This window comes from Rhineura floridana, chromosome 6, assembly GCF_030035675.1.
Source record: "Rhineura floridana isolate rRhiFlo1 chromosome 6, rRhiFlo1.hap2, whole genome shotgun sequence".
NCBI lineage: Eukaryota > Metazoa > Chordata > Lepidosauria > Squamata > Rhineuridae > Rhineura > Rhineura floridana.
The window spans coordinates 44,499,205-44,641,257 of NC_084485.1; the positions used below are offsets into that span (position 1 = coordinate 44,499,205).

At 41.1% G+C, this 142,053-nt stretch overlaps 2 protein-coding genes across 3 annotated transcripts; both read right to left on the minus strand.

The window, feature by feature from the left end:
- Positions 1-8,425: 8,425 nt before the first annotated feature.
- On the minus strand, positions 8,426-102,160 carry ITCH (itchy E3 ubiquitin protein ligase). 2 transcript variants are annotated; one of them, XM_061631632.1, is made up of 24 exons: positions 102,054-102,160; positions 63,219-63,309; positions 59,048-59,189; positions 57,580-57,704; positions 54,532-54,669; positions 49,623-49,665; positions 47,343-47,509; positions 45,977-46,202; positions 44,001-44,096; positions 43,048-43,222; positions 41,785-41,845; positions 37,480-37,564; positions 34,298-34,426; positions 33,300-33,372; positions 32,699-32,770; positions 32,322-32,410; positions 28,340-28,499; positions 25,318-25,451; positions 21,102-21,242; positions 18,841-18,961; positions 18,124-18,228; positions 17,132-17,228; positions 12,039-12,111; positions 8,426-10,991 (listed from the first exon to the last, which is right to left on the minus strand). In XM_061631632.1, exons 2-24 carry the CDS (start codon positions 63,286-63,288, stop codon positions 10,892-10,894), a joined length of 2,622 nt encoding a protein of 873 aa, XP_061487616.1. In that variant the 5' UTR covers positions 63,289-63,309; positions 102,054-102,160; the 3' UTR covers positions 8,426-10,891. The 2 variants fall into 2 exon arrangements, with proteins under 2 accessions (XP_061487616.1, XP_061487617.1); XM_061631633.1 differs by having other exon boundaries at positions 102,058-102,156.
- A 17,357-nt stretch (positions 102,161-119,517) lies between these two features.
- Positions 119,518-121,067, minus strand: LOC133386623 (uncharacterized). The gene is made up of 2 exons (XM_061630326.1): positions 120,239-121,067; positions 119,518-119,908 (listed from the first exon to the last, which is right to left on the minus strand). The coding sequence occupies exons 1-2, from the start codon at positions 121,063-121,065 to the stop codon at positions 119,518-119,520; spliced, it is 1,218 nt and encodes a 405-aa protein (XP_061486310.1). The 5' UTR covers positions 121,066-121,067.
- Between the last annotated feature and the right edge of the window lie 20,986 nt (positions 121,068-142,053).

Consider the following 142,053-nt stretch of genomic DNA (forward strand, 5'->3'; position numbering starts at 1 on the left):
CAAATTAATGAGAATTAATAGAGAAGTTCAGTCACTTGTCTAGATACAAGATTAATTGGCAGAAGTCAGAGACAATGTCCATGGGATGGGGTCCAGTGGGTGGCTGCCACACAGATTGGCCCCTAAGGTGATAAAAAGATGAGTTGACATATTTAGATCTCCGCATCGTAAAATTCAATATGGAAGAAACAGTTGTCAAAATAAAGGCAGACTTCGAATACTGGGTAGGACTAATAATGAATCTATGGGGGAAAAGAAACATAATTAAAATGAACATCCTGCCCAGACTAATGCATATCCTTAGAAGCCTTCCAATCACAATCTCCTAGAAATACTTCATGCAAATTGTCCAGCTATTTAGAAAAAAAATTGTTGGCTCCCAACAACAGGTCCTGCTTGGCATATGCCAAACTACAGCTCCCAGTGGCAAAAGGTGGTTTTAACCTTCCAAACCTGTAAGTATACCACAACACATACCTAACGGCACAAGTTAAATACCGGCAACAAGAAGCAGACAATGAAACCCCACAGTGGGCACAGAAAGAACCGGACAGCGTAGCCCCACTGCAGAGTTGGGCAGCACTAGGCTCTAAGCACCTGAGGCCAGAGCTTGGAAATAATTCATTAGGAAAAACAAATTACTTGTAATTTATTACTTTTTTGAGGAACGAGTGGGTAATTTCTTTACATTTTGATTGTAACAGAATGAGATGAGGGAGGAGGTGGAGAATGAAATGGGTGGAGTGGAGAAAAAATGGTTAAAAAATGGATGGTGGTGGAGAAGAATGGAGGGAGAAAGGAGCTGGAGGATAAGGAGGCAGTGGCAGACATGAGGAACTGTGGAGGTGAGATGGTGACGTGTGATTGTTAATACTGTGTTTGCACTTGGTGTGAGGGAGTAGCCCTCCCTGACTACTTTACTGCATTTGCAGTGTTTTAACTTTTTTGCACCCCAAGGGAAAATGTTTGCTCGGTGGCAGCGCAGGGTCCTGAAGGTGGTTAGGTGAGAGAGACTATGCTTGCTGGCTGAGTGTGTGTGTGTGTGGGGGGGTGTATGTAGTTTGGTGTGCAAAGCTCGGAGCTGTGGCCTCTGCCTCCCTCCCCTCTCACCAGCAGAGACAAGAGTCCATGCCTGCTATCTAGCCATCCAGAAGTAGCAAGGCTATTGAGAGACCAAGGAGCGAGCAAGGGTGAGAGAGGGGCGGGCAGAAGTTGTAGCAGCAAGCAGCCAGTGTCCTATAGAGCTGCTTCTTCCAATTTTCTTTCCTGCCCTTTCTTTCTTCCTAACAACCAGGATGCCTCTTCATCTTCTAAGGAAGATATTTCCTGAAAGTTCTTTTGTGCAAATTAAAAAGCTCCCTACCCATGGCAAATACAGAGTTCCAAATAGGCACTTGCTAAAAATCATTGTATAGTTAACTTACAGTACAATATATACAAGTCTACTCAGAAGTAAGTCTCTTTATGTTTAATGGAGCTTATTCCCAGGTAAATCAAATTGGGTATAGGATTGCACTAATTAGGCAAGATAAGGACTGGTTGAAGCCTTGAAAATGGAAATGGACTGCCTTCAAGTCAATCCTGACTTACGGCTACCCTATGAATAGGGTTTTCATGGTAAGCGGTATTCAGAGGGGGTTTACCATTGCCTCCCTCTGAGGCTAGTCCTCCCCAGCTGGCTAGTGTCTGCTCAGCTTGCCACAGCTGCACAAGCCAGCCCCTTCCTTGTCCGCAACTGCCATCTGGGGAGCAGCTGGGCTCCTTGGGACTATGCAGCTTGCCCACGGCTGCATAGGTGGCAGGGCACATAACCCCTGAGCCACTCACTGTGGGGTGATCTTTAGCTGGCCCTTGACACCCAGGAGACACGAGCAGGGATTTGAACTCACAGACTCTGGACTCCCAGCCAGGCTGGCCTCCCCACTGTGCTATACCAGCTGTTGAAGCCTTGAAGCTGTACTAACCTGCAGGGGGGGGGAAAGAAAAATATGACACTTTATAGTACAAAAATGCATCAATCTGGTTAAGGCAAGTAAAATTTTATGCCTATAATACAAGGACTAACATGCAATCCAATACATGTCTACTCAGAAGTAAGTTCCATTGGATTTAATGGGGCTTACTCCCGGGCAAGTGTATTGGAATACACACTTAGTTGGAGAGTAAAGCTCATTGAACCCAATATAGAGCTTACTTCTAAGTAAACATGTATTAGATTTCAGCCTTAGTTTCCTTTTGCAGCCATTTTAATTCTGCCTTCTGTATCTTCACAAAAGCCATGTGAGGTAGGTTAGTCGGAGAGTTAGTGACTGGCCCAAGTCAGTAAATAAGCAAAAACAATGATGAGTAAAAATTTTAAATGTGGAAATGCTCATGCTCAGAGTATTTTTGTTGCTTTGTCAAGGCTTTATATGTGGTTTTGTCTACTGACTCATAATTTTTTGCCTGAGAATGTCATTGCTTCTCTCAGCATACCATTTAGTGCAGGGACAGGTAGCCTCTGGCTCTCCAGAACCTGCTGGACTACAGTTCCCATCATTACTGACCATTGGCCATGATGGCTGGGGTTGTTTGGAATTGGAGCCTGATGACGTGAAGGGCCACAGCAGGTTAGCCATTGGATATAGCAAAAAGAGGGTAAAATATAGCAGAGTATTGCACTATTCTGCCATCTAGTGACTGTCAGAAACAGACTTTCACTTATATTGATAACAGAATTTCACAACAAATTTCTGTTGTCATTAAACTACAATTAATGAAGTTAATGTGCAGTTGCTTGAGAACCCCTACATTACCGTTCAAAACAGCTCCAGCCCCCCAGCGCCAAGGTGCCTGCCACTAAGCAAATCTTTTCCTTCCAAGTATTCTCCACCCCTTCCACCTCCGAGCACTCTTATCTATAGAGATGTGATGATTCATACACATGCATCCTAAACAATCCAAGACACATTATTATGATCTACTTCCTCACTTTACTGGCCATTTCTTGGGAACTGATAGGGCAAGAGCATTTGCCAGCTGAAGTCCAGATCAAAATTATAGATCGTATTGTCTACATTAATACCACAAAAATGCTTTGTTAGTTCTGTATGCTAGATACTTAAGAGACAGAACACTAAAATCTCAACTTTTAAAGGCAATTTTTAATTTGTAACAATTTAGCTCCTCCCACACGAGAGTCACAATTTTGATTGGTGGCAACCACAAGTTATATTTTAAATGAAAACTTATTTTGGACTACTGTCTCATTGAAACTTTGGATTGTATCCAGCATTATTCCTACTCAGACTAGACTCACTGAAATTATTAGATATGGCTAACTTCAGTCTATTAATTTCAGTGAGTCTCCTCTTTGGTATTTAGTTGGATACAACTCATTGACCCACACAGGTTTTGCGCTTTCAGGTACACATTGCAGCTGTCACAATCATGTGACCAATTCAGTCATCTTTACTACTCAATGACTAATAGAATTATAGAGGTGGAAAGAGCCTTGGAGGACATCTAGCACAATCTCCCATTCTGTGCAGGATACAACTACAGCATCCCTGGTTGCTGTCCAGCCTTTACTTAAATATTTCCAGAGGAGAGCCCACCACCTCCTGAAGCAGTCTGTTCATATCCACACCATACATTTAAAGCACATGGCTTTCCACAAAGAATCCTGGGAACTGTTGTTACGACAAGTGCTCTTGGGAACTTGAGTGTGTGAATTGGCCACCCTCATGTCCCATGAAACACACCTCCTTGAGAGGAGGGGATCTTTTGCTAGGGATAAAACAAGCGCTTTGCCCTGAAATGTGCCTAAATGGTGTATATATTTAACCCAAGAAATGCAGGTCCAAACCAAAATAAAACAAAGCTTGATTTTATTGAGAGAAAGAGTAGGAAAGCATTACAGAATTACTTGGGTGCATGGCAGCATTAATCATTAATATCCTAACCCATTCATAACTTTAAACTAAAGAAATCAAAGGACCCTATTACTGTAAGAGGTGAAAGGTAAGAGAGATTACCTATCCTATGCCCGGAGTGGGCGGTTGAATACAGCTGAAGCTATGTGGAAGAGCTCTGATCCAAAACCAGGAAGGAATCTCTTGGTCTCAAGGTTTTGCACCGAGACCCAGAGTCTCCCCGGTTCTGTCCCTGCAGTCCTTGATGCGTTCCTTGAGAGCGTAGTACACGTGTGTCGGAGCTCTGATGTTCCTCAGCCCCCCCTTCCTCTTTCTTCCTCTCCTCCTTTTCTACCTTCAAGCCTCGGTTTTAAAATACTTTTTCCTCTCTCCCCCTCCTGCCAAGGAGGGTATGAAAGTCTGGTGATGTTGTGTATGTGTGTGTGTATCTCTAACTGACCCTGAAAACTAAGGCTCCTTACAAACAATGGGATTCACTGTGGGTGAGGGAAATTTGCCAAAGGACAAGATAACAATTATGCAGAACATTTATGCCATAGCTTTAGTTTTGTATCTTAATTTCTGCCCTTGTTACTCTTCGCACAAAACCTCGTGGGAAAGCATACCCAGCCATACCATTAGGTGGGGGTGTGGGGTGGGAATTGTAGTTTAGCAGGCTCCATGGCCCTGCCTCGTAACACTGTAGTTCAAGAGCAATAGGAACGGTAGTTTTGTGAGGGGTAAATTACACTTCCTAGGATTCTTTGGGAGAAGCTATATGCTTTAAATGTATGGTGTGGATGGGGTCACTGTTCCACTTTCAAGTAGCTCTGAAGAAGTTTCTCCTAAAGTTTGGCCAAAAAATCTTTCCTGCAATTTCCACCCTCTGGTTCTAGTTTTGCCCTCTGGAGGGGAAGGATTGCTTCGCTTGTGCCTGCCTCTGAGACGAGCTCTCGTCTCAGAGGAAGCTTTTTCAGTTTTAAAACCAGCCAAAAGGTTTTTTTGGACTGGTAAATACTTTCTCCCAGGCAAGGGAGAAACGAAGAGATTATCCACAAGCTTCGTTGTGTTTGTTGGGGGACTTGAATTCATTAGGATCGCCTATGAACGAAGGACCAGCCAGCAATGTCGGACGGAGCCAGGAATTTCAAGCAAGCTCAAACTGATTAAGCGAGACGTTTTTCTTTTCTTCAAAGAAAAACAGATTTAACAGGCAAGCATTCTTCTATCTATCCTTATCATTTGGCTTAAATTGCTGCAGTAAAAGTGATTTGTTAAAAGAGTCAGCAGTAAAGAATCCCTGGGTGAGTTATAACTTTTCTCTTTCATACACGGAATTAAGGCGGAAGGAAATCGAAATAGCTTATCTTTGTTTTTATTGCAAAAAGCTGGCCTGGAATTGAGCATTATAAAGATACAAACGGATGAGAGATATCTAATTTGAGGAGAAAAATTTTGATTTATATGAACTTTTGAGTATTATATGTCTGGGACTATTTTTTCTGGTCTACTTCATTTTGACGAATCTGCTTGTTCTTTATGCCACTAACTATTTGGATGCTGTGAACTAAATTTGTTTTGCATTCTTGGACACATAAGAGATAAGGCAGTTTGTGCTGTCTACATTATGATGTCATCAGGTTTGGAATATTAACTCCTTTGTTGCTGGAAAAAGTAAATTGCTCTTTGCTTGGGAATAGTGCTATATTGGAAATTGAAGGTTTTTTTTTCTTCTTGGTTTTAAAAATGACAATTAAGAAAGTGGCTGAGACCCTGGAAGTAAATATGTTTCAGAAAATAATGGATGAGATTGAGATAACGAAACAAAAACTGAGACATGGCAAACAAGAGATGAAAATTGAATTTGGCAAAATGAAGCAGGAGCTGAAAGAAATAGGGGATTTTATGAGAGAGGAGGTTGATGAGATCAAACATATAATTAGACAAGCAATAGAAGAAGAAAGAAAAATTAAAGGGAAGATGCAAGTCCTGGAGATTGGAACAGATATATCAAATGTGGAACTGGAAAAAGATTTGGAGTTTATGGACCTTAGAGATAAAGATTACTGTTTGGAATTCAGCGTTGTCCCTGAAGAAATTGATGAAGATATCAGAGATAAAGCTATCAATGTTTCAAAAAAATTTCTGGACTGGAATGATGTGATGGAGCTTGAAATAGAGAAAATCTATAGAATTAATTACAGATATGTGACAATGGAAAAACTCTCAAGAGATGTGCTAGTGCATTTCGTAAAAAAGAGGAACAGTGATATGACTTTACAACAACATTTCAGTAACACATTCAGAATTGATGGCAAGGAAATATTTGTGAGGAAGGAAATTCCCATCAGACTCTTATTATATGACTATGACAGCAAGATCATTATGGATGCAAGGATGGAAGATGGAAGACGGAATTAACACTGATAATGGAAGAATGGCTATTGAAACTAGAGGACCTAGCAGACTTGATGAGATGGATTAATCGACATGTTTATTTGGAGAAAAATTGATGGATATATTTCTCAAGGACTGGAAACCTCTCTTTGACTTTTTGCGGAAAGAATAAAGTGATGTTAATGAGATTTGATGATTAATTAAGATAACTACTGGAGGAAAGTGATTTTGTAATATATTAAGAGACAGGTTTGTTATATACTATAGACCTATAACTGATCTGCGACAAATCAGAAGTCAACATTTTATTTTATTGTATTAGTTGTTAATTTGTTTTTTTGTGTGTGTGTTTTGTTTTGCTTTTTGAAACTTTGAATAAAAATTAATGATTAAAAAAAAATAGTTTTGCCCTCTGGAGCAACAGAAAACAAACCCCATCCCTCTCGTCACACTGAATACAGCTATCATATCTTCTGCTCTCTAGGCTAAACATACCCTGCTCTTTCGACTGTTCCTCATTCAACTTGGTTTCCCAATTTTTCACTGTTGTGGGCTGTCTCCTCTAGACATGCTCCAGCAATGTCCTTCTAAAAATTGTGTCCAGAACAGAACATAGTATTTCAAGTGCAACCTGACCAGTGCAGGATAGAGTGGGGCAATTACTTTTCGTTATGTGGACAGTAGGCTTCTTTTGATGCAGTCTAAGACTGCATTAGCTTTGTTAGCAATTGCATTGCATATCTGGCTCACGCTTGTATAATGTTGGCACGAGGCTTGCTACCAACATTATCTTTGTAATTCTTCCCCAAAAGATCTTCCTTCCATGTGTCTATTTTACCTCTAAGATAATTAAGTAGGGAACCTAGAAATTGTTTTACACAGATTGACTTGTGCAAGTTCTCCCAATGAATCTATGGCCAAGCTGATTGTTTAAATCAACAGTTCTCCATTTGTTCTATGCTTGGACCAAAATAGCATTCACTTTTTGTAAAGGAACAACTGGGTATTCTTTAATATGGGAGCCAAGAGAACATGTCCTTGTTTGGGAAAACAAACACTCATCTGAGTTCTATGAAGTGAATAAGGCTGCAATCCTAAACCTACTTACTAGGAAGTTCAATGGGGCTTTTGAGTAGACACGGTTAGGATTGCAGCCTAAGATTAGTTTATTAGGGACTCAACATGATAGGAGAGAATTACAACTGTGTAGATAGCAGCAAAATCTCTGTTCAGGCCCATGAGGCACATACCTGTCAGTGTGAAATAAAAGGGAAACTTTGACCTGAAGGAAGATATCTGATGTGGAGTGAGTCCACTTAGGTAAAAAACCAAAGAAACCCAATAATCCGGAGACCACGTATCCTTCAAGTTATAGTTAGAGTGAATGAACATTGATTGCAGTAACTGTTGCTCTGTGTAAAGCTTTTAAGAGAAACCTTTCACACCATGCAAGGAATGACAACCACCACCAACTTTTCAGTACTTTTATAAAAGTATGACTTGGTGAGAGACTTTTACAGTTACCTGAGTATTTGAAGTTACAGTTCAAGGAAAAAATTAACAATGGAATTCCAGTACAGTATTTTACAATCCAGTGCCTCCGTTTCCAGTTCATAAATTAGTTAACTAGGGCACGTATACATAAATAATAATTCTGGAAAAAAAATATGTGACAGATTACCACAAAAGGGGCTGGAGATACCAATACACTGAATAGAGCTTCAAATTAAACCCCGTTGTAGTGTGTATGTATGAGGAACATGAATCAGAGTGCTATACAATGAAAATGATTGTGAAACCTCACACACTAAAAACTGGAAATGTAAATTCCATACAACCTATCCTGAGCTTTCCAAAAAGATAAGGCTTAGAGAAAAGTAAAGTCAGTAGGCTGTAATATGTACTTTCATAAGGCAGAATTTCAAATACGAATGTTTCCAGTCAGATTGAGATGTTACAGGCATGCAGCAGAATGTGGTCGTTATTGCTGTCCGCATGCTGTTGAAGCTGTTTGAAGTAGACAAGTCTTATTTGCAGAAAAATCTTGTTACAATCAAATTCATCCCAGTCTGTCACCCAGAAAACACCTGTGCTTCCATGAGTCTCCCATGTTCCCACAATGAGAAGAGTGCACCAACAGCTCAAATTACTTTTTATTATTGCAACATAACATGGCATAAAAATGACAGAATTTAGAATTTACAATGCAAAGGGACTTCAAAAGCAAGTTGTAATTCTGATTTTAGAGATATTGCTAGCATACTGCTAAACAATGAATCTATTTTAACAATACTTCGTGGTCAAGATCCATTTGTTAAATATCTTCAGTTTTGAATGTTAAAATACTTTGTGCTTGGGATATCCAGCCCCCATTTCCCATGTAATACAGCAGTACAGACAAATAAACATGCCATTTAAATTAAAATAAATTGAAGAAGCTAGACCCCCAGACTGCAAAAATATATACAAGCATTTACTTTTTCCTGAACTAAACATTTGAGCCATAAAAATATTAAACAGCCATGCCCTATAGAACTAGGGCTTTAGCTATTTCAATTAGAACTATCCTTTATTTTAAAAATATAGGGCAGAAAGCCTTTTGAATGATATTTATACATTAACAATATTCCTAGGTCTCTAAATGAATCATGAACTATAATGGAGAATAGACTATTTTCCATAGCATACTCTGGTTACCTTACTTAATTTCATTTCATTGGTGTACTGTAAATGTTAGTTAACTATGATGTATTAAAATCAGCAAACAAAATATTTCTAAGGCTTTTTCTCCTCCCCATAAGCTCTATTTCTAATACAACCATCAGGTGTTCTTGATAGGTGGCATAGGTAGACATATCTCCAGAATTCACACATGTCCCTGCTACCCACAGAAGCAGTAAGCCATTTGTGTAAGAGAAAAACTTCTACATATATTTCTTAGAACACATACTGAAGGGGAGGAAAAGGGATGTATGTTCAGTCACACTCTTCTTGCAAGCACCAGCTGAGGGGAAATGGACTGTTTATGTTACTTCACAGAAGAGTCCTAAAGGCAGTTAAAAATGGTTGCGCCCACTAGCTTTCAATAAGCCTGAATTAAGTCTTCTCCCTACCTGCCACAACCCCTCTGAGTCTGGATGGATAAGATATTTGGACAAAAATGCAGTATGAATGATCTTCAACTGTGTTGGCAAGCTTTGGAAGGACTTTGCTCCTCTCACACAGCAGAAAATGCAAGTATATGGTTATCATCATGCACTACTGCTGTTTCAAATATCATTTCTCCTGTTGATGTCCAGAGCAGCATGCACACCATGGAATTATAACAACCTGGAGGAAAGGATACAAGGCAGCCAAGCTAGGAAAAAGAACAAAGTGCTTCAGTTCCAAAAATGGGAGTGTACTTTAAGTACCATTATAGCTGCAATGGAAGTTTTGAAACTGTAATATAAATAAGTGACGTGCAAATCAGATTTAAAAATCAAGTGCTGCACAAGTTGCCAATAAGGAGCTGCTCAGAATGCTCCGTTTCAAGTGTTACTGGATGTTCTAATGTAATGTTTGGAAATTTTCTGGAATTTAATTATTGCACATTCATTTCCTACAGCACAATCCTATGCATGTTTACTCAGAAGTAAGTTCCATTGTGTTCAATGAGGTTTACTCCCAAGTAAGTGTGCACAGGATTACAGCCCTAGAGAAACTAAAGTGGCAGTTTCACAGCAATGCTTCGACCACTACTAGGAATTAGGAAGGCATATCCCCTTATCCTGAGGAAAACTAGAATTAATAGCCTCATGGCTGTTTGCGCATTTCAAGCAGTCATCTGTAGGGCTGGAAATGAATTCCAGCTGTTGCCAATGGGAGAGGCATTGCATTCTCTTTTAAATTCACTACTAAAGTACCATTAGTTGAGAATAAATTAAAATTCTTCTGAATTTGAAGAAGCACATTCATATGTAGGGATAACCTGAGGAATGTGATCATAATGGGGGGAAAAAAGAAAAAATGCTATGCTCTGTAAGTGTGCATCAGCTCTACATGTCCCTCTATGCAGCTTGAACTGAGATGATAAGGGAATAAGCTTTGGAATGCAGAAAGTCAGACCACGATTGGATTAGAAACACTTAACACAAGCAATGGATCTGTTTACAGCACCTCCAGAGTCTGATTGCAAGCAAGCACTGTTAGAAATAGGGTGGATGCTGCAGCACTGCAGCTACCAATGGACTTCCCAGTGCATCAGCAGCAAAAAGACGCAATTAAAAACAAAGACAACAAGAGTATTTTTTAAAAAATTAAAAACACATTCCAGTTAATGAACATGACCCAAGACAGAACCCAGAAGTACAGTAAGCCTCTGGTTAGGGAAGATTTAATGTATAGCTGTATCATTTTGGATTTCTCAAATGGACTCGGGAGAAATCAATAATTAGTGGGAACAAAATGGCAGGATAACATCCATTTACTCACACACTAACAATTGTTTAAATAAATCAAGGTCAAGTCCTGTTTACAGTAAGAAGTGCAACTAGCAGAGGCAGTGAAGAACGCACACCATATATGAATTCACGTTCTTCAGGAGCAAATTCCCCCAATGGTTATTCTTGCCCAAATCCTTCTGTTTCTTCTATTGCAAACAACAGCTTTTCCTTCAGTTGTTCATAACTCTTGTATGGGGGCAAGTCCAAGCGGTTGAAACTGAAAATAAGCAGCAAGCTGAACTTTCATTTGAATAATAAACATACAAACACACATAGGAACAAAATCTCCCAACTATTTGTATCATTAATAGCTTAAAAAACGGGAGGCATATTTATCTGGCTTTATGATTCCCCAACTTTGGTTCACAGTAGCAAGCTGTATGGGTAAAACTTCCTGGTTTCTATCTTTTATATATATATACCATTTAATCATTAGCATTTCTAATGGGGGTACATAAAAATAAACCGTACAGAAAATAAAATAAAAATTTATCACAAAACCAAACACTATGTTTATCTTGTGTGTTAATCTGCTTCATTTTATTTCTTATGGAATGTATTGTACATAGGGCCGGATCCAAACTTTGCCCTCTATGCATGGAAGGGATGCTTCCATCCATAGATGGCTTTTCATCCAGTAGAGGAATCCTGTTGACAGAAGGTGAGGCTTATACTAATTTATCCTTCTCCCTGCAGGTTGCAGTCCCACTTCCCACACTGTTCCAGAAGGTCCCAAACCCTCCAAAGTAGCTTTCTGCAGCGTGCAAGGGGCTGCTGGGGGAAATCCCCCACTTCCATCAGCTGGAGTGAAGGGCTCAACCTCAGAGTGAAGCTAAGTTTATTTCCCAAGACCTGGGAACACTAGTTTCAATTGCACTATGAAGGTATCTGATTTTCAAAACTGGAGGTGCTTTTTTCAAAAGTTTTAGCAACTTTTCACTCTTAAGGAGGTAAGCAAGAAAATTTGTATCTACAATAGTGTGAAGGAAGGAGCCCCTCAAGGACTGCAATGTAGAATGGCATAACAATGCATACAATGGGTTTGAACAGTCTTATTTTAGCATCTGGCAATATGGTACATTAAGAAGCCGTGAAGAACATTTTAAGCACATGTTTTGTATAGAAGGACATAGTTTACTCAAGGAAACATAGGGTTCTGTGTGCTAGTGTTGTGGCCCTAAATCCTTTATTAAAATGAATAGGAGCACAAATAGTTAAAAAAATGTATTAATATCACAACTGTCATCTAACATAGGTTACTCACCAGGTATGGCTTCTGGGTAACCAGTTTTCTTTACCAACTTTTTCAACACAAAACTTCTGGGGACCATTACTCCCTAAAATAAAAAAGAATGTCTTAATTATTTAAGGTGTTAGAAGACAAGGAGAGCCAGTGTAGCACAGTGGTTAGAGTGTTGGACTATGACTTGGGAGACCAGGGTTCGAATCCCCACACAGCCATGAAGCTCACTGGGTGACCTTGGGCCAGTCACTGCCTCTCAGCTCCAGAGGAAGGCAATGGTAAATCACCTCTGAATACGGCTTACCATGAAAACCCTATTCATAGGGTCACCATAAATCAGAATCGACTTGAAGGCAGTCTATTTCCATTTAGAAGACAAGAGAAAATAAAAATTGCACCCAACTTTTCATAACACAATGGAAATAAAATCAGCTAAGGACCAGCTATTTGCATCTAATAAGGTCCATAAGAAGAGTTCTCAATATTTTTAAAATTCAGATGTTCCATTTTTAAGGCAATATGGCTATACCATGAACACCTGTCAGCAAACCCTTCCTAGTAAATGGTGTTGCCACTACAGTATAATATATTGTCATGTAAAGTTCTTGTATGGAACAAGAAGACAAGGATGAAACTTTTGAAAAGCAAATTATCAATGTGTTGAGGAGGAATGATGCAGTAGTAATGGGGGACTTCAATTACTCCGATTCTGCCAAACATGTCTCCTTCAAGAAATTCCTGACTTGTTTTGCTGACTTTTTCCTACAGAAAGTGGAGGAAGGAACAATCCTTGACCTGATTCTAACCAGTAGAGATGACTTAGTGGATCAAGTGACAGTTATGGGAACTCTGGGGGAAAGTGACCATGTTATATTTGAGATCTTGATGTTAAAGGAAGAAAAAACAGAGTAGCCATATGCGTACCCTGGACTTCAGGAAAGCCAATTTTAGTCAACTGAGAACAATGATAAGTAAGGTTCCATGGCAAGTGACCTTAATGAGAAAAAGAGTCCTAGATGTTGACCATTGAACCACACTGTCACTGAGTGTTTTTCCATCAAGTCTGAAAGTGTGGAAATCTGTAGCTAAGAGAAGTTATGTCTTTGCCCAGTCTGGGAACGGATAGCCAAGGCCGTTGTCATGGCAGCATCAAGATAGACTGGGAGAGTTCTAGCAGTTATCTGTGTTGAGCTGATTCTTCTGTGTAATGTCTTTGAACTGAGAACTTCTCTCCTAGAGGGGGGGATCTTAAAGCCTTAAGCCATAATGTCTTAATAAAAGACTCTTAACCTGATCTAATGCATCTGAGAAGTTTCTTGAGCAACTTAACTCCAACGTAACGTATGCTGTTTCACGCAACAACGCACACACGTCAACACTAGATGGGTGGGAGTTTCTAAAAAAAGGAAATTCTAAAGGTACAACTGCAAACAATTCCAACAAGGAAGAAAGGTGGAAGACAACAGAAGACTCCAATATGGCTTCACAAAAAGCTTAGAGACCTGAAAACAAAAAGACACATATAGGAAGTGGAAGGAAGGCTAGGCCACAAACGAAAAGTACAGACAGGTAGCACAGAATTGCAGGGATGGCGTCAGGAAGGCTCAAGCTGAGAATGAGCTGAGGTTAGTGAGGGATGCTAAAAGCATCCAAGTACATTCATAGTAAAAGACAGAGAAAAGAAATAGTGGTACTGCTACTCAATGAGGATGGCAAAACGATAACATGACAAAAGAAAGGCAGAAGTACTCAATTCCTACTTTGGCACAGTCTCCCAAAAGAGGGTCTGACAAACGTGAAGTTGAAGGGGCAGGATTGCAGCTTGAGATTAATAGACAAATGGTCAAGGAATACCTAATCACTCTGAATGAGTTCAACGCTCCAGGGCCCAATGAACTGCATCTTAGACTACTGAAGGAACTGGCTGAAGAACTCTTGGAACAGGTGTCTACTATCCTTGCGAAATCTTGGAGAATGTGTGACATGACAGATGACTGGAGGGCGAATGTTGTCCCTATCTTCAAACAGGGCAAAAAGGAGGAATCGGGGAACTACAGACCAGTCAGCCTGACATCAATCCCTGGCAAAATTCTGGAGCAGATTATAAAGTGGTCAATCTGTAAGCACTCTGAAAACAATGCAGTGATTACAAGAAGACAACATGGATTTGTCAAGGACAAAACCTGCCAGACTATTCTTATTTTAATTTTTGGTCAGGTAATCTCTCTGGCAGACTGTGGGAATGCTGTGCACATAATATATCTTGATTTCAGTAAAGCATTTGACAAAGTGCCCCATGATATTCTGATTAGCAAGCTAGCTAAATGTGGGATGGATAGAACAACTATCAGGTGGATCCACAGTTGGCTACAGAATCATACTCAAAGAGTGTTTATCAATGGCTCCTTCTCAAACTGGGCGGACGTAACGAGTGGGGTACCACAGGGCTCAGTCCTGGGCCCAGTGCTCTTCAACATTTTTATTAACTACTTGGATGAGGAGGTACAGAGCATGCTTATCAAATTTGCAGATGATACAAAAATGGGGGGCATAGCTAATACTATGGAAGACAGAAAGAAAATTCAAAGGGCCCTTGATAGCCTGAAGCATTGGGCTGAAAACAACAGAACGAAATTTAACAGCGATAAATGCAAAGTTCTACCTAGGAAAAAGAAACCAAATGCACAGTTGTAAAATGGGAGATACTTGACTCAGTAATACTACATGCAAGAAGGATCTTGAATTATTGTTGATCACAAGCAGAATATGAGCCAACACTGTGATATGGCTGCAAAAAAGGCAAATGCTGTATTAGGCTGCATTAACAGAAGTCTCATTTCCAAATCACATGAAGTACTAGTTCCCTTCTATTTGGTACTGGTTAGACCTCATTTTGAGTACTGCATCCAGTACTGGACACCATACTTTAAGAAGGATGTATACAAACTGGAACAGATTCAGAGGAGGGCAACGAGGATGGTCAGGGGACTGGAAACAAAGCCCTATGAGGAGACACTAAAAGAACTGGATATGTTTGCCCTTGAAAAGAGAAGACTGATGGAAGATATGATAGCACTCTTCAAGTACTTGAAAGGTTGTCACACAGAGGGTAGTCAGGATCTCTTCTCGATCGCCCCAAAGTGCAGAACATAGAATAATGGGCCCAAGTTACAGGAAGCCAGATTTTGACTGAACATCAGGAAAAACTTCTCAACTGTTAACAGCTGTAAGACAATGGAACCAATTACCTATGGAGGTGGTGGGCTCTCCAACACTGGAGACATTCAAGAGGCAGCTAGCCAGCCACCTGTTGGGTATGCTTTAATTTGGATTCCTGCACTGAGCAGGGGATTGAACTCGGTGGTCTTGAGTTGGAAGGGGCCTATACTATTCTATGATTCTATGGAACAGATACAATTAGGAAGTCATGCAGTACTCTAAGTAGCCTCTAGATAAGTTTATTGCAATCATTGGGCTGCCATTGAAGACAGTTCAGAAATTGTAGCTAGGGCAGAATTTGGCAGCCAGATTGACTGGGACCAGATAGTATAAGGATATAACACCAATTCTGGCCTGAGTGCAGCAGGTGTCTATTTGTTCTCAAGCCTAATTCAAAGTTCTGGTTTTGACCTTACACACATCAGAACCACAATACTTCAAGAACCACCTTTTCTCATATTACTTATTAAATATCCACAGAACATAGTATTGTTCCACAATGTTGCAAACTACTATCCATTAGGTGAACGGAGCACATCTAACCTGATGTATGTTTTTCAGTTCATTCCTTACCTCAGAAGATTAATTAAATTACTGTTTGTAAAAGATGTCAGGCACTGAAGACATGCCAATACAGGAATACCCCGTGTGACGTCCTTCCCTGGTTCTCCCTGTCAAGTTCCCACCTGCTTGCGGCTACTGCCTTTCACTAGGCACCACCAGGGATACCACCAGTCCGGACCATCCTTTATATGGTTTCTCACTCCGCTCTAGCACAGATCTCACTAGATCCCCCTGCTAGGCAGCACCACCAGTCACGTCCTATAACCAATACTCCCAGAGACTTTGCCTGAGTCTCTCTCTAGCTGGTTACTTTTGTGACTGCGTGCTTATGCTGTTCCCAACCCCCTTGTATCTTTATAGATAACGCATACAACTCTGGGTTGCTCTGGATACTTGAATTGTTATTATTCCTCCCTTCACCGCTGCCACCATTAGATACTGTTTCTGTTCAGCCTTGGTAATTACCTTGCCCTCCCTTCTGGTATGTATATCCCCCAGCCAAGGATCAGGCCTTTGGTAAACCAAATAAGTATTTATTAAATATCAGAAATAACAAGATTAGTTTTAGAATGTTTCACAAGCGTATGGTTTCATCTATTCCTGTTTTGTACTTGACTTATTATTAATCAGAACTCAAACTCCCTCTTTCTCCACACTCCTGACCTCCACCCTCAAACACCTCTTTCTCCACACTCCCAACATCCCCCCAGATTCAACTGTCATTCTTCCATTTATACTCCCAGCCATTCAAACGCTCAGCCAATCATCCAGCATTCTACTGCTCATGTACTCCCCCCTCCTCTTTCACTCCACTTACCATATGTCTTCTATATAAACAGCACTTACCATATTTACACTATAAGCAGGAACATCACACCCCGCTACACGGACCTTCACTTTACGGACACTCGCAAGTACAGACATATTTACAGTAGCACCATTCCCCTGTTTAAGTACGCTCGCTTCACAAGAACGGACACTTAACGGCATGATGCCACCGCCCGATCAGTTTCCAACTACAAACTTTTTCTTAAAATAAGGCCTACTGTGTTTATTTTAGTTATAAATGCGTTATTTACATCAGTTATGCCCGTATATGACGATTGCAGTGCAGTATATGCATTGATAAGTGAAAAAAGGTAGTGCTTCACTTTAAGTACATTTTCGGTTTACGTACTTGCTCTGGACCCATTGCGTATATTAATGCGGGGTATTCCCATACATCCCATTTCAACTTTGGATGGCCAAGATTTTAAGTTTGTAACCCAAGTCAATATGCTGTCAGACACTATAACCCTGGCTCTCATATACTTGAGAAGAATTCTGCATACCCATGAGGTCAGAAAATCCTCCAACTGGTAATCGGCAAGTTCCAGTAACAAACTGTAGTAATCTCATCCTCTTCTCATTATCTATTTCCTTCACAAACTGAAAGAGAATATATTTTAAATAGTTATACAGACCCCATTCCCATTGCTCATGCGTGAGCACATGCTTGTCACAAAATGTTCATATCCATAAGCAAATGCTATGCAAGACTTTTAAATCAGGAGGATATTGTGTGCATACATTTATTTACACCTGTATCTCTTGCAGTCCTCTAGAAGCAAAGGACACACTGAAAAGTGTTAGATTAAGACATCCAGCATATATAATAGAATGGCTAAATATTAGAATGCAATATTCTTTACTTTTGTGAGTTAAAGCATCCCACGACAGTGGATCAACACAATCAATTCAGTTCAATCAGTCCTAGCCTTAAAAATAGATGAAACGCAGTGGAAAGAGCAAGGGTAGAGGTATTGTGTAAACAACGACAGCTGGCAGGAGAAACAGCATTGGCAGACCCTTCTTAGAATCTTTGAACGGATTGTCTGGAAAAAGTTCTGAAGTATTGGTGCAATACTGCACTGCCATTTGCTGTGCTTCCCTGAATATTTTATGTGTTTTTAAGTAACCATAAAGCAGCAGCCACACAACAGCACTTTAAAAAGATTGCTAAAGGACATTGTACTGAATATTTGTAGAATCTATATATGAACTTTTTAAAGGTGGTCACATAACCCTTGGTTCAATACTTTAATTGAATCAAACCATATTTCCATATATAGAGCTTTCAACATATAAAGCTGTGGGTCAGTGGCAGAGCACATACTTTGCATGGAAGATACTCCAGCTACAATCCTTGGCATCTCCAGATAGGGCTTTAAGGGTTTTTTTGCCTATTAGTGAATACTATTGGAAGAAGAACTTAAGGGACCCTAGATTCCCAAGAAGATCCATTAGAGAAGCTTTGGAATGATTCTTGTATAGCAGTACAAACCTGCCAAAACCACATGATCTGCTTGCTTGTTCTGGTATAATGCCGGTAGATGGCATGTCTTTGCCAGTCAGTCAAGTCAATCTCTTGCATTCCACACAAAAGCACCTTTTTGAAGAGAAAGAGTTGAACATCAGGATATTGAAATTTTGATGCTATCAAATATGGGTGTAAGAATGATGAAAGAATCTCTAAGATATTTTAAAGGTTAATGAACTGTTATTATCTTTCTAGAGTTAATGCATTTAGGATTTCTTTATTTTCCTTATCTAGCTTGGTGGCACAATAGTAGCATCCTAATTTAGAGGAGCTTCATATGTACAGAGAGATATGTTTCTCCAGTGGGCACCAGGACACCCCCAAGTGGGTATTGTCTTCCTCTCCTGTTGCTTGAGGCAGGAAAGAGTTAACACTCTCACCTTGGCCCCTCCCACAGAGTGTTTCCCTGCCTGGCTTAAGCAGTGCTGTTTTCGCCTTGCTCTTCAGTCTGGCTGGCTTATATCCTTTTGTAGAATCTCAAAATCGTTCTCTAATGTTGTTGATTTATTGTGTCTGAAAGTTGTAGTCCACATCATCTGGCTACTCCAGGTTAAGCAAACTGCAATGCCCTCCTTATATTCTGTTTCAGCAGACTCAAGTCAAGCAACTGCTGCTGCATTTATAAGCCCCTGCAAATATGCTAGCAATTTCTAAGCCTTATGCCCAAAGGATTAGATTTACCTCAAGCTCTTTTGCATCAAAATACTGCAAGTACTGCTGTGGCAAGATCTCATTGAAACCTTCAAAGAAAGCTTGCGTCTGCTCTTCAACACCACGGGAAAGTCTCCACTCTGCCACTAGCCTGCAGTAAGAAAAATTTCTTTTACTCCAAACCGGTCTAAGTGTGCAATTGTTAATTTTTAATGAGTTACAATATTATAAAAAGGTTGTAGAAAGTTATCACAAATAGAACATCAGATATCTTTCAAGGTCTACCAATTTTAAAAGGTTTTTAAAAGATGTTTAAAAAAGAATTTAACAACACTTTTCAGAAAAAGCTTACAAAATTAAAAGGAAGTATGATTATGCTACATGAGTTCATAGCAGCCCTTAACAAGAAACAAATCTGCAGAATATTTTGTATTCTCCTGGATTTAATAATTTTCTGTGAAGACATTAACATAGCATCAGGTTTTACTGGCAAAGGCTTACTATGTCTATTTGAGAACTTCCGTACTTTTGTATCAAACATGAAACCTTGCTCTGAAGAACTCTGTTCTCCAAAACTGAAAGGGTTAAAAGTATGAGAGAACCTCATACATTTCAAACCTAACCTGGAGGCTGGATGGTAATGCCTAACTTCTGTGTTGAAGCCTATCAATCTTTTGCACCCACCTACCCGCAGCAGCAGCAGTGGGAGAAGAAGCTAATTATCTACGAAGGCAGAGAGTGAGTTGTGCAGTTTAACATCAGTTGCCTGCTATCTCTACCTGTAGTACTCTTGCAGGGTAGTCTGGCTCTGCAGGAGACCTCAGCTTCCAAGAGGGGCCAGCCAGGCCTGACTCGGCAGTTCCTGATGGCAGGCATTTGTTCCTGCCTTTACCAGCAGCTCCACAGGGGCTTATAAGGGACGGTAGCAGTAAAATTCAAGACAGTGCTGGAAGACTTTACCTATTAGTTAATAGCGGTGCTTATTGCATCACATAGAATTAAGATGTTTCAACCTGCAAAAACCTACCAGTAAATGTACTGCTCACATATTCAATGGAATACCTAAATTAAGACAGGCTATTTACTTTGTTTACATTATGTTCAAATAATCAAGCTTTTTAACATCCAATGCAGAAAAAAAAAATGTGTTCAGGAAAATTCAAAACCAGAGTCCCTATCTAAACAAGATACCGTAAGTTAGGAAGCAGTTAAAAACAAAAAGAACTACAAGGGGGAATTACCAATATATAAAGCAGGTAAAATACTTTGGTATAAAAGCATTATCTTGTGAAGGAATGGGAGAATGGCTAATTCTTCTTATGGACAAAGATTTTGAATAGGTGATCACAGGTTGTTTCCAATGCTACAAATTTCAATATCTGTAGACTTTCTCTGGGGTACAAATAGATGGCTTCTCTCATAAAAGTAGATGGTTTTAAAAGCACAGATAAAAATGTGCAAAACAGTTAATAACTCTACTACTTTGAATAGAAATATGTGAGAGTAAATAGGAGCCAAAGACCAGACATATATTACAATTATGTCTAAAACATTTATTTATTTAATATTTAATATTCTGTCCTTTCTCCCAGAAGGAGCCCAGTGCGACAAGCAAGCAACAAAACATACAAAAAGTATAAAAATATTTTAAAAACTTAAAAACAATGCAGACGCAGACTGGGATAAGGTCTCTACTTAAAAGGCTTGTTGAAAGAGGAAGATCTTCAGTAGGCGCTGAACAGATAACAGAGATGATGCCTGTCTAATATTTAAGAGGAAGGAATTCCAAAGGGTAGGTGCCACAACACTCAAGGTTGGCTTCTTATGTTGTGCAGAACAGACCTCCTGATGAGATGGTATCTGCAGGAGGCCCCCACCTGCAGAGTGCAGTGATCGACTGGGTATATAAGGGGTAAGATGATCTTTTCATTGAATCCCCAGTTAAAACTTCACCTCCATAGCAGAAGGTTATGATTGCAACATGGACAGAGGTGGCTGCTTAAGGCTGACGTTGCACACCAATCAGCATTGCTTCCTATTCTTCAACATGCATCTGCATTATTCTGCAGTTTAGGAAAAAATAGTTTTGCAATGTAAGACAAGACTAGCTTTGATAAGGGTTGTAGCATTTCAAGTATTTTACCAACGTCCCCACATCTAGTTGGCTCAATCTATTTTACATGTGAGCCTTCATGCAGAAGTTTGACAATCCTTCCCAAACATTAAAAAGGGAAAGTTGATATAATTAAAAAACCAAAGAAATTATATTTGAAAATAAACTTTGAACTTACTTAATGTATTCTTCCTTGTTTTCCTCAGTAACCAGGATGTTGCTACCATTGGGTTTCAAATCATGGCTTTTTATTTCACCTAGAATTTCTTTGTCAACTGAAAAATACATCTCCAAGCCACATTCCTCAATATTGTTTTCCCTGCAAAACAAATACCACATATTAATTATAGAAACATATTTTAATGATGTGTACAGTCTGGTCATAACCATGTCCTATTAGAATTGCAGCCACCATTTTTAAAACCACAATGACATTAAAGAAGTAGATGTCAAAAGCCAAAAAAGTTGTCCTTAAAAGGCGGATTCTGTTGTTCAGTAAAGCAAGCTATGAGACTCACAGACAGGGATTTTTAGTGAGAGAAGGAAACCTGCAATAAACGGGTTAAGCAGAGCAGAACAGAGCGCCAGGTTTGTCAAGGTCAGCAGCTGGCGGGCAAGTAGATAAGAAGGAACTTGCAGAAGCTCTGGTGTGGGGGAAAGTAGTTTGGAGAGAGAGAACTGTGCTTTAGTATTTTTGTCAGTAAAGACTCTTACAAGAAACTTGCCTGGCCTGGCTTATTTACTGATCTATGCGTCCCTAGAATTTCTTCTTTGTATGATCTCTATACGCACACACCGACAGGGGTTATGGGCCCAGCTTATCATACAAAGTAAGGGGTTCAAGTGACGTTGCTGCAGAGAGAAAAGAAAGTGCAAGAAAGAGGCAAGTAAGAGTGGACAACATGGCTGTAAACCTGTCATCCGGGATGCCGATGGAGAGACTGAATGCTGTAAACTACTCCAGCTGGAAATGGAGAATGAGAGCAGTTCTGATTAAAGAAGATTTGAATGATGTCGTAGAAAACCCCCCTCCGGCAGCTCCTTCAGCAGCGTGGACGAAGAAAGATGAGAAAGCGAAGGCTTTTATTACTCTGGGGCTGTCTGATTCTCAACTGTTGCTGGTGAGTAATGAGCCGACAGCTAATCAAATGTGGGAGAAGCTAAGGGCCGCTCATGTGCAGCAAACCGCAGGGAGCCGGCTGTGTTTAGCACGGAAACTTTATCAGATGCGTTTTACAGATGAAGTGACTATGACAGAGCATCTGGCTGAATTTCGTAGATTATTTGCTGAACTTCAAGAAAGAGGAGTGCATCATAGTGACATTCAGATGGTCTATATACTGTTATCTTCATTTGATCGAAAATGGGATGTACTGGTCTCGAGCTTAGAAACTTTACCAGACGGAACTTTAAATTTGGACTTTGTAGAACAAAAACTTCAACAAGAATGGAATAGGAGACAAGAGAGTAAGAAGACTGAATTAAAAGAGACTGAGGCTGTACAACAACATCAATATCAAAGAAACAGGCAAGAGAATAAAATATGTTATTTTTGTGGGTCCCGAGGACATATACAGAGACATTGTTTAAGTAAGAAGAGAAATAACAGGGACTTTGGACGTCAGAGAACAAGCGTGAACTTTATTACTAAGGAGGACAATAAACTAATTAACTCTAAATGGCTGTTAGACAGCGGAGCGTCTAATTGCCTGATCACAGACTCTAGTTTATTTTACACATCAAAGCCAATACAGGAGAAGATTTATCTGGCTGACGGATTGACTCAGGACGCAATTGCAAGAGGCACGCTTAAGTTAAGTAATTTGGGAACTATATTGACAGATGTGTTATTAGTTTCTGGTTTAAAATATAACATTCTATCGGTACGAAAACTAGCTCAAATAGGTTGTAAAATTACATTTGAAGGGGATAGATGTTTTGTGAGAAAAGATGGTGAAATCTGTATGCAAGGGAAATTACAGAACCAAATGTTTATGGTAGAGAGCAAGCTTGATAAACCCACGTGTGCCTGGATAGGAGTAAATAAAAACAAACACGAAAACTGTATACATGAATGGCACAGAAAATTAGGGCACGTACATTTTGAGAAAGTGAAAAATACTCCAAAGCATAGTCAAGATTTGGAACTAACACATTGTGAGCATGTGGATGAATGTGAGGTATGTTATAAAACAAAAATGACTGTGACTCCTGTAAATAAGAGCTGTGAAAGTACTACCACTAAACCCTATCAGCTCATACATGTGGATTTGGCTGGACCTTTCCAGTGTTCAAAAGGTGGGGCAAGATTTTATTTAGTGATTGTAGATGATTTTTCCAGATTTACACATGTGTTCTTATTGAAAAAGAAAAGTGAAGCAGAAGATAAATTAAAGGCATTTATACAGAGGACAGAGACACAATATGGGGTTGTTATCAAAAATATCAAATCAGATCAAGGTGGGGAATTTACCAGTAATTCATTTAAAACATATTTGGAAAAGAAGGGAATAATACAAAGTCTCACTGCTCCCTTCAGCCCATCCTCCAACGGAACTGCAGAGAGGAGGAACCGATCACTGCAGGATTCAATGAGAGCCATGCTGGCTGATGCAGATATGAATAACACCTATTGGGGTGAATGTATTCTGTACACTGCTTACATTCAGAACCGCCTTGTGCACAGAGTAATGGGCATGTCTCCATATGAGAAACTGTCTGGAAGAAAACCCAGGGTGAAACACATAGAGCATTTTGGAGCAAAATGCTGGGTGCATGTGTCAAAGCAGAAAAGGCATGGTAAATTAGCTTCAAGAGCTCAGGCAGGTCGTATTTTGGGATTTCAGAATTCATATTATAGAATTTGGTTGCCTGAGAAACAGCAATTAGTATTAAGTAGAAGCATAAAGGTGATAGATAAACCTTGGAGAGACAGTCAAACAGTAATACTTGATAGTGCAAGCAAGCAGGAAGCAGCAGATGTTCCTTTTGGGCATCAAATACCATTAAGAACCGCATTGACTGACCTAGTTCAAAGTGGCAAACGTACTGTGAAAAGACTGAGAAGCGAAGACATAGCAATGCAAGATAAAGAGGTGCCAGGTACTAGTGCAGGAACAAGTGCAGACACAGGTGCAGGACCAAGTAAAATTGAGAGTGAGGAAGAAATGGAAATAGATACTGTTAGACGGTCAGAAAGAAAAACAAAAGGAAAACCACCTCATAGATTCACATTTAACGTTACACAAAAGAATGATGAGACAGATGAATATCCTGTAGAATGGGAGAAAGAAGGGCCAATAGACAAAGAAACAATGGATCTCATGTGGAAATACTGTATTGAAGAATGAAATAAAAATGAGTGTTATCAAATAAAAGTGAACAAAACTCTGTAAAACTTGTATGAATAAAGAAAAAAAACTGAAATGGAAATGTAAATAGATACTGTAAGGAAACATGTACTGATGTGTATTGAAATGAAAAGTAAGATTGTATAAAAGTAACAATGAACTTGTAGTTTTGTAATCTGTGAGTCTCAGGTGGGGGCTGTTGTTCAGTAAAGCAAGCTATGAGACTCACAGACAGGGATTTTTAGTGAGAGAAGGAAACCTGCAATAAACGGGTTAAGCAGAGCAGAACAGAGCGCCAGGTTTGTCAAGGTCAGCAGCTGGCGGGCAAGTAGATAAGAAGGAACTTGCAGAAGCTCTGGTGTGGGGGAAAGTAGTTTGGAGAGAAAGAACTGTGCTTTAGTATTTTTGTCAGTAAAGACTCTTACAAGAAACTTGCCTGGCCTGGCTTATTTACTGATCTATGCGTCCCTAGAATTTCTTCTTTGTATGATCTCTATACGCACACACCGACAGATTCTACAATGAGATTTTAAATAATTTCTTAAGGGGAAAGAGTTATATGTATTAAAAAAATCTTCTGAATGTTGATGTTGAATATTCTCCATATTTTTTCTGAGTATCACAAGAATTGGTATCTACATTGACTATATAACATTTTACAGTACCTTAGAATTGGCATGCAATAACATTTAAGATTTATATGTTTGACATTCATATCTAGTATAAATACTCCACTCTCCATTTAAAAATACTCAAAAGTGATTTACAATCCAATCAACAGAATAATAAAAAAAGATTTAATGCCTGCCAAAATTAGAAAAGTAAATATTTACCTCAATTTTGAGGCAAATGATTTCATTTTAAAAAAATAAAATTTAACAGTAAATTTGATTTTTTGTGTGAATTTCAAATATTTGCAAATGTGTTTCAACTCTAATCCACATGTATCAAATCACAGTATTGTACATTTGCATGCACATACACACAAACAAGTCACATATCTGGATTATTATGAGAATTGAGAAGATGACTTCAGAAACTCACTTTACCCAGATGAGAGAGTTGTAAAACTCAGGGTCTACAGATTCCAAATCCTTTAGTCCTACTGGCTTGTTGAGAATACGTTTGTAGAATGGCAGAGAAAAACCAGTGTCTATAAACTTCACATGGAACAAAGCCTGCAAAACATGGACACTATTATTATTTATTTTATAGGATTCTCGGTATGTATATTGCTTTGGAATCCTTGTCTACTCTATCTCATAACCAGCAGACAAATACCTGCAGTCTAGATTTTGGAAGAAACAGCGGATTGCTGCCTTGGGCTTCTACTGGGAGGAAGGGTGGAATACTTACTTACTAACTAACTAACTAACTAAATAAATAAAATGTAAACGTAAATGTAAATTAAAGTGTAAAAGTCCCTTGAAAACTAGTAACTGTTTTCTTAGATAGAGGTGCTGGTATAAGAGGAAGAGGGAAAAGATCAGCACAGAAAATCAGAGAGGTGTAGTCCCACCCTGCTTTGGACAGACTGTAATTCTCTGTGATGCAGAGTACGTAGAAAAGATGACAAAGTAGCTAATGGAATTAAACCTTCATTGAGTAAGGATTTTAAAGCCACTGTGTGAAATCTCTTCGCTACTGGCTCTTCTCAATGCAATGCAGGTATATTTGAATGAAAAGTGCCTCTGCATTGACATGCAAATTTTATAAAACTGAGTCTAAAAATATTTTATTTATTTAGAATACTTATAACCTCTCTCTTCAGATCTTATGACAGCTTACAGAACATTTTTCAGGTGCTGTTTTTTACCTGAAAATTGAGGTAAACTACTATGTTTTGGAGAAGGAAACTTTAATAATATGGTTACCCAACCAAGTCATGCCCAGAGTAGACCCACTGGATTAAATGGACTTAAGTTATTATTTATTATATTCAGGTAGTTTATAACCAGATTCTTCATTAAAATCAATTACAGAGTATAACATAAAAATATATAATGCATAATAAAACAATCTAAAAAATCATTCCACAACAATAAACCAAATTTACATCAAAGCACCACAAGAACAAAAAAAATTTCCTCCAATCAGCTAACCACTTGTCTGAGTAAATAAAAATGTCTTTACAAGATGCCTAATCCCCATTAGGATTGTTCCACAACCCCGGTACCCTCTCATATGTTGCCACCTACAGTGTGGCACTCTTAAGAACGTATCTCAAGGATTGGGCTGGTGTATAGAGCAGTAGGCAATCCAGACATTATCTAAGTCTTAAACCATATGGGGCTTTTCTTGTCAACATAAGCTCCTTGAACTTGGCTAGGTAGTTCACTGGCAGCCAGTACATGTTATATAGTCACAACTAGTCATCAGTTGCAGCTTCTAAACCAAGCCCAAAGACAGCCCTATATAAAGCACAGTGCAATAACCCAACTATGAAGTGACTCAGTTGTGTATGGATCACCATAGCTAAGCTAACCTTGAACAGGAACAGCCATAACTGGTAAAAGGTATTCCTCACCATGGAGGCAACTCATGCCTCTATTGACAATGTTGGATCTAGGAGTGCCCTAAGACTATGTACCTGCTCTTAAAGGGAGAGTGCAACCCCATTCAATTCCCAGACACAGGAATTCCCCATCCAAAGTGCTTCCATCTTGTCATGTTTCAGTCTCATCTTATTGGCTCTCATCCAACTCACAATTTCTTCCAGACACTAGTCAAGGACCAATGCAGCCTCTCCTGACTCAGATGCCATAGAGAAATAGAGTTGTGTGTCATCAGCCTACAGATGACACTTTCATTCCAATGACCAAATAGAGAGTGCACCAGGTAGGGAGCACAGAAGTGCCTGTCTGAAGGCTAGAGGGTTGGCTCTTTAAGGTCTGCAGTTTTCAAAAACAGGATAGAGCCTAGGAGAGGTGGGCTCAGTCCACCTCTATCCTTTGTCAGAGCAAGTTGCTCTCTATGTGGTGCTGCAATACATAACCTTACTGCCCTGCAGGCTCCTCTGAAAGACCTGAGCAGGACATCAAGAGTGGAACTACTGTAACACAGTGCCTCCTACTCTCAACCCACAGAACCACTCCAGAAGCATACCATAGTCGACAGTTCCAAAAGCTGCAGAGACATCGAGAAGAATTTAACATGAAGGTCAAGGTGACCAAGGCCAATTCAGCCAACAATCAGGCTGAACCAGACTGGAAAGGGTCTAGATCAGGAGTTCCCAAACTATGGTTCATGACAACCAGTGCTCCACAAGCTTCATTCAGGTGGTCTGTGGCATACTTATGGATTTGTGGTTGAAGACGGCGCATCCATTGCATTAAACATTATATTGATTTTTAATAGTATTTTACTCCTTCTTTCATTTCTTGTATTGTAGTGTATTGTATAACAATAACATACTATATATAAGAAATAAAAGACGCAATAAAATACAATTTAAAACCATACAGTATCTAGCACAGTGCATTTCAATTTCTACAACAGGCAGAAATATCACCAAGGGGGTTGTGTGTGGGGGAGGAAGAGTTTGGGAACCCCTGGGCTAGATAATCAGTTTCTTCCCAAGAACACCTGGAGCTAAATAACCACCACCCTCTAGAGCACCTTCCTTAAAAATGAGGTATGGACTCTGACAAGACAGTGGTGCTGTGGGTGGGTGGTTCCTGGGTCTGGAAATTGGGCCTTAACTAACTTAAGTCCACTGATTTCAATGGGTCTACTCTAAGTAAGACAGTCAGATACAACCTGTAAAAACAAAAGTATCCAAACTATACAAAATTGTCACAACCTTCCAAGGTTATTTAGAGGAGAAACAGAATGAAATATTTGGTATGTTTTAAAATATACTGAGCATGACATGCACTGAAATGCACTTTATAACATGGAAGAAACCACTCCTGCCGAGGATTACAGTCTATGTTCTCCTGGCTCCAAATACAGACATTAAAATTTCTGTTATGCATCCTTCATTCTACCTAACTAGCAACTTTCAGCTTGTGCCTAACATCCTTCCCCAAACTTCCCTGTTCATTATTATGTGCTCTGGACTTACCATGGCAATAAATCTGCCAATAAAGTGAAAGTATTTCAGGTGGTCTGGATTGATGTAAGAAGCTGGGTTTATCTGTAGGCAGTAGTTATCCTTTCCTGCATATTCAAACAGGCAATACATTGGGTTCAGCACTTCATGCGACAACAGAAAGAACCATTCCCTGAAACCACATAAAGAACTCATGGTCAACACCACAAAAACCAAATATTAAGTTTAGACATTGTGTACAGTTTCCATAGTGCTATTACCTCCAAAACTGTCTGATAGTAAATTTTCAGTTTATAAATACTGCATGCTTGATGGTGACTTTCCCTTTTTCCCAAATCTCAAGACTGTATTGACTGATATGCTGGGGCACTTGGCTTTAGAACAAATTTTTTACAGTCAAGATAGCCAGAGTAGCTAAAACCATTTCTATGGTGCTGTAGATGCACAACTAAGGATTGACACAGCACTGAAGGTATGGTTATTTTGAGTGCCATTAAAACACCACAACTGGGAATCAATTTGAGTGGTTATCAAAGTTTTTTGTGACATCAGCTAAAGAATGAAATATTGTTTGCAAGTCTAGCCTGACTCAGCTGACACAAATCTTACTGGGATAAATGAAGATGTAATTCAGGGATTGAGAACGAAATTCAGAAATTCAGCCAAAAGGCAGGATCCGGACCTTCCCCAAAGGCTGCTTTGATAGCAGAGTGGGACAACACACTTGCCAATCAGCTGTTGTCATAAGAACATAAGAACAGCCTGCTGGATCAGGCCAGTGGCCCATCTAGTCCAGCATCCTGTTCTCACAGTGGCCAACCAGGTGCCTGGGGGAAGCCCACAAGCAGGACCCGAGTGCAAGAACACTCTCCTGAGGCTTCCAGTAACTGGTTTTCAGAAGCATGCTGCCTCTGACTAGGGTGGCACAGCACAGCCATCATGGCTAGTAGCCATTGATAGCCCTGTCCTCCATGAATTTGTCTAATCTTTTAAAGCCATCCAAGCTGGTGGCCATTACTGCGTCTTGTGGGAACAAATTCCATAGTTTAACTATGCGCTGAGTAAAGAAGTACTTCCTTTTGTCTGTCCTGAAACTTCCAACATTCACCTTCTTTGAATGTCCACGAGTTCTAGTATTATGAGAGAGGGAGAAGAACTTTTCTCTATCCACTTTCTCAATGCCATGCATAATTTTATACACTTCTATCATGTCTCCTCTGACCCGCCTTTCCTCTAAACTAAAAAGCCCCAAATGCTGCAACCTTTCCTCATAAGGGAGTCACTCCATCCCCTTGATCATTCTGGTTGCCCTCTTCTGAACCTTTTCCAACTCTATAATATCCTTTTTGAGATGAGGCGACCAGAACTGTACACAGTATTCCAAATGCAGCCGCACCATAGATTTATACAACGGCATGATGATATCAGCTGTTTTATTTTCAATTCCTTTCCTAATTATCCCTAGCATGGAATTTGCCTTTTTCACAGCTGCCATACACTGGGTCGACATTTTCATTGTGCTGTCCACTACAACCCCGAGGTCTCTCTCCTGGTCGGTCACCACCAGTTCAGACCCCATGAGCGTATATGTGAAATTAAGATTTTTTGCTCCAATATGCATAATTTTACACTTGTTTATATTGAATTGCATTTGCCATTTTTCCACCCATTCACTCAGTTTGCAGAGATCTTTTTGGAGCTCTTCGCAATCCCTTTTTGTTTTACAACCCTGAACAATTTAGTATCCTCAGCAAACTTGGCCACTTCACTGCTCACTCCTAACTCTAGGTCATTAATGAACAAGTTGAAAAGTACAGGTCCCCTTGAGGGACTTCACTTTCTACAGCCCTCCATTGGGAGAACTGTTCGTTTATTCCTACGCTCTGCTTTCTGCTTCTTAACCAATTCCTTATCCACAAGAGGACCTCTCCCCTTATTCCATGATTGCTAAGCTTCCTCAGAAGTCTTTGGTGAGGTACCTTGTCAAATGCTTTTTGAAAGTCTAAGTACACTATGTCCACTGGATCACCTCTATCTATATGCTTGTTGACACTCTCAAAGAATTCTAATAGGTTACTGAGACAGGACTTTCCCTTGCAGAAGCCGTGCTGGCTCTGCTTCAGCAAGGCTTGTTCTTCTATGTGCTTAGTTAATCTAGCTTTAATAATGCTTTCTACCAGTTTTCCAGGGACAGAAGTTAAGCTAACTGGCCTGTAATTTCTGGGATCTCTCCTGGATCCCTTTTTGAAGACTGGCGTTACATTTGCCACTTTCCAGTCCTCAGGCACGGAGGAGGACCTGAGGGACAAGTTATATATTTTAGTTAGCAGATCAGCAATTTCACATTTGAGTTCTTTGAGAACTCTCAGGTGGATGCCATCCGGGCCCGGTGATTTGTCAGTTTTTATATTGTCCATTAAGCCTAGAACTTCCTCTCTCGTTACCACTATTTGTCTCAGTTCCTCAGAATCCCTTCCTGCAAATGTTAGTTCAGGTTCAGGGATCTGCCCTATATCTTCCACTGTGAAGACAGATGCAAAGAATTCATTTAGCTTCTCTGCAATCTCCTTATCGTTCTTTAGTACGCCTTTGACTCCCTTATCATCCAAGGGTCCAATCGCCTCCCTACATGGTCTCCTGCTTTGAATGTATTTATAGAATTTTTTGTTGTTGGTTTTTATGTTCTTAGCAATGTGCTCCTCAAATTCTTTTTTAGCATCCCTTATTGTCTTCTTGCATTTCTTTTGCCAGAGTTTGTGTTCTTTTTTATTTTCTTCATTCGGACAAGACTTCCATTTTCTGAACGAAGACTTTTTGCCTCTAAGAGCTTCCTTGACTTTGCTCGTTAACCATGCTGGCATCTTCTTGGCCCTGGCGGTACCTTTTCTGATCTGCGGTATGCACTCCAGTTGAGCTTCTAATATAGTGTTTTTAAACAACTTCCAAGCATTTTCGAGTGATGTGACCCTCTGGACTTTGTTTTTCAGCTTTCTTTTTACCAATCCCCTCATTTTTGCAAAGTTTCCTCTTTTGAAGTCAAGTGTGACCGTGTCATAATGATGTCAGGTGACAACTTCAAAGGAGCACTCTGTCAGCACTGATCAGCTGATTGGTGCTGACTGCAAACCGCACTTTGTCCATTTACCGGTGCAGGTTGAATTCAAATTTCCCTCTCCAGACTGGCAGAAAGCTTTGGGTGTTTGTTTTTTTAAAAAAGAACAGTGGTATATAAATATTTTTATAAATAAAGGTATACCACTTTGTGAGGACCACCTGAAAAGCAGTATATAAATGTCTGAAATAAAGTTTTCTGCAAAGCTGGTTTACAGAGGAAAAATGTCCATTTTCAGGCACGGTTTCCTCTTCTTCCAGGCATTTTAGCATGTGTTTTTAATTTTTTTTTAAAGTGTTTTTAAATTTGTATATTTGTTTTTAATTGTTGTAAACCGCCCAGAGAGCTTCGGCTATGGGGTGGTATACAAATGTAATAAATAAATAAATAAATAAATAAATAAATAAAAATAATAAAGTGACACACTTTAAGTTTCCAATTGTTCCCTTGCAGTTGTGTTTTTTTACCTGCCCCACGCCTGACATCCCATAGATCATCAGGTGTGCGATGGATAGGCATGGTTTGGGGAAAACAACCTTGCATGCCAAATTAGGACCCCTGCGAAATCTAATTACATCTAATAAGGCCTCGGGCTGAAGGTTTTTCACCACTGATTTAAGTTATTCATGATACTATAGCTCAAATTAATTTATTGCAAAGCTGTGTACATAAAAGCACACACAGCTTTAGAAGTTCAAGTTTCCCATTTCTGGATACTGACAAGTGAAACGCGAAATTATACAGAGCTTTTTTTTAGAAACTTCCAATGAAAAGGGCCAAGATTCTTAAAAGTGTAACTCCAGAGTTGTCTAAAAAGTTTCTCTACTAAACAATTTCAAGTCTCTATGGTTTTATTTGTTTTACAAAATAAGACATCCCTACCGTGCAACACCTCCATAATCTAATCCTTCTTCTCCAGGGAAAATGACCCACAAACGTCTTCGCAGGTCCGGAGGGCTGAGGCTCATTATCTTAGTGGAAAAAGAAGATCAACATTCTAATAGCTATTCACGTTAAAACGTATGTTTATATGTGATGGTTTTGCTCTTCTACTCATTCCCTCTGAAACATAGTTTTGAACATAACTGAGATTACAAGTTCTCCCCTTTCATTAGATCTTTCAAACATTTTATGAGGCCATTTAGAGAGAAAGGTTGACACTAATCAGTTTTAGAGATGGCTGAAACATAGTTCAGATCAAATACCTACATTCCACACAATTTTACAATATTTTAGGTACTGAAACTCAGCATCTTTACCTGCTGAAATGAATCTTCGAACAATGTTTTCCTGCTTACTGTGATTTTAATGTGCTGGGGCATAGCCAATTGCTGAAATGCAAGAAAGAGATATGAAAAACAAACTAACTACATAATATTCAAACACAATCAGTAGGAAGTGTGGACAAGTGAATGACATTTCATAAACAGAAGCCACAGTACTATTCATTTAGGCTCATGCTCAACAATTTGCTCTTTAATGTTAACAATGGAAAAATAGTGTCGTGAGTTATTGCAGCAAACCTCCTAATATGCTAAAGGAACACACTCTATTCGTTGCATGAACACCATGTAGAGAGATCCACCACAAGCACACATATCTGTGATAATTTGCTATCAATTACAGAAACAGTGCAGAGGAAGATTCTGAGTATCATCTTCCTCTACTCTCACTTTCTTTGGAGTGCCGAACTAAGAACTGCTGTCCCCTCAAAATCACTGGGCCTCATGAAATCCCACAGGGATAGGGGGGCTTGTGGCAGTTCTTTTAGAAACATACACACTATCTAACATAGATTATAACAGAAGCTTACGACAAACTTGTAGTTAAATTCTTTTCCCAAAATGAAACATAACTTACCTGACACCAAAACCGAAAGTATTGAACCTTTGCTTTGAAATCACGAACATATGCTATCTGAGGCCCATTGTCTCTGGAAACAGAAAGCAAAAATCACGGGAACTCAGTTGTGTAATTCATATTAATTTCAGTGTCTTACCAACCTGTCCCCAAAGGAAGAAAGGTTAATTTTGGTAAATTACATATAGCTATAGTAAATTATTTCTTAGGAGCAAAATCATCTCTTTCTTTTTCTCTTCACCCTCTGGGACGCTGCTAGTACACCAAGGAGGAAAGGACCTAGCGGGAGTTTTTCCAAGGGCCACCCGTAGCCTTTCCTCCTAGCATGGTAGTTATACATCAGAGAAGGACACAAGAGATCGATCCTACTCTCCCCTCTTCTCTTATCCCAACTGGAGTACTACTGCCTCTCCTACTCTCAGCATTCCACTAAGTAGGTGTGATCAAAAGGGAAAGGTGGAGGGGGCTAGAGGGAGCTGGGTGGATGAAGGGTAAACCGGGAATTCTCTTGATTTGGACTTTATACCAAGCTAGAGAAGGATTTGGGGACTTTGAAGCAAAATTCATACACTACTGAAGCTCAGGTTAACTTACTTAATGTAAAGTTGGTGTATATTATTTTCTAAATAACACTACTGAAGCTTAGGTTAACTTACGTAATGTAAAGTCGGTGTATATTATTTTCTAAATAACACTACTGAAGCTTAGGTTAACTTACGTAATGTAAAGTCGGTGTATATTATTTTCTAAATAACACTACTGAAGCTTAGGTTAACTTACTTAATGTAAAGTTGGTGTATATTATTTTCTAAATAGCAGAACTATTTAACGTTTAATAGCAAATGAAAACCCCATCTGAAGTGAATCACTGAACATGCTAGCTAAGGCATACTAATGTTTTAATAACCATATATTTTGTTTTCACAGCCAAATGTAATAAGGTTTAATTATGTGTATACAACAGATGCCAATAACAGTTTCACTGAAAGAAAACTTACAGAGCAGACTTTCCAGTACGGGGATCTATATAGGTGGTCGTTCTTCTATTGTGATCCACAAAATATGGAATTCCATCCACAGTGAATCTCATCTCCCAGCCCTCTGGTAAAGGTTTCTCATTTAATTGACTGCAGAAAAGATATATGCAACATATGAACCACATTATACATATTTTTTGGCAGACAGTAGAATTTGGTTGTCCCATTTTTATTTCATATACATCATTTGGTTTTATTAGAGCTAAAAGATACCAAATGAAAACACTCAGTTACACTGGACTCCAAGGAAAACACAACTAACACCACAAATCCGAACTGGAGAATTGTTTGTCAATAAGAAAAACTAAACATTATGCCACACAGCTTAGCAAAAGAACCTAACAGAAATAGTTTATTTCCTGCTCACAGAAAGGAGGTCAATGTGTGGGTTACACCCTATTTCCTTGTTAATTAATTATCTATTGGTTATCAAAGAGCTCAGAGAGCTTCATAGGAGTAGGCGTTGTTCATATCCCTCTTAATTTTCCCAGGTCTTTGTAAGACTCTGGCTGAGATCCAGAGAGACAAAGCTCTTCCATGTGTGCATGGTGGGTTGCTGACTTTCTATTGCAGCAGCAAGCAACTGTACCTTCTGGAATGCTGCTCCAGAGGATTTCTTGTGCGGTAGAAAGGGGGTGCTAAAAACACCCGAGTCCAGGCACATGGCCTTTCAAGATCTGTCTCTGATAATTTAATTAGGTTTATCAGGCCTCTGATCATTTTATTACACCATTAAAAGAATAGCAAAACTTGAGTCAACAAGTTTCACAACATATTGTGGCGCCAGTATGTAATTTGTAACACATCACTAGATGCAAGACACTTCACCACCAAATCGCTAAGACATGATATGAAATGGGGAAAAAATGGCTGCCCATCGACTATCAAACCAGGTTCAAGGTCCTTGTATTAATTACAAAGCCCTGAACAACCTAGGTCCAGGGCATCTTTTGGACTACTTGAATCCTTATATCTCAGCTTGATCACTGAGATCATTTGCAGGAGCATCACTGGTCGTCCCCCGAGTTGGCAAGGCTCATTTAACATTGACATGAAATCGAGCCTTCAGTGTTATTGGCCCAGACATCGGGAATGCTCTGCCAACAGGCGCCTTCTGTTTTAACCTTTAAACACCTGCTGAAAACCTTTCTGTTTCTCCATGCAGGCAGTTCAGAAGAAGTCTCCTTGCAGTAGTTGACCTTGTTTTTATTGTATTTTAATGGTTTTTATTAAACAGTTTTTATTTGTTGTAAACCGCTTTGATGTATACTGAAACAGCAGTATACAAATATGTTTATAAATAAATTATACTGAGTATAAGAAATGTTTCTATTATGTGTCATATGCATAAAAGGGCTTCCTTTTTGGATTTTCTAGTAATACCTTTTCCTGTTTTTGTTTCAACAAGAAATATTCTTACTGAGAAACCACTTTCTCTTATTTGCGACTTGCCCCTTATGCTCCCAATACACTTTCAATAAGCAACATGTTCCAGTAGTCTAAAGCCCAGACATTTCAATTTAGACCCATTTCAATCTAGCTTCAAGCCTGCTTTTGGCACTGAAACAGTCTTGGGAGCTCTGACTGATGACCTGCAATGAGAAAGAGACACGGGAAATGCAACAGTTGGTTCTTCTGGATCTTTCAGTGCCTTCCGATACCATGGTAATCTCCTGGAGTGGTTCTGCGAGTTGGGAGTTAGAGATACTGCTCCTACCTGTGGGACTACCACCAGAGTACCAGCTGCTTGGATTCCTGGCACTTTTGCTCTGGGGTCCCACAGGGTTCCATTCTGTCCCGCATATTTTATAATATCTATGCAAAGCTGCTGGGAGGTGTCATTTGGAGATCTGGAGCACAATGCCACCAGTATGCGGATAACAGCTGTGTCTCTCCATACCATGTGAATCAGGATACTGTACTAGTGACTGTACTAGTACTAGTTCTGGAGGCAGCAGTGGGCTGGATGAGGGCTGTCAAACTTAGACAGAATCTAGACAAGATGTAGGAGCTGATTCTCAGTTTTTGAGTCTGGTAATTGAGAAGGTGGCCTGTGCTAGATGAAACTGCACTCCAGCTGAAGGACCAGGTGCATAGCTTGGGGATGGGGGTGCTCCTGGAACCAAGAATTGCTTAATATGCTTTTCAATAATGTTTTTAATCCTTTTTTAAAGTTGTTCTTTTAAAAATGCTTTTAACGCTGTTTTGTTTTAATGTATTTTAAGATCTGTTTTTATGATGTTTTAAAGTGTTTTTAGCGCTTTGTTTGCCGCCCTGGGCTCCTGCTGGGAGGAAGGGCGGGATACAAATTAAATAATAAATAAATAAAAATAAATAAACATTGTCACTGGAAGCCCAGGTGGTTCTAATAGAAAGGAGAGCCTATTTCCAATTAGAGCTGATTCACCAGCTCTGGTCCTTCCTGGACCAAGGGAACCTAGCCATAGTGGTTCGTGCTCTGGTAGCCTCCCATTTAGGACTACTGCAATATGCTCTACATGGGGCTGCACTCAAACATGACCTAGAAGCTGGACTTGGTGAAAATGCAACCACCAGCTGAGTGGCACTGCAAGATGGAACCATATCTCAACAAATCTTAAGAACTGCACTGGCTGCCAATTAACTGCTGGGTCCAATTTAAAGTTCGGTTCTGGTACAGTAAAGTCTTATACTGCATGCACCCCAAGTATTTGAAGAAGAAATATTTTCCCCAATAACTCCCACCCAAGTTTTAAAATCTGGAGGGCAGGCACTACTTGCAGTCCCACCTAATCTGTGGTATGTTATGCAATGACCTGAGGGTTATGGTGTTCTTGATTTTGCACCCCCGTTTTGGAACTCCCTTTCATTTGAAACAGAATTGTTCCCCTCATTAACAGCTTTTTGCTGTCAGGTAAAGATGGTTTTGTGGGGAGGGGAGAACAGAATGTTTTTGTTCATCATGACTATTATTTGGAAGATATATAGGTTTTGGTTTTTACACATACCTTGAGCAATGTATTTATTATTTACTGTATGCTGTCCGGGGATCCCTTTGGGAGGAAGGACGTTTAAAAATATAATAAATAGTAGTCAAAAATGTTGTCTACGTTTTCTTGATTTTGAATAACATTTTGAAGATTCTTAACAGAAAAAATACTTACCCTTGGCTTCTAGGATCTTCCCACTGTGTGATGCGCGTATTGTGATTGACAAAATACACTCTGCCATTGGCATCTGTTCTCTTTTCTGAGAGAAAAAGAATTATTACTTCTTTAGTTATCATAGCTAGAGTTTTGAAGTTAATGACAATGAGTTATATATGCCAGAACATTCACACTAGGGGAACATTCCCCCCTTTTCCCAACTGCCAGCCCCTGTGCTTCCCCAAGCCTCTTGTGAGAGTTGGGGGCCCTTATGAAACGGTTAGGATGTAGAACAGTGGGAACAGAGAATCTGAGAGAGGCAGCCTGCCCAAGTGGGAGTGTTTTGTAGGGGCACAAGGGGAAATTCACTTTGCCCAAGCATTTCTTCGGATACAACTGTTTTGGCAGTTCTTCTCCCACTTTGAATTGGATTGTGTCCCAAGTGCCTAGTCTGGAAACCTTGCACTTCATAATTGTTCTTTGGATCTATTACTTGACTGACTAATACATTGTGTTCTATAATCTTAACTTCCTAGTTCATGACGTCTCAGTAGACAACATAACAAATTTGGCTCATATTTGTTCTCTCCCCATTTCCAGATTTAAGGAAACCTTTCCACTACCAAGTTAAGAACATTCACTTCAGGGAGGGCTATGAGCAGATTAATAGTATGTGAAATAGCTAATGGGTTGTCTCTTAAGAGAATAGGGCTCAGAGTTCTGTCCTAGATGGAACATTCTTATGATGAAGAATTAAGGCAATTAAGGTAATAAATGTCCCTAGTCGTATACCAACTCCATGACAAGAGACTAACAACATAAGAAGAGCCTGCTGGATCAGACCAGTGGCCCATCTAGTCCCGCATCCTGGTCTCACAGTGGCCAACCAAATGCCCATAGGAAACCCACAAGCAAGAAGACCTGAGTGCAACAGCACTTTCCCCTTCTGCAACTACTGGCAACTGGTTTTCAGAAGCATACTGCCTGTGACTATGGAGCAGAGCAGAGCCATCATGGCTAGTAGCCATTGATCGGTTTATCCTCCATGAATTTGTCTAATCTTCTTTTAAGCCATCCAAGTTGGTGGCCATCATTGCCTCTTGAGGGAGCAAATTCCATAGTTTATGTGCTGCATGAAGAAGTACTTTCTTTTGTCTGTCCTGACTTTTCCAACATTCAGTTTTATTAAATGTCTACGAATACTAGTTTTATGAGAAAGGAAGAACAATCTTTCTCTATCCACTTTTGCCATGCATAATTTTATACACTTCCATCATGTTGCCTCTGACTAGCCTCTCTAAACTAAAAAGCCCTAAACCTTGCAACCTTTCCTCGTAGGGGAATCTCTCCATCCCCTTGATCATTGTGGCTGCCCACTTCTGAATCTTTTCCAATTCTACAATATCCTTTTTGAGGTGAGGCAACAAGAACTGTACACAGTATTCCAAATGTGGCCACACCACAGATTTATACAACGGCATTATGATATCAGCAGTTTTATTTTCAATACCTTTCCTAATGATCCCTAGCATGGAATTTGCCTTTTTCACAGCTGCCGCACACTGGATCGACATCATCATCAAGCTATCCACTACGGCCACAAGGTCTCGTTCCTGGTCAGTCACCACCAGTACAGACACCATAAGCATATGTGAAATTAAGATTTTTTTCCTTCCAATATGCATAAGTTTACACTTGTTTACAATGAATTTCATTTGCCATTTTACCACCCATTCACTCAGTTCGGAGAGGCCTTTTGGAGCTCTTTGAAATTACCTTTTGTTTTAACAGCCCTCAATAATTTAGCATCATCAGCAACCTTGGCCACCTCACTGCTCACCCCTAACTCTAGATAGTTTATGAACACGTTAAAAGCACAGGTCCCAATACTGATCCTTGGAGAACTCCATTTTCTACAGCCCTCCACTAGGAGAACTGTTCATTTATTCCTACTCTTCCTGCTACTTATCCAGTTCCTGATCCACAAGAGGACCTTTCCTCTTACTCCATGACTGTTAAGTTGTCTTTGGTGAGATACCTTGTCAAAAACTTTTTGAAAGTCTAAGCACACTATGTTCACTGGATCACCTCTAGCTATACGCTTGTTGACACTTTTAAAGTATTATAATAGGTTAGTGAGATAGGACTTTCCCTTGCAGAAGCCATGCTGCCTCTGCTTCAGTAAGGCTTGTTCTTCTATATGCTTGGTTAATTTGTCTTTAATAATACTTTCTACCAATTTTCCAGGGATGGATGTTAAGCTAACTGGCCTGTAATTTCTGGGATCTCCCCTCGATCTCTCTTTAAAGATTGGTGTTACGTTGGCCACTTTCCAGCCCTCAAGTATGGAGGTGGATTTAAGGGACAAGTTACATATTTTTTTGTTAGAAGATCAACAATTTCACATTTGAGTTCTTTGAGCACTCTCACGTGGATGCCATCTAGACTTGGTGATTTGTCAATTTTGTCTATTCAGCTTAAAACTTCATCTCTTGTCACCACTATTCGTCTCAGTTCCTCAGACTCCCTTCCTGCAAATGTTACTTCAGGGATTTGCCCTATATCCTCTACTGTGAAGGCAGATGCAAAGAAATCATTTATCTGCAGTCTCCTTATCCAGCTTTAGCACACCTTTGACTCCCTTATCATCCAAGGGTCCAATCCCCTCCCTAGATGGTCTCCTGTTTTGAATGTATTTAAATAATTTTTTATTGTTGGTTTTTATGTTCTTAGCAATGTGCTCTGTGATGTCCCTGTATATATATGACTGTAAATATGGTAAGTGCGGGTTTATTAGAGGGTATATGGTAAGTGGACTGAGTGAGAGGGGGAAGTATATGGGCTGGAATGCTGGAGAATGTTGTATTATGATTGGCTGAGCGTTTGAGTGCCTGAAGGTATAAATGAGAGGATGATGGTTGAGAGTTCTGTTGGTGGGAGTTCTGAGGGAGGCTGTTGGTCGGTTTTGTGGGTTGGATTGGATTAGGCTGGTAGTGAGGCAGGTTATTGACGACTAGTAACATAAAGAGTAACACATCTGATGAAACCATATGCTTGTTAAACTATACCTTTAAGTAATCTTGTTATTCCTGTGTATATAAATAAATATTTCTTGGTTTACCTAACGCCTGATCCTTGGTTGGGTTTACACAGACCAGAAGGGTGGGCAGGGCATATACCAAGGTTGGGAAACAGTATCAATGGTGGCAGCAATGAAGAGATAGTGTAACATCATCAGGTATCCAGAGCAACCCAGGGCTGTATTCTTTTTAGGCACAAAGATACAGGGGGGTTGTGGCCTGCAAGTGCACCCAGACACAAAGTATCAATAGGCCAGGAGGAGACTAAGGCACAGTCTCAAGGCAATATTGAATTACAGGGAGTGACTGGTGGTGCTGCCTAGCAGTGGGATCTTGAGAGATCTTTGCTAGAGCCGGTGAGAACCATTTAAAAACCAGGACCCTGAGGTGGTACCGTGACAAGGCGGCAGCCACAGATAGGATCCTAGCAGGTGGTGGCCTGAGGTGGGATCCTGACGGGAAGGGTCCTGACATGCTCCTCACATTTTTTTTAGCATTCCTTATTGTCTTATTGCATTTATTTTGCCAGAGTTTGTGTTCCCTTTTATTTTCCTCATTCAGACAAGACTTCTATTGTTTGAAGGAAGCCTTCTTGCCTCTAATAGCTTCTTTGACTATGCTTGTTAACCATGCTGGCATCCTTTTGGCCCTGGTGGTACCTTGCCTGATCTGTGATATACACTCTACATATGAAGTTGTATGAAGTATTGCCTTTATGCTTCCTTGAAGTGCTGTGCTACATACTACACTATTTCTCTTGGGTTGTGGACACAGCCTAAAACCTAATTAGATTAGCAGCTGGAGTCACTTGAGTGCAGGAAAAAAACTCTAGTGATGGCAGAGTAAAAGCTAGACTCAGCGTTGTTTTGGACTATGGTGTAATTCACAAGACCCATTCTTGTGATAGGCAGTGGCAACTTCCTAACTGAAAACATAAAACACAGATTTCTACCAGAAGCAAAACCTCTGCAGGCGCTAACAGTTTAAGATACAAACATATAAGTTATATAATAAAAACAACAGTAACACACAGGAATTGGTACTGTATTCCTAAGCTACTGAAAAAGGTTAATTACAGTTGATAGCAAATGCTCTCACTTTTCAAAAATGGGTTTGCTGGGTCTTGAAAGGCTGATTAGAACTAATCATATGGATTTCCAATAAGTAAAAAAAGATAAAATAATTTGGCCAAAATGCAATTTAATTAAGTGATAGAGAGAACCAGAACCTTTAAAGACCTTACCCCATCCATGTGGCAGGGGGCCAAGAGGATCAAATTCTTTGTTCTGTGTGAAGTCTTGATTCTGCAATTACAAGAAAACATATGGTTAACAGCTATTGAAAGTTTGGATAAATCACCCACATTATAGTGTCATCTTCCCTAGAAAGTTAATTTAGACCACAGATTTACTGTGAGTTAATGGAACCTAACTTTTTTAAAAAAATATATCACTCAGATGTCATCAGCAGTGTATAGCCAGAAAGAAAATAGGGTTCTTTTCTGTGCATGGGGACTAAAATATAAAATGAGAAACAAAAGAACAAACCTGTTGGAAGCTTTTTTTCCACCCCAACTGTAGTGTGGGAATTTTGGCCCTGGCTATTCAAGTGGAGAGGAAAAAGAACTCAGTACATAAGGGACTCACCTAGCAACCTAGTAATCAGAGTGCTCAAGACATTGAGAACCAGTGTGGTATAGGGATTAGAGTGCTGGAAGATTCACTGGGTGACCTTGGGCCTGTCACAGCCTTTCCACCTAACCTATCTCCCAAAGTTGTTCTGAGGATAAAATATATGCCACTTACAAAATGGAAGGAAGGAAGGAAGGAAGGAAGGAAGGAAGGAAGGAAGGAAGGAAGGAAGGAAGGAAGGAAGCCTGACACCATTGAGTTCTGCCTGAAAAGTGTTTGAACAACTTCTTGTTTTAGTTGTGTACATTGTGTAGCTCTGATCTAGCAAGAAGACAGGTCACCTCTGGGTGAAGTGCAGCATTATAGAATAGATATTATAAGAGACAGATTATATACTATGGGTGTACATCAGCTCTGGGTGTATCCTGAATCATGAGACTATGGGGTGATTCAGGTCATGCCCTTACATTCCTGAATCAGATAGACAAAGAATCATTAACAAAGTGTCTTGAGGCACAGCAGGGACCTCCTCAGCTTCCAAGTCACTCTATGGTCTCTGTTTTTCCAAAATCCTTGCACAATTCCTTCCCCTGTCTTTTCTGAGAAACAAAATCAAGCTGATGGGGGAAATGTCCAGAGCTTGAGAGGAGAGGGGGATCTTTCATTCTGTTGAACTGGTCTAGTTTTTAATCACTGCAAATTATTTTCCCAGTGCACTCCAATCACAGTGATTTGGGATAAGTTTGTTGAAGTAAATAAACAGAGTTGTACTCGATGTGGGTCATCATTCTTCTGTGAGTCTTGGCTGTGACAGAAGGGTGTAAGCAGCAGAGTTAGACTATCAGAGTATTCCAGTCAATCCTCCGTGTTCTCACCCCATATATGAACCTCTGGTTAAACTGTTGCATGGCTCCTTGAAGCTGGCTGCGTTGAAGTTGCCACTGTTCATAATTCCGGACAGATTCTAAAGTTGGCCGCTGCCAAGTTGTTGTTCTGGTGAAATGGTCGACATAGTAAATCCGCCCCATGTTGTCAACTCGGCGCTCCCAGCTAAAGAACATAGATGAAATAATCAAATGCATGCACTAAGCTCACAGTAGCCAATAGTCTGAAAGGGAGGAAAACAGGAGTTCTTGTTCAACACAATAGGGCAAGTGGGTCAGCACAATAATTTCTCAGTTTTGCTTAGAAGAGTGAGAAAAAACAGTTCTCTCTTCAGTGCTAGCTTTATGACACCTTATTCATGCCCTTGGGTTTATTTTGATTAAAAGTTCTGCACTTTAATTATTGGTTCTGAACTGTCTATATTTGAAGTAGCAAAAGTTATTATCTGCCCATCCCTTCTGAAAATCTCTAGAAGCATAACACAGTAGTTGTCAATCCCCTTGGCACATGTGCTACAAGTCCAAAGTATGAGAAAATGCCAACAACATATCTATGCAGACCCCATGCTCATCCAATTTCTTTGGTTGCTTTCGATTCTAGTCTACTGAGTCAGAGAGCAGCATGTTAGCATGGTTAACTATGCCATACTCAAGCCCACAGCTACTCCTATTCTTGCCTAGGAATGCCACAAATTTTAGCAGTTTGTGCCACAGTTGGCCACCCAAGGCCGAATACGATTTGACAATTCTACAGCTAGCCTTAAGATTCAATACACATACAATAAGGCCATCAGACAATTTTTTTGTTTGCCAACCCATGGTTTAGATATCTGGCAATGCAATATCTGACCTGGACCTAAGCTATGCTTAAAGATGGCAAGTTTGGAATGATATCTTCAAAGCATGGTAGCAAGTACAGTTTGACAGTTCAGTGAGTGACTCACCCTGGAGGAAGAGGCTCTGGCCTATCCCACGTAGTTCGTTTTTCAACGTGATCTACATAATACACTCGCCCATGCTGATCCACTCTTTGTTCCCAACTGGAAATACACCAATAGTTCATATGTAGCATTGCCCAAACCTATCCGCCTTGTGGCTTTATCATACTACTTATTTCCACCTGGTTCCCTGAACTGTTTTCTATATGGGACTAAACATTCACTGTCACAATTAATAAGACATTTTCAAACACATTTGCTTTTATACAAGGCAGAGGCATAGATTTCATTTCACATTTGTATTTCTGGCACTAGTACAATGTAATGTTTGAGGGAAACTGCTTGCTTAGGCACACATTTTACAGGAATGGGACTTATCAGCCATATTTGTAATGTTTGCTTCCTTCCTCCAAGTTGCACAGAGAGGCATACATGGGGACAATCTGTTTTCATCTCATAAGAATCTGGTAAACTAGGTTAGGATGACAGAGAACTGGCCCAAAGCAATCAAGTTAGAATTTGAACCTCCAATTAAAGTCAGACACCAAGAGGGCACGGGAGGATAGGTCAGTCCTGGACCCCGCCAGCACCTCACTGATCCGAAAAGCTCCAAAGAACAGTGTAAGTGCGGCCGCATGAAAAAGCCGGGCCTCAAAAGACGATGAACATAAACGTTCAAATTGGGCCAAGAGCCCTAGCAAAAGTTCTTACGAAGTTGGAAGTCATCAGAAAAGTCCCGCAAGCCTCGGGACTTGGCTAAAAAGGATAGGCCAGAGAGCTTATCTCAAATAGTCTTAACGGCAAGGCCCTTCCTCCTGCCTTCCACGCAAAACTCTATGAGGTGTTCCACCGGGATGGGCCACTGCTGTACGTAACCCCTTTCTACCCTGAAAGCCAATAGCTCCCTACCTGCTCTCTGGTAGCTGGCCATAGTACTGGGCGCAATGGACAGGCTTATCGCTCTCTCCGACTCAAGTTGCCAATCTCCCACAGATCTGGCAGGACCACGTCCGGCTGAGCCTTGGCCCACGGCGCCAGGTGGCGAAACCTCTCCATCTGGTTCCGTGACAGAGCATCAGCAATACTGTTATCAATACCCGGTACGTGGCGCGCCAGGAACAGAATGTTAAAGTGGAGACATTGTAAGACAATGTCAGGTCTGACACAAGGTATGGCAAAAGGTAGACCACAATCCACCAGTGGCCATTTTCCTAGTGCCTGTTTACTTATGGACTTTCCACAGACAGCTAGCCAGCCATTGTGGGGGACAGCACACTGGAGTAAATGAATCTTGATTTAATCTAGAAAAGCAAACTAAATTTTATTTAGCAAGAGTGCATACCTTTAAACAATTAAGGCATAACTAACTTTCTTTGAGATTTTGAACATGTACTCTTGCTTTAGAAATCTCACTCACTAGTGAACCACAGAACTTCTTAAACAAAAAAGTATACCAGCAAACCTAGTCAGCCCCACCCTGTAATATATCAATGGGGCTGAGGGGGAAGGAACAGAACATAATACCTAGAAGAAGACAGCTCTTCATGCTGCAATGTATTGTTGCTGATCCCACCTGTAAGACACTAATCTTCTACTAAAGTTCCACTCCTTGTGCTGTTTCTCATCTCTGCAACTTCCCTCTCAAGACACTTAATTCATGGATCTCTAATATTCAGCTGACCTCTTAGTGTTGCTTTAAGAAATTATTAAAAACTCATCTTGTATCTCATGCATTTCCTTCTTGATATTCTGTTTTTCTTCTTTTGATTCTTTTCTTATTCAAAGGTTAATTTAACTCTTTAGTGGATTTTTAAAAATTCCATCCAGCAAATGTAATGTTCATTTTATTTCTATATAAAACCTAGCATATTTTGGTGCTTTTATAAATTATATAGATGAGGCAGAGGAAGCAGTGGTGTCTTGCGAGAAATGTTGGGTTAGAGCTGTGTTTAACATCAAACACAAGAGCATCAAACTCTTACCCAGGTGGAAGAGGACCTTGATTAACAGAATGATGTGGCTGTGAAGCTGGAGTTACTGGCTGAACTTGTCTGGATATTGGTGGTGTGGCCAAAGCAGCTGCTGCAGGAACAGCTGTTCCTGCTGTTGCTCCATCAGAGCTTTGTTCTGGCGTTGAACTTGTTGTAGTTGGCACCAATCCTGCACTAGCCCCTTCTGATTCTGTGGAGGAAGGACCATTGACACATGCTGCAGAGAACATAGAAAGGAAAAAAACACAAACATTTATTTCGGTTTATTTGTATAATTTAACAGAATTTCTATACCTCTTGATTGTGAAAAACCTCTAAGCAGTTTATGAAAATCATTCAAATTATCAATAAAAACAGTTAAACTAAGTAATTAAAAACATGTTTAAAAAATTAAAAACAACAGTAGATTAAAAAAATTTAAACACATCAGCATTTATGTGTCTGGATAGGCTTGGTTAAACAGAAATGTTTTAAGCCAGTGCAGAACTGAATACAGAGAAAGCACCTGCCTGATGCCAACAGCCAGGGAGTTCCAAAGAATAGATGCTGCCATATTAAAAAACAAAATTCTTACAAGCGCAGAACAAGTATTATGTGGCATCTGTAATAGTGCCAGTTCTGCAAACTGAAGCAGTCAAATAGGTACATGTGGTGTAAGGCAGTCCAGCAAGTAAAATGGTCCCAAGGGACCTGTTAAGGGCTTTATATACCAATAGTAACATTTTGAGCTTGGCCCGGTAACAAATCAGCAACTGGTACAGATCTCTGAGAAGAGGTGTTGCATGCTGACAGAGTCTCACTCCTGTCAGCAACCTTTCCATAGCATTCTGCAATTTCCAAGTCCTGCACAAAGGAAGCCCCCACATAGGGTGCATTGCAGTTATCTAGTCTTGAGGTCACCCATGGCCTCAAGGACAGGATGCCCCATGATCTAGTTCAAATACTACAAATTAAGAACAAATAAGCCTTCAAGTATTCAGTATTTTCTATAAAGAAAAACTTCCATAATTTAAGTAGGGGACAATGTGCATTCATAACCATATGACACACTTCTGGGCTGTATAGTCTTTCCTTTCAGTAGTCTGAGAATGTTTTGCTGAAGGTCAGAAAGAAATATGTCTGGCTTCACTAATGCTAAAACATGCCTATTATGAATTAAGCCATAGCATTTAGTAAAAAGATGTTCTAGAACTCTAAAAACGGAACCATGTTTAGACTTAAACGGCATTATTTTTCATTATATTAGACACAGCTTTAATACAATAGTGCACTGAGCAGCTTACACCAAATAATCTTAATCAGAACAAGCTCTGCATTCAACAGCTTGTAAAGATGTACTTCTCTCTTGCATACATACCAGATGGAGCAGAGGGCCTGCGAGGAGTGGGTGGAGGTGGTCGAGAGGGTCTGGGAGGTCTAGAAGGCTTAAAACCATTTGCAATTAATGGAGAATCATTGCTATTAGCTGTCTTGCTTTCACTGGACCCAGGAGCATCACAGTTTTCAGGACCATTTGTATTGTTCCTTTATGGGAAAGCACAACATAAATTACAATAGAGACTTGAAGATCTGACTCCGTATTAAAACAATTTTGATAAAGATAATTGAAAACTTGTCACAAAATTAAGTTATAGGACATATAAACTAATTATAGGACATATAAGCAAACTGACACTCTGTTCTTGTAAAAGTTCAGCCACATGCAGTGATGTCATCAAAACCTATGTTCCTGGATCAGAAATATGAATCCCAGAAGCTCATAATGCTCACCTCAAAGATGGCATTACTAGTCTCCAGCTCAGATTTTAGGCTACATATTTTAGAATAGCTTCCTAGCTACATTGGTAATCGTAACTGATGTTGAATATTTGAGAGCAACTGTAAGGAGCTGGTAACTCCTAAATACCTTTAATTATATAAAAAAGGGGAGGTGAACCAAACAAAGGAAAATCAGCTATGCTGTAAGGTTAGGGCTGCAATGTCATATACTCAAGTCAATCAGTGACAAACTTTCATTTTCAATTGTAAAAGTTATAGTTCACTTTTATCTTTTTAAGAAACAGGTATTCACAGAATGCTTTTTGCAGGTTACATAAAGAACTCCCATAAACCATAAGCAGTGTGCCCCTTAGCTATCAAACCTTTTATATTATAAAACTCAAAGAAACACAAGACATCTAAATTGTAATTCTGTAACTATTTGAAAAAAACAGTCTGATAAAAACTTCTGATTGGACGAAACAGCTTAACATTGATAGCATGAATTACTGAAGCAATCAGTGTCGCTAACACAAAAAAAAGCTGGAAAAACTATGCTGTTGTAAAATGGTGTCCTGAATAGCTTTTTTACAATGTTTTATTTTGTTCTCATGTAACTTTGTATCAAGACTAAAGAAAACATACTGTTAGCACAGGAGCATGGGAAGCTGCCTTACACTGGTCAAGCCACTGGTCCATGCAGTTCAGTATTGTCTGACTGAATTCATTGACTGGCAGTGGCTTTCCAGAGTTTCAGGCAAGGGACATTCCCAGCCCTACTTGGAGATGCCAGGGCAGAACCTGAGAACTTCTGCATTCAAGCAGATGTTCTACCACTGAGCTATTGTCATTTAAGTGCAGGCTTCTGCAAAGTTTGGATGAAATAATCACATCTGAAATAGCAAACACTTGAGAAGTGTCGAAGCAAAGTAGTGTGATACTGGTTTCTACCTCAAGGGGCTTATAATTAAAAACAGACAAAGGGAAACAGAGGAAGGGGGAAGAAATGAAATGGGATGAACAGGAGAAGAATGTTCTATTTCAGTAATGTATAGTTAAAGCTTACAGTAGGGTATTGGCTGTCCCAAAAACTACACAGAAAAGGAGAGATTGAAAAGTAAGAGTGGTGGTCCTCATGGAAATTTGGGGATGCAGATCTAAGCATAAGGGACAGCAAGGAAGAAAGGGCAGAGCCATTTCAGGGAGCAGATGATGTCCAGTCAGCCAAGGGTGGTGGATGAGTGAAGGTCACAGGAAGGGATGTGTGAGGATGAAAGAGCAGAAAAATAAGGGTTGCAAGACCATGGTGGATTTTGAAGGCAAAGACAAGAAGCTTGTGCAGGAACCTGGAATGGGCAGGAAAGCAGGGTTAGTATTTAAGGAGAGGCTTGACACTCTCTGAGCAAAAGAAGATGGGAGTAATTTTAGCAACAGAGTGCTGGATAGTTGCGAACTTGTCAAGGTGAGAGAACAGAAGATCAGAGAGAAGACTGCAGTATTAGAACACCAGACACAATTCACTTGAAGTGTTTTACTGGATGATTCTTCAAGGTTCTATGTTGCATGCACTTACATTCATTCAACATTTCTTACTAGTGAACACTTAAATAGAAACTGTATTTCAATTTCATTTTATTTTATTGCCTATTTTTGAAATTTGGGTCTACTATAACCAAGATTTTACAAGCTAGACACTCTTTGAATAACTAAAACTACTAAGGACACATTTACCCCAAACACCAGTTCCAACCAGTTTCCAATACAATGAATTTTCCACAAAACTGCCAAACCTCTGCCGCTTCTACCACTAATTATAGCTATAAACATCACAACTATCAATATTCTACAACTCAAATGCATTATAGTAAAATCACCTTACCTTGTTTCATTTCTTGCTCTGGAGCCATCATTCTGCATGGGACCTTTAATATTAAGTACAAGAAAATGAAAATTTACTTAACATTTGTTTAGTCTTCTAAAGAGACATAAGCAATAAGCATGAACTTTTTGTTAAAAGATGTTCCATTTGCATTTTAATTATTGCAAGAAACAATAGTTCAGCGTTCCTACAACATCCTCCATACCAATTATGTGTGAAGTTTTTAGTACTTTAGAGCAGGAGTGGGGAGAAGGTAGAATGGGAATTACTGGATCTCTGGATGATTTGCCTCGCAAAAACAAACCAGAAGTGGTAAACCAAGAACACACATTGCTTACAGCTTGTGGTTTGTCTGAAGTGAGGCAAACCATAAGCCCTGGTTCACATGTAACACTGATTTAAATTATGGCTTAGCTCCAGGTAGTGTGGCACCAAAAGGGCCAAGGGAGCAGCGAAACAGATGCAGTTTCTACTGTTAAGTACCAACACGGTTGCACATTCGCACTTAGCTTAGCATTACGTCTGCAAGCCACGCCATTGTCTTCAGTACAATGTACTCTCAAATATGCCTGTATTGAATTGTAACCTGAAGCTTGAAATGTAGGCCTATGGTCCTCATCAGGCTCTAACACCTTTTCCAAGAAAAGCCAAGTGGCACTACTCCTGGGAGCAACAAGAAGGAAACAACTTTTTTCAAGACAATCTTATGATCACTGACAGCACATCTACAGAAGTGATGTGAGCCTAGCTACAACAGTCATGTTAACAAAGCCTTACCTAAGTAGTATTTTATTTATTTATTTAATATCCCATCTTTCCTCCTAAAGGTGCGAATAGTGTAATATTTACTGAAGAAGCATACTGATATATGGATGGTGACAAGTTATCTTCTGCAGCATTAAATCTTCCTACAGATTACTATACTTTTGGCACCAAACAAAGTTTTTTTTTATCTGCACAAGCATTATGGGATTTGACTAATGGTTTTATCAAGCTTTTAGAAGTTCTCTTGTTGCTGTCTTCGCTGTCTAACTGTAAGATTTTTTTAACTGGTGCTCTATTGCTTTTTTTTAGAATTGTAAACCATTTTCAGTGGTTGTATGTGGGAAAAGTAGTATATAAATGTGTAAAGTACATAAAAGTGATAATGTAGGTCACCCAGGTAAAATCATGATCACTGAATTATATGATTCTAAGAACAACTGAATTTTAATCAAGCAGATTCAAATGAAGTCTAAGAACTCCCACAGAAGATCCAATGGGAAACAAAACTAAAAAGAAATAACGAATCCAGGATAACTGTTTTTTTATGAGAAACATTAGCATAGGCACAAGGTAAAAAGATAAAAAGATGACTAAAAGGAACATAAGCTGGTGAAGTTATGTATAGATGACAGTTATGAACACAAAGGCGCAGTGCCTTCATTTCCCTTCTGCCTCTGATCAGTTTAACTGATGAGACAGAAGAGGAAAAAGGCACTCTGCAAACACAATTTAAGCTGCAATCCAAAGCCCTTTGTACTGGGCAGGCTGGCAAGAGGGGGGTTGGAAAGGGCTGAGGTGTCTTTCTGTCCAGTCCTGCTGGCTTCTGTTCACAAAGGGATTCCAGCATCACTCTACTGGTGTGAAGTTCTCTCTTCCAGCCTGCTGAAAGCCCAAAAGAAGCACTCCAGGAGTGGAGAGGTCCTGAACTGGCACAGGAGCCACTGGATCTTGATTTGGCCCCACTGCCGTTACATTAGTACAAAGGGGCCAAGACAGGCCCAGGCTGGTACAGTGATTTGCTAAGGCACTCCCCCTTCTGCCCAGTCAGCATGTACTTTGGATGCAATGATGGCTCCATTCCTCTGTCGCATTCTGCTACCATGCTGCTGGGGTTTGTGCTGAATGATGTAATGATGAAGAAACAGCACAAGTACTAAATATATTTTTCATTTTCAATATTTATTCACAAAGTATATTACTACAACCTTGTGTTTAGCAACTTGATTGGTAGCCACAAGGGACCAGGAATTCTGTGCAGGTGAGGGAGCAGGCTGGCTTCCTCCATGGCGAGCATGGAAACCAAGTGGGCTGGTCAAGATGGGGCAAGGTAACCCTTGTCAACTTGGGTAGAAAGCTGATTTTTTACTAGTTTTTTAATAGATTATTCAATCATTTTTCAGATTAATAACTTTTGTGAAAGAAACAACGTGGCAGATCAGTGAAAGATCACCTGGTTGAACTAGATATGTTCTAAATTAATGGGGCCAGATTGTATACATACTAAAGCGCTTACAAAACTGGTTGTAATGATTGCAGAGCTCTTAGCAACTATCTCTGAGAAATCATGTAGGAACGGAAAGGCTCCTTAGATACAGGTGAAATTGGCAAATATGGTGTTTACCTTTACTTTAGGTACAAGAAACATCCAATGAACTGGAACCATCAGTCTCACTTCAACCCTAACTTCTCAAGAAAAGTTATCACGGTTTTGTCTAGGGCCATACCAAGACATTTTGGTGCCTGAGGTGGACACTTTGTATGTGTCCTCAATTTTCCATCAAGTAACCAGGGCTAGAATCTACTGGGAAGTTATCCTGCGTAAGCCGGAGTGGAAGAAGAACACAGGAGCTTTCATGCCACTTCTGGTCATTTCAATGAAGATTCTGCAGGAAATCTTCCTAGTGGATTGTATACTACAAAACAGATCCCACACTGCTGCACTTGATGGCACCCATAACTTGTTTGAAGCAGACATCTGTTTGCCTCATGGTAAGGGCATCTCTGGGTTTGTCAAAAATGTGTCAGGACAAACATACGGTACAGATGACATACCTACATGCTTTTATCAGTGTCTTCCTGCTCTTGCTCTTATATACATTTTTTAAAGTGTGATAGCTTACAATGGTACCATTTGAATGTATAATCAATTTAACATGTGCCTGGAGTTGTTTTAACAAATAATTAATTGTCCAGAACTTATTAGTATAATTAAAGACTTTGACGAGTGAACAGCTAACCGACTTTTAGGGCGGAATACAATGTTGCAGTCGCCCAATGGAGCTTTGCCTTCCTCTCCTCCCCCTGCAGCCCCCTGCATGTCTCCAAAAGTCACACAGAAGATGGGGGGGGGATAGAGAAAAGTGAAGTCCCATTGATTGAGTGGAAATCCCTTCCCCTCACACATGGACAAAACTGGACATGATCCCTAGAGAAATTCAGAGACTGAAGTGGGAAAGAGTGTGATCACTTTGGAAGACAAGACTTTAATTCAAACCGATGGAAGAACTGTAAAAATAACAGAAACAAATAAATGGAAGTTATGATAAATGTAAGGCCCTGCACTAGGATAAAGAACAACCAAAGACACTTTTGCTGAAATACTGGTCACCACAACGAGAAAAGTGAAAGGGACACTCTAAAGACCAAAAGGAAGAATACTGCATATGAAGGAAAACCGAAAGTCACTCCCTACATTTATTATTTTGAAGATTTTTATGCTGTCTTTCCATAAAAACTCCAAGGGGATGAACAACAAACAGCAAAAATATAAAAAACACAAAAGACTTCATGTACTCAAGTATAAATACTTGAGCACAAAACAAACAAGTACCAGATCACATGTATTATTATTATTATTCCTGCTGCTCATTAATATATATATCAGGCCCACATGTGTTTAGGGATGAATGGAGATAATACAGAGGCACAGTTCATATCTGATGCACTGCCTGAGTATTTTGTGCTTGGGTATTCAATACCAGCATATGAAATGTCTCATTAGAACCAGCCCTTAGTTGAGATTTGCTATATTTTCAAATATATGAAAAGTTGTCCTATGGAAGACAGTTCAGCATTTGATTGTAGACAAAACTTAAAATAATGGTCTCAAACTGAAGCAAGATATATATGTTGGGTATTTAGAACAGTCTCTGCTGGCAAAAGTGGTAGAGCACTGCAGCAGGTTGCCTAAGGATATAGTACGCGTTTCCCTCATAGGAAATCCTCCAGAGCAGGTTAGACAAGTGTTAGGCTGTATCCGTTTAGCTCTCTAAATGCGGCACCTGTTGACACCTCCGCCAGGACCGGTACGACCATCTGCCCCAATCAATTATTTTAAAAATGAGACTACATTGCCGGGGTGTGTGTGAAAAAAGGATACGGAGGGAGATTCTGAAATAAAGGCTGAGCACGTTCTTGGGCAAGTTACTTGTCTTCTTACCTCACCACTTTCTGTGGAATGGGTGTTTTGTGGCAATAGTAAATTTTGTGAGTGACGCTATCTCAACAGCAGCCATTTTGTGATTGGCCATGGCATCCACAGTACCCATTTTGTGACTGGGCCCACTTTCTCAAAATTCAAAATGTGTCAACAGGCCCCAAAAGATTCAAACTATGACACCTATAGTTGACCATGTGGACAGTGTTAAGTCCTAGTGTGTTCAACACTGGAGATCAGGGTAAAGTGTCATTTGACAAATATAATTTAAGTAAGATTCCTATTTCTAGAAATAAACCACAGGATATCTCCATGTCCATTTTTCAAAGTACAGTAATCCTGGGAGCAATTCCACAAAAAATTATAAGCCAGAGCAAGTTCTAATAGCCCCACCTGTCAACACATAGCTATGTTAGCCACATGCTGCACACTGACGATCTAAAAGAAAAAAAGCAACTGTTCTTTAACTATTCACCAAGATGAGTTGCTTATTGCTACAGGCAGTCAACTGTTCACAAACCTGATACAGGCTAAGGGAAAAAAGGTAAAGGAAAATAACACAAAGGCTATACTTTCAATCATTGTTTTCCTTATATCATACTTGAATTCCAGTCCTTAATGTTTTTGAGGGTTACAAGGTATTTAATATAACAACCAGTTACAGAATGCAACCACAGTGTGCATGCATAGAAGGTAAATATTACTCACTTCTTATACTTGGAGCATCACCATTACTCAGCAGGTCAGGATCTACTTGCATGCCATCTAAACAGACAGATAACTCTCCAATCCCTTCAGCTGGTTCTTTGTCTCCAATAAGCACCATGTTCACAACCACTTCTTCAACTATTGAGAATATAGCAAAAAATCAATTATCCGTAACTGCTTAGTGTTTTTACTGGAACAAACTAAGCTTACTTACAATTTACTGAAAAAGCTCAGGAAAGATTTTAAGCAAAGATACAGTTGCATCTTGCTGGTAATATTTAGTGTAATTCAGTGACCTTTGCACATGCTGATCCTCAGAAAACATTACTAAACAGGCATAATTCCCTTATTGAAATACAAGATTCTGGAGCTTTAACTCTCAATTCTCCATTTGAAGTCCATGCTCAGCCCATGCAATCAAAGATTACAGTCCATATTCAACAGCTGCACTCAGGAGAATTGATCTAGAAATCTGCATTTGCTCTTGTGGATTAAGGCCTGGAACAGTCACTGTAAAACAGGTTTCATTAAACTCTTAGCAATGAAGAAATGTTATAAGGCATACTATCCTCATTCCTTTAACTTCCACAGCAGAGTACTTTAAACTTTATCTCATTTATTTTCCTGTCAACTCCAGGCTGTGTCTCTCTTCTATCAATAATCAACAGAAGTAAAACTTGCCCATGAGTATCTTCAACATGAAGTGAAAGAGCCCTCATAACTGTACAATCAATAATAAGAGTTCAAACTTAGATGTATATTCTCTGTGCCTGGGCCACTACTGTGGAATCCCATTTTTCAAGAGGAACATGTATGTCAGAGCCTAAACACATTCCAAATGAGCAGTAAAGTCTTCCTGTTTGGATCAGCATTCAAACAGCCAAGGATGAGTGGACATATGTTCATTTAAATTTCTACACAATAGTACTTAAGATGCTGCATCAACTAAGAACACAGTTATCTACAACCCCACTTTTCTCCCCAAACTGTATAGTTCTTAATGTTTTTGATCATTTAATTAATTATTTTTCCAAGTGAGGACTTCATGGCATGATTTCTGCTTTCTAGGACTGGACAGGTGGGGAAAGATAAAAATCAAAGTACTTGTCACACTTCCTAAGATGCTTCATACTAACATATGTCATATACAGCCACAAAAGTGGCTGTATACTATAGTCAGCATTGATTTTTTGCATTCCACAATGTTAAATTGAAAACACTCCCATGCCATTCTGATGGTTCCCATAAGCTCATTTCAAAAAATGTTACAAAACGTATAGTCCTGAACTCAGAAATGTTTGCTCAATTTTCATGGCAATACACAAAACAGTCAAGGAGAATCAAGAGTTCAAAGTGTAAAAAGAGAGAGAAAAAATCAGATCTCTTTTGGACTTTTTTCTGTCAGAGTTCTCATAATCTGTTGAAATTCATTAAAAATCAGCCGTGTTCAATGAGTACCTGTAATCCTGTTACTGACCTTGCCCCATACTCTGACCTTCATCTTCTGCAGTTTAAAAGTTTAAAAAATCCCTGGCTGATTTTTAACTAATTTAAGAAATTTAGCATTGAAAATGATAAGGTCGGGCATGCTCAGTAAGAACCAACTGTCAGTGTTCTAAAAGCCAGACTCACAGCTGCTGGGCTTGCCTAATCAGGGGGCTACACCCACACCAGACCTTTATCTCACTTGAGACAGTCATGGCTTCCCCCAAAGAATCTTGAGAAGTGTAGTTTGTGAAGGGTGCTGAGAGGAGACCCCTATTCCCCTGACAGAGCTCTAGTGGACAGAGTGGTTTAACAGTCAGCCACTCTGACTGAAGGTCTGTGAGGGGAACAGGGCGTCTTCTAGCAACTCTCAGCACCCTTCACTAACTACACTTCCCAGGATTCTTTGGGAGCAGCCATGACTGTCTAAAGTGAAATAAAGGTCTGGTGTGGATGTGGCCAGGGACCGCTTTGGTTTAAATTTGGGTGGAGGGCTACATGTGCCTGCTGTAGAATAAAAAAAGGGGGGGGGAACCCTGAAAAAGAATGATACTGTTCACAATGTTTTTCTTTTGGAAAGGAAATGGGCTTCCCCTCTGCCCAGTGCCCATCCACCCAACCTCCTCCCCTCCCCCTTCCCTTCCCCCAGATTAGTTTCACTTATCCTAAGCATGATTGCACAGGAGTAAATCCCACTGAACTCAAAAAGCATGCATATGATCAAACCTGTCCTCCCCTCCTCCTCCCTCCTGTTCCCTTTCTCTTGCCCCCTCCCCCCTTCCTTCACCCCACTTCCACTCCCCATCCCCTTCCCCCTCCCCCCATGGTCAGTTACCTATCCTAAGCATAATTGCATGGGAGTAAATCCCACTGAACTCAATAAACATGCAAATGATCAAACCTGCCCTTCTCCACCCCCTCCTGTCTGCTCCCCTCTCCCTCCTCTCCTCCCCATCCCCTGTGGTCAGTTTCACCTATCCTAAGCATGATTGCAGGGGAGTAAATCCCACTGAACTCAATAAGCATGCAAATGATCAATCCATTCTCAGCAAACTTGCACAGGATCCCAGTTCTTACCTTCCGGATTAAAAAGCAGAGAAATTCACTAATAAGCAAAAAAACCCTTGCGGTTTAAGAACATACCTACAGTCAACAGATATTTCTATCGAACTTTAAAAAGCAGGGAAATTGGGCAGCTATAGTGAATGCACCAGGGGAGCAGGAGACCTGACCTCCTCTCTCAGATATTGTACTGCCCTACACGTTTGTAAAAGTGCAAACACAATTTGGGTTGTTCTTTCACAGTCCAATCCACTTCCTGTGTAGCTTGGAAGAATTTGGTAACATGTGCCTTTTCCTTGCAATTTCCCTGCTTTTTAAAGTTTGATAGATTTATCTGTTGGCTATAAGTATATTCTTAAACCACAAGTTTTTTTTGCTTATTAGTGAATTTCAATATAATTTATTCTAAGACAGAAGTTGTTTTAAAAAGACGCTGAATACATACAAATGCTCATATTACAAGAGAACATCATTTTCAGGTACATGTTGCTACATACTTACGTTTCATGTTGTTCGCTTTTAGTGTCTCTTTAATATCTACAGTGGCACTTCCTAGTAAGACATCAGACTTCAATGTTTGGTGACTCCACACACGAAAATGTAGTTTGCTGACAGGAGAGACAATTCTAACCAAACGAGAAATACTGTGATGCACACTTGCAAGTTTCATTTTAAAAATACTTTTGAATTACCTGTCATTTACAAAGTTACAAAATTGACACACACACCCCAAAAATTGTAACCCTCATGACAATAATCAAATAAAGGAGGAGGAGAAGCCATACATTTGTCCTGTCCCCTCCTTTGTTTCCCAGACTGGCTCTTCTCCACTGCTCTCACCAGTTGAGGCCACGTCTGAAACAGGTAGCTAGCCCAATGTGCATATGTCCCCATGAGCTGTTCGTGCATGCCTGAAGAGGGCATATGCCTTTTGCATATCTGATTTTCTGAATGAAATACCACAAGTAGCCCTTAATGTGTTTATTTCAAATTGAAGTGAATGACAGGTCTGAAGATTGGAACTCTGTTAAGTTAGAAAAAAACTGAAATATGGTTTCTAGAGTATGCAAACTGCTTCTTTTAATATTTGAAGACTGCTTACATATTGAGATTTAGTGTTTACATTCCCAACTGCATATCAAGCATTTTAATAAAGAAAATACCACAAATCAAATAACCTTCCATGAAGTCCTCCTAGAGTTATCATATTCCAAATAGCAGTTCTTTTTAAAAAAGTGATTTGTTATGACAGAGAATCTAATCCTGCAGAGTAAATATGAATAAGCTATGTATTTCAGTAGCACATAATTGGAGAAACTTGTGCGCAATACAAAACACATGATAAAAGAGTATTTTGTATTTCATAGTAAATCCTACGGGCAGATTTTACACGCTGGCTTTAAAGTCTTAGAAGCAAGAACAGTATGCCCTCCTTTACTAAGTTTTTATTGAAAAATATCCTCTCTCCTGATAACTGCATGTTTCTGCACACAGAAGAACACCTATATGTATGCTTTAGTTCACTCCCCGTTTCTTGTAATCCTTGGCTCTGATTGAAAAATGTGTGAAGTTACTTCCCTATGTACCCTGGGGCTTTCCGGGCTTTCCCTCTTTGTAATAGTTCCCTCTGCCTCCCTCCAAAAGCCATTCATGAGGATCAGGGAACCCTCTAGTGCCACACCTGACACAGTGCAAGGGGCTGCAGTCCACATAACCCATCTTATGAAGCTACTGTTCTAATAAAAATACCTTCTAAACCAGTTATGAATGAATATAAACTGATCTGACAAATTTAAGATATGATGTTCTCTAATTACAGATCTTGGGAATGGCTCAAAGCAGGATTCTATTCCCCATGAACACACACCTTATAATTTCTCCAGGGTCAATAACCAACCTTAACATGAGGTGATTGCATTTTTGTTTCTTAAGAATGAAACAGCAAAGTAAAGAACATTTTCAAACATACACTGTAAGATGCTGTTTCCATTTTGGACTATTAGTATTGTTGCACTTCTCTGTTTTCTTTGACTGGCCATCAACTGTAACTTCTACGTAAGGGCTGGGTCCAAACCATTTGTTTTTGTTTTCTTTCAACTTTGCAGAAATAACTATTGAAAGTAAGAGAATAAATAAATGTTTTATTTATTATGGCTCTTTCACATTTACAGAAAAGACACTATGACACAAAGTAGTATCTACATTGGTCCAAAGATTTGCCCTTCCATTCAGTCAATTGAAAACATATGAAGAGGAAACATTTATCAAGTCATCACTACTTCAAACCATTCAGTTTTCTCAAACTATCCCAAACCTACATTCACCACCCCAATTTTGATCCATTTAGCACTTATTGCTGGGATGCCCACTTTTCACCAAATGATTGTATTACACTTTTAAATTAAACATTAAGATGCACACGACCATCTTAGTTCAGCATGCTTCAGTTCCATTCACATGTATCCTTCTGCTGTTTCATACCAATCACAACCAATCATCTTTCATCCTAGCAATATTGGCTGCAGCACATAGTATTTCAAAAAGTGGTAGCAGCAGCAACAAATTTAGACCAAACAATGTTGCATGTCATGTTGCTTTGGTGGTATTTATGGAGCTACACTACCTCAATTTAGCACTAAAAGAAGTGTTCAGTCTCTCACTTCAGTTACGCAAGTGAAAGAAAAAAGTAAGTTTTAGTAATCCATGCTGTATTTAGAATGCTTAAGTGTGTTCTTGGGTGTGTGATTTAAAGAATGAGGAAACAAGCCCAACTCCACAAGGTTAACATCAAGCAACATAAAAATATTTCCCTTTAAAAATGTTGCCGCCTAGCTGTGATGATTTTACCACTCAGCCAAGGTACACTGTTGCTCACACCAGGCAAGTGACTAATTTCTCTCTGGTCTTTTGTTGCCTCACCTTCAACTACTCATGTCTACACAGCACTTTACTGCCAAAATTATTCACGTGTCTTGTTTGTCTGACCACTTGAGCCCCCTCCTTAAATCCCTACACTGGCTTTCTGCCTGCACCAGGATGCTACAGAAGCTTCTTGCCCTTACCTTCAAACCCCTCAATGGCCTTATGCCACCTTATTTTTCTGCTCTTCTATCCCAACATATTCCTTTCTGTCACTTATCCAGCTCCACTATACTCAGCTATCTGAAGAGGTCTCCTGCTTCCTGAAACAACTCCGTCCTTTCTCCCTTGTGTCCCCTTATGCCTCAAACTGTTCCCAGAACATCTCTCCATGTCACTATCTCCCTTACTTCCTTCAATTCCCTCTTCACATTTTCCATGAAACCTCTGAAGCAACGCCCTAGTCTCAATGCCTTGTGACTAAGGCAAAGTATATGCAACTAAAATAACTGCACTCTTGACTCCCATTCATCCCTAACCTTACTTTTCTTCCCTTCCTCTATTTTCCTGAGCTAGAAACTGGTCAAATGTCCTTTGTAAAGTGCCCTGTAAATAGATAATGCTATATAAATAAAAACAAACAAATACTGCATGTGTGGAAGAGGCTAAAAGGTGGCAACTACTTGACTAGATGGCCTATCACTTGCATTGGGATCCAGCCACGGGACATGCCATCTGTTACTTGGAGATAACTGGAGTCCTCTACATACTGCTTATATGATCCTAAAGGCAAGCTTCTCTGTTGCCTGTTGGACCAGTCTGCTTGCCTCTTGATAAAAAACAGAGGTTGCTTCAACTCCTGCCATTTTCCTATGCACAGTGTGGCCCAAATCTGTCCATATCCATCAGGTCAGTGTTGGCAATCCCTTACAAAGCATTGTATTCAATATAGTGCTAAGCAGATTGTTCCGTCAGTGCAAGGATCTTTCCTTGCGCAATGGAACACTCTCTCCCTCTTTTCCTCCTATGCACCCCCAATACCTGTTCTGGGTTTTCCACCAATCCTCCATAGCAGATTTGGGAATGGTGCAGGGCATGCACAAGGGGAAGAGAGGGAAAAAATCTTGCTGTGCTAGCACTACTCCTTACACTAATGCAGTGTTTTAGCTGAATACCACCCAATATCCTTATCTTGACTGACAATGCTGTAGACCTACACAGTCTTGTCCCTGTGTTTGCATTAGATGCACTAGCCTCTGAGCATATGATCATTGCAAGTATTAGTCTAGCTAAGTCATTTGACTAAGCTCTCCTTGATAATAACCAGTTTTTCTTGACTCAAGTGAGGCCACACTAGGACCTTTGTTCTAAATTAACATTAATATATGTTACACAGTGTGAAAGTCTAACAAGACTGGTGGGAAGTAGATTTTATGTTATGTATTAACTATTTACAACACAACGGTGCTTAGTGGAACAGATCCTTAAAAGAAAATAGACTTCAAAAGTAAGCTGGTCCCCCTTGTGCCTAAAAAACAATGTCTTCTGCTCCTTCAAGCTATAAAGCCCGTACTGATCATTCATACATGTACCCCATCTTTTGCCATCACAATCAGTATAGATAGGTCAAAATAACATTTCCTTCAAAAGTCATTGGTATATACAAATGTTTTGATATCTATTATTGTAGCTTCCCAGAAATTATAAGCTTACTGCCTTCCTCAAGAAAGGGGAATGGATATATTCACAAAAAAGCCAACAGTGTGCATTCTTTCCTCTAAAGATTATTCTCTAGGCAGATGAATTTAAAAAATGGGGAATAAGCACTCTTATTAGCTGTATTAAGTTTCTCCATCAAGCCATACTAAGACAGCATGTGGTGTTTTCACTTTGAACCACAGCACGATCTGCAGATTAAAAAAAATTAAAGCAGTAACAGCTTTCCCAAATGAGCAATTTTTATGCAATGGCTGAAGAACACTGATTGCTTAGGTACCAAATGAAATGATGTTCGATACTTCTGGCAAAAAAAAAGATACAGAAGAAGCAACCATGTAGATGTGGCCATTATATAAACCTATTCATCATTTTTGCTATTACATGGAATGATTTTTGAGAGCAGAACAACAGCCAAAGAGCAAAACAATAATCATAATTTAAATCCACTGTTAGCTTTCAAACAGAAAGCACAAATATGTTTGAATCATACCATCAAGTCTATTTATTCAACAGATGTCTGAAAAATAGTAGCTGTGGATACTCCTGAATAAATGCCCTGAAAGTCTATTAAATGTTAGATCTATTTGTCTTTTACATTTATTATTTGAAAAATTCATTTATTGTTTTTCAGTGAAGGATAAATTTGCATAGTTAATACTATGTGTTAAGTATTAAACCTGAAGTAAGCAAACTTGTGAAGGCCTAGGTGGAAAAAACCCAGAAAATTCTGAGGCATTATCACATTATTTAAAAAGCAAACATTCTTGAAAATAACAGCATTTCACAAATGTCTCTCCAAGTATAAGAGTTAGCATCTGAAAGATATGTAGTTTACAATTCAAAATGCATGAAAAATTTCCTCAATCATTTCCTATCAGACCACAGAACAAAAATAGAATAAATCTCCCTCCCAGTCTTCACATTCCTATGCGGGCAAGTGCTTGGAAGTTTCTAAAGCCACTTTGTAGATATCATACCTGTAGGCTGGCATTTGTTTGCTGCTATGCACGAGTTGTAATGAGTTAAAACCAGTTTTAAAAGGTCTGAAGAAACCTGATTACAAGACACTGAAATTATAGTGTAACTGAGCAGTGATAAACCGATAACACTGGCCAGAACAGCAAACTCAGTAATTCTTTAAAGGTTGCCTTGCACAAAACTCCATAATACATTTCTGAATCCATGAAAAGAAGGAGCAATGTGAACACAGGTGTGCAGAAATTCTGTTCCAGTACTCACAGGGGAATGGACCACAGCTTAGTGGTAGAGCACGTTTTACAACCCCAAATTCAATCCTCAGCATCTCCACCAAAGAGATGTTGGATAAGGCTGTGAAAGACCTCCTTCTGACAACCTGGAGAGCTCTGGGACAGCTACAGTTAAATAGGCAAATGGCTGGACTTGATACATCTTCATATACCTCTTCTGATAGGATTTGATTAGTCTTGGATGTGCCCACAAAGATGAGGGGAAAGGGCCATAAACAACGGGCATTTGTAATTCCTTCAGAGCAAGAGGAAGGGATCTACAGTCAGCCAAGCAGGCCTGTTCTAGACACTTACCAATGACTTGAAGCTGCGATTTCATAGTTAGTCCACTGGCAGGCTCTGAATTTGACCCATTACCAGCCATTCCACAGGAAAGTACATGAACCTGAATGAAGAAACAAGAATTTCACACTTGTGATAAAAAGTCTAAAATTAAGATCAGTTGCTGTATACCTTAATATAGTAGAACACCTCACTACAGGACATCCAGGAAGATATATTAGATGGACAGACCTAAGAACCAGGACGACCTTGTGTCATTAAGAAATGTTAGTACATACACATCTTGATAAAGAGAATTACAATAGTAAAATGCCTGTTATGATAGGCTGGGAATGGTTTTGTGATTTGCAAGGAAGGAGCCAAAATATGTGTTTCTCTTCTCCCCTAAACCCAACTCAGGTCCTCATTAGCAGACATGGAGGCAACCAGTAGCTTGGGAAGAAGGGTTTCATTCCCACCTTGCACATGAGTACACTCATTTACTTTCACTGACAGAAACAAATCACAAACACTCATTTATATGGGACAAAGTAAAGGTAAGCTAAGTACAAAGTAGAATATTTATTACTATCTAACCAAGAGAGAAGAAGCTTAACAATTATTGCCAATACCTTCCTCGCTACTGTCAAATGTTAAGAGTTTGATAAATTCATTTATCAAACTCTGTTAAGAGATCAACACGGACAGGAATATTCATGGGGCATGGTCTCAGTTGCATCCAGGACCAGCCTCCAGTCGTGAGTTGCCCAGTTTGCCCTGCCTCACCTGCTCTGAACCACCTCGTTTTTGATTTTTTTCTAACAAAATTACTTGTCCTTCATTTTCTTGGATTAGATTATATTTACTAAAACATTTACAAATTACAAAGGCAAATTGTAAGATTAGATATAACAAAAAGAGTTTCACTAAATAGTGCAAATCAAAGTTGTGAAACTCCTACACATATAGGAATCTCGCACTAGGTTAAAAAGTCCACATGATATCAGTTTGTTTCTAACAACCCCACAGAGATTTTCTGAAATGTCACACAGCAAGAAACACTGTTTTTGCAAGCCACTCAAGTCAGTGTATTAAGAAACCCTCCTTGGACCCAGATAACTTGAACAACTATAGACCGGTGGCGAATGTCCCTTTTTTGGGCAAGGTTTTGGAACGGGTGGTTGCCGGCCAGCTCCAGGCGCTCTTGGATGAAACCGATTATCTAGATCTGTTTCAATCCGGTTTTAGGCCTGGTTTTGGCACCGAAACAGCCTTGGTCGCCCTGTATGATGACCTTTGTCGGGAGAGGGACAGGGGGAGTGTGACTCTGTTGATTCTCCTTGATCTCTTAGCGGCGTTTGATACCATCGACCATGGTATCCTTCTGGGGAGACTCGCGGAGTTGGGTGTCGGGGGCACTGCTTGGCAGTGGTTCCACTCCTACTTCGCGGACCGTCACCAGAAGGTAGTGCTTGGGGAACATCACTCGACACCATGGCCTCTCCATTGTGGAGTCCCTCAGGGGTCGGTCTTGTCCCCCATGCTTTTCAACATCTACATGCAGCCGCTGGGTGCGGTCATCAGGAGTTTTGGAGTGTGTTGCCATCAATATGCTGATGACACGCAGCTCTATTTCTCCTTTTCATCTTCTTCAGGTGAGGCTGTTGATGTGCTGAACCGTTGCCTGACCGCAATAATGGACTGGATGAGAGCTAATAAACTGAGACTCAATCCAGACAAGACCGAGACACTGCTGGTGAACGCCTTCCCTGCTCAGATGGTGGATGTTTACCCTGTTCTGGATGGGGTTACACTCCCCCTGAAAGAACAGGTACGTAGTTTGGGGGTTCTTTTCGATTCTTCCTTGTCTCTCGAGGCCCAAGTGGCCTCGGTGGCACGGAATGCATTTTACCATCTTCGTCTGGTAGCCCAACTACACCCCTATCTGGACAGGGACGACCTCGCCTCGGTTGTTCATGCTCTGGTAACTTCAAGATTGGATTATGGTAATGCGCTCTACGTAGGGCTGCCCTTGAAGACAGTTCGGAAGCTTCAGCTGGTGCAGAACGCAGCTGCCAGACTATTGACGAGGACCAGTCGGTCTTCGCATATAACACCTATTCTGCCGCATCTGCACTGGCTCCCTATTTGCTTCCGGGCGAGATTCAAGGTGCTGGTTTTGACCTATAAAGCCTTACACGGCGTGGGACCTCAATACCTTGTGGAACGCCTCTCTCGCTATGAACCTACCCGTTCACTTCGTTCAGAATCTAAGGCCCTCCTCCGGGTACCAACTCATCGGGAAGCCCGGAGGGTGGTTACTAGATCTAGGGCCTTTTCTGTGGTGGCCCCTGAGTTGTGGAACAGCCTCCCCAAGGAGGTACGCCTGGCGCCTACACTTCTATCTTTCCGGCGCCAGGTAAAGACCTTTTTATGCTCCCAGGCATTTTAATCTTTTAATTTTCTTAATCTTTCTATTTTTAATATGTATCCTTCTTAGTGTTGTATTTGTTTTTGTTGTGCTTTCTGTTGTTTGTTTGTACATGTTTTTGTGATTTTTTACCATGATATATTGTATTTTACCTTGTTTGTCACCGCCCTGAGAGCTATTCTGCTAAGGGCGGTATATAAATTGAAATAATAAATAAATAAAATAAAATTATCATACGGTTCTGTTCACGTCCACTAAGATTTGAACAGGTCCCACATGACTTGACTAAAGTTAAGGGTTGAGTATCAGAATCTTAGATGTAAGACTACCAGAGAGGCTCATGTAAAATAGTGTTTTCTTTAAAAAGTTTACAGTATTCAAGAAGGAAATCATTCTTCCCTATTTTCAAGTTTACTTTAATAAATGCCTTGCAATTTGATAAACAGACCTTGGTATTTTGAAGTTATCACTCTGGAATCAATAAGGAACCAGCACTTTCAGGCCAAAAAGAGTATTAATAATTCAAACATTTTGCCTCGCTGATGTCAGCAGTGGTTTTCTTCTTCCTGGAAATCCTTAGCTATAGGAAGTATGCTTTATGACCAAGAACCTTTTAGAATTTGGTGTATTAATGATGTATTGCTCTCATCTCCTGCACAAAAAACCTTCCCCACTAGAAATGGCAGCTATATGAATTATGCAATTTGCAAGTAGAAAAGGGGGGAAAGACAGTTCAGCAGCTGCATGTAATTCAGTATTGTTTCCATCACTTTTCAGTTTTGCATCTGTGTGGAAACTGTGGACACCTACACAATGAGCTGCTACATTTTTTTCTTGACAGAAGCTCTATGCTTTTAACAGCTGCAGGGCCATCAACAGCAGAAGCAAAATACACAGAGGTCAGGGAGGATCCTACCACTGCTGTTTTTAATATCTCCCTTCATGTGTTCTTTGAATATGCACTTATGAAGGGGGCTATTAGTATCTTGGTCACTTTTCCATTTTAGGCTGCAATCCTTTTGGCCAGAAGGCGGGGTATAAATTTAATAAATAAAAATAAATAAATAAAATAAATAAAAATCCAATACACACTTACCTGGGACTATGTCCCATTAAGCACAATAGAGCTTACTTCTGAGTAGACATGTATTCAACTGCAGCCTTAGTGAACTAAGGGTCTCTCTCTCACTACTAGGATTTTCCAATCTGGAGGTGGAAAACTCTAGCATAATGTCCCATTGACATGCTTCTTTTTACACAAAGGGGAATCTATGAATAATTCACATGGTGCAAGCTGAATTGCAGGAGGTGAAAAGTTCTTATGATTTCTTTGTGTGCCCTCTTCTTTCTCTCTTCAACCAATTCTTACTTCCCCTTGCAATCCTTTTGGTCGCAAAGAGGTAGGTCTTTCTTGCTGGAAGCATCAGTTTTTAGAACGCAGTCCTCTGCCTGTTGTTTGCTTTCCCTGACAATACATACAGCACCCCAATTAAATACATAAGAGGAACTATTATTCTTTGCCAGTCAGTCTTTACTGGTGTAGCACAGAGGCTAAGAAATTCAACTATGTATTCTGAAGTCCCTGGTCTTATCTCTACCAGGCGGTTGGAGGGAGGTGCCCAGAATGACAAAACAAAAAGATAAAAAGTCACAATTTTATTCCGCTTGTGCAATTAAAATATGTAAAAAGCCCAACGCGTTTTGGCTAATCAAATCTAGCCTTCATCGGGGGATGTTTGTTTCAATTTTTTTCAAAATGACAATAACGTTGGTCTTGTTCAAAAGAATACAAGTAGTCAGTAATGCGTTCATCAGGCTGAGTCTGTTAAGCTATTTACATATTTTAATTGCACAAACGGAATAAAATTGTGACTTTTTATCTTTTTGTTTTGTCATTCTGGGCACCTCCCTCCAACCACCTGGTAGAGATAAGACCAGGGACTTCAGAATACATAGTTGAATTTCTTAGCCTCTGTGCTTTTTGTTTTGTCATTCTGGGCACCTCCCTCCAACCGCTTGTTATATTGAATGACATCCACCTTTTTCCACCCCCTTTATCTCTACCAGGAACATACAAAGGCTGCATTTGGACATGGGATTTATTGCGTTAGTTTTACTAATTATAATGGTAGTACTCCTGTCCTGATTTATAACACTTCTTTCACACTGAAGTACCTATTGCCTTATGGAACTGTGGCTTTTTGTCCGATACACCACCATGTGATGCTAAATGTCATTCTCACCAGCAGGTGTGGTGCGACACAATAATGAACATAGTTTAACATGTCGCTATTCTCCCATCCATTCCACACACACTTCTGTTCCCCCAAGAAAACGGCAGGAAAGAATTGTATGCCAGTATACCACCCCAAATTTCCCCACTTTACTCCCACAATTTTCTGGGTTAATGGGGCTGAAAACCATTTTTTTTAAGCAATTACCATGGAAATGAGCACCTAACTTCCTCGATATTCTGCTAGATTTCCAGAAGTGGCTTTTATGTCATGTGAAAGATCAAATAAAATGCAGAAACTATCAGGTAAGGCAAAGTCAGGGAAAATGAAATAAACTATTGCCTGAATGCAGCCCAGGTGGCCTTAAGCACTCTGAGGCCTCAGTTCTACAATATGGGGATAATACTGTCCACCCTTACAGGGTTGTCATATGGGTTACAACAAGATCACATATGGCAAGTGCTTTGAATACTTTAAAGCTAAACATTATTAATAAAGTAATATTCAGCTCTTCTTGCGTTAACTGTTATTGCAAAAAGTTTACTGTATGAACATACTAGAGAGAGAGAAAAGATTTGCTTTATGGAGAACTGGTCTCGACTGCTAGAAAAGAAGTGCCACTATGTGGACTAGAGATATCACCACAAATTGGTTTGCAGAACTTAGGTGCACAGCTCTAAATTGTCTACCCTAAGAAAACTGTGGGATGGTTAAAAAGTATTTGACAACCTGATTTTATTTGTCCCTATGTTGGGGAAAGCCTTTGGGCTAATTTTAGTCACATGAAATCATGTTTAGTAAAAACAAAATACCTGTTTGATTAGCTCTGAAAAAATAAGGACAAATATCTGAGATCATCATTCGGAGACCTATATGAGTGTTTAATAGAAAGAAATGTAGTTGGTAAAGAAAGTTATTATTCATCATTAAACTACTGGTAAATTGAGATGCCAGTTTTATACTGTGCAATGATCTCTAATTTCCCATTTAAAATAACCCACTGGTGGCCAAATTGCCTGAACCAGTTCAAGGGCATCACATTTGAGTTGCTTTTAAAAATAAATACTGCTTCTCTGAAGTTCAAGGGCCTCTGAAATTCAACTACTTGGGATCTCCTTTCCCCATGACATACCACATATATCACCATGGTGGAGGATTGCCACCATAAGAGGCAATGCTTCAAATAAGCATCAAGCTCCTGAAGGAAGGAAGGAAGGAAGGAAGGAAGGAAGGAAGGAAGGAAGGAAGGAAGGAAGGAAGGAAGGAAGGAAGGAAGGAAGGAAGGAAGGAAGGAAGGAAGGAAGGAAGGAAGGAAGGAAGGAAGGAAGGAAGGAAGGAAGGAAGGAAATTTAGATTAGACAGACAGACAGACATAATAAAATGAAAGAAAGAAAGAAAGAAAGAAAGAAAGAAAGAAAGAAAGAAAGAAAGAAAGAAAGAAAGAAAGAAAGAAAGAAAGAAAGAAAGAAAATCCTGTTCTAATTTAAAGCATTAGATAAGGAGAGGTTTCTGATGCTCACTGTTATTAAACAGTATCAAGCAAACAGAACATATATGCAAGGGAGGTATCAAAAGACTTGGGGAGAAACCAGGGGGAGGATAGAATCCCTCAAATAGGCCAATGAGGATTGTGTGGCTATATAATGCTTACTGGCCAGCTGTTTAGAGCGAGGGCACCCAAGCTGGCTGCTATACTGACTAGGGGATAGGGAACTGAGTTGTGTTTTTTTTTGCTTTGGTGTGGCGATGGGAGACAGAAGGGCATTTAGGTCTACTGGGATGCTACCTGACAGGGCTAGGATCATATGAAGTTGCCTTATACTGTGTCAAGCAATTGGTCCATCTAACTCAATACTGTCTACTCTGACTGGCAGTGACTCTCCAAGATTTCAGACAGGGGATATTCCCAGCCTTACCTGGAGATACTGGATTTTGAACCTAGACCTTCTACATGAAAGGCACATGCTCCATCACTGAGCTACAGTTTTTCCCCATCAGGCAACATGAGGGAGGTGGGGTCACACAGGCTGCCAGAGGAAGGGGTGGGTCAGAAGGGGTGGGTGGTCCATACAGCACTCCTCCTGATTGGCTCCAGTGTAGCTGGTTTTAGGAGCCCTCCCTTGGGGGGGGGGAGGTTGTCCCCTGTATTCAAACAAGGAATTCCCAGCATGTAAAATGGGGTTGGGAATTGGGATTTGATCCAGAACTGGCCCACTCTCTCTGGGCCATTTTGACAGATGGGTGGGTTGATCACCTGTCAATCCCTGATGTGTTATGAGGTTATTCAAAGGTCAAGGTGCAAGAGCAGGTAGAAACGTATCTTCTATCTTAGCGCTATGGTGTTCAGTGGTAAGATCAGAGAACAGAGATGCCTTTTCTTGAATCTTAGCACTTAGTGCTTAGGTCAGAGATAAAAGATCTCCACACCTGCCATATGACATCAGGTAACTGACATGTAAGCATGGTTTGTTTAAAATAGCCTCACAAGCCAAATTCCAACATCTGGTGGACTAATTAGGCCCACAAGCCACAGGGTCCCCACAGCTAATGTAGAACATGAGCTGCTTAGGTTTATCCTGCAACCCCAGTGCTCCCTAGCATCTATGACCAAGTGCTGAGGATGAGAGCAGGGAAAAAACAAATGCCCCATGATATGCCTGACTTCCTGCAGTAACTGACTGGTAAGTGCCCTGTGGAGCCTGCAGTGTGGGTTGGAGACCTGGGAGCTCCCTCCTTTGCCAGTGGCATGATTTTATTTTGCTAGGCCTGCAAAAGATGAGTGGCACCATATTTGCTCCTGCCTCCTGGTGAGGCTCCAACTCCTATTATCTGCTTTCTAACCCTATACAGGGAGCCACTGGAGGCTGCTGTGGTCAGAATTTGTCTGCCTTACTGAATGCTTTGGCCATTTTCCTTGGGTGCTTCGCAAAAGGACCTTTCCCTCATTTGATGGATCTTGAATTCTTGTTCTGAGGAGGGCTATACGTTCTTCTCTGGAAGCCCAGGAAACTATGTGGATGTTATTTTGTGTGGGCTCTCATTCTTCCCATACGTGTATGTTGTGCTCCCAAAAAAGTGGTTGCGAGTGATATACAGTGATTAAAACTCCTCCTTTAGAGATGCATGGGGCTGGCAACTGCAGGGTTATTGCTGCCTGTTCAACTGGAGCAGATTGTATGTGTGGTGATGCAGTGGTGTGTGCTGGAGGCATATCCTCACCATCTTGAGTTCAATAGTTCCCTCTGGGTGGGGTGCCACATGGGCATTGTTGCCAGTACAATTCTGTGAATGTGTCTGTTATTTTTTACACTATTTACACACCTTGTGTGCTTGCCCTCTTCCTCTAAAGCTGATCACACATAAGACAGGTTGGCCATCTGCCAGCACAGTGCCAGCGTATCTTCATTTACCATGCAATGCGAGTACTTACTGCTGGGACAGCCAACATGATGTTGTTGAACTCCAACAGTTGGGATAATGGGAGGTGTAGAAACATCTAGAAGACACTACCCTGGCCACCCCCAACACTGCCTTTGTCAAGTAAGTGAGGCCCTTTTCTAAGCATTGCCTCTATGACAAATAGCCTTGGAAACATACGCTGTTCTGATCTCCTTGTAACAAATATTATATGGGTTGCTCTAATCTTGTTTTCTCAAAACTGGAGCTCTTTTTAAAAAAACTAGATGACATTTATTTAGTACACTGAACATTACTGGAAAATCCAAGTGGGCAGGTATAACTGCATTTTTCCCCATGATCACAATAAGCATTATGTAACTTTGGTTCAGAAGTTCTCTTGCAGTCACAATATAGGAAAACAAGTTTTAGTGTACTCAAGAGTATCTTGAGGTTAAGATATTATTTATAATTCAAAGCGAAGAGGGTGGAATAACTTATTCCAGTCAATTTTGTTTACATACAAACCCCACAAGAAACATACAATTTGTGAACAACTGCAGACCAAATTCTTTACCAAGTCTCCACTCTACAGTCAAATGTCTACACATAGAACCCTATGCACCACCTGTGATTTTAACAGGATTGAACAGAGGCCCAGGCATTTCCACTACAAGGATCTTTTTACACAATTAGAGACCAAGGAGTAGGGCCCCACTCATAGAGCAGGTTCCGTTCCAGACCCCCGCTGAAAAGCAAAACCACCGGAAACAGGGGCCCTACTCAGCTGTAGCGTGGGAGCTCCCCACGCTCCAGCTGACAGGGATCAGCTGAAGCGCGTAAGCTCCCTGCGCTCCAGCTGATCAGCTGGAGCGCGGGAAGCTCACAAGCTCCAGCTGATCCCTGTCAGCTGGAGTGCTCGATCAGCTGGATCGCAGATAGCTCCAGCTGACAGCAATCAGCTGGAGCGTGTGAGCTCCCGGTGCTCCAGCTGATTCCTGTCAGCTGTAGCATGCAATCAGCTGGATCAGCTGGAGCGTGGGGAGCTTGCGTGCTCCAGCTAATTGCTGTCAGCTGGAGCACAGTGGCTGGAGCTCCCCACGCTACGGCTGATCACCCAGCTGGTGCCACCATATTAGTGGAACACCGACAAGCAGGGCCCTACTGTATATTTATTGCATAATGAACAGCAATCCAAAGTTATAAGTAAGAACTGCAACATCAAAATGTTGCTAATGTTCAGTGCTTTTGTTCAGGATTCTAGCTACTCCATTCTATTCCTCCTCTCCATTATTTCCCCACAGTACTCAGTATTCCACACCCAATAAGTCTGGCCTGTACTCATTTGACAACTGGGGTGGGACAGTTGGCCCCCTTAGGGGTTTCCTCTAATGATGCACCTGGCTTTCAGATGCTGAGCATCACTGCCGCTTATTGAGAGGAATAGGCACAGGGAACTTGGCACAGTGCAAGTGTGGCAGCAGGAGCATTAGACTGGCTGTGTTGCAATAACAAGCTCCTCACATCTTGCCCCACCCGTCTCAGTAAGTGGCAGTAATGCTTGGCGTCTAGAGGCCAGGTGCACATACACCCACACACTTTTGCCACCCAACTGACCGCTACTCACTACATGAGAACCAGCACTGAAGAAATCACTATTCGTGTGTGGTAATTGTTTTTTAGCCATAAATATGTTGTCATATATTATGGATGGGTTTCTTTATTTTTTAATGTAGAAATCCAAAGTATCCTTTTGATAACTGAAACTAGCCCTTTTCTTTACTAACTTTGAGATTTGAGTTCCCACAGATAATATTTATGAATATTGTAATAAAATTAAACAGGAAATTGAAGAAAATTAACATTTCCATGGTGCAAAACAATCCACTCAAGGTACACAACTTATCTTGCGTATTCTCTATGATTGTAACTTGCTTTCAGATCCAAAAGGAGACACAAATGTACACACACAAATGACTCATTATATCCCTTCTTAACTAATGCATATTAAGAATGCAATTCTATGCACATTGTCTCGGGAATAAGCCCCACTGAACATCCGTAATAGAACTATCTTCTAAATGCACATGTGCCTGCAATGTTAATTACAGGATATGTAAAGCATATTAGATTGAAGCTACATTTATTGGAGTTTTTATTATATGTAGTTTTTAATATTTGTCAGCTGTCTTGTAGATCCAGAGATTGAGAACTGGGTATAAATATTCTGTGAAACATAAAGTGAGGTATCTACCCAAGTCATATTCAGAGTAGAGCCACTAAAATAAATGAAGTTCAGTCATGACTCACCTAAGTCAATTGATTTCAGTGACTCACTACGATTTTGACAGACGCCACCCACAATAAAAAAGATTTGTAACTTTGCAATCCCTGGAGATGAAAGTGGGGGCCTAGGAATTTGAAATATTTTCTCAGCTTTATTAGAACACCCCAAATTCCTATTCAGTGTATTAATCAGAAATCAATTATGTTAATGTCTTTGTGTAAAGGAGGCAAGTGTGTTTTTCTTTGATGTTCTTAGGTTTTGCTCCTATCTATGATGCTGTCACCCCATTCAAGCATCTGAAAAAGCATGCCCTACACCTGAAATTCCCAAACTATATGCCTGGGCTCTACTAATGTGCCAAGATATATAAATTAAATAATCAAAAGTTAAGAATCTGAAGTACCCTGCCCCCCCTCCAAAAGGCAGCCAACCCCTGTATCTCTGCAAGCTTTGGTCTTGTTTCCTTTCAAGCAGCCTCCACTGGGGGTCAAGAAATTCTGCCACTTCTCTGTAATCAGGAGCAACTAGATTATCCAATCACTCCCAATGTAGATATGCAGTAGGAATTATGTGCCTTCACTGCTCTGGGACTAGCCTTTTTAATAAAGATGTACACCAGAATAGTAGTGCACACAGATGGATAGAGGCTAGGCTCCTCTGAGACACATACTTTTTAAACATCCTAAAACTAAAGCTTTGGGGGGATTAAGTTGTGATTCCAGTATTAATTATGCAAAAGTGTGCCTCAGAAGAATTTGGAAAGCATTGCACTATTTGCCAGAATAAGAAGACAGAAATACATTTTTTGCAATATTTTCTTAAACCTCTTTCATCTGCCTTTTCATATACCCTTCCAGTGTGGTGTAGTGGTTAAGGTGTTGGACTATGACCTGGGAGACCAGGGTTTGAATCCCCACACAGCCATGAAGCTGACTGGGTGACCTTGGGCCAGTCACTGCCTCTCAGCCTCAGAGGAAGGCAATGGTAAACTACCTCTGAATACCGCTTATCATGAAAACCCTATTCATAGGGTTGCCATAAGTCAGAATTGACTTGAAGGCAGTCCATTTCCATTTTTTTCCTTTACACTGAAAATTGAAATGGACTACCTTCAATTCAATCTCAACTTATGGCGACTATGAGTAGGGTTTTCGTGGTATGCAGTATTCAGAGGTGGTTTACCTTTGCCTTCCTCTGAGGCTGACACTGCCCAAGGTCACCCAGTGAGCTTCATGGCTGTGTGGGGATTCAAACCCTGGTCTACCAGGTTGTAGTCCAACACTCTAGCCACTACACCACACTGGCTCTCCCTTTACACTACACAGATCCTGAATCACAATACTTGAAGGGAACTAAAGGTCTTCTAGTTTAAGTCTGGCTCACAAAACTATACAAAAAGCTGTATCTCGGAAGAATTTGACTTATTTATTTCATTTAAGGAAACATTGATATTGCTATAAAGATAAGTTGGAACAAACAACTGCCTCCTATTCCTATCTGTAAATGTTTTTAATGTTTGATGTAAACACAAACAGATGTTGTACTTAGGATGATGTAATTATGAGATAATTTCACATTCTGTAGGTCCATAATGAGCACGAGAACACACGCTTGACAATGATTTGGTTGCACTGGACAAGTTCCTAGTGACAAAGCCTACCACTACACCTGGCATCTCCTGGAGTTGCAGAATCAGGGCCAAATACTTTACCACTGAACAAAGTAATCTACTCTGTATGAAGAAACCAAATTATGCCTCCCTAGGTTTTAAAGATCAACTACACTCTTTTGTTTCAAGATTCCCCTTTCTGAATATACCATTTAAAAAAATAAGTTTTAAACCATCCTGTTGTTGTTATGTGCCTCCAACTTGACTACAACTTATGGTGACCCTATGAATCAGTGAGCTCCAATAGCATCTGTCATGAACCACCCTGTTCAGATCTTGTAAGTTCAGGTCTGTGGCTTCCCTTATGGAATCAATCCACCTCTTATTTGGCCTTCCTCTTTTTCTACTCCCTTCTGTTTTTCACAGCATTATTATGTTTTCTAATGAATCATGTCTTCTCATGATGTGTCCAAAGTATGATAACCTCAGTTTCATCATTTTAGCTTCTAGTGATAGTTCTGGTTTAATTTGTTGTAACACCCAATTATTTGCCTTTTTTGCAGTCCATGGTATCCGCAAAGCTCTCCTCCAACACCACACTTCAAATGAGTTGATTTTTCTCTTATCCGCTTTTTCCACTGTCCCAACTTTCACATCCATACATAGAGATTGGAAATACCATGGTCTGAATGATCCTGACTTTAGTGTTCAGTGATACATCTTTACATTTGAGGACCTTTTCTAGTTCTCTCACAGCTGCCCTCCCCAGTCTTAGCCTTCTTCTGATTTCTTGACTATTGTCTCCATTTTGGTTAATGACTGTGCCAAGGTATTGATAATCCTTGACAAGTTCAATGTCCTCGTTGTCAACTGTAAAGTTGCACAAATCTTCTGTTGTCATTACTTTAGTCTTTTTGACGTTCAGCTGCAGTCCTGCTTTTGTGCTTTCCTCTTTAACTTTCATCAGCATTCGTTTCAAATCATTACTGCTTTCTGCTAGTAGTATGGTGTCGTCTGCATATCTTAAATTATTGATATTTCTCCCTCCAATTTTCACACCTCCTTCATCTTGGTCCAATCCTGCTTTCCGTATATGTTCTGCGTACAGATTAAACAAATAGGGTGATAAAATACAACCCTGTCTCACACCCTTTCCGATGGGGAACCAATCGGTTTCTCCATATTCTGTCCTTACAGTAGCCTCTTGTGCAGAGTATAGGTTGCGCATCAGGACGATCAGATGCTGTGGCACCCCCATTTCTTTTAAAGCATTCCATAGTTTTTCATGAACTACACAGTCAAAGGCTTTGCTGTAATCTATAAAGCACAGGGTGATTTTCTTCTGAAATTCCTTGCTCCGTTCCATTATCCAACATACGTTTGCAATATGATCTCTGGCACCTCTTCCCTTTCTAAATCCAGCTTGGATGTCTGGCATTTCTCGCTCCATATATGGCAAAAGCCTTTGTTGTAGAATCTTGAGCATTACTTTACTTGCATGGGATATTAAGGCAATAGTTCGATAATTACTGCATTCCCTGGGATCCCCTTTCTTTGGAATTGGGATGTATATGGAACGCTTCCAGTCTGTGGGCCATTGTTTAGTTTTCCATATTTCTTGACAGATTTTAGTCAAACTTTGGACTGATTCAGTCTCAGTTGCTTGTAGCAACTCTATTGGTATGCCATCTGTTCCTGGTGATTTGTTTCTTCCAAGTATTTTAAGAGCAGCTTTCACCTCGAATTCTAAATTTTCTAATGAATGCATTTAACACCTTGTGGCTCATAATCTTTTCAGCAAAGTATTGTCTACAAATAGCATTCCTTAGCTATGTCCTATGAAGAATTCCACAGAATATGATTTGCTCCTATGTCAATAGACATTGATCCAATAAAGGCCATCATCACCTTACCAACCCTCTGTATCCCATTTCCAGGGACAAATGCAACTAAAATGTTTGAATGAAAGTCACAAGTTAAATACAAATTAGGTCCCATATCCAAATGACTAACTTCTGAGTCCTTCATAGGGTCTCAATATAAGGTCTTGCTCAGATCCACCCAATGAACTATAGTTTTCATGGCCAATGAGAAACAAATTATTTCAGCATTGCCATCTCATATCCCAGCTTTCACAGGGTCGACAAGGTCGTTTCTCTGTGTGTGGCAGCTGGGGAAAAAGCTAATTCCAAGCTAGGGATCATTAGGAAAAGTACTGAAAATAAAACTGCTGATATAATGCTGTTATATAAATCTATGGTGCGGCAGCATTTGGAATACTGTGTACAGTTCTGGTCGCCTCACCTCAAAAAGGATATTATAGAGTTGGAAAAAGTTCAGAAACGGGCAACAAAAATCATCAAAGGGATGGAGAGACTCCCCTATGAGTAAAAGTTGCAGCATTTGGGGTTTTTTAGTTTACAGAAAAGGCAAGTCAGTGGTGACATGACTGAAGTGTAAAAAATTATGCATGGCGTGAAGAAAGTGGATAGATAAATATTTTTCTCCCTCTCTTATAACACTAGAACTTGTGGATATCCAATGAAGCTGAATATTGGAAGATTCAGGACAGACAAAAGAAACTACTTCTTCACACAGCACATAGGTAAACTATGAAATTCGCTCCCACAAGAGGTAGTGATGACCACCTTGGCCAACTTGGATGGCTTTAAAAGAGGATTTGACATATTCATGGAGGATAAAGCTATCAGTGGCTACTAGCCATTATGGCTATATCGGCCTCCATAGTTGGAGGCAATATCCTTCTAAATACCAATTATTGGAAATCACAGGAGGGGAGAGTGCTCTTGTACTCAGGTCCTGCTTGCAGGCTTCCCTTGGACATCCAGTTGGCTACTGTGTGAACAGGATGCTGGACTAGATGGTCCACTGGCCTGATCCAGCAGGTTCTTCTTATGTTCTTGGCTGTGTTCTTCTAAATATGTTTGCAAGCACAAACCGCTCCGGTTACCACCCACAATAATTCTACTGTAATAATGCTATCTGAATAATGCACCTGAACCCCTAGTATCTAGTAACTACTACTACTAGTAACCCCTAGTGTCACAATAATCCTACATATTCCACCACAATAACGCTGTCCTATCAACCTCTGAACTCCAAGAGTTTTCCTAGCCACTAGGATGCATCTTTTCTGTGGTGGGTTCGTCTGAGTTCAGTTATTACCTAGACATTATTTTCTGCAACTACTAAAGTGACTCACAATACTGTCACAACACAGACTACACGGTACGCACAGGTGGATGTTAAAGAATCCCTTCTCCAAATGGCAAATGAAAAAAGTAAAAACTTTGCAAAGAGGCTTAAGCATGTCTCCCATTTTGCAGGAGCTGCTGTCCAGGCACTATTTGCTGTTATTTGCTGTATAGTTAACTTACTTCTGAAGGAGACGTCTATACTCCTATAGTGTGATTGTGTTTAATGTGGCTTGCTCCCAGGCAAGTGAGTACAGGATGGCAACCTAGGCTTTGGTTTAGGATTATCATTGGGAAAAACAGGGTTTTTGTGCCTTGACAAATGTATCTCCATAATCAGGATCAGTAAGACATAGCTGATTTCCCATGGTAAACATGAGTTGTTGGGGAAGGGAGGGGAAGAAGTAGCAATGACTGCATTCTACTAATTTTGTTTTGTTACGGCTTGCCCTCCCCCCATGGCAGCAACTTTGTGACCAACACCTTCAGCACTCCCAAATTCAAGATGTGCCCACTGGTCCAAAGGGGTCTGGTCCTGCCCTAGAGGTTATTTTCTGCAAACAGGAACATAGGAAGCTGCCTAATACTGAGTCAGACTGTTGAATTGTCTACTCTGACTGGCAGCGGCTCTCCGGGATTTTAGACAGAATTCTCTCTCCTAGTCCTGCCTGGAGGTGCCAGGAATTGAACCTGGGACCTTCTGCATGCAAGGAAGATGCTCTACTACTGAGCTATGGTCCTTCCCCAAATACTATTACACAATATAAGTGGGTGGATGTTAAAGAATCCCCCTCACCCAAAACGCAAATGTAAAAACTTTGTAAAGAGGCTTAGGCACATATTCTGCTATACAGGAGCTAAAGACCAGGGACTCATTAATAATTTACACAGGTAACCAGGAAAGTGAAAAATGTAAGTTCGCTAGTACACACATGAAAATTTCAAATTCCCAATTCCAGTGTATATACATCACATAAATTAAAATCTTTTACTCTAGAACAACAACAACAGTTCCCATTAAAACCATCATTTTGTTTAAGTTTGCATTAAAAGGGTGGGGGGAAACCCATTATGTTACTCCCTCCTCCGATTTAAGGGATTAAGGTATAAAAGCTATGTTAATTACTTAGTTACTTAGCTACTGCATTTCTAAGCTTTCAAAGTAAAAGATGACACATCCAGAAACCAAAAATTATGCTTCAGGGTGTTAATATTTTAAATACACATGGCAACATGTTTGACAGAAATTTGTCATTTATTGAATATATTTCTAATAAAATGAATTTAAATCTTCAATAATAAAGAAACAAAAATAAATACTCAATTCTAAAATCTTGCCTACATTTATATTTTATAAATTTGAACAGACTTTAGATTTTCACCATTAAACCACTAAATAAAAAGTAAACCAACTGCAATCTGAAAATTAAGACAGTAGTTGTAATACAGGAAAGGCATATGCTTCAGATTAACACCCACAAGAGCATGGCTGTGAAACCTAGTAGCTTGATGCACATGACCTAAGCCAGATTCCCCCCTCTACAGAAAATCCTCAAGGGCGAAGGGCTGGCCCAAGAGGAATCTACCTCATTTTGCCAACAAATCAATGGGGGGTAGGGAGAGAAAGAGGATTGAGTTCCCACAAAACACACTCTTGGGCACACAATGTCAAAACTCAATCTTTCACTCTTGTGATATTTTACGGATGGGGCAAAGCAGGCTGAGCCCCTTCTGCTGATATAGCATTTTTATTTGTGGTGAGATAGGGCCTGGCCAAGTACACTGCTTGGGACACTTTTTCTGAGCCCAGTCTCTCTCCCTGTCCTCCAGACTCTAAAAAGGTTTCCGAGGCATAGAGGCTGCAGTATAAGTCCCCCTCCACCACCAATGGAAAACGTGGGGAGGGAGTAGAAAGCTCCTCCCATCTCCCACTTACAATTGTTCTGGGTATTAATGTATAACTAATACATTCTCAATGTTGGCATGCAAAAATATACTTTACAAGGGTTGAGACACTGCAGGTAAAGGTTTGAAACTTTACTGAGACATCTCATGTATTATTGGGTATTAATCACTCACAGTGTCTGGTTAGTCAACAATGCATAGACAACTAACATTTTGGGATCTAAGCTCTTGCAAATAAAATGAAGCAATGATTAGCCTTTACTTGTCAAATGTATATGACTCATAACTTCTGTAAATTATGTCATCGGACTAGAAGTTAATATGTGGTGCACTGTGCACACTGCTTTACCAGCCTCTACATTCTCAATTCTGTCTAGTCAACTATCCCTAAAATAGTTCACAAAGCTATTTCCCTAAAGGGCAACAAAATATAAGGTGCCATTAATATTTCATTAGTTCTTCAGCGAATTTAAAACATGCACTTACATTATATTTTGCTGGATAACCTGCATCCTTTTACCTTGCTGCTCCTAAGGGACACAATAAGTTCTCATATACAGAGATCCATGTAGTTCAGTACTGCATCTATTCAACTTTTCAGATTCTCAGGCAGAGGTCTTTCTCAATCCTTTGAGTTCTCACTGAGAACGGTACTCAAGGCTTAACACATTACAAAGTAATTATGGCCCTCTTCATGTGTACAGTGAACTGTAGTAAATTATGCTGGGGATTTCTATGCACAACATGAGATGTTTGTAAGATTTTGTAGTGTAGAAATACAGTAAGCACTGAGATTTCACCTTATACAATATTTCAGTTTGCAAAATTCCCTGTGAAATTAGCAAATTGCAAATGCATAATTTTTGGAACACAAGCTCCATTACTGAATGGCAGATAAAAAGTACATCATCAAACACACAAGTAGCATACAGACGTATTTACTGCCACAAAGTAAAATGATGACCACTGGTTCCAATCACTTTAAAATCATTCATTCATGGAGAATGTGTCTTAATGGGGGACAGATCCTCCTTGTGAGGATAAGTCCCAGAAATTCATGGAAATTATGTGTATCAAAAGCTAATAGCCATGATAGCTAATGGAACCTCCTGTTTCAGAGGCAGTATGCCTCAATACCAATTGCTAGGAAGGGATATTGCCTTCATGCCATGCTTGTGAACTTCCCAGAATTATAAGGATAATTACTGTGAGAAATAAGATTTTCAACTGTTAAACAGTCCAAGAACTTTGACTTCTTCTAGGGGCATGCTAATAACTCTGCCTTGGTGTACGAAAAGGATCAGAAACTATACAAACTGCAAGTCTACTGTGCTTTATTTGCCTGCAGGAGCATGTAAGATGTAGATCCTAAGTAAGAATACAAAAAGGGATCAGGTACTGTCTCTATTCCAGCCAGAGAAAAAGCCTTTCATTCACTTGAAGACAGTCTGTTTTGTGCTTATTTCAGAGAAGAAAAAAGTTTAGTTACTAGCCAAGGCCCCCAAGCATTATTTTTAAAATCTCACCTAACTGGCTAGAATGTGCCCCCTGCCCCCAAAATGGACAGGCAAATTTAATAGCTATTTTATTACCTGCAATGGTTTGGGATATTCAGAGATGAGCAGTTTTTCCGCTAAATATTTTATCTAACTTACAAACTTGTGCTGTTCTTAATTTTCATTGAATTTTAATTTATTCACTGGCCCAGTTCACATGTCACATGAAACCAGTTTGTCTTAAGCTATGGTTTAATATGAATGGCAGTGTGCTCGTGCATGTGGCTCAAAAGTTCCCAGGACACACCTTCTGCTGCTGAAACCACAGACAAAACAATTCACATCATCAATTGTCACGTCATTTGAACCCAAGCTTGTGAGTGTGCCTTCCAAACAAACCATGAGCAGCAAGCCAAGAATAAACCTTGATTGCTACTCATGATCTGTTCAGATGTAGCAAACTATAAACCCTGGTTCAGACAATAAGAGAAGCCACGCTCTGGCTTCTTTTGTCTGCAGTAGGGCACAAGGAGCACCACAGAAACATTTTGAGCAGTGTGCACTGTGATGTTCCTGTATTAGTGTATATATGGTAAGTGCTGTTTGTATAGGAGATACATGGTAAGTGGAATGAAAGAGGAGGAGGGAGTGAATGGGCAGTAGAATGCTGGATGATTGGCTGAGTGTTGAGAATGGCGGAGAGTATAAATGGAAGGATGACAGTTAAATCTGGGAGGACGTGAGAGGATTGTTTTGGTGGGTTTGTGAGAGTTGTTTGAGAGGTGGATGTCAGGAGAGTGTGGAGAAAGAGAGTGGGAGTTCTAGTTTATGATAAGTCAAGTATCATAGCAATAGAAGAAACCATATGCTTATGTGCCTTTATAAAGTAATCTTGTTATCTTTGTTATTTAATAAATACTGTATTTGGTTTACCAAAGGCCTGATCCTTGGCTGGGGTTTCACAGACCAGAAGGGAGGGTAAGGTAAATACCAAGGCTGAAGAGTGACAAATGGTGGCAGCGGGGAAGAGAAGAATAACACCACAAGTATTCAGAGCAAACCAGGATTATCTGCATTGATACAAAGGGATTGGGACAGCTTAAGCACGCAGTCACAGAGGTAACCTGATAGAGAGACTCAGGCAGAGTCTCTGGGAATACGGGTTATAGGACGTGACTGGTGGTGCTGCCTAGCAGGGGGATCTGGTGAGGTCTATGCTAGAGCGGAGAGAGAAACCATAAAAAAGGACAGTCCGGACTGGTGGAGTCCCTGGTGGTGCCTAGTGACAGGCAATAACCACGAGCAGGTAGGAACCTGACAGGGAGAGCCAGGGAAGGGCGTCACATGCACCATAATAAAACCAATTATAAAACTATATTTGGCTTTAACTGTGGCCTCCTTTGGGAGGAATACAAATTCAATAAAATAAATAAAATGATAAGTAAATAGGCCTTTCTGTAAAATTAATAAGCAATGCAATATTATTTTAGTTAATAATTTCATTACATTTTAGTTAATAATTTCACAGTTACAAACAGCTGTGTTTTAGCATCAGCATTGTTGTGTGTTGTTGGCAGCCATCCATTATAAATATTTACCTGTTAACTGCCAAACAAATCAGAACACCAGGCATGTAATTTTTGGTGACACCTATAATATCATGTCCATTTTCAGTTTCCTAATTCAGGTCTTTCTCCTCTAGGATGCACACCTGAACGTGGTGATGGGGTTTGAGAGGGTTGAAGAAGCTGAGAGCAATGCCATCAAGAGTCTAGACCAAGAGGCTAGACTCCTAGCAGGGCAACCAAGGTGGAATGGTCAAAGCTGAGACACCAGACTAAGATGCATCCAAACTCAGAGGAAGGCAATGGTAAACCACCTCTGAATATCTCTTACCACGAAAACCCTATGAACAGAGTACAGTAGGGCCCCACTCATACGGCGGGTTACGTTCCGGACCCACGCTGTAAAGCAAAAACCGCCATAAAGCGGAACCCATTGAATTGAATGGCATGTGATGCCCGAAAACTGCCATAAAAGCGGAACAGGAGCCGTATGAGTGGGGCTTTAGACTAATTGCATCTAACTGAGACCGCTATATTAGCGAAGCGCTGTAAAGCGGGGCCCTACTGTATCCAAAATGCAACATGAGATAGTGCTGGAAGATGACACCCCCAGGTCAGAAGGCACTCACCGAGCTACTGGAGAAGAGCAAAGGACAAGTACGACTAGTACTGTGACTAATGACACAGCTGGGTCAAAGCTGAAAGGAAGCCCAGAGGCTGATGAGCCCAGATGCGAAAGGAGAGTCCAGAGTTGTACAACGCACAAAATAGGAACATGGAATGTGAGAAGCATGAACCTGGGAAAAGTTAGAAATTATTAAGCAAGAAATGGAAAGTATCAACATTACAATACTTGGCGTGGGTGAATTAAAATGGACGGGAATGGGACATTTTCAATCAGGCAACTACAAAATATTTTATGCAGGAAATGAGAAATTAAGAAGAAACAGGGTTGCTTTAATAGTGAGAAGTGATGTAGCAAAAGCAATTAGGAGCTATAATGCAAGGTCTGAGCGAGTGATATCAATGAGATTAAATGGGAACCCTATTAGCATAACCATCACCCAAGTCTATGCTCCAACAGCAAACGCAGAAGAAGAATTGGAGAGTTTACACAGAAGTATAGTAAGAAATTGATCATACACCAAAACAAGATGTGCTGATAATCGTGGGAGACTGGAATGCAAAAGTAAGGAACAGAGAAGAACTAGGAATTGTGGGGAAATGGGGCTTAGGAGACAGAAATGAAGCAGGAGAGACTTATTGAATTCTGTGAAGCCAATAATTTGTTTCTTGCAAACACATTTTTCGAGCAACCGAAAAGACGACTGTACACGTGGGCATCACCAAATGGTCAATATAGCAATCAAATTGATTATATAATTGGTAGCAGAAGATGGAGAAGTTCCATACTTTCAGTGAAAACAAGACCAGGAGCAGACTGTGGTACAGATCATGAACTGGTCGTGTCGAAAATCAGAGTACAGGGCCTCGCTTTTCGGCGGCCCACTTTTCAGCATTTCACTAATACAGCGGTTTTCAATTAGAGTAAGGCCCCACTCATACGGCACTTGTTCCCCTTTTACGGCATTTGTTGGGCGTTGGGCACCATGTCATTGATGGAGTTCCGCTTTTCAGCGGGTTTTGCTTTTAGGAGGGGGTCTGGAACGTAACCCGCTGTATGAGTGGGGCCCTACTGTAAAGCTAAAGAACAACAACAAAGCAATCATAATGCCAAAATACAATTTAAATAACATCCCAGAAGAATATAAAGACCAAATAAGGAACAGGTTTGAGGCTTTAAACTTACTTGACAGAGAACCAGAAGAACTATGGAGTGACGTCAGAGACATTATCAGGGAAGAATGCAAAAGGACAATACCTCTAGTTAAAGAGAAAGACCTCAATGGATTGCCATAATTCATATTGACTTGAAGGCACATAACAACAACAAAATTCAGGTCTTACAGGGCTAATTTTATGTGAACATCAATTTATCGCCCATACATCTCATAATAACAAAAATGCAAAAGACTCAGACTGAAATTTTTTACTTGGAAGTATGCTTTATAACTTGAGCATTTCTTTCTGTCTGCTTTTAAATTAATTCTGTCACAATTTTAACTGGCTTTAAGGCATATTCAATAATACAAACTTTTGTGAATTTGCTGCGTGTATTTAAAATATTAATACCCTGCAGCATAGTTTTCTGTTTCTGTGCATCAGTCGGACTTGTTTCCAAAATAAGTTTATCTAGAATTGTAGTGTAAACCCAAGGTGGTCCACTAAGTCACCTTTAGAGTAGACTCACTGAATCAATGGACAAGTTAGTCAATGACTAACATGTTCATTGATTTCAATGGGTCTACTCAATGATGTAGTCTGATACCAGCCCTAGAAACTAGATAAATATCTGGAACTCTTAAATATAGCACACAAAGAACACTGTAAGCCTTTTGAGGTCACTATACAATCTCTGTGCAAACAGAAAGAACTCAAGCTTCACTAAAATTACCCTTGAAAAATGTTTATATACCAGGAAGAAACAGAAATAGAGGGTTTATTGTTTAACAAATTAATTTATTATCTTCTATGTTTTTTTTAAAAAAATCATCTTTACTGTCTTTTTTACAAGATAAATAACTAAAATAAAAGAACAAAACATCAAAATTCAACAGCTCAGTAAGCAGCATGCTGCCTAATCTCTAAACTCTCAAAAACACATGGCTGTGCTATTTTCTACAGTATCACCTCTGACATTCACATTTTCATACACAGAAATACTAAAATTAATAAATCAGAATACTATTTTTATCAGAGCTTGGAAGTAACTCGTTATTTTTAACGAGTTACTTGTAATTCGTTACAATTTTAAATAACGAGTGGGTAATTCCATTACATTTGGCAAGTAAAGGAACAACTAGTAATTTCCCTACTTTTCAGCTGCAACTTTAACGTTTCCACGTTAGGTTGGACGTTACTTGGGGGCAGGAACAAGGGGAAGTCAGCTCCTGGCTGTGATTGGTTAACACAAGACATGTGCCTCACACTGATTGGACCTCTGCGCAGACTCTCTCTTCCCTCGTGATCTGTGTTAGGAGGCACGAGGGAAGAGGTGAATAGGCAGGGCCTGCTACCGTCTGACTCTGAGAGGAAAAAATGGAAGAGCTGTGGAGGTGAGTGACGATGATTTGTGTGTGTGTGTGTGTGTGTGTGTGCGCGCCCCGGTATGTGTGCTTTCGGCTGGAGTCTCTGGTTTTGGGGGGGGGGCTCCGGCTCTCTGGCTACCACCCCTTACTCTCCGGACTCTCCGCTTCAATTTAAAAAAAAAAGTAAGTTTCTAGGTGGTCTAATTCCCGAGATATACACCAAAACGTAACCCCCCCGCACAACTTTTTTTTAAACAGATCCATGCTCTAGCTACAACTCCCATCAGCCCAATCCAGTGGCCATGCTGGCTGGGGCTGATGGGAGTTGTAGTTTAAAAAAGTAACTTTTCAAAGCTCTGGCTGTAACCCCGCCCTTTCATGATTGTAGCCAATGACGCCAGAGTTGTGACTTGTTGATCCAGGCATGCCTAGGCTGAACGTCAGAATATGGTGGCTTTGAGTTTTTTGCAGTTTGCGTAAGTAATATGGCTTAATGTTTTTTTTTCCTCTTCTGTCCAAGAGTCAGACCCTGGGCTATGAAATATGAAAGTATTTAATCCAATATCTGCTTTTCTGAGAGTAAAGCCATTTCTGGGAGTAAAGCATGTACCTGGAGTAAACCCCATTGAACTCCATTAGGACTTGCTTTTGAGTAGACATGGTTAGGATTGTGCTGTAAATTAATGGGACTTGTGAGTAAACATAGCGCAGACTTGTGTTTTTTTAAAAAAATGAATGAAGTTTATTTATTTATTTTTATTTATTTATTATTTGATTTATATCCTGCCCTTCCTCCCAGTAGGAGTCCAGGGCGGCAAACAAAAGCACTAAAAACACTTTAAAAATCATAAAAACAGACTTTAAAATATATTTAAACAAAACATCTTTAAAAACATTTTTAAAAGCTTTAAAAACATTTTTTTTAAGAAAAAGTTTAAAAACATATTAAAAAGCAATTTCAACACAGACGCAGACTGGGATAAGGTCTCAACTTAAAGGACTTGTTAAAAGAACAAGTTCCTTATCACTTGAGGCTGCAGTTTTCCCTGGTTGAGTAAGCCCCATTGAATACATTGGGACTTGCTTCTGAGTAAACAAACATAGGATTGCACTATAAATATCTTTACAGGTTATATAAATAAACATATTTGATAGTCATGCTTATATAAATATTTTCATAGAATCATAGAATAGTAGAGTTGGAAGGGGCCTATAAGGCCATCAAGTCTAACCCCCTGCTCAATGCAGGAATCCAAATCAAAGCATTCCCGACAGATGGCTGTCCAGCTGCCTCTTGAATACCTCCAGTGTCAGAGATCCCACTACCTCTCTAGGTAATTGGTTCCATTGTTGTATGGCTCTAACAGTTAGGAAGCTTTTCCTGATGTCCAGTCGAAATCTGGGATCATCGAGAAGAGATCCCGGCCCTCCTCTGTGTGGCAACCTTTCAAGTACTTGAAGAGTGCTATCATATCTCCCCTCAGTCTTCTCTTCTCCAGGTTAAATATGCCCAGTTCCTTCAGTCTCTCCTCATAGGGCATTGTTTCCAGTCCCCTGATCATCCTTGCTGCCCTCTTTTCAACCTGTTCCAGTTTGTCTGCATCCTTCTTGAAGTGCAGAGACCAGAACTGGACACAGCACTCAAGATGAGGCCTAACCAGTGCTGAATAGAGGGGAACTAATACTTCACATGATTTGGAAACTATACTTCTGTTAATGCAGCCTGATATAGCATTTGCCTTTTTTTGCAGCCATATCACACTGTTGGCTCATATTCAGCTTGTGATCAACAACAATTCCAAGATCCTTCTTGCATGTCGTACTGCTGAGCCAAGTATCCCCCATCTTATAACTGTGCATTTGGTTTCTTCTTCCTAAGTGTAGAACTTTGCATTTATCCCTGTTGAATTTCATTCTGTTGTTTTCAGCCCAATGCTCCAGCCTATCAAGGTCCCTTTGAATTTTCTTTCTGTCTTCCACGGTATTAGCTATGCCCCCCAATTTTGTATCATCTGCAAATTTGATAAGCATGCTCTGTACCTCCACATCCAAGTAGTTAATAAAAATGTTGAAGAGCACTGGGCCCAGGACCGAGCCCTGTGGTACCCCACTCATTACTTCCACCTAGTTTTGTCATGCTGTGTCCCTATAAGTATCCAATTGCATACTATGGTTGTACAATACTTCCTTTACATTTTAAGTATGCCTTGGGGTAGTCATGGTTCTCCATTGTTTTCATCCTGAGGGGCAGATAGGCTGAGAAATGGTGAGTAGCCCATGGTCACCCACTACACTTTATAGCTTATTTCCATTTTGAAAAATTAATTAAAACAATTTACATGCAGGCAAAATTTATTAAGCGGATTCACACAATATGTGTAAAGCACATCCAACTCGCATTTAAAGCGCATGACTTCCCCTAAAGAATTCTGGGAAGTGTCATTTCCCCCTCACAGTTATAGTTCTCACCACTCTTAACAAACTGCAGTTCCCATGATTCTGTGGTGGGATTCATGTGCTTCAAATGGGTGTTGAGTGTGCTTTAAAGGAATGGTGTGGATCTGCCCTAGGTATGATGTTCATTCAAGAGTGAATTGAAAAGAACAATTTTAAAAGATACTTCTTACTCTTACTCATTTTTCAGACCTCTTTCTGAAGTAAAGGGTCAAATCTGTACAAACATTTGGAGCAGCCACATTAAAAGGGCAGGGTATTCCAGGCAGGGGGTTGCCAACCCTGCTTGGATATGGACGTCTTTGCAGAAGAACCCTAGTCAAGGTTTACCAACAGCACAGTCCAAACTATATCTACTTAGAAGTCAGTCCTGTTGAGTTCTATGGGGCTTAATCCCTTAGTAAGTGTGTTTAGAATTGCAGCCTTCAGGAGCCTCCATCTTTACTCCCCAAAGCTCCCATCTAACATCTCCACAACACTAGGCTCCTTTGTCTCTGCTGAGGCCTTCTGGTGACTGCCCTAGCCTGAAGGCACTTAACCCTTCTTGCTGAAAGCAAGTAGGCTAGATTAAATGTTCCCTACACAGGCTCATATATATAAAAGATAAAAGATAAACGGCATTTTGTCAAAAGTATTTTTGTCTACATTTTATACCTCATCCTTGGTTTTCCAAGCTTGGCATGGAATGCTTCTCATACAGAATTAATTTGAAATGCTGCATATTTATTATCATAATCATCATATTCAAAATAAAAAATATATGTACCGCCTTCAAGTTGATTCCAACTTATGGTGACCCTATGAATAGGGTTTTCATGAGGCTGAGAGGCAGTGACTGGCCCAAGGTCACCCAGTGAGCTTCATGGCTATGTGGGGATTTGAACCCTAGTCTCATTTTGTTCTCACAACAACCCTGTGAGATAGTAGGTTAGACTGGCCCAGGCAGGGTTATTCAGTGAGCAAAAATGATGCAAATAGGATCTCTTTTAATTGTGCTATCGACCTGCTTACTTCCACTCTGACTGGGGGATCTTGCAGCATGGGGAAGAGATGGGGGCACATCACAGCTGAAGTTCACCCATATAGGAGCATTATCTCTTGTTTATTACAGAGACGCCTGTTGCAGGTTTTGCTGCTGAGAGCAGCAGTCAGTTAGTGCGGCCACTTGAGTCACAGCTTGTTGATCCTGAGGAGGCAAAACTAGAAAGTGAGGTTCAGAAAGGAGGCCCTGTGCATGAGGAGGAGGAGGGCATGAAGCAGTGCCAGTTGCCCACAGCCACATCTGCAGAACAGCAAGTACCATGGTTTGGCTTTGAGAAAGCTTGTACATTTGTGAGCCAGAGTGTGGAAAATGTTGTTGTACAATGCAATTACTGCCTTCCAAGGATCAAAAATCTGAGATCAGCTGTTTCCTCCTCATCCAATGTGAAGAAACATTTTGAGGTAAGCCTTTGTCATGCTGGTCCTCAAAGAGTGTCCATTGTCTATTTATGTTTAAATTGTGAAGTTCCTCTTCCATTTTTTCTTGGATTCATGCTTTGTTCTTCTTCCTCAGAGGGCACACCATGAGAAGCTGAGAGCAATTGAAGAAGCAATAAAGGCAAGGAGACGTGGCCTTCCTGAACCAATGCATGACACCCCTCCTCCCAAAATGCTGAAGCAGCAGCAGACAACCCTTGAGAGATGGGGATCTGGCAGGGAGCCTGTCACCCAGAGCAATCTCGACAGGAGAATCATTGATTTCATTGTAGAGGAGACATTACTGTGATGTTCCTATATTAATGTATATATGGTAAGTGTTGGTTGTTTAGAAGATACATGGTAAGTGGAGTGAAAGAGGAGGGGGAGTGAATGGGCAGTAGAATGCTAGATGATTGGCTGAGTGTTTAAAATGGCTGAACGTATAAAAGGAAGAGTGAGAGTGGAATCTGGGGGGAGAAGAGAAAGAGTGGGTTGTTTGGTGGGTTTGAGAGAGTGGTTTGCCAGGAGAGAGTGGAGAAGGAGGGGGGTGGATTTCGGATTAGTATTGAGTAAAACCATATGCTTATGTGCCTTAAGAAGAAATCTTGTTAATCTTGTTAGCTTTGTTATCTTGAATAAATACTTAATTTGGTTTACCAAAGGCCTGATCCTTGGCTGGGGTTTCACAGACCAGAAGGGAGGGTAAGGTAATGACCAAGGCTGAAGGGGAACTGTAACAAATGGTGGCAGCGGTGAAGAGAATAACAATACCAGTATTCAGAGTCTCTGGGAATACTAGTATTAGGACGTGACTGGTGGTTGCCTAGCAGGGGATCTGTTGAGATCTGTGCTAGAGCGGGGAGAGAAACAATAAAATAAAGGACAGTCCGGACTGGTGGAGTCCCTGGTGGTGCCTAGTGACAGGCAGTAGCCACGCGCAGGTAGGAACCTGACAGGGAGTGCCAGGGAAGGGCGTCACACGTGGTGGCAGTAGCGGTGGGATACGAACAACAGAGAATCCAGATACGAATACTAGAGAATCCAGAACAGTGGTGTGGCAAACAGAAATAACAAAACAAGATTTCTTGTGAGAGTGACTGGCAAAGAGTGAGTGAACTCAAACACCATGGCTGAATACATAAAAATGAAAAGAGAGGAGCTGGTGGAGAAGTGCATAACATTCAATTTACCTCACGAGGGTAAAGGGGTAGATGAATTGAGGGTAGCACTTATAGGATTTGCAACTGCCCAGCAAAAACAACCTGTCAGAGAAGAGACCCCAGAAGGATATTTAAGCAATCCCGCTTATATAGAGTACTTGAGAGAGAAGTTAAGATGGGAGGCTGAGGAAAACGACAAGCAGAGGGAGTTGGAAGCTGAGAGATTGAGGATGGAAGCTGATGGGAAAGACAAGCAGAGGGAGTTGGAAACTGAGAAGTTGAAGATGGAAACTGAGAGAATGAGAATGGGGTTTGAGGAGAGGGAGAAGCAACGAGCAATGGATGCCGAATTACAAGTAGAAAAGTTAAAATTTGAAAGAGAGAAGTTTCATTCTGATGAAACAAGAAAGGACAGAGATGGAGCAAAAATAAAAATTACTCCAAAGGACTTTGCTGTCTATGAGCCTGGTCAAGATCCTCAAATTTACCTCAGCACCTTTGAAAAAGCAGCTCAGTTGTGGGGGCTACCTGAAGATAAATACATGCAGTATTTATCAAACCTGATTAAAGGGGAATTGGCTGAGGTATACCAATATTTCCCCTCAGACAGGCCCGTCACCTATGCTGAATTCAAAGAAGCAGTGTTTAAAAGATTCAGACTGGGGCCTGATCATTTTAGAAAGCTTTTCAGAAACTGCCAGATACAGACAGGGAGGTCTTTCGTGGAGCTGGGGGCAAAACTGATGGACATATTTGGGAAATGGCTGACAAGTGCAAAAGCTCAGTCTGTGGAGGAGGTGAAAAACCTCATGATATTGGATCAATTATACCATCAGTTACCACCAGAAATAAGGCTCCTGGTCAAAGACCGTTCCCCTACATCGGTGCAGGAGGCCGCAGAGATGGCGGATCACTTCGCCTCCAACAGAACTGGCTGGGTGGGGAAAACATCAAGAGATTTTAAACCCAGACCATATAACGCTGGCAGAAGGGATGTGGTACCACAGAGAGTGAGCCCTTCCAGTAAAATCTGAAGGGCACAGGACACCCCAGAGTGGATCTGTGTACCCTAAAAGTGAGGAGAAATTATGCTACAAATGTGGTAGACCGGGGCACCTACGTTTTCAATGTGAGGTTGCCAACCCCATTAGTAATCCTGCTCAGACAAGGGCAGTGAAAACAGAGCCCAAGGCTTTAGAAACAGCGAAAAAGGTTCAGTTCTGCCAGATAAACTGGACAGAAGTAACAGACCTTGATTCAAGTCTGAGAGAGGAAGCGAGTGTACAAGGGGCAAATTATTGGGCATTGCTTGATACTGGTGCCGCTCAGACATTACTGAGGCCAGATTTAATAAAATCTGAGGTAATATTACCTCAGGAAACTGTGACTATCCAAGGAGTGAGGGGTCAACCAGAAAGTTTGCCCTGGTGGAAATGACTTGGAGAGGCCGAGAGGGCCGATATAAAGTAGGCATTAATGCCCAGCAACAAGAACCAGTAATACTGGGAAGAGATGTAATGGGAACCCAAGGAAAGATATATGTGGTGACCAGACAGCAAATTGGCAGAGAAAAAGAAGCCATATTAAGGGGGGCTGAAACAAACAGGGTGGAATCTGTTAACCAGCCTCAGGTCACCATAGCAACCACTAGCAGGCCTGCTGAAGGAGACAAAATGTATCAAGTGGTCTCTGATAAGAAAGAAGCAGAGCAATTCAGGGAAGAGCTGCATGAAGATATAAGTTTGAAGCAGATAAAGGAACAAGCTCTGACCCAACAGATTCCTTTCACTGACAAACTGAGGAATCAAGTTGTGTGTGAGAATGGGATTTTATATAGACTGTGGATGCCCGCTGAGAGAAAGGATGAATGTGAACCAGTGAAGCAATTGATAGTACCTAGCAAATACAGAACCAGACTGCTAGAGGTAGCCCACGATGTCCCATGTGCAGGACATCTGGGAATAAAAAAGACCAAGAGGAGATTGGCGGCACACTATTATTGGCCAAACATCTCCAAAGATGTAAAACAACATTGTCTATCTTGTGGAATATGCCAAAAGGTGGGAAAAAGTGGAGTAAAGACTAAGGCACCCTTAAAGCCCCTTCCTATAATTGGACAACCCTTTTATAGAGTGGGAATAGATTTGGTGGGCCCTTTTTCCAAACCCACAAGGCATGGCAAGAAATATCTAGTGGTGGTGGTGGATTTTGCCACCAGGTACCCAGACGCAGAAGCACTAAGATCCGTGGAAGCCCCTGTAGTGGCAGAGGCTTTATTAAAAATCTTTATGAGGCTGGGTTTCCCTCATGAAGTGCTGACAGATCAAGGTAGTGTATTCATGGGAGAAGTGATGCAATGTATGTGGAAATGTTGTGGTCTAAAACATCTAAAGACCACTACTTACCATCCCGCCACTAATGGGTTAACAGAGAGATTCAATGGCGTTTTGAAGGGCATGATAAGAAGCTATGTACAAGATCACCCACAAGACTGGGATGGTTGGGATGCTTCTTATTTGCATACAGAGAAGTCCCTCAGGAGTCAACAGGCTTCTCACCCTTTGAACTCATGTTCACTAGAAAAGTGAGGGGACCTTTGGAACTATTAAAAAATTCATGGGAAGGAACCCTGGGAGAGTACAAAACATCTGTAGTAGATTTTGTATTGGAATTCCACAATAAATTAACATCAATGATGGAGGTGGTGAAAAAGAATTTGAGTCAAGCACAGCAGAAGCAAAGTTACTGGTATGACAGAACAGCCAGGGAACGTGTGTATGATGTGGGAGATATGGTTATGGCGTTCATACCCAGGAAACATGACAAATTACAGGCTAACTGGGAAGGACCATATACCATCAGAGAAAGGCTTGACACAGTGACGTATGTAATCACCACAGACCAATTAAACAAAAGCAAAGTGGTTCCTGTAAATATGCTGAAGCCTTACCATACCAGGGATGTACAGGTGTTGCAAGTTACCTTATTCCCTGAGGGAAGTGGGCCTGAACTTCCAGATTTGGTACAGGAAAGCAAAGACAAAGGAGGGGTAGATCAAGTGGAATGGTCAGAGGGGGTGAAGGAGGAAGTAAAAGAAGAGATTCTGAGAGTTTTGAAAACCTATAGGAATCTCTTTAGTAATAAACCTGGCCGAACCAGTATAGTTATACATTCCATTGATACTGGAGAGCATGCCCCAGTCAGATCTGTACCGTGCTGTGTGAATGGGAAAGTTGTGAGTGAAGTAATCTGTGTAGGACATGGGGTGGGGAGTGGGAAAATCACCCCCTTATGGAGCAAGGTAGAGGCAGTGCAATTGTGGCCTATCCCCTTGCATGAATTAACAAAGAAGAAGTGTTCTGAGCGTGTGGTATGGACGGATGAATGTCAGAAGGCTTTTGATCTATTGAAGCAAGCCTTGTGCCAAGGACCCATATTAATAGCACCAGACTATGAGAAACCATTCATCGTGGCTACAGATGCGTCGGACCTGGCGCTGGGAGTCGTCTTGCTACAGGAGAGAGAAGGCACCAGACATCCAGTGGCGTACCTGAGTCGCAAGCTGACGCCGAGGGAGAAAAACTATTCGTCGGTCCAGAAGGAGTGCCTAGCGGTCGTGTGGGGACTGAACAAGTTGCGCCCATACGTGTGGGGACGAAGATTCACAGTGACTACGGATCATCGGGCCTTGTTATGGTTGCAGACTATGAAAAACCATAACACTATGCTGCAGAGGTGGTCCTGGGCCCTACAGGACTATCAAGTGGACTTCCAGTTCATAAAAGGCAAGGACAATGTACTGGCCGATGGACTTTCCAGGCAAGTGGCTGGGACTGCAGTGACGTGACCAGACGGAGGAACAAAGAAAGACATTTTCCCCACAGAGACTTTTATTTGTTAACGCGACGTATAAATCCTGGAACAGGAATAATACTCTGCCGTTGTTTTAAGGGGGGGGAAATGTGATGTTCCTATATTAATGTATATATGGTAAGTGTTGGCTGTTTAGAAGATACATGGTAAGTGGAGTGAAAGAGGAGGGGGAGTGAATGGGCAGTAGAATGCTAGATGATTGGCTGAGTGTTTAAAATGGCTGAACGTATAAAAGGAAGAGTGAGAGTGGAATCTGGGGGGAGAAGAGAAAGAGTGGGTTGTTTGGTGGGTTTGAGAGAGTGGTTTGCCAGGAGAGAGTGGAGAAGGAGGGGGGTGGAGTTCGGATTAGTATTGAGTAAAACCATATGCTTATGTGCCTTAAGAAGAAATCTTGTTAATCTTGTTAGCTTTGTTATCTTGAATAAATACTTAATTTGGTTTACCAAAGGCCTGATCCTTGGCTGGGGTTTCACAGACCAGAAGGGAGGGTAAGGTAATGAACAAGGCTGAAGGAGAACTGTAACAAATGGTGGCAGCGGTGAAGAGAATAACAATACCAGTATTCAGAGTCTCTGGGAATACTAGTATTAGGACGTGACTGGTGGTTGCCTAGCAGGGGGATCTGTTGAGATCTGTGCTAGAGCGGGGAGAGAAACAATAAAATAAAGGACAGTCCGGACTGGTGGAGTCCCTGGTGGTGCCTAGTGACAGGCAGTAGCCACGCGCAGGTAGGAACCTGACAGGGAGAGCCAGGGAAGGGCGTCACAATTACCACTTCAGACTGTGGACAAACCATCATTCATTAATCTGGTTCGCATTGGACTCCCCAAAGATCTCACCATCATATCTGCCAAGACTCTGAGAGACAGAATTGAGAAGAGAGCATGCCACATGAGAGAAACTCTTGCAAACCGAATGGGTGCTGTGGCATATATAGCAACCACTGCAGATTGTTGGACCAATGGCAAGAAGAGTTACTTTGGGGTAACAGCCCACTGGATCAACCCAACTACCCTGAAACGTGAGGTCGGGGCCTTGGCTTGTAAGCGTCTGAAGGGGCGCCATACATACGATGTCCTTTCAAAGCACTGCATGATGTACATGTGCAGTACAGGATCCACAACAAAGTTATGTGCACTACTCAGAGCTTGGAAAAGTTACTTTTTTTGAACTACAACTCCCATCAGCCCCATCCAGCATGGCCACTGGATTGGGCTGATGGGAGTTGTAGTTCAAAAAAGTAACTTTTCCAAGCTCTGGCACTACTACAGACAATGGCTCCAACTTTGTGAAAGCGTTCAGAGTTTTCATGGCCAAAGAACCAGTGGAAGCTGCAGGCACCAGTGACGATGATGGTGATAACCAGGAGGAGGAGGAGGCTGAGGTGGAGTTTGTGCCTATCTGTGAGATCCTGGACACAGGACCTGAGGCAGAGGAAGAAGCTGCAGACTCAGGAGAGGATTTTGTTTTACCATCACACCAGAGATGTGCTAGCCACACCCTCAACCTTGTGGCAACACAAGACATAGAGGCCATGCTTTCTGACTCCTCCAAAAGTAGTCTTCTTGGTCCTTTCAAGAAACAGTTTCGTTCCTTGATGGGAAAGTGCAGCAAGTTGTGGTCCAAGCAGAACCAGTCAGCACAGATTGCTGAGTATATCCATGCGCAATGTGGTGTGTATCTGAAGGTACCGAATAAGACCAGGTGGAATCCCACCTTTGATGCGTTGAAGCAACTACATGAGCTCCTGTCAACTGTGCCACTAAAAATGCATGCCATAATGGACTGCTGCTCCTTGTCCAGGATCACAGCTGCTGAGATTGAAATGGTACAGGAATACACAGAGATTATGGAGCCACTAGCCCAGTCCCTAGATATCCTGCAACGGGAGAACGGCATGTTCATGGGGTATTTGCTACCAACGCTCTGCAATCTGGACCGCAAGTCAGAAGGACTGGAAAACAAACCTGAGAGGTACACATACTGTTTTCAGCTGCTGAGAGGTGTGCACGAAGCCCTAAGAAAGCGGTTTGCAGCTATCTGGGAGGACAAGAGGCTTCTTCTGGCAGCCTGCCTACACCCTCGCTTCAAACTCGATTGGCTGGAATCGTGTCAGGCAGCCACCCATACCAACAAGTAAGAACATTAGGGAAGCCCTTTGGGTGGATTACTCCAAGGGAAATGTTGTCTCAAGGGAGGCATCAGAGGGCTTAAGGTGGTAGGCAGGGGCTGGGCCTTTTCTTCCTGGGGCTCCTCATCACAACCTTGGGTTGCTGCAGGTAATCCTTAAGGGTCTGCTGTGCTGCCCCATGAGTGTGGTGACTTGGTCACCTTCCTACCTTCCATGTCATCATCCACAGGCTCAGGCTGGACCCTGAACCAGGGGACATGACAAGCATCAGGAAATGAAGAGCAGATGATAGTTTCCTAACATATATGTGTTAACATATCCTCTCTCTTTCTTAGATACACAATGGAAGCCTTGTTGAAAGCTGAAATAAAGATGGGTGTACTTAATGAGGACAGTGATCAGTCTTCAGATAAAGACCAGGAAGGAGATGACTTAGAAGATGACTTCTTTAACTTTCTGCCCCAGGGCAAGAAGTCAGCAGTGGACACTGCTGAGGAGGAACTGGTGAGGTACCTGAGGTCTCCCAGCAGGGAAGTGTCATCACTCCATGGCTTTCCACGTGTGCTGCGGTGTTTTTTGCAGCACAACACAGGCATGCCTTCAGGCGCCGCAGTAGAACGCCTGTTCGGTACTGGTGGCAATGTAATGACTGTAAAAAGACATTCCTTGTCTGACATGCTCTTTGAGCATCTTGTTCTTTTGAGACATAACAGAAACATATTATAAAAGCATTTCAAGTGTAAAATTTGATTTCAAGTGTTGGGGTATCTTCATTGCTTGGGGGGATGTGAGATTCTGTTATGCCATTATGTTAATCTTATGGATAAAATTTTTAATTCTACTACCCCCTGTGTGTGTGTGTTTATTTTTAATATTGTTTTAGGCTTCTTAGATGTGCAGCAGCCAAGGCCAGCACCTTGTAGGAGTTTTTTTAAAAAAGTAACTGAAATGTAATTGTAGTGATTACTTTTGAGAAAAAGTAATCAGTTACTTTCAGAGCAATTGTAATTGTAACGGTAATTACTACTTTTTGGGCCAAGTAATTGTAACTGTAATTTATTACTTTTTAAAAGTAATCTTCCAAGCTCTGATTTTTATTACTATGAGCCAAAATAATTAGGAAATATAGTTTTCCCTGGGAGACTTATGTTATGACATAGAACAGAATTTCCTTCCAGTTCTTCTTACATCTTAGCTTTCGGTTTTGCTTTTAGCCCATGTTGTACAGACTCTTCTACAGTTAAAAAAAGGGCTTCAAAAATGTCTCCTTGTTCTTTTATAGTCTTACTTCTGGGATGCACTAGTACACAAAATGATCCTTAAAAAAGTTATGAAAGAAATTACATTTTACCAAGTGCCTTTTCACAAATTGTGTCAAGATCATACTGTGAGCAATTCTAGCTCTAATAGTTTTCATTATTTTGTAGTCCTGCAAGATCAGGTTGTAATCCTTTGCATATTTGTCAGACTGCATCGCCCTCTATGTGCCTGCCCAGGCCCTGAGATCTTCAGGAGAGGCCCTTCTTTCAATACCTTCATCCGTACAAGTACAACTAGTGAGGATACGAGATAGGGCCTTCTCGGTGGCTGCCCCTAGGCTTTGGAATTCCCTCCCTAAGGAGATAAGAATGGCCTCTTCCCTGCAGTCCTTTCGTCGACAGGTAAAAATTTTCTTATTTCAGCAAGCCTTTGATTCCGAAGGCGGCTAAGGATAGGCCCAAAAGGAGGTTATATTGTTCTTGCTTGTTTATTTTTAATTATTCTGATTTTATGAGTAGAGTTTTTAATTATCAGAAACAGTTTAATGCTATTTTAAATTAGAGTTCATTTTTAATTATATCTGTCTATATTTATTTATTTATGTATTCTATGTTTTTAACTTTGGTAGGTTTTAATTGTATCTGTTTTTTATCTGGAAGCCGCCGTGAGTTCCAATTTGGAAAAACAGCGGGGTATAAATAAAGTTAATAAGAATAAGAATAATAAGAATAATAATAAGAATATTTAGTGTGACTTACAGTGCAATCCTAACTGAAAGTAAGGCCCCAAACATAAACATACTAAAAAGGAAGCAAGTCATGCTGAATTCAATGGGACTGACTTCTTAGTAAGCATGTGCAGGATTGGTTGAGACATACACCCATGATACAGCATGTCCTGTTACCGCAGCAATTTCTATTTTAAGACATTCCCCTTAAATAAATGGTGCAGATACTGTTGCTTTTTCTGTACTGTTTTTCAAACATTTGTCACCTTTTTCAAGTGGTTAAAAGCAATAGTGTCCCAAGATTCTGTTCTTGTCCAACTTTTAGCTCAAGATGCCTAGACAGTGGGGAAACTCTTCATATACAACTAGAAACTGACTGAGTAAAGAGAAATGGGGAAAAACGAGAACAAACTCTAAAGTAATGATTTGCTGCGTTCAATAGGGCCAACTCCCAAGTAAATGTGTACAGGATTGCAACCTTACAGTGCAATTGTAGGAGTGCCTAAAAAGTCGACTGATTTCAAAAGATTTAGGTAAAACAATCTGCACAGTATCTGGCTGCAAACATGAAGTACTGGAATCAGTGTGACTAACATCAGAGTAATCATAATTAAAAGGGGTTTATATCAATATAAGTTTTTCCCCCTGCTGTTTCTTGCAGTACAATATACATCCAAAGATCTCTCCACACACACAGCGGGCATTCTCTGCAATGAGATAGTTATTACTGGTAATATGAAATGGAAGTGGACTGCCTTCAAGTCCATCTCGACTTATGGCAACCCTATGAATAGGGTTTTCATGATAAGCGGTATTCAGACCCTATGAATAGGGTTTACCATTACCTTCCTCTCAGGCTGAGAGGCAGTGACTGGCCCAAGGTCACCCAGTGAGCTTCATGGCTGTGTGGAGATTCAAACCCTGGTCTCCCAGGTCATAGCCCAACACTCTAACCACTACACCACACTGGCTCTCTGCTGGTAATATAAAGCTTTCAAAATCCTCCCATTAACATTTAAAGTAATTTATAAAATGCTTAACCCCATCCTCACCCATTCTAAATTACATAAGATGAGAACTCTGCAGTTCAATGCTTTGGACTCAGAGATTACATCTGAATTTAAAAGCAGTTCAATCATTTCAACTAGAAGAACAGCAACACCAGATACAGCAGTTACAAAGAAGCCTCTACTTCAAAGTAAAGACTATTATCAATTACGTGCTGCTTTTTATTATATTTATGTCTTCCCTCTCCTGAACTTAGAGTAGTGTTTTAACCTCACAATAACCCCATGAGGTGGCCTAAGGCATCTAGCAAAAGCCAATGCACACTTTATGCCTCAGGTATAGATGCAGCTAATGTATTTACAATGGTAAACATCATAAAAATGTCAAGGGGATACTGAGTTTCTAAACACACAGGAACATGTGCCAAGACAGTCTCAGTTGCTAAGGGCTGCACTGCATCTTTGCAAACTTAGCAGTCGTTCACAACTTCCTATGAATTTTGAAACAGGGTTTTTCCTCATAAACAAACCCAATAATCTTAGCAGTTGAACCTGGCTGGCTTCTTTATAAAGTAGTGGGAGGGGAGGGAGAAAGAGAGAGGAGGAGGAGACATCCCATAATTAACAGCTGATCCTGCTCCGATATGGCCACTAGATGACAGAGACATACATAAGTCAATGAAAATAAGAACAGCCTGGGAAGGATATTCAGGTAAATGCTAACACATCTTGAATAAACAAAAAAGGTCGAGATGCAGAGAACAAGAAAGCATACCCAAACAGCATCTAAAGTGTATTCCAGCAGTTGGGAACTTTTAGAACACATCCCTGAGGGCTGCACACCTGATGACCACCACCTCTACAAAGCCCAGTACTCAGAACCAACCAAAACGGATTAGGTGCTCTACTCCACCCATTCTCATCCTGACTGTGGGTACACAGGGATGTGAAAGCGTAAGTAAATTAATCCACTCTTAAGTCATCTTGAGTGTAATATTCCTCTGGACAACGACAACAACTCAGACCCTTAAAAAGAGAAAGAATAGCCTACCAATAACGTAGTAAAGGAAGGGAGAAGAGGACCTAGAGACATGAGGATCCCCCATTCTCTCTCTCTCTCTCTCTCTCTCTCTCACTCATTCACACACACACCCCTCAGTCTGAGTGTAAAAGCGATACAAGTCCAGCAGTCCACAGGTAAGATGGGAAGGAATTGAGTTCGCAGGCTTGGGAGGGGGCTAGGAAGGAAGGAAGAAAGGGCCCCCCTCCCCACTAGAAGAGATAAAAGAGATCCCCCTCCAACCCATCACCTGCTCTCCTAAACCAGACTGCACCTGCTGCGATCCTTCTCCTCCTTGCCATCCACCCCCTACAGCCAGGCCTACCTCCAGCTTCTCCCCATGCCTCCATAGTTTAAGAAACCCCACCCAACAGACCGAGAAGAAAAGCCGTTCCCCACGGCCCCGCTCCCCGCCAGACAGCCTAAGACAACACAAAGTACTCCTTACCAACCAAAAAGGCGACGACTCCTCGCCTAAGATGGCAGCCAGTCCAAGTCCAATCTGAAGCACCGACTGTCCGAAGTCGGGTACGAAAGACGCACGCGCACAACAAAGGCGGAAAGGGGGGGAAGGCGCTCTCAGAAAAGGCCGGGATGGACTACAATTCCCAGCATGCCGCTGGAGGACTCAGACTCGCTCTGATTGGCTCGTTAGGGAAAAGGAGCTGATTTAGGTCCACTCAGCGATGCCTAATTTTTTTATTGGGTCTCACTTTGTTTTTGTTTACTCAGAAAGGAGTGAGGTTTGATTTGCGTTTGTTCTGTAGGGGAAAGGGCTTGCAGGTTTTGCCCTGTTCTTAAGGTGGAGCTTAAGGTTGTTATTTCAACCCTGTAAATGTTTTAATCCAATTTCTAGTTCGAGGTATGGAGAAAGCTTCTGTTGTCGACACACGTCCACATGATTCAGTTGAAAAACAGCAAAGACTCTTGTGGCACTTTAAAGATTAACACATTTATTATAGTGTAAGCTTTTGTGGACGACAGCCTACATGCCCGTGCATCACGTGATAATTACGAGATTAAGCCAGTTCCTATTAACGTATGTGTGTATCTTGAGAACCCCATCCTCAATATTTTTTAAAGTACTATGGAAGCACACATCTACAAATATACAAAAGTGTACAGGCATTAAGGCTGACCTTTGCCCAATTATTTGCTGCTAGAATGGAAGGTGGCAACCCCAATAATGTCCCTGTACAATGGAATGGATATTTAATAGGACAAGAAAGGAAAATAATGCTTTTTTTTTAACCTTTAAGATTACGTCATTGACATAAAGAGTGAAAAGTAGAGGAACTCTGAACATGATCAAAGGCACAGGTTATATATAACACAACAACAGGGTAACAATGAAGGGAGAAAACACATTGACCGAGTTAATTGAAGTAACCAGAAATCTTAAGGAGGTGTGTAGGTGTGTGTGTAGGTGATAACTATGGCCTGTGTTGTGTGTAGCTACACCAGTAAAGTTGGCTCTGCAAGATAGCACTGCCTGCCAGGAAGTCTCCACCCTTAGATGCACTGATATGCACAGAAAACTATTCTTTCTGAAGCACTGCTGTGAATTGCAGTTGTGCTAACAAACATGGTATCACAAAATAGCAACAGTTATTCCTCCTCTGATCACTCCCCGCATCTGCTATTCTCCAGTTCTCTTACATGTAGCCTCAGTAGTCACTTTTAACGCACACAGTCTGTGTTGTCTTCTAAATGAAGTTCCAAATTCAGTATAGTAATTTAGAACACATATTTTATTCATAAGCAAACACACATATATGTACAACACCGACCAAAGGAACCTTCTCTAACTGAACAAGGTAACTGACTGGCTTGCTCTCAAGATTCTATTCATTTTAAAGATACAGTAACACCTATAATCACAGTCTACATTTGTGGTTTGGATTTTTAAAAAAAGGATTCACTAAAAGGATTTGCTTGCCTTATTATAGGCTACTTCTAAGCCTCTTCTCCATGCACCCACATTTCCATGGAATTCTATATGCTGCTTTACTGCCTGTACGTTGATTTGGAATGAAACTTCCTGTAATAAAAAGATTTGTAAAAGCATATCAGAGGAGACTTTGGACTTTTCCTCAGTATCTGAATGTGTGTGATATTTCTGCATAACAGAGTTTTTATTCTTTCCTGTAGCATTCCTGGTGTACTGTCCTGATCTTCTTTCCTGCTTTTTCAGCAAGCACCTTAAGGGAGAGCAGAGACCTTGAAGTTGTCTTTCAACAATTAGCACCTGGACAGCAGACTGAGTCTGTTCCACTATGGTGAGATGTATTGAATTTCTATTTAAATTACAGTAAAATATTTCTAAGTTTTCATCTATGCATATCAATTAGCATATGTAAACTTTATGCAAATAAATATCCTCTTTTTTGTTATGCTTTTCTTCTTTATTTGGCAGTGTATAAGTGGGCACCCTAATGCAAAGTAGAGGTATGAAGCTTCGTGCAACAAGAGCCCTTATGTCTGCATTCATAGTGCAGGGGAGCTGGTTATCCTTACACTACATGTTGGAAAAAGGACTCTTCACATGTACTAATAATTTCTGTTTTTGCATTGTTGTTGTTATTATTTGATAAAATTTATGAAGATAAAAAACACAGTAATTCACCATAATTTAATGTCTAATAAAATAAAACTTTCAGTGTTGAGGAATTGGTACTTATGAATGGTGCTTAGGGATGGGATCTGTTGGCTGGTGCCAGTTCAAAAGCGTTCCATCGACCTAACTGGCCATTATCAATTTGAGTTAAGAACATAAGAACATAAGAAGAGCCTGTTGGATCACGCCAGTGGCCCATCTAGTCCGGCATCGTGTTCTCACAGTGGCCAACCAGGTGCCTGGGGGAAGCCCGCAAGCAGGACCCGAGTGCAAGAACACTCTCCCCTCCTGAGACTTCCGGCAACTGGTTTTCAGAAGCATGCTGCCTCTGACTAGGGTGGCACAGCACAGCCATCATGGCTAGTAGCCATTGATAGCCCTGTCCTCCATGAATTTGTCTAATCTTCTTTTAAAGCCATCCAAGCTGGTGGCCATTGCATCTTGTGGGAGCAAATTCCATAGTTTAACTATGTGCTGAGTAAAGAACTACTTCCTTTTGTCTGTCCTGAAACTTCCAACATTCAGCTTCTTTGAATGTCCATGAGTTCTAGTATTATGAGAGAGGGAGAAAAACTTTTCTCTATCCACTTTCTCAATGTCATGCATAATTTTATACACTTCTATCATGTCTCCTCTGACCCGCCTTTTCTCTAAACTAAAAAGCCCCAAATGCTGCAACCTTTCCTCGTGAGTCGCTCCACCCCCTTGATCATTCTGGTTGCCCTCTTCTGAACCTTTTCCAACTCTATAATATCCTTTTTGAGATGAGGCGACCAGAACTGTACAAAGTATTCCAAATGCGGCCGCACCATAGGTTTATACAACAGCATTATATCAGCTGTTTTATTTTCAATACCTTTCCTAATTATCCCTAGCATGGAATTTACCTTTTTCACAGCTGCCGCATTCTTTATCCTCTAGCCCAGCCTTTCCCAAGCATTGTGCCTCCAGATGTTGTTGGACCACAACTCCCATCAGCCTCAGCCAGCATTGCCAATGGTCAGGAAAGATGGGAATTGTGGACCAACAACATCTGGAGGCATACTGGTTGGGAAAGGCTGCTCTAGTCATTGCTTTTACAAATCCATTTTTTTCTTCATAAATATATTGATATTAATATTGATATTTTAAAATGAAATATCAATACAATCAAATATAAAAATTGTTCTTAATATTAATAGTTTAGAGGTAAATTTTTTTATATCAGTTTTCAAAAATAGCCACGGAAAATCACTACATAAAAATGCAATCCTCAACAATAAAGAATAAGCAGATTATGGAAATTTTGGTACCAAATCCGTATTGGGTAGAATTCTCACACATCCCTAACTGTAGGAATAACTGATAAGACTGCTACCATCAGTTTATTTACCAGTTGCAGGATGGATGAAGTGTGCAACCTTTCCACACGATCTAAGACATAATTACAGCTCAGCCTTGATCTGGAGGAGAAAGAATCTTTGTAGTTGTGACTGTATTTGCCCTACTGCCTGTCCTGAAGTTGCCAGGTATTATTACTTACTTACTTACTTATTAAACTTCTATCCCCCCCTTCCTCCCAGAAGGCACCCAGGGCAGTAAACAAAGGACAAAACACTAAAAACAATGCATCTCAAAAACATTTTTAAAATAAAACATCTTAAAAACAACTTTTTAAAAAACCTTTAAAAACATCTTAAAAAGCAATTCCAAAACAGATGCAGACTGGAACAATTTCTTGTTCTTTAGGTTTGCATAGCAAGATCTCAGTCTGGCAAGTTTAATATTATACTGCATAAGCATTTCTTGAATAACCAAGAACATAAAACTGGAGCAAGTGGCTAGAATACCAGCATGGAACCAAGGTGACACAGACGATATTTTCACTCACACACCTCTTCACCCTGGCTTTTGACACTTGAGATTAATATTTTTAGGACCCTTTCTAGTTGTGAGAGCCAGTGTGGTGTAGTGGTTAAGGTGTTGGACTATGAACTGGGTTCAAATCCCCACACAGCCATGAAGCTCACTGGGTGACCTTGGGCCAGTCACTGCCTCTCAGCCTCATGAAAACCCTATTCATAGGGTCACCATAAGTCAGAATCGACTTGAAGGCAGTAATTTATTTTTTTTTAGTTGTGAATGTAATTTGTTTTAAACTGTTTTTAATAATGTATTTTATATTCTTGTGACCTGCCCTGTGATCTAATGGTGAAGGGCAGGTATTGTTGTTGTTGTTTTATTAATATTAATAATAATATTAATAAAAAATGCTTGTGGCTTTTTAAAAATATATTTTTATTAAATTTTATAAAGCCAAAACAATAACATCTGAAACACCTAAACATAGGATCCAGAGTGAACAATAAACAAGAATGGAGTACATTGTAGAGCATGTTACATAATTAAGAGCCTTTAGTAGTTCCAATCTGTGAAAAATAGACTTAGAGTGAACAGTCTATGAGGGTACTGTATCAGTGTTATGGACATAACCCCTCCACAAAGACACTTGTGTTACATGTGGGGATAGCACAGAAGAATGATTGTTCACATAACTCAGAAAGGAAAACCATACCCCATTGAACTTGTCTTTCTTTGGTAGACCTCGAATCACTCTGCTATGTTGTGTGAGGCGTTCCACGAAGGCTAACTCCCATACCTTGCTTAGCCAGTAATGAGTAGAGAGTTCCAAACCAGTTTTCCATTTTGCTGTTATTACTAGTTGTGCTGCTAAAAGGCTAGCAGTTCCTTATGAACTATATAAAGGTTACCATCATGTTCCATAGAAAGCAATGCCACCACTGGATCAGGAATGAGAGTCCGTCCCACTATAGAAGAAGCTATATTAAAGACTAAGTTCCAGAAAGTTTGGATTGGAGCACAATCCCACCACATATGCTTAAAAGATACAATTGCATCACATCCTCTCCAACATTTTGGTGATATCAGCTTATTGACATTGCTTAAAGACGCAATGGAGTCCAATGCCATCTAAACAAAAAATTTAAAGTTACTTCCTGTATTTTTGCAGATACTGTTTTAAGGGGTGGTTTAGCCCATATCTTATTCCACAGTTTCTTGAATGACAATGCCAAAGTCTCTTTCCCACGTTTCTTTGAGCGCTAATAAATTTCCCATAGTCTTGTCAATTAAAAGCTTATACATTGTAGCTGCTGTCCCTTTCAGGTTTTGATTAGACTGATAACAAAGATGTTCATATACAGTCAAAGAGCATAAACCCTCTCTCCTCCAGACTAGCTTTCTAATGAATGTAAGAATTTGCATCATTTGGAACCAGTTAGAGCTAATATTTCCAAGCTTCTGTGTCAAAGAGGCCTCCGTGACAGGTTGCCCTCTAACTATAAAGTCGCATGCAGAATGAAAACCTTTAGAGGTCCATTGGCCAGATTGAGCATATTTATCTTGGTGAGCAAATTCAGGGTTGTCTAGTACAGGAATAAGGGGAGAGGGTTTAGGTAGTAAAGTGTCAGCCCAGTGTTTCCAAACTAGTAATGTTGTTTTCTAGAACAGATTGGTGACTCCGTGGATATATTGCCACAACAGCTTTAAAAAGGGAAGGGCATTGGCAGGTGGTTGTGAAGTAAGGACTTCAGCTTGAAGTCCTGTTCTTCGAATAATGTGGATTAAATATTTCAGCTGGAAAGCTTCATAATAAAGTTTCAGATTTGGATAGCCAAGGCCTCCTGCCACCGAGATCTATACAGAGTGGACTTATTGATCCTATTCCTTTTCACTTTGTGAATAAATTTTTTCAAACTATTTTGCCATTTTGTGAACCAACACTTATGAATGGTAATAGGTAGTACTTGGAATAAATACAAGAATTTAGGAAGTATTGACATCTTAATAGCTGCAATGCAACCCAACCAAGATAGAGTTAGGTCATTCCACCTTTTACGTTCAGATTTGACCTCCCTGAGTAGCTTGTCAAAATTTCTTTTGCAAAGTTGTTGGAGATCTCTGGTTAACATTACCCCCAAATATTTTAGACCTCCGTGACTAGAAGTAAATCCCAACACAGAGAGGGTGTTCTGTTGTTCCAGGGGCATATTAAGGCACATAACCAAAGATTTAACATTATTGACTTCCAAAACAGTGACAACTTGAAAGTTCTTCAGCTCCACCTGAAGTGGGGAGACAGATCAAAGAGGATCACCAAGGAAGAATAAAACATCATCCACAAACAACTTCATCTTATGTTCAACTCCCCAGATGTGCACACCTTTGATATCATTACATGCTCTAATTTTATTAGCGAGAACCTCTAGAGCCAATGCAAACAGCAGTGGTGATAATGGGCAGCCCTGGTGAGTCCCTCTGCACAAGAGCACATCCAGAGAGTCGAAGCCATATGTATAAATAGTCATATATGATTCTGAGTACAGTTGGTTCATCAAATTCATAAAGTTCTGGCCAAACCCCAAATTTTTAAGCAGTTCAATCAGGAATTTCCATTCCAGGCGATTAAATGCTTTATACACGTCCAAAGAAAGTAGTGCCAATGGAGTATCAACCTGCTTTGTATAATGAATAACATTCAAGGCCCTTCACACTGGATCTAAAATGCTATGGTTGGGCATGAATCCAGTATGGTCAGGGGATATATAAGATATTAAAAAGAGTTCAACCTACTAACCATTGCAGCTGAAAACAATTTAGCATTCTGGTTGATCAGCGATATGGGTCGGTAGGAGTCAACCAGACAAGCATCCTTCCCTGGTTTTAATATGACTATGATCCTTGTTTGTCTCCAAGAGGATGGTATTTTCCCACCCTCCATAATATTGTTGAATAATCGGGTAAGCCATAGGGCCAATTCTTTCTTATATGTTCTGTACAATTCCCCGGAGAAGCTATCTTTTACAGGTGTCTTACCATGCTTTAACCGTTTAATTGCCTCTAAAACCTCTGACTCTGTCACTGGGCCGTTCAGGAATTTTTGATGACTATCTGAAAGGGTCCCCACATTGGCCCCCTTCAGATCATCAGCAATCACGATTGCCTTAGGATTTTCAGAGGATTATAAGGAGGTATAAAGGTTGGGCTGGTGACCAGTTGGCATTACTGTCTCTAGTAGTTTTCCATGAAGCCTGCAAGTGTGAAGACGTAACTGTGGTTAAGGGGGAGTTATGTCTATGATCTGTCTGGGAACGGACTGCCAGGGTCGTTGCTATGGTAGCCATCTGATAACGACTGGGAAAGTTCTAACAGAGACTATGTGTAGTGCTGAATTATGCCTCTGAGCTGAGAGGCTGTCTTTTGTGTTCATCTATGGAGAGAGATGTACCAGAAGGGGGGGGTGACTGAAGAATCTCTACATGTATTTACTCTTAAGCCTCTGGCCTTAATGTCTTAATAAAGACTCTTACATGATTTAAATGCTCTGAAGAAGTCTTCTTGCTCAACTTAACGCCAACGTAATGTATGCTGTTTCACACAACAACGCACACAAGCCAACAGTGGTAGCAGAGGATGGTTACGCTCTACAGCGCATTACACCGGAGTAAGTTGCTGGTCTGAAAGGCAGACGGAGTTCCAGAGAAGGCAGCTTGATTGATTGAACCAGACGGAGGTGAGCAACATGGCTGTAAACCTGTCTGGCGGAGGCTTGCCAATGGAACGACTTAATGAGAAGAATTTTGCCAGCTGGAAGCCGAGGATGAGGGCTTTGCTGATAACAGAGGATTTATGGGACGTGATTAAGGAAAAAACCCCGGCGGTACCGACCGCGGCCTGGAAGCGTCGAGACTAGAGGGTGCAGGCGTTTATTACTTTGGCTCTATCGGATTCTCAACTGATGTGTGTGAGAGATGAGCCGTCGGCTAAACAGACGTGGGACGCGTTGCAGGATATGTCCCAGGAATGGCAGCGGAGGCAGGAGGCGCAGAGAGCCCAGCCGGTGGAAGCTGTCAGGAAGCAAGAGGTGAAACATGCCGTGCCGAAGGATAATAAACAGGAGCAGCAACAGAGGCTGAAGACTTGTTTTGTTTGCGGAGATCGTCGGCATCTCCGTAAAGATTGTCCAGTCAAGCGAAACTCCAGGGACAGAGGCTTGAAGCAGGGAAGTGTGAACTTTGTTTGTAAACAGAAGTCTAAAGACTTGGAACAAATTAACTTTATTGTCGACAGCGGAGCAAGCCATATATTAATTAAAGACAGGAGTCTGTTTTACACGTCTACAGATGAGCAGGACTTTGTTTTACTTGCTGATGGATCACGGAAATCCGTAAAAGCACGTGGTCTGGTTAAGTTTGACAAACTTGGACTAATGTCAGAATGTTTGTTTATTCCGGAATTGGCTCATAATATTTTATCTGTGAGAAAACTGGTGAGTTCTCAATTTTCAGTCTGGTTTGATAAAGGAAAATGTTGGGTGCAAAGAGGAGAAGATGTTGTCTGTCAGGGTTTCATGACACAAGGGCAGTTTAAAATGACCGTGGGTGTGAAGTGTGCTAATGCCTTGAGTTTAATGGGGCGGAAAGGGAATGACCGCCAGAGCTGTAAGAAGACAGCTGTTAAAAGCACACAGCCACAGTATTCATGTAATGCAGTCAGGCTGATGCCTGAAAGAGTGCATCGCAGCCGAGTTTACAAGCCACAGGGTAAGAGACGTGGCAAACGTGCACCTAGAGCACAAGAGAATGCATATTTCAAAGTTTGGTGTCCAGAAACACAGCAGTTAATTATGAGCAGAAGCTTTAAAGTTGCAGAAAAACCTTGGGATCAAAGGGAGCAACTGGGCAGGCAGGTGGACACAAAGAATTTGGGGCCTGTCACACACTATTTAGGCACGGATATTGTGCGTGCAGAAGACGGAAGCATAACATTGAGTCAGGAAAGTAAAATAAATCAGATCATAGAAGAATGCAACATGACAGAATGCAATGTTGTGAAGACTCCAATGGTTGTGGCTTTCCAACAGAATGTGCAGGAGACGCCTTGTACAGATCCTGAGAAGTACAGGCGCATAATAGGGAAATTGCAATATTTGGTGAAGGTGTCTCGCCCAGACATATGTAATGCAGTCAGTATTTTAAGCCGGAAGGTAGAGCATCCTTCAGAGGCTGACTGGCAAGGGATTAAAAGGATAGTGCGTTATCTGAAAGGCACGAAGACAAAGAGTCTGGTTTTGTCAGGAGCAAAGACAGAAGGTCTTGAATGTTTTGTGGATGCAGATCATGCAGGGGAGCTGAGCATTCGTAAGTCAACCTCTGGCATGGTTATGATGTGGCACGGGTCATGCATTGACTGGAGTAGCAAGAAACAAAATGTGGTTGCAACATCAAGTGCAGAAGCCGAGTATGTGGCCCTATCACAGGCCTGTAATGAGCTACAATGGTTCGCAATGCTCATGCAGGAGATAGGCATTGATATGCAATTTCCGATTACTGTATATGAAGACAATCAGACCTGCATTAAGATAGCCACATCAGAAGCTCATACCAAGAGAACAAAACATATTAGTGTCAGATACTTTCACGTAAGGGATTGTGTGCAGCAGGGGTTTGTTAACCTGGCATTTTGTGACACTAACAACATGGTGGCTGACATAATGACCAAGCCTTTGTGTGAGGAGAAATTTGGCAAACTGGTGACAAGGCTTGGAATGAACCAAAGTTTGAGTGAATAAAGTTCTGAAATGTACTGCTATGTACTGAGATATACTTTTGAACTATACTGAACTGAAGTTTGCAATGTACTGAAATGTATTGCAAGAGGTATTGTAGAAATGTATGACTGTATGACTATGTATTATGGAGATGTATTTCATGTGTATTTTGCAGTCTTAATGGGAAAAAGGGAAGCTGTTGGGCTGGTGACCAGTTGGCATTACTGTCTCTAGTAGTTTTCCATGAAGCCTGCAAGTGTGAAGACGTAACTGTGGTTAAGGGGGAGTTATGTCTATGATCTGTCTGGGAACGGACTGCCAGGGTCGTTGCTATGGTAGCCATCTGATAACGACTGGGAAAGTTCTAACAGAGACTATGTGTTGTGCTCTTCTGAATTATGCCTCTGAGCTGAGAGGCTGTCTTTTGTGTTCATCTATGGAGAGAGATGTACCAGAAGGGGGGGGTGACTGAAGAATCTCTACATGTATCTACTCTTAAGCCTCTGGCCTTAATGTCTTAATAAAGACTCTTACATGATTTAAATGCTCTGAAGAAGTCTTCTTGCTCAACTTAACGCCAACGTAATGTATGCTGTTTCACACAACAACGCACACAAGCCAACAATAAAAACACTGGAAAGTTTCACTGTTTTGGCATCATGGCATATTTTCCCTTGCCTAGTTTTAATGACTTCAATAGAATTGTGACACCATTGTTTCTTTAGCACTCTTGCTAGAAGCCTTGAGTTTTTATCACTCAATCACCTGTTGGGAGGAAGGGCAGAATATAAACCAAATAATAAATCAATCACCAAATTCATGGTATTTCCTCTTCAAATAGGCTACTGCTGAATAAAAGTTTTCCGTTTCTAATGTCTATAGTTCCCCTTTTTTACCTTATAATACCGTATATACATCTGGATTACCAGATTGTTTATGCTCAACCTCAAGTCTGGTAATTTCCCTTAGTAGAGATTCAGTCCACATGCTCCGGTCTCTTTTTAGTCTGCTAACTTCACTGATGCAGTGGCCTCTGACTATAACTTTCATTGCATCCGATAATGTTTGCAATGACATCCCAGGAGTGTCATTCTCAGTAAAATAATTTATTATCCGCCATTTTATGTTTGCGGTGGCCACTGAATCAGCCAGCAAACTGGAATTGAACCTCCTTTAAAAGAGACTGGGCATGGTCTGAGACCATAATAGGACCTATTCCAGCATCAAGTACCTATCCCATAATGCTTTGGTGATAGAGACATAGTTTATCCGTGAATATGAATGGTGTCTATAAGAGAAAAACGTGTAATATTTCACAGAGGAATTCAATGCCCTTCATACATTTATAAGATCAGATGAGTTTATAAGTTCTGTGAAATTGCTCTGACCTTGGAATCCCTGTGAAGAATGACTGTTTCTGTCCTTAGAATTATCACAACAAATGTTAAAGTCTCCTGCCATTATTATTGGGCCAATTGCAAAGTTTTCCAAATGTTTCAAGATAGATGCAATAAAGATGAGCTAGTCTGAATTCGGAGTATATAGATACAATCATAATGACCTCCCCGGGAAGAGTCCCTCATACAAATACAAATCTGCCAGTAGGATCAATCATAGAGTCATGAGTGACATATGGGCAGGACCGGGTGATAAGAATGGCCATGCCTCTAGATTTGGATGACCCAGGAGCACAAATCTGTTCATTCTACCATTGTCCCTTTAGGAGGCATTGGGCGGAGGATTTCCATTGATGTGTTTCCTGGAGTAGGATGATGTCTGGATATTCTCTCTTCAGAGCTTTCTCAATTCTTGCTCTCTTTAGGGCCATTTCCAAGCCTTTCACATTAAGCGAGATTAATTTAAGAGGACGAGAGCCAAGAGGAGCAGTTGACCAACTAAATTCATCAGGTATTGCTTCATCCCTTGACATGCTGGATACCACACAAGGAAAGTTTTAACAGTACTCCAATCGAAGAGAAGGGGGGGTAAAAACCTGACTGAACTATAACATTGAATAATAATAAAAAGGTAACTGGAATCCCAACTCGGAAATTCTCCCCTCTGGGGGGAGCATTAGGAGGTAACACCAAGATTCCTCCTGCCATGAGGGAATATGAGGGTAGATGGGAGCCCTGTATGCATCCTTGCGCTCTGTCCCTCCACAGGGTATAACTGGTTAAAGACAAAAGTAGCTAACTTGGTGAAGGAGTTGTTTCAAACAAGGCGGTGAGTGTAAAATGGCGGATCAACTAATTTTGCATGAAAACAGGGACTACTCACTGTCATGCCCTGAAAGTGTCAAGTTTTTCCATTTCTTATCTTGTTTCCCCTGTTGTTGTTGCCAGGGATTTTCCCCATCTGTGCTCAATCCCTCAGTCTCCAGAATGTTAATCTGCAGATCTCTCAAAAAAAAATTTGCATTTGCTTTTCATCCATTGCTGAGTAGACATTTCCTTTGCATTCAACTAGTACCTTAAAAGGGAAGACCCTTCTATAGTTGAAACCCACTTCTCTGAGTGCTAACATGAATGGCCAAAATGCCCAGCAGCGCTTGAGTGTTTCTGGGCATAAATCTTGGAATATTTTCACCATAGAATCACTGTATTTGAGGTCCCATTGATTGCACAGAACCTTATATACCTGTTCTTTCATTCTGTAGCAGTCAAATCTAACAATAATATCTCGAGGGGAACCATATGAACGCTATCTTGGACCCAACACCCTATGAGGCTGTTCCAGTTCTTCAATAGGGAGGGTGATGCCTAGTTTTAATGCATTAAAGCAGTCCACTATAAATGAAGGCATATCCCCCCTTCTTCTTTTTCGGAGATCCCTCTAAGACTAAGGTTCTTTCTATGGTTTCAGTTCTCCCTGTCCTCCTGTCTAAGTTCAAGATCCAAAACCATTGATTTCAGTTGCTTAACTGCACTGTCATTGTTTAAGCTTAAGTCCATTACAGCATTGGCTGTTTTTGCTATGTCCTTTAGCTGAGTAGAGATAGTCTCGAATTTACCTTCCAGGGGCTGCAAAGCTGCAGACCAATCTGCTGCTAAAGCTTCTCTCATTTGGGATATATATTTGTCTATTTCAGTGCCTTCTTGAAGGTTAGCCAATTTGGCTAACTCTTGGCATTTTTAGATTCTCCCCGTACCATTTTGGCAGAGCTGTCAATGCTATCAGAGAGCTCTGAAGAACATGAGCCTGTTTCAGCGTTATTGCTGGGCTTCGGAATTTTAGCACTTTTTAGGAAGAAACTCTCCTGCATTACCTTTGTAGATCTGCCAATGTTATGCTCTTACTTCAATTATAACCAGCACTCCATCCTGCTATAGGCCCCGAGAGTTTGGGAGACTCGGTACTATGCCGCCATTCTGCTTGCAGGCAAGCCACGCCCCCCCCCCAGCAAGTTTGTTTTGTAGAATTTCTGTCCATTCAAAAATTGTCTAGAGTTGCTCTAAGAATAAATGAAGTAATGACTACAAAGCACTTTCTGTATTAAAACATTGTATAACTGTGTACAATGAGATTTGTGTATGCTCCTTCGTCTAGGTCTTAGCCCAAACATGCTTGGCTTATATGCAAATCTGAGAATGTGCTGTCACCCCAAAGAGTGGGTGAATGTTAATTAATAATTGCATTTAAAATTCCACTTAGGCTACTCCTGCTCACTATCAGATGAGTCAACAGAGACAAATAATGGGCCTACCAATGTACAGTATAAACAAAAGTTGTGTATTCAAGATAGAGGCAATTATCACTTCCTGAAGAACGAGTAAGGAGAATAAAAAACATTGGCAATTAGCTTGATCTAGCTATTATAAGTGTGTCAACAGTGATCAGCTCTCCAATGCACAACTGCAGATTAACAAGAAGTTTTTGAGGTTTCTAGGAGGGGAAATGATACCATCCAGAATCTATGTGGTTTTTCCAGACCTCATCCACCTAATTATTTATTTTAAAAGATTTATATTCCATCTTTTGGAACAAACGATCCTCAAGGCAGCTTGCAATACATTGTAATAACACATATATGCACACACAACACAGAAGGCCTTATTTATTTATTCTCTACATTTATATCCCACCTTTCCTCCAAGGAATGCAAGGCAGTGTACCTGATTCTTCCCTCTTCATTTTATCTTCAGAATAACCCTGTGGGATAGGTTAGGCTGAGAGATAGTGACTGGCCCCTGGTCACCCAGGGAGCTTCAGGGCTGAGTGGGAATTTGAACCCTGGTCTCCCAGGTCCAGGTCTGACACTCTTAATCCCTATACACTGACTTAATATCTTGGTTGATGGCAGAGGTGAAAGTGTTCTTTCCTTTAGATTTCCATCCCTAGAGCAACTAGAAGTTGGAGCCAGGTATTCCTTCTAGCAGGGTAAGAAACAAGCTCCCCGCAGTTGCTCCTTCTCTAGCTAATGATGGTACTAGGTTGGTCTCCCCTTGTCAAGATGTTGTTACTGGAAAGAAGAGGGTGCAGCCTCCCAGTGGCTCTAGGTCCCCTGGTGAATGGCAGAGGCCAGAATATGGTTCCCTGCTATCCTTCATGCTCTTTGGCATGTTCAGAGGGCTTTCAAATGGTCAGTTGTGTCCACAAATTATGGGAATCCAAAAAACATGCAGATCTCTGGGTTGTTTCGAATGTAGTGCTAAGGTGAATATTCTGTCAGCACAAGGATTTCTGTCCTCTTCTCCCCCTGCACCCCCCCCCCTCTAAATCTGTTCTGGGATTTTCCAGAGCAGATTTGAAGATGGTGCATGGGGAGAGGAGAGAGGGGAACATCCCATTGTGCAAGCAGAAGTCATTCTGCTCATGCAATTATTTAGCTGAATACCACCCTCTGATTTTAAATGTGTCTGTGGATAACACTGTCAGATTTCCATTCGTGAGGAATCATCATTCCCCAGCCTAGGAGGTATTGGGCTTACTTAGACCAAAAATGATCCATGCCATGGTCAAGGCATCACCTGTAAGTAATCCGATTGCTGTCCAGCCGGTTCCTGTCTGAAGCTATTTATTCAACAACCACTTGAGATTCCTAAGTACAGTTTTGCATTGGTGCACCTTCAGGAGTGGTAAGAGGAACAAGTTCCCCTCAGGCATAATTACCAGAAAAGAGAGGATGCAAATTTCGAAGTGTGGCAGTGGTGGTGGTAGAATATGAATAGTTCTGTTGGAAGCCCACAGCCCCAAACACTCATGTGAATACCTAATGGAAGGTATTGATTGATGTCTCATACCATTTGTTTAATTATCCATGCTTCTGGAATAATTAACATCTAAGTTTATACACATGGTTCAAGCAATTCCAGTTCTTATGGGACCTTGGAAATAGAGCTTTTATTCAAGTTGTACTTCACTCCAGGAGGCAGAATTCCAATGATAAAGATTATGTGGGACCCCACTGTTAATTTTAGGCCAAGTTACTTGGCATCCTCTTTTTAAATTATGTAAAGCAAAACCTTTGCTAAGCCCTCTCAGCTCAACAGTCAGCTTACTTTTAGTACACAGCACAAGACCGTAGGCTTAAGGAATGCCTCTCTGTGCATGGCCAAAAACAGTTCTGTTCTAGAGTCAGGTCCTGCTCCAAGTGCCTTATTTAAGGGAAGTAAGAAGAGAGAAATAAGGAGCACAGCCTGCAACCCACGGGTAGACAACATGGTGTCTTCCAAATGTTATGACTTTCAAATTTCATCAGTCCCAGCCAGCACAGACCATGGGTCAGGTATGATGTAAACGGTAGTCCACAACATCTGAAGGATCATAGACTAGCCACCCCTCCTACAACCTTTTGCTTTCAGACAGTGGTCCAGCTCTGATCTCCCCCATGAGATCTTATTTATTTCCCATCCTTCACTCTGAGGTCCCAGGGCAGGTGGCAACAATTTAAAATACTTCCTTGAAAACAATTTAAAAACAACTTGCAATCACAAAAATAGGGTGGGCCCTAAAAGCATAATCTCAGGAGTCAAAAGGCCAGGGTAAAGAAGTGCATCTTCAGCATTTACCAAAAAATGTCATAATAAAATTATCCCTCTTGCTTGGTTGGCTTTATTGCCTACCAACATTGGCCTCTCTTCCTTGGGCTCCAGTCTAGACTGGGTGGATAGGCAGAAGCTGCCCTGTCCTCCTGGACTAGACATTGTCACATCCTCTGCTTCTGGATCTGATTTGGGGGGGTGCTTCTAGGGAGGGCAAAACATCCAGAACTGCCCCTGGCGGAGGAGGAAGGTAGCTCCATCAAGCCTTCTTCTGTGAGGATTCTGACCATCATCAAGTTAGCTGTCTGAGGGAAAAAATGTGTAGCAGGAGCTGCCCTGCCCTTCTGGTTTGCATGCTGTTACCAGCTCCACTGCTGGGTCTGATCTATGGAGGAGGGACTGTAAGACAGGCAGAACTGCCATCAACATTGCTGTAACTTTAAGAACTTGTGCTTGAACTTGCTTTTCCCTCCTCCATCCCATTTACTTTTCCTCCTCTGTTATAAGTCTCATTAGGTTGTGAGCCTGAGAGTAGGGGCTGTCTTAGTAATGATTTTTTAAATTAGCTCTGAGAGCCCTTTTGGCTAGAGGGGTGGGGTATAAATGCGGTAAAAAAAAAGATACCTATTATGAGTTCAAATCCCTGCTCGTGTCTCCTGGGTGTCAAGGGCCAGCTGAACATCAACCCCACAGTGAGTGGCTCAGGGGTTACGTGCCCTGCCACCTGTGCAGCTGTGGGCAAACTGCATAGTCCCAAGGAGCCCAGTTGCCCCCCAGCTGGCAGTTGCGGACAAGGAAGGAGCTGGCTTGTGCAGCTGTAGCAAGCTGAGCAGGCCCTAGCCAACTGGGGAGGATTAGCCTCAGAGGGAGGCAATGGTAACCCACCTCTGAATACCGCTTACCATGAAAACCCTATTCATGGGGTAGCCATAAGTCGGGATCAACTTGAAGGCAGTCCCATTATTTCACCTCAGCCCTGCAGTCATTATCACAGTCAGCAGAGTGTGACATTATTTGGAAAAAGCTATCTCCACAGCACACAAAAAAGGCTTTCTGGTAGGCCTAGTATGCCTTACCTTTGAAATTATAATTGAGAAATTAAAAAGTTGAGAAAAGTAGCAATTTAAAGAAGGGGGAAGGGGGAAAAAACCATATAAGAGAAGTCTGTGTGAGCTTTATGCGTCTATTAAAAGAAAATAAAAGCAGGAAAACAGAAAAAGACTAATGAGAGGAATGAATTGGCAAAACATGTAAATAAGGAATCAAAACAAAATAAACTTAATTTTTTAAAAATCTTTTTAAGAAAAGAAGCAGCTAAAAACCATCTCAGGGAAAGAGCTTGGAAGATTACTTTTAAAAAGTAATAAATTACAGTTACAATTACTTGGCCCAAAAAGTAGTAATTACCGTTACAATTACAATTGCTCTGAAAGTAACTGATTACTTTACTTTTTCTCAAAAGTAATCACTACAATTACATTTCAGTTACTTTTTTTAAAAAACTCCTACAAGGTGCTGGCCTTGGCTGCTGCACATCTAAGAAGCCTAAAACAATATTAAAAATAAACACACACACACAGGGGGTAGTAGAATTAAAAATTTTATCCATAAGATTAACATAATGGCATAACAGAATCTCACATCCCCCCAAGCAATGAAGATACCCCAACACTTGAAATCAAATTTTACACTTGAAATGCTTTTATAATATGTTTCTGTTATGTCTCAAAAGAACAAGATGCTCAAAGAGCATGTCAGACAAGGAATGTCTTTTTACAGTCATTACATTGCCACCAGTACCGAACAGGCGTTCTACTGCGGCGCCTGAAGGCATGCCTGTGTTGTGCTGCAAAAAACACCGCAGCACACGTGGAAAGCCATGGAGTGATGACACTTCCCTGCTGGGAGACCTCAGGTACCTCACCAGTTCCTCCTCAGCAGTGTCCACTGCTGACTTCTTGCCCTGGGGCAGAAAGTTAAAGAAGTCATCTTCTAAGTCATCTCCTTCCTGGTCTTTATCTGAAGACTGATCACTGTCCTCATTAAGTACACCCATCTTTATTTCAGCTTTCAACAAGGCTTCCATTGTGTATCTAAGAAAGAGAGAGGATATGTTAGCACATATATGTTAGGAAACTATCATCTGCTCTTCATTTCCTGATGCTTGTCATGTCCCCTGGTTCAGGGTCCAGCCTGAGCCTGTGGATGATGACATGGAAGGTAGGAAGGTGACCAAGTCACCACACTCATGGGGCAGCACAGCAGACCCTTAAGGATTACCTGCAGCAACCCAAGGTTGTGATGAGGAGCCCCAGGAAGAAAAGGCCCAGCCCCTGCCTACCACCTTAAGCCCTCTGATGCCTCCCTTGAGACAACATTTCCCTTGGAGTAATCCACCCAAAGGGCTTCCCTAATGTTCTTACTTGTTGGTATGGGTGGCTGCCTGACACGATTCCAGCCAATCGAGTTTGAAGCGAGGGTGTAGGCAGGCTGCCAGAAGAAGCCTCTTGTCCTCCCAGATAGCTGCAAACCGCTTTCTTAGGGCTTCGCGCACACCTCTCAGCAGCTGAAAACAGTATGTGTACCTCTCAGGTTTGTTTTCCAGTCCTTCTGACTTGCGGTCCAGATTACAGAGCGTTGGTAGCAAATACCCCATGAACATGCCGTTCTCCCGTTGCAGGATATCTAGGGACTGGGCTAGTGGCTCCATAATCTCTGTGTATTCCTGTACCACTTCAATCTCAGCAGCTGTGATCCTGGACAAGGAGCAGCGGTCCATTATGGCATGCATTTTTAGTGGCACAGTTGACAGGAGCTCATGTAGTTGCTTCAACGCATCAAAGGTGGGATTCCACCTGGTCTTATTCGGTACCTTCAGATACACACCACATTGCGCATGGATATACTCAGCAATCTGTGCTGACTGGTTCTGCTTGGACCACAACTTGCTGCACTTTCCCATCAAGGAACGAAACTGTTTCTTGAAAGGACCAAGAAGACTACTTTTGGAGGAGTCAGAAAGCATGGCCTCTATGTCTTGTGTTGCCACAAGGTTGAGGGTGTGGCTAGCACATCTCTGGTGTGATGGTAAAACAAAATCCTCTCCTGAGTCTGCAGCTTCTTCCTCTGCCTCAGGTCCTGTGTCCAGGATCTCACAGATAGGCACAAACTCCACCTCAGCCTCCTCCTCCTCCTGGTTATCACCATCATCGTCACTGATGCCTGCAGCTTCCACTGGTTCTTTGGCCATGAAAACTCTGAACGCTTTCACAAAGTTGGAGCCATTGTCTGTAGTAGTGCCAGAGCTTGGAAAAGTTACTTTTTTGAACTACAACTCCCATCAGCCCAATCCAGTGGCCATGCTGGATGGGGCTGATGGGAGTTGTAGTTCAAAAAAGTAACTTTTCCAAGCTCTGAGTAGTGCACATAACTTTGTTGTAGATCCTGTACTGCACATGTACATCATGCAGTGCTTTTGAAAGGACATCGTATGTATGGCGCCCCGTCAGACGCTTACAAGCCAAGGCCCCGACCTCACGTTTCAGGGTAGTTGGGTTGATCCAGTGGGCTGTTACCCCAAAGTAACTCTTCTTGCCATTGGTCCAACAATCTGCAGTGGTTGCTATATATGCCACAGCACCCATTCGGTTTGCAAGAGTTTCTCTCATGTGGCATGCTCTCTTCTCAATTCTGTCTCTCAGAGTCTTGGCACATATGATGGTGAGATCTTTGGGGAGTCCAATGCGAACCAGATTAATGAATGATGGTTTGTCCACAGTCTGAAGTGGTAATGTCTCCTCTACAATGAAATCAATGATTCTCCTGTCGAGATTGCTCTGGGTGACAGGCTCCCTGCCAGATCCCCACCTCTCAAGGGTTGTCTGCTGCTGCTTCAGCATTTTGGGAGGAGGGGTGTCATGCATTGGTTCAGGAAGGCCACGTCTCCTTGCCTTTATTGCTTCTTCAATTGCTCTCAGCTTCTCATGGTGTGCCCTCTGAGGAAGAAGAACAAAGCATGAATCCAAGAAAAAATGGAAGAGGAACTTCACAATTTAAACATAAATAGACAATGGACACTCTTTGAGGACCAGCATGACAAAGGCTTACCTCAAAATGTTTCTTCACATTGGATGAGGAGGAAACAGCTGATCTCAGATTTTTGATCCTTGGAAGGCAGTAATTGCATTGTACAACAACATTTTTCCCACTCTGGCTCACAAATGTACAAGCTTTCTCAAAGCCAAACCATGGTACTTGCTGTTCTGCAGATGTGGCTGTGGGCAACTGGCACTGCTTCATGCCCTCCTCCTCCTCATGCACAGGGCCTCCTTTCTGAACCTCACTTTCTAGTTTTGCCTCCTCAGGATCAACAAGCTGTGACTCAAGTGGCCGCACTAACTGACTGCTGCTCTCAGCAGCAAAACCTGCAACAGGCGTCTCTGTAATAAACAAGAGATAATGCTCCTATATGGGTGAACTTCAGCTATGATGTGCCCCCATCTCTTCCCCATGCTGCAAGATCCCCCAGTCAGAGTGGAAGTAAGCAGGTCGATAGCACAATTAAAAGAGATCCTATTTGCATCATTTTTGCTCACTGAATAACCCTGCCTGGGCCAGTCTAACCTACTATCTCACAGGGTTGTTGTGAGAACAAAATGAGACTAGGGTTCAAATCCCCACATAGCCATGAAGCTCACTGGGTGACCTTGGGCCAGTCACTGCCTCTCAGCCTCATGAAAACCCTATTCATAGGGTCACCATAAGTTGGAATCAACTTGAAGGCGGTACATATATTTTTTATTTTGAATATGATGATTATGATAATAAATATGCAGCATTTCAAATTAATTCTGTATGAGAAGCATTCCATGCCAAGCTTGGAAAACCAAGGATGAGGTATAAAATGTAGACAAAAATACTTTTGACAAAATGCCGTTTATCTTTTATATCTATATCTATAATTAACAATACAGCTGAATGATGTGTGTAAAGTATTTTTTCTTTCCCTTTTCTTTTTATTAATATTTTAGTACTACTGCTAAAGTTCTGATGAAAGAATAAAGCATTCATTAGCCAAATGCAAATGATTAGAACACATCACATAAATTCCACTGAAGTTGGAGTTTTTGCCATAGAAAATGAAAAAAACATATAACCTATGATAGCCCAATAGACAATCAGAACTAATATAAAACCCTATTGCTTCTCATTTGCAAATCTTGCAAGATCTAAGGTAACTCTAGATCATGTGAGTTCAGGTGATGCATGTTATGTACATTTGTATAGATATTAGCAGAGATTGTCAACAGTCTATCTCTCTCTGGGACTGGGAATCTCTCTCTTTCTCACAGAACATGAGTTTGAGAGCTGGGGGACTGAGAGGAGGAGCTGCAAGGACCCTACTTCTCACCTCATCTCTGCCAAGAACAAAAAAATCAGTCTTAAGCCATTTATTATACGCCTAATGATTTTTTATTTTTATTATTATTATTATTATTACTGAGACAGTTTTTGTCCCACATACAATTCAGTCTTGTGATTAAACAGGACAAAAATACAAATAAAAAGAAAGATGGAGTTCAAATAAATATACAATAAAAAGCTAGCCGGCATTTTAAAAGGCAGGAGTGCTCTGTCTGGATAAATACAGCACACAGGTATGCATGGGAACAAGGGGGAGAGTTCAAAAAGGGGGGGAAGGAAGAGAAGTAGGGGCCGAAGTTTCAGAAGTGCCTTGTGATTGATGGAGGGGCGGCAGAGGCAAGGAGAGGCAGTGGGGGGGGCAGAACGGTGCCACGGGGGGGCGGGGGGGCAGAACGGTGCCGCAGGGGGGGCACACACACACACACACACACACACAAATCATCGTCACTCACCTCCACAGCGCTTCTCCATTCTGCTGCTGCCTTTTCTCCTCCATTGTCCTTGCCCTGGCTTTTTCCTCCGGTGTCCATTTTGTCCTCTTAGACGCTAGCAGGCCCTGCCTATTCACCTCTTCCCTCATGCATCCTAACACAGATCACGAGGGAAGAGAGAGTCTGCGCAGAGGTCCAATCAGTGTGAGGCACATGTCTTGTGTTAACCAATCACAGCCAGGAGCTGTCTTCCCCTTGTTCCCGCCCGCAAGTAACGTGCAACCTAACGTGGAAACATTAAAGTTGCAGCTGAAAAGTAGGGAAATTACTAGTCGTTCCGTTACTTGCCAAATGTAATGGAATTACCCACTCGTTATTTAAAATTGTAACGAATTACAAGTAACTCGTTAAAAATAACGAGTTACTTCCAAGCTCTGCTCAGGGAGTACCTGAAATCTGCATTGTACACAGGTGTCTTGAAGTAGTGACCTGAAAAAGCCTTACTAACTGTGACAGAATTTGTATCACCACCTGATACAACCACACTGCAGACAGACTAGCCACACCAGCCAAGGAAGCCTCATTCAACCAGTGGGTCACAGTGGATCAACAGATACTCTTTGGCCCCTGTAAAGATATGAGTGCAAAGGTTCCTATCTGAGCAATGAAGAGACCTGCTCTTGTTATTTACAACAAGGATGAGGAACCTTTTCCAACTTGAGGGCCACCTTCCCTTCTGGGCAACCTTCAAAGGGCCACAGGCCAGTGATAGGCATGGCTAGAGGTAAAAGTAGATGGAACAACAAATGCAAATTTTAGCTAGCTGCAAATATTAAGTTTATTACTGCTTCTATATCATGTGCAATCCTATGCCTATCTTCCCAGAGGTAAGCCCCACTGAGTTAAATGAGACTGACTGTCAGCTAAGTGTGTTTAGGATTAGAGTGTACCCAACAATGTTAGAAGTAATTTGTAGAGCGGGGTGGGGAACCTGTCATCCTCCAGATGTTGCTGGACTACAACTCCCATCATCCCTGACCATTGGCCGTACTGACTGGTGCTGACGTCCAACAGCTCTGATGTCTCACAGGTTACCAATCCCTGCTGTAGAACCTTCTTAAGAACATTTTGGGTTATTGGACCTTCCCAAACATATGATCTCTTCAACAAAGTTTGTTGATAGAAAAATAGACTTTTAAATTTCACTGGATTTAGATAAAACTGAAAAGAGATTTAGGCTATGTTCCTCTAGACTAGAGAACTGGCATTTTTTAAAAAACCAGTATCGCTTAGGGCATGAGTAACTTTCTTGAAAATGCACTGGTAGCAGCAGGCAGAGGTATGGTTGCTGTCCAACTCTTCATAATAAAGTTGAGGAGCAACTACACATCTTCGGCCTCCCTGCCCAGTATATCCCTTTGTAGGCAGCCATTTTTGCTATACCAGCACTAGAAGGAACTAGGCCAACATGCTACAGAGTTTTGTGAACCATAGTTTTATTATGTTGCTGAGGGCTTCATGGCATCCTCTACTGCAGGGGTGGGGAACCTTTTACAGCATGAGGCCTTATGTTCAACTTTCTGGGAGGTGCATGACAGTGGTGGGGGCAGCAAGGGACAAAAATTGGGTGGGGCCAGAGACAAAGGTGGCCAGAACAACAGATGTGATTCTTACCTTTGTATACTAGGCTCCAGTCCAGCCATGCAAAAAGTCAAACGGTTCTACAAATACCTCACAGTTCAAGGACATGTGCCAGCCAAGCAAAAGCACTCAAGGAGGGAGTCCTAAGGGCTAAATAGAAAAACCTGGAAGGTTCTCCATCTCTGCTGTACTGAGTCCTCCCACACCAATATTCGGACACAATTTTAAAGCAAAAGACTTGAATCATAGTTGTGGAGAAAACTTTTAATTGGTAACTTATACACAGATAAGGAAAATGCAACTTTATTATGTAATGCTCAAAACTTTGGACTAAAACATCAGTCCATCTCTTTTATGCAAATAATTGCATAAACTGCTTTTTGTACCTCAGTTGCAGTCCTATTGTCACATATATAGGGGAATACCATCTAAGATGACACCTCATTATCTTATGAAATGTCCACTGTCTCAATCTGGGCATGGCCTTTAGATTCATATACGATCTGCATCACGACATATGTTGTCATAACTGATACCAAATTATCCTCAGCCACAGGGAGCTGTGAGGTGAGGCACCTTCTCTCCCCTCAGTGTCTCAAAGGCATGATCCACAGTATTTCCTGCCCTGGGCTGTTTTGGGAGGGTGGGATATAAATTTAATAAATAAATAAACAATCTTGCAGCAATTAAAGGCCTTGGTGCAGAACAGATTGCATTCTGGCAGTCCAAGTATCCACCAGAGGTCTTTGTTAGCCATTTGTGCATGAGATAGGCACTATCAGCCAGAATTATAGTGAGATCTGTAATTGTGGGTTTACTGGGAACAAATTTATCCTTATCCATGGCTTGGCAAAGTGTAGAATTTTGGAAAAAGAAAATAGTAATGATTTTTCCACTCCAGCCAAATTCAGTATCAGTTGTCTCTTGCAGTAGGATGGAGTAGAAATTATTCTTGATAAGTTGCTCCTGTCTGGCTGGTGGTATTATGACCCTTTGGTCAGACTCCCCTTCTTCAAGGGATAAGGCTGGGGTTTCAAAGTGGGAGAGAGAATGACCCTCAGGGCCAGTCCCAGATATACATAACCAACAAGAAGCACAAGAGGAACCCATTTTGCCAGTACCTCTCCAGCCCAGGGATGTTATGTCACCCTCCTCTGACTCAGAAAACTCCTTCTGGGAAGCCCTATAGGGACTATAGTCTCCTCTCTGTCAGAGTTGTCAACTGCTAAAGCAGAGTGGGACCCTAAATTGTGAGGCTCTTCTCACTGATACAGAGCCAGCAAATGAGATAGGTGTGCAGCTCCTCTTTAATACTCAGTCTGAAGGTGACTGTTGCTGAAGCAACATATAGGAGGTGCTCTTATGGTAGGAATGGGGAGCCTGAAGACCAAATATGACCCTTCATTCCTCTCCATCTTGCCATTAGAACTCTGCCATGTCCATATCCCAGCTCTAGGCCATACTCCTCACTGGCCCTACTCTTCACCCTTCTTGAATTCAACTGGCTAGAATGTGTCCTTGGACTGTGATAATGCTTGCCTGGGTAGAGGAGGGAGAAACATGTGATGCGTGATAGAAATCTCTGGTTTTTGGCTGGAATGTAGCCTATTATACAAAGAAAAATCACAATGATTGCTCTGCCCACTTTTGCCTCTGGCCTCATCCACTACTGGCACATGGCTCCTAGAAGGTTTCCCACAAGGAAATGCATCCCTTGAGCTGAAAATGGTTCCCCACTTCTGACTTATGGAGTCCCCATCCTGAGCACTGTGTGGAACTCTCCAGGGCCACATTCATACCATACATTTATTCAACGATTATTACAGTTTAAACAGTCATGGCTTTCCCCAAAGAATTCCAGGAAGTGTAGTTTGTGAAGGGTGCTGTTAGGAGACCCTTATTCTCCTCACAGAGCTACACCTGCTGGAGTGGTTCTCTTCCCAGAGACCTCTGCAAATTGTAGCTCTGTGATGGGAATAGGAGTCTCCTAACAACCCCCAGTTGGACTACAGTTCCAACCTCTCCTCCCCCAAATTCCAAAGAGCATTGTGGAATGAAAACAATGCAGACCAATTTCAGTTTGAACTGTCAGATGGACAGAAGTTTATTGAGAAGCAAAGATACTGATGGGCCATCGGGAGGGAGTGCCCAGTGACAGTCACCTGATTACCTTTAGCAAGTCTCTCCTTGAGGCTTAACACACATTATATAGGCAAAGAAAAGATGTCCATTCATTACCATATATGGAGATTAACATATTAATGAGGAGGGGTTTTCCAGCGTATGTGATGAGAACCTTCTGAATGCCACATAAACATTTTAATGGCTCTGGTTAATTCCGAATTAAGTGTGAAATCTTTCTCTTGACCACTTCTTTCTACCAGCTAGCTGGCTCAGTATACTATCTCCCCATTTCCTCTGGAACCTTTGTTTCTGCAGCTTAATATATGAGTATAGAAAGGCTATCTAGGCTTATTCAAGCATACTGATTAGGGTTGTATTGGGAAGGGGTCGAGGCCATCTCCTGCCTCAGCATCAAAACATAGTGAAATTGCTAACTAGAGCAATGAAAAAAATCCTTAGAATTTAGAACTGGAGTTCAAAAACAGAAGTGAAGCAATAAAAATAAGCTTTTTAAAACTTGTGGTACTATCTCAACTTGATGGTGGAATGCAGTAGCAAATGAAGTAGCAGATGCAACTCCTAAATGTACACAATACTGAAGTCATCATACACCTATAAACCACACATTTCGCCACAGAGATAGCTTTGTACATTGTTGTTCTCTGCCTCTGGAGCTGCAATTTAGAGTTGCTCTAGCCATGTGTGTGTGTTATGTGCCTACAAGTCGATTACAACTTATGGCGATCCTATGAATCAGTGTCCTCCAAGAGCATCTGTTGTAAACCACCCTGTTCAGATCTTGTAAGTTCAGGCCTGTTATAGAATCAATCCATCTCTCATTTGGTCTTCCTCTTTTTCTACTCCTGTCTGTTGTTTCCAGCATTATTGTCTTTTCTAGTGAATCATGTCTTCTCATTATGTGTCCAAAGTATGATAACCTTAGTTTCATCATTTTATCTTCTAATGATAGTTCTGGCTTAATTTGTTCTAACACCCAATTATTTGTCTTTTTTGAGTTCCATGGTATCCACAAAACTCTCCTCCAACACCACATTTCAAATGAGTTGATTCTTCTCTTATCCGCTTTTTTCACTGTCCAACTTTCACAACCATACATAGAGATCGGGAATACCATGGTCTGAATGATCCTGACTTTAGTGTTCAGTGACACATATTTGCATTTGAGGATCTTTTCTAGTTCTCTCATAGCTGCCCTCCCCAGTTCTAGCCTTCTGATTTCTTGACTATTGTCTCCATTTTGGTTAATGACTGTGCCAAGGTATTGATAATCCCAGATCTTGGAAGATTACTTTTTAAAAGTAATAAAATTACAGTTACAATTACATGGCCCAAAAAAGTAGTAATTACCATTACAATTACAATTGCTCTGAAAGTAACTGATTACTTTGCTTTTTCTCAAAGGTAATCACTACAATTACATTTCAGTTACTTTTTAAAAAACTGCCTACTGCACATCTAGTAGCCTAAAACAACATTAAAAATAAACAAACACATACAGAGGTAGTAGAATAATTTTTGATCCATAAGATAGCAATGGTGGTCTCTCCGCTGGTAAGGGTGGTGGGGAGGGAGGCAGAGGCCACTACTCAGATCTTTGCACGTCAAACCAAGTGCAACCCCCCCCACTCAGCCAGCAAGCATAATCTGTCTCACTTAACCACCTCCCAGACCCTGCCCTGCCACCAACTAAGGGACACTCACCCAAGCAAACATTTTCCCCTGAGATGCAAAAAAGTTAAAATACTGCAAATGCAGCACAGTAGCCAGAGAGGGTGGTGGAGGCCACTTTGTGTGCCAAGTGGAAACACAGTATACACACACACACACACATGTTGTCATCTTTCACCTCCACAGTTCTTTATCTCCATTCTGCTGCTGCTGCCTCCTTCTCCTCCTTTATCCACGTTGTTGCCAGAGCTTGGAAGATTACTTTTAAAAAGTAATAAATTACAGTTACAGTTACATGGCCCCAACAAAGTAGTAATTACCGTTACAATTGCAATTGTTCTGAAAGTAACTGATTACTTTCCTTTTACTCAAAAGTAATTGCTACAATTACATTTTAGTTACTTTAAAAAAATTGCCTACAAGGTGCTGCTGGCCTTGACTGCTGCTCATCTAAGTAACTGAAAACAACATTAAAAATAAGCACACACACACACAGGGTAGTAAAATAATATTTTTTATCCATAAGATTAACAGAATGGCATAACAGAATCTCACATCCCCTCACCCCACCCCCAGCAATGATGATACCCCAACACACATATTTTTTGTATATATATATTGCCTCCAGCTCTTTTCTCCTTCCACTCCTGTCAATTTTTAAACAATTGTTTTCTCCACCCCGTCTCACTCTCCACCTCCTCCCTCAACGCCTCCTAAGCACCCATAGAGCATGAAGGAAGAACAACGCTGCACAGAAGCCCAATTTGAAGCACATGATTTTTATTCACAGATCAGAGGAGCAGAAGACTTCCCCTGCTCCCCCCCCCAAGTAATGCACAAAAGTAAGGCTGGAAACATTACAAGTACTCCTCAAAAGTAATGAAGTTACTACTCGTTCTATTACCAGCAAAATGTCATGAAGTTACCCACTCATTATTAAAAAAAGTAAAAAATTACAAGTAAATTGTTACTTGTAACTAGTTACGTCCAAGCTCTGGTTGTTGCCCTCTGGCTCTTCTTTCCCTCCACTCCATTCTTCACCGCCACCATCCATAATTGTTTTCTCCACTCCACCCCGTTTCACTCTCCACCTCCTCCCTCGTCGCCTCCTACCCACACACAGAGCATGAGGGAAGAGCAATGCTGCACAGAAGCCCAGTTTGAGGCACATGATTTTAATCCACAAATCAGAGGAGCAGAAGAGTTCCCCTGCTTCCCCCCACCCAATTAATGCCCAAAAGTAATGCTGGAAACGTTACAGTTACCCCACAAAAGTAATAAAATTACTCCTAGTTCTATTACAATCAAAATGTAAAGGAATTACCCACTCGTTCCTCAAAAAAGTAATGAATTACAAGCTCTGGATAATTGTTGACAAGTTCAATCACCTCAGTATCAACTTTGAAGTTATATAAATCTTCTGTTGTCATTACTTTAGTCTTCTTGACGTTCAGCTGTAGTCCGGCTTTTGTGCTTTCCACTTTAACTTTCATCAGCATTCGTTTCAGATCATTTATTTATTATTTATTTATTTAGTTTCATTTATAGACCGCCCATAACCAATGGCTCCCTGGGCATTACCGGTTTCTGCTAGTAGTATGGCATCATCTGCATATCTTAAATTATTGATATTTCTCCCTCCAATTTTCACTTCTCCATCTTGGTCCGCTTTCCGTATGATATGTTCTGTATGTAGATTAAACAAATAGGGTGATAAAATACACCCCTGTGTCACACCCTTTCCAACAGGGTACTAGTCAGTTTCTCCATATTCTGTCCTTACAGTAGCTTCTTGTCCAGAGCAGAAGTTTTTAATTTTAATCCACTTCTTGTCATTCCAGAGTGCGGAAACATCTTTTTTCTACCATTGTTCACTTTGAGAGAAGACCCACAAGCAACGTGGAAGCTGTGTACTCTCCAGCAAGGAGGGAATAATCATTTTCTGTTTGGCAGCCTTCAGTACCATTTTCCTGTTCTGAAGGACAGCAGGCCGTTTTGTGAATATGTGGGCCAGGAGGGCAGGAAACATCAGTTACCACCTCCAATGCCATCTTCTCAGATTCTGGAGGAAAGAACAGTATTGCTTGACAATCATATCCAGCATTGCTAACAAGACCTCCATGAAAATTTGACCAGAAGAAAACAAGAATTAGCTTTCTTTTTTCATATTGTAGTGATCTGAGATTTATTCGCTGTAGCACACTTCTGATTTTTTTTAAAAGGTATGCACTCACAGATACAAAAGTAGGTGCACAAATGCCCAGAACGGAAAAAAGTGGTGACGAGCAGGGTAAGATGGAATTAAGGGGGGTAAAATCAAACACAGTACAGATACATTTTATCAAACTCTGCCTGCTGGTGTGGACCACAAACAGTGACATGAACTGCCTTCAAGTTGATTCCAACTTGTGGACATCCCTATGAATAGGGTTTTCATGGTAAGCGGTATTCAGAGGTGGTTTACCATTGCCTACCTCTGAGGCTGTGAGGCAGTGACTGACCCAAGGTCACCCAGTGAGCTTCATGGCTGTGTGGTGATTCAAACCCTGGTCTCCAAGGTCTTAGTCCAACACCTTGACCACTACACCACACTGGCTCTCTAAACAGTGACATAGCAATGAATATAATGGGGTGGGGGTGGGGTGGGAAACTGAACATGTGGAAGCTAACATTTCTGCACATGCAGAAAAAATGGATCTGAACAATCCATTTGTAAAATGAGCTCCTATCTGGAAGGACCCTTAAAGATACTATTTTTCAGCCTGATCCTATGTTTTTTTACTACGAAATAAATTCCATGATTTCAACACAACTTACTATAGGTGAGTTGTAAATGTGTCTTTGTATCTTAAGTGCAGGAGGTTTTTTTGAAAAAAGAAAGCAAATTAAAATAGCTTGTGGAGGGAGCTTCATTGATAATTAATAGGATCACAGCAGGTATGAGCAAGGGATTTAATTCTTTCATTCCCTACTGTGGTCCTGAGGAAAATGCTCTTCTTAAGCTGGTATTTGCTTCAGAGGGAAATACCCCCAGTGGGAATAGTACTGCAGCCTTACAGGCTACTACTATACGAGCCTAAACCCCCTGAAACCTCCAGTGGTTCAGGCTAGACATCTAAATGCATGAAAATACTGGGCTTTTATGCCAGATAATTCCTCTGCCTCCATAGGAATTTGACTGTAGAAAAAGATTTTAAGGCATTTATTGAAGAAGACTGGAGCCAGACAGCTCAGTCATAGCTGTTTGGCATGGTTGTTAATGTTACATCTTGTCACAAACAGAGGCTTGCATTGTTGCCACAGCTATAGATGGCATTAGACAGGACTGAGTTTAAAAGTACTTGCTTCTTGATGAATGTGGGCAACTAGCTGATAAGAGTTTATGCACCTGATAACTTCTGGGGTATAGCTACATTTGCACTAGTATCTTTCATAAGACATATATAAATACAATGAAAATGTTTACAAGCCAAAATAAAATAATATCAGTGATTCAATGGGATTTGAGCTACGTCAGAAGTAGAGAGGGATGTATGAGGAATTAAGGTGGCTACTGGTGCTGATGTATAAACATCCATCTAACTGAATTGGCAATGCTTTGCCCTTTTGTTCTGGAGTAGCTCAATTTACTGATCCCATATCTTCACAACTTGTAAATTCCCAAAGTGAAATGTGTTTAGGTTTATAAGATTTAGAAGATATAAGATTAATCATTTGATTAATTTATAGAGAAAAAAAATACTATTGTCAAAGTGAACTAGATGTGGTACTAATATGTTATTTTTCTCCATAAATTATTTGAAAGACAATTATTATTACCCAGCTGGGAGACAACTCTTCTTTCCCAGTGTTACAGAACACATAATATCTGCCCTCTGCTGGGGAGTCATATTTATATGAATACACTTAACACTCTCAGGGATAAACCAGACATAATTCTAAAAACATGTTTATGAACTAGGTCAGTTTTTTTTAAAAAAAGCAGATGGGGACTGGTTTTCACCAGGAAGGCGGCATGTAGGGAGGGAGGTTTAACTCCCTCCCCCCATGATCCTGATGGGTATTGCCTACCTGCCAAGCACCAATGGGAACTTTCCTTTTGGAGCTAATGGGGGGGGGAGATGGCAAATACTCCCTTCCCTCTTCACTGTGGGCCATACCCATCTATATATTTAAAAAGAACCTAGTTGACAAAGATGCCTTTAGCATCCTATCTAATTTGGCCTCACTGAGCCCTGAGGCACCCGCATAAGCAGAGAGGAAATACTGAGAATGAAGTCTTTCTGCATTTCCCCCCTTGGCATTAACCAAAGTGCTTCCTTTCCCCACATTGGGAAATGTGGGATTTATCTCTGATTAGAGGAACACGGGACCCACACTTACCACACTGCTTGGGAAATTATGTGCGTAAGAAGCAACAGTTAAGCGGAGCAGCTAAGTATGGTTATTGTTATTTTTTGGGTAGTCTAGATTTAATGTAAGGGGTCCCTGTGAATCTAACTTGGCAAACTCAGATTTGGTCAGAAGAGAGTTAAAGGGACAAGCAGAACTGCCAGAGATTACCTTGATGGCCCCTGCAGCATGGTCAGTGACTCCCCTCTCCTTTTGTTGAGGAGATGAATCAGTGGTTGTAGAAGGACAGAGACATTTGGGAATCAGGGCTCAGCTCCTCCCCTTCCCTGGCTGGGGGTGAGTGTGGAAGAAGAGTAGCCAGTCTGATCTCGCAGTTGGAGTGGAGAATACACAGAGGGCTGATTTTACTCTATGAGAATTAAATCCTATGGCATTGCAGAGGTCCCCTAGAAACCTAATGGGGAAATAATATCTGTTGAGTGGTAATACTGTGAGCCCTCCCATCTTATGCTTAGCCTGTATATACATGCTTAGCCTATATATACAGCAAGAGCCAGTGTGGTGTAGTGGTTGTTGGACTACAACCTGGGAGACCAGAGTTCGAATCCCCACACAGCTATGAAGCTTGCTGGGTGACCTTGGGCCAGTTACTGCCTCTTAGCCTCAGAGGAAGGCAATGGTAAAACCCCTCTGAATACTGCTTACCACGAAAACCCTATTCATAGGGTCGCCATAAGTTGGAATTGACTTGAAGGCAGTCCATTTTTCATATATACAGAGCCTTGCAAAGATCAGACCCCTGACCAATGCTCTCATGTTACTATATTACAAATGGTACATTGCAATTTTGTTCTGTATATTTTATTTTGAAACACTGAAATGCAAAATCAATTATTGTAAGGTGACATTGGTTTTATGTTGGCAAATGTTTGTAAAAACATAAAAAACAAACATGTTGCTTGCATAAGTATTCATCCCCTGTGCTATGGAAGCTCCCAGTTTACACAGATGAAAGAAATTGCCCTATGGAGGACACAATTACCTTACCATTGGCCTCCACCTGTGAACCATTAAAGTTGCTGTTACATTGTCAAGATAAAAACCTCACTGTTGAAGGATCATGGGTCAGTCTGTGGATCTGAAGGAAAATGAAGACCAAAGAGCATTCTGCAGAAGTGAGAGATAATGTAATACAAATGCATAAATTAGGAAAAGGGTACAAAATAATATCCAAGTGTTTGGATATCCCAGTGAGCACAGTTGAATCAATAATCAGGAAGTGGAAGCTGCATCTGTCAGGCCCCTTCCGTGGTTACCATCTGTCATGATTCCACCTCAGGATCCTGGTCTCTTAACAGTTATCTCACCGACCCTAGCACAGATCTCTCAAGATCCCACTGCTAGGCACCACCACCACCTGACACTTTCTGTAAACAATATTGCCTTGAGACTGTGCCTTATTGTTTCCTCCTGGCTTATTGCTATGTTGTGTCTGGGTGCTCGTACAGGCTACAACCCCCCTGTATCTTTGCTCCTATAAAGATTACAGCCCTGGGTTGTTATGGATACCTGATGATGTTACTCTTCACCACTGCCACCATTGATACTGTTTCCCAACCTTGGTATATGCCCTGCCCACCCTTCTGGTCTGTGAAAACCCAGCCAAGGATCAGGCGTTTTGGTAAACCAAGAACTATTTATTTATGTAGACAGGAATAACAAGATTACTTAAAGGTTTAGTCAACAATCATGTGGTTTCATAAGATGTGTTACTCTTTGTTTCTTAGTCATCAGTAACCTGCCTCACTACCCACCTAATCCAATCCACCCATAACCCTCTCCAAAACCAACCAACAGACCCCACAGAAGGAACTCCCTCTCAACTGTCATCCTCTCATTTATACCTTCAGACACTCAAACACTCAGCCAATCATCATTCAACATTCTTCAACATTCCAACCCATGTACTCCCCCCTCTCACTCAGTCTACTTACCACATATACTCTAATAAACCCGCACTTACCATATTTACAGTATGTACAGTCCTGATCTCAATCCCATTGAGAATCTGTGGCGCTCTTTGAAAATTGCGGTCCACAAGCGACATCCAACCAACCTGAACAACCGGAGCGAGTCTGCTGAGAAGAATGGGCCAAAATCCCTTCAATGCTGTGTGCAAAGCTGGTACATACCTACCCCAAAAAACTTAAAGCTGTTATTGCAATGAAAGGTGGCTCTACCAAATATTAATGTGTGGGAGTTGAATACTTATGCAAGCAACATGTTTCAGTTTTTTATGTTTCTTATAAACATTTCCCAACATAAAACCAATGTCACCTTACAATAATTGATTTTGAGTTTCAGTGTTTTAAATTAAAATATCATACAGGATGAAATTGCAGTGTACTATTTGTAATTCAGTAATATGAGAGCATTGGTCAGGGGTCTGATTACTTTTGTAAGGCACTGTATGTATATATATCACAAAGGCACTTCCATCTACAGTGATGAGTTTTTCAAACTTTTGTACACTACCCTAGAATCTTCTGATGAAGAGTGGTTACCAAGTGTTTGAAATAAATAAAAATGTAGAGAATCGCAGATTCATGGTCTGAAATGCCCCTTGGTTTCTTTCCAAATTACAAATAAGACATCTTGCTACATCATACAATACAGGCGATATCATATTTGATTTGGAAAGTATAAATGTGATACTGGGATAGAGTTACAGTTGCAAGATTGTACCCTGTGGAGCTTGCTTGCTACTTTTAAGTATTCCAAGGCAGTCTGAAAGTGTGTGACTGCTGACTTTTCCATCCAAGTTGTTTCCTTCCCATTTGCTATTAGTCCTCTGGCAGGATATCGGTGGAGGAGCTGCTCTGGCACTTTTAAAGGGGCAGATAAGATATCCTGGGCTGCAGTTTGGCAACCTGCTCTAAAAAAAATATTACTATTACTGGTGGTTTTCTCCAGGACTGATAAGAACAAATGACAAGGGCCTCTCTAGACATCCTTTTAATTGCACATTCATGATGATTCGTGCTCATGCTTCTATCAGGACGGTCACACGATTCCGCTTTCAATACTGTTTGCACTTGCAAAAGTTTTAGAGTGGTCACACTGCTTCATTTCCAGTCAGTGTATATCCCATAACATCCTGCTTAAATCCCAAAACTTATACAACAAATGTTCTGGTTTATTTTGTTCAGCTATAGCCCCTCCCGACAGCAATAACACCATAGTATTGGGGAAGCATCACAGAATAAACTGAAGCAGAATAAACCCACCACAATTGCACTGTCATTGTGTCAAGAACATGTTGCAGAATACACCTGCAATAAAACACCAATCTGGAGGGGCCCTAAAAATAGCTCTGCTGGATCAAACCAAAAGCCTACCTAATCCAGTATCCTCTTTTCACAATGGACAACCAGATGTCTATAGGAAGCTTACATGGAGAACATGAGTTCAGTGGCACTCTCCCTGCTCCCCAGTAACTAGTATTCAGAGGCATATTGCCTCCAACAGTGGAGGGAGAGCAAACCTCTGCATGACTAGGAGCCACAGATAGCCTTATTCCCTTAATATTCTTCTGCTTTTTAAAGCCATCAGGTTGTTGGCTGCTACTACTACATCTTGTGCTGTGTGTGTGAAGAAGTACTTCCTTTTGACTGCCCTGAATCTTCCAACATTTAGCTTTGACCTGACCCTGGGAACTAGTATTATGACCAAGGGAGGGAAACCTCTCTATTTCTCCACAGACTTTCCCAACCTTGGGTTCCCAGATGTTACTGGATTTCAGTTCCCATAATTCCTGAGCATTGGCCATGCTAGCTGGGGTTTATGGGAGTTATAATCCAACAACATGGGGACCCAAGGTTGGGAAAGGCTCTTCTACACCATACATGAAATGGCTATCAAGCTTGATCAAGTTCTTGGGCAAACACAGCACTAAACAGTTTAGCTGACCCTTCTGAAGCCATCCAAACCTCTGAAAAGGTATTGGGTTGCTCCAAGAATTGTAAACTCTCTCACTGAGGAGGTACACCTTTTCTAGATTGTACCACCATATTACAGGTGGGGGGCTCCAACGACTGAATGCTCTTCTGTGTACAAAAATCCTTCCACACAGAAGACTAGGAGCACAATACAACTCATATATCTGCCCAGCTGGGGGGGGTTGGATGCAGTGGCCCCCCAGCTGAGGTGGTAGGCTTCTGGCACTGCTGTGCTCCACCAGCAGAAGCCCCCCACCATGGCTGAACCATGGTGCCACCAGGACCCTGCCGGCACTGCTGGGGGTCCACCGGGGACAGCCAGTCCAGCAGACGGAGAGACAGTGGAAGCTACGACAATGGCATTCCAGGGGTGTAGCAGTGAGGAGCCATGGTGGGGGGGACTTACACAACTTCCAAGCTCCCAATGGAGTTGGCGCTCAGGCCAGTGATTCCCAAGTAGCAAATGGATTCTGTGGAGGTTTCCACCAGCTCCTCCTCTGCTGCCCCCTCTCCATTTGGATTGTTCTGTAGATGTCAGGCAGAAGGTTTCTAACCATGTGTTCTCCATAGCATGCTACTCTTATGAGGATGGAGTGTTTTGTTTTGTTTTAATGGAGAAGCTTCATGGGAGTCCTCCTCTCTTGCTATCTGAGTGGTCTAACCCAGAAAAAAGGTTTACCCTAAGAAAGATCTAGGCCTAAAAAAGAAAAGATGTGAATGAATCATTAGGGATAAATGAAACAACTTAGTGAAGCATAACAATGGACTGTTGAGTAGGGGAAAAAAACCCAAAGCCCTTTTCTTTTTTTGGTGAATTTTTAGTTGTTCTTTCTGTTCCACTCCTTTCATGAATCTGCAGGAAAGCACAGCTCCCTAAGGAAAATGTGATGGCGAAAAAATTAATTACTAATCCAGCCAATATAAACACATGGTGCATTGCTTAACTGTCTTAGCTCACCAGAGTTCTGTCTACATGGCATTGCCAGTTCTAGGGAGCAATAAATGGATTCATGATTTGAGCTGGCAACCTCCACACCATCTGCAAACAGGAGTCAGAATATTTCATTTAATAAAGCCTATTTCTGAGAATTCGTTTGTTAACGTTATATGATTTATATATGTTTTAATGTTTTATTATGTTTAATAATGGTGTAAAATTAATAAGAGAGCCAGTGTGATGTAGTGTTTAAGGTGTTGGACTACGACCTGGGAGACCAGGGTTTGAATCCCCACACAGCCATGAAGCTCACTGGGTGACCTTGGGCCAATCACTGCCTCTCAGCCTCAGAGGAAGGCAATGGTAAACTACCTCTGAATACCGCTTATCATGAAAACCCTATTCAGAGGGTTGCCATAAGTCTGAATTGACTTGAAGGCAGTCCATTTCCATTTTCAAAATTAATAAAAATTGATCACAAAAATATAGCCTCTGGTGTCTAAAGTATAGCAGTATAAATGTAGCAGACTTATACAGCCTAATGCTGCAGAAATCAGCATGATCCCACCAGGGATTGCCATATGGCATAGTGCAAGGGAGGAGCAAAAGGAGCCGAGCAAAAGGAGCAGCTGTTACACATGTGAACATAAGCTGCATACACACCATACATTGAAAAAACATGGGTTCCCCCCAAAGTATACTGGGAGCCATGTGCTTTAAATGTATGGTGTGGATCTGCCCATAAAATGGCTCGTTCGGAATCTGAATCTGGGAACCTTAGACCTAAATAACTCAAGGGAAACATATGGACTCAGGCCATGAAAACTTCAAAAGGAAAAAAAGCAGCATCTTTTGTTGTTAGCAGATTTTTTTGGGGGAGGGGGAAACTGTAGTCCTTTGATCATTCAAACACAAGTGTATGAGCTGGGCTCATCAAACTAAATAAACAGAACTTCAAAGCTATCCTTGACTGTCTCCCTTTAAGAACTTCTTAAAGCTGCAAGCCTTGATCACTGCAGCTAGAAGCATAAGGAGAGTTCTCCTGGATCACACCAAAGGTTGGGAAAGAAAGGCTATAGTTCCATAGTAGAGCATGTGCTTTGCATGCAAAAGGTCCCTGGTTCAATCACTGACATCTCCGGATAGGGCCGAGAAGTATTCTATGTGGTCTGAAACCCTGGAAAGCTGCCGCCAGTAGACAATACTAGGCTAGAAAGACCAATGATCCATCTAGCTTCCTATGACCCTAGTCCTGCCTTCTGTTTTTCTAAGTTGCCAATGAGGTATTTCGGGGAAACCTTGTCTACCCTCATGACACTGAAGTTGGTTGGGGTACCCTGTATGATATATCACTGTGATTGAGGGACTCTCCCCGTCAGGAATAACAATACATTTATGCAATCAAAATAATCAAGCTTCTGATATTATCATAAATACATAATGATATCATAAAATCATAAAAAATAAGTAACTGGGGGTGCCCACCCCAAAATCTGCTCTGGGCTGGGACAAATCATATACCCCAGGAAAGGGGAGGGTGTCCTCTATCAGATGCGACTGCATCCCGCCTGGCCCAGAGCTTCTGCTGGGCGCCGGGCATGGAGGAGGCTATCTGCGCAAAACCAAGATTGACAAAAACAGGAAGGGGGAAATAACTGGGGGTGCCCACCCCAAAATTTGCTCTGGGCCAGGACAAATCATATACCGCAGGAAAGGGGAGGTTGTCCTCTACGAGATGCCACTGTGTCCCATCTGGCCCAGAGCTTCTACTGGGCTCAGGGCATGGAGGGCATCTATGCAAAACCAAAATAGACAAAAACAGGAAGGGATATATGATTTGGCCTGGCCCAGAGTAGATTTTGGGGTGGGCACCCCCAGTTACTTATTTTTTCCTGTATGTTTTTCTCTGCTTTGGTTTTGCCTAGATAATAATAATAATAATAATAATAATAATAATAAATTTTATTTTTCAGCCGCCTATCTGTCCGGGTTAGGGACACTCTAGGCGACGAACAACAAGAATAAAAACAATACATATAGATCAACATAATCAAATTTTAAGCTAAAAAACCATTCATTAAATCAATTGTAACATAAGTTAATCTGTCCCAATCTTGTAGGCCTGCCTGAACAGCCAGGTCTTCAAGGCTTGGCGATAGCTGGACAGGGAGGGAGCATGTCTGAGATCGAAAGGGAGAGAGTTCCAGAGGGTGGGGGCCACAACAGAGAATGCCCTCTCTCTGGTCCGTACCAGCCTAGCTGTTCTCACCGGTGGGACCGAGAGAAGGTCTTGCGAGGCTGATCTCGTCAGGCGGCACAATCGGTGATTCTGGAGGCGTTCCTTCAGATATACTGGGCGGAAACCATATAGGGTTTTAAAGGTCAACATCAACACCTTGAATTGGGCCTGGTAGACAACTGGTAGCCAGTGAAGATCTAATAACACTGGGGTGATATGATCCCAGCGACGGCTATGCGTAATCAAGCGTGCTGCCGCGTTCTATACCAGCTGTAATTTCCGGACCGTTTTCAAGGGTAACCCCACGTAGAGCGCATTGCAGTAGTCTAAGCGAGAGGAGACCAGGGCATGTATCACCTGAGGGAGCAGGTGAACAGGAAGATAGGGACGCAGTCTCCATATCAGATGTAATTAATACCAAGCTGCCCGGCTCACTGCTGTAATCTGAGCCTCCATGGACAGCTGGGAGTCAAGTATGACCCCAAGACTGCGGACCTGGTCCTTCAGGGGTAAACTTACCCCATCAAGCATCAGGTCAGTAATTCTTAACTTCCTTTTATCTCCCACAAGTAATACCTCAGTCTTGTCGGGGTTCAGCTTCAGCCTATTCTCTCCCATCCATCCACTTACGGATTCTAGGCACTTGGACATGGTATTCACAGCCAACTCCGGTGAGGACTTAAAGGAGAGATAGAGCTGAGTGTCATCTGCGTACTGATGGCACTGCAACCCAAAACTCCTGATGATTGCTCCCAGCGGTTTCACATAGATGTTGAATAGCATGGGAGAGGATAGAACCCTGTGGTACTCCACAATGAAGAGGCCAAGGGTCTGAAACCTCATCCCCCAATGCCACCCGTTGCTGCCTATCCGAGAGATAGGAACAGAACCTCTGCAAGACAGCTCTGGGCCAGGCAGGACGCAGTGACATCTCGTAGAGGACACCCTCCCCTTTCCTGGGGTGTATGATTTGTCCTGCCCAGAGCAGATTTTGGGGTGGGCACCCCCAGTTACTTATTTTTTATGATGTTATGACATCACTATGTATTTATGATAATATCAGAAGCCTGATGATTTTGATTGCATAAATGTATTGTTATTCTTGACGGGGAGAGTCCCCAGTCACAGTGATATATCATACAGGGTACCCCAACATATATTTTGGGGTTCAGAGTCTGAGACATGTTAAGTTTGGCTTGAAGTTGCTGTAGCTGTCAACATTTCTTCATTTTTAGTGTTTTGAACTTTCAAGCAAATAAGGAACTGGGAACTAGGAACCAACTTCAGCGTCTCTAAAGAGCTGCACGCTGCACAGGGCTGCAAAACATGATCAGAATCACTGGAAGGAGAGACGGTTTAGGAAAGGGTCGTAGCTCAGTGACGAGCATCTGCTTTGCATGCA

What these genes read in the sequence shown, in the direction of transcription:
- LOC133386623 (XM_061630326.1), bottom strand. Translation starts at nt 121,065, where the DNA reads ATGGCCAAAGAACCAGTGGAAGCTGCAGGCATCAGTGACGATGATGGT. An exon ending in GCAGCCACCCATACCAACAA is followed by an intron (nt 119,909 to 120,238) that starts GTAAGAACATTA and finishes TCTCTTTCTTAG; the next exon opens with ATACACAATGGAAGCCTTGT.
- ITCH (XM_061631632.1), bottom strand. Translation starts at nt 63,288, where the DNA reads ATGGCTGGTAATGGGTCAAATTCAGAGCCTGCCAGTGGACTAACTATG. An exon ending in ACCAGAGGTTCATATATGGG is followed by an intron (nt 41,846 to 43,047) that starts GTGAGAACACGG and finishes TTGTAATTGCAG; the next exon opens with AATCAAGACTTCACACAGAA. An exon ending in GAAGATCCTAGAAGCCAAGG is followed by an intron (nt 34,427 to 37,479) that starts GTAAGTATTTTT and finishes TCTTTTCTGCAG; the next exon opens with TCAATTAAATGAGAAACCTT.